This window comes from Anopheles ziemanni, chromosome 3 (assembly GCF_943734765.1).
Source record: "Anopheles ziemanni chromosome 3, idAnoZiCoDA_A2_x.2, whole genome shotgun sequence".
Classification (NCBI taxonomy): Eukaryota; Metazoa; Arthropoda; class Insecta; order Diptera; family Culicidae; genus Anopheles; species Anopheles ziemanni.
The window spans coordinates 88,470,538-88,611,414 of record NC_080706.1 but is presented as its reverse complement, the minus strand read 5'-3'; the positions used below and the strand labels follow the sequence as shown (position 1 = coordinate 88,611,414).

Here is a 140,877-nt window from a genome sequence, read left to right as displayed (position 1 = left end):
AAAACATGATTTCATTGGCAACAGAAAAACAAAACAAAATCAGCTGTAGCTTCATGTATTTCACGGAGAATGGCAATATGTGTGTGTGATGTATGTTTTCAAATTCTCTTTGTTTTCATTACTCTCTTTCTCTCTCTCTCTTTAAATCTTTCACATCTTTGAGAGAACTTCAGTGACAGCTGACTGTTCATTGAAATCACATAAGCTCGCGTGGATGACATTAACAACTGAATTATTTTCTTTTCTAAATTTATAACATTTCCTGCTTTGTTGAATAGTTATATTAAAACCTACAGAATTATCGACAATTTACGCTAATTACCTTGAAATTTCGTTAAAATTTTCACCGCAGCAATGAAAATAAAGTGGTGAAATCTCAAAACATTTTTTCTGGGAAAAAGTTATATCACCACTACAATTGTCAAAATTTCACCACTTTTCGTGTTGCCGATGAGAAACAATATCATTTCGTTGTGAAATATTCATTCTAAACCGTAGGATACGGGAAGGATTCTGTCCATTATCGCACAGAAAAATGTCCTCCAGTGAAGGTCCGAAGAGTGAGTTCAAGATCGAACAATCGGGTCGCCAGTTAAAAAAGGCGGAGGTCGATTTTATGCGACTGATCGAGCAGCAAAACTTGCAGCGTGTTCAGAAACTGCAGCGGCAGCGGCGGAACAACAAACTGACCGGTATCGCGCTGGGAGGTACCGTGCTCGGTATTTACCTGTATTCCATGTTCTCGGTGAAGCAGGAAAAATTCCTGGACGATTTTGAGGAACCGGTGAAGCTGGAGGTTGATAACAAGGCGCTGTAAGTGGGGACGATACGTTGTTTTTGCGTCGCACGAGTGAGGTTGCTGTGAGTATGCTTACATCATAATCCTCCATCCATAAACATCCTTGACGAAATTGTGTTTCCTTTGCAGGATTTCAAGCTACCTTCCTCATCTTTTGAGTTTCTAGTTTGTAAGTACTTTACCAACCTATTTCTACACGATGGCCTCTACAAAAATTTCCAAAGCCCTAACCTCAACCGGAGTCCGGTTGCCACCGCTTCCTACGATCCGCGACCTGGTGAAACTGTATCAACTGCGGGCCATCAAACAGTTGTCTCAAAATTTCCTCATGGACGAGCGGTTGACCGACAAAATAGTGCGTGCGGCTGGTAACATTCGAGATCACTACGTGCTCGAGGTTGGACCCGGACCGGGTGGCATAACTCGCTCGATCATCCGACAAAACCCTCGCCACCTGGTGGTGGTAGAGAAGGATCGTCGGTTTATGCCATCTATGGAGATGTTGGCGGAAGTGGCTCAACCGTTCATGCGGATGGACATCGTGCAGGGCGACATCTTGGACTATCGCATCGAGAATGCGTTTCCCGATTGCCCCCAGCACGACTGGATGGATGGGAAGCGCGCACCAGTACATTTGATCGGGAATCTACCCTTCGCCATCTCGACACGCTTGCTGATCAATTGGCTGCGGGATATGAGCCTACGAACCGGTGCCTGGAGCTATGGACGGGCCAGCCTTACACTCACCTTCCAGAAGGAGGTCGCCGAACGCATCGTGGCACCGATACTGTCCGACCAGCGTTGCCGGCTGTCGGTTATGAACCAAATCTGGAGCAAACCGGAGTTACGGTTTATGATCTCGGGCCGTGCCTTTGTGCCGAAGCCGGAGGTAGACGTTGGTGTTGTTACGATCGTTCCGCTAAGGACGCCCCTGACGCAGGTTCACTTCGACACGGTGGAGAAAGTTATACGGCACATATTTTCGATGCGTCAAAAGTACTGCCGCCGGTGTGTTTCCAATCTGTATCCCCCGGCAGGACGGGAAGAGCTCACAGAGCTGACATTCAAGAAGGCATCGGTCGATCCGCTCGCTCGCTCGTTTCAGCTTTCCGTCGATGAATGTTTGCGCCTCGTGGAGGCATACGACGAGCTCTCGCGGCAACATCCAGAAATCGTCGGCTATGACTATCGGGCGCCGAAAGCCAAAGGAGGATTATTGACTGGGGAGGGGGCCGGTGGGGAGATTAGGGAAGTGGAGCGATAGTGGTGGTGGCAATGTAATATTTGAATCGTTTGTGAATAGTAATAAAACTTCTTAGTTGTCAAGAACCATAGTCAAAAATATCGATGAAAAATCATTATTACATGTTGTTAATGTTAAAAAGAAGTAACATAACCTACACATTTGAGTTTTAAATTTCCATGGCTTCTTCTACAGACATAAATTTTTGCTGGGATCATGATTGTCTTGTAACTTTCAATTTTATTTAGCTTTGCACCGTTGGAATATTTTAGAATCATGAATCGTTAATAAACATTCAATGGTGCACTTGAAAACGAAAATTTGAATAATGCATGTCCCACGCAACCTTTTCGGATGTGTATAAACAGGACGCCAGGAAACGCTTATAAAACCAGGATGAAATATTCATCACAACGCACTTTTATTAAAATAAACAGCGAGCAATATTTCTAAATATTCTAAAATAACCGAACGGAAACTAGCAGAAACGGAACACGTGCACGACCGTAAAAGACTTGTCACCGAAGAAGGAAGCCACATGGGAGAAATCCTTCCTGGCCCTTCTTCGGGACACACACGCACACATACGCACACAAATGCCTTTTCCCTTTGTATAAGAGGCGTTGGAATATTTCTATGAATTTGCGTATCGCTTTATATTAACATAAATCGATGCTCATTTGTTTATATCTTGTATGACTTGTTATCGCGCTCGTTGGCGTAGTGGTTGGATACCAGGATTCTCTTGCATTACGAGGCCAGGAATCTGGGGGAAACCAAACTGCGTTCGTTTTTGCTAATGCACGTCACGAGCTTCCCGGATGCGATAAGAGAGGCTGTATATAAGGTGATTTAGTGTTCCAAACACTACGCACTTGCAGGTGAAGAAAATGGTGTGTCCCAGAGGGACGGTCAGGTTGCCGTTAAATAACGCAGTCTAAACTTTCCGAAAGGATATCAGTGACAATTAATTGGGTTGAACATTATGTCCACTACCATTAACCCTCCAATGCAGTAGTGTTAAAAAGATATTCCAGATGTTTTCAGTCTTATTACATTAAAATGGTAAAATTTTACGAAATTATGTTAACATTTAGTAAGTAATACATATTTTCAAACTACGTGTTAATCGTAGTAACTTACATAAACCTTTTTTAAATAACCGGAAAATTGAAACAAAATTTCGGCAAATACAACCGAAAGTAAACAGCAATAAGATTAAGAGAATAAGAGTTGACTTAAATGAGACAATCCGACTGAACGACATGGTCCCCCATGAGCTCAGAGGGCGGCAAATCTAGGCAAAAACAGAACCTTTCCCAAAAGAGGATAAAGTCTTGAAAAACAATTTATACTACACCCTCTCCCGTACTTATTCTGTGCTACTTTTCACTTTAACGCCTCCAGCTGGATGGAAAAGGACGGTTGGATGTGAGGTGCGGTGGGATGGAAAGCTAGGGGCATCGGTGCAGTGTAAAGTTTTCCCCCTTTTTGTTCTCCACAGTACAGAGCACCTACGCCTTCTGGCTTTGCGTGCTTCCTTGAGCATCACCAGGGGTCATTTTGACCCCAGAGGGAAATGTTAGCTACTCGCGAACCTATTTAGCTGATAGTTGAATGTAAGCTTCATTATTTACTAGTCTTGTTAAGCAAACAATTTATCTTTGCTCTGCGTTCGTTACTGCGGAAGTGAAAATTTCATAGTTAGTGTACAACAAAAGTATTTTAGAAGTTTAAGCTGCATAAATAACTCTATTTGCTGCTTTTTAAAGTTAACATTTGCAAAAGACGACAATATTCAAGACAATTTTCCACTTGGTACTGTTAGTGTTAACTGAAAACAGCTTTATTCATTTGCATCTTCGGTGACAGGATTGCCTTACGTTTGCACCACTTTTTCTCCAACAGTTGGATGCCCATGAACGGTTGAGGCCAACAATGGCCGAACGTTTCGCTTTTAGAGCTGAGCAAAACCTCCACCAGTTCGGCGGAAGGGAAGTGAATTGTAATGGCCTTTTTCTGTCATATGTACGGTGCGAGATTTATACACCGACGGCCGACTGGGTGTTGCACATGGTTAATGCCTACGGTCTCGGGCAGGGTCTCATCAGACATTTGCAGACTGAGGTGTAAGTGGTACGACAATCCTTGCGCCTTTAATTTTTTGCTTGCGACCCAGCTTGACCTACAACGAAGAAGCTTTCATGCGAAGGACTTCTTACGGGCTACGCAAGATGCATAACAATGGCGCCATTCGCCCAACCTCCACCGGAGCCTAATGAATTCGGTGCGACTAATAACGTAAGTAATCTCGGCGATGGCCAGCACAGAAACATCTAGACACGAGCGTAAGCGGAACGACCGACCAAAGTGATCGTTCAGGAAACTACGCTTCACATGAAAAAAAATCCGTCTATACATTGGTGCCTGGGTTTGCTTTTCCCGGAGACGAGCAGTACTAACAAATCCGCTTAAAATAGACAACTACAACTATCTTTTTTAGGAGTTTACTCTGTCCGGCATGAAGCACTGGGCGCCATGTCCCCGTGCGCGATTGTAGCTTAAAAGCATCGAGAAATTCAATAATTTGACCGTAACTCCAAAGGTTTCATATGAAAGAGATCCTTCTGTTTCTCGAGCTGAATATTTCATTCACCTGCTGCTAGGGGAGTCCCGCTCCCTTCCGACTTTCCAAATGGCAAATGCGTATTTCGAGTGCGTAGCCGGAAGAGAATGCTTGGCGATAAGTACGTATATGAGCTGTATGGACCGGATCCCACTGGAGTATCGTACTTCTTGTGGGGACGGTTTCCGGTGGGCGAGTGCTATTTTCATCAGCAAAACCAAAGATGATGATTAAAGGTCAGAAGGGGATGGAAATGCAACATTGCCAAAGTTTGTAACAATTAAAGTTGAACACAGTTTCTGATCCGATCGGTGTACGAAATTCAAATTTTGATATGCACTTTTAAGGCAACAAGAATAATTAAATGTATGCTTTTCTAAAGATTGCTTAAAACACAATAATAAACCCAACATCGTACTACTGTTAAGCGAGTTTTAGTAGATTTAATGCCTCAAAATTGAAGTAGTTTTGAGTTCGAAGATCTTTGTTACTAGAGCCAGCAGTCTTATGTGATACAGTTCTCTTTAGTAGATTCATTTACTCTAGATGTTTTTAATCTACCAAACCAAACAAGTTATTTAATTCTAATGTGATCTCCTTTCAATGTAAGGGAAAATGGCTTAGATATTATAACATTTTCGTTTATAGCTCATAATATTTTTGGAGCATTCGCTTATCACGCAATAATTAAACAGTGACTGACGGTTGAAAAAATAATAATAAGCTGCCGTAAGAAGATTTGTACATTTATTTTATGTAATGAGCAGTCTTACCTCAGGACTCGGTTTAAATAAAATCGTGGAAAATAAATAAATGATTATATTTTACCCAAATTAAATCATATCCTAAGGTCCGCTTTCACACCAGGATGATGATATAAATCCCATCTGCGCCAGGGGTCAAATCCATTCCTGTTCGTTAGCCCAATTTCCACAACGAACCTGGTGTTGCATATTAAAACGCACATCTCCCATTAATCCTTTACGCGAAACCGCGAACACCCAAACCACACTGTCAATAATATCCATTGTTGACGGGAAGATTAACGCCGTCCCGGTTCCGATGGTCGGCGCTCGACCACCCTCTAACCGCCTCTAATGACCGTGGGACGTGATGTGCGTCGTTTAGGCCCTTCCTGCTTCCTGGGAACCGATCGGGTTTGGAAACTGAGCGGCCAGCGGAGGTGGTTTAGTTGGCGATCGTTGCGTACGCGCTCCGTCCGGAAAACTTCCACGTGGTTTTAATTGTGTTTGTCTGCTGCCGAGCACGCCACGTCCGAGCGGCGAACTTACTCCCGTGATGTAACTCGGCTTCTGGACGGCCGGATTAACATGTTGGTGTGCTGATTAATGCTCGGTTATTAATTTATTTTGCCACTGCTATGATTGACCGAATCCACGTTCGGCCAACCATTTCCGAAAGCACGCTGGGCTGGGCGCAAAAAAGGAAAACCACAAAGGCAGCAGACGTTGAATGAACTGTAGAAAGCTTCCTCATCGTCCTTTTGGGATGGTTATCGTCGAATGAACATTTGTCGATGGTAGCTTCGGGGTGGTTCATTCCGAAGTTCGCGACCATCAACAGGTTTTACATCAACCCCCCCGGGGTGGTTACGTGTGAATTTGGGAAGAACCGCGTGACGAATCGCTTCCACTTGTTTCCTCACACACCGGTGTGTGTTTGGTTTAAATTCAAAAATAACAACTTCATCACCCAAAGGGTTATTGTTTCGCTGTTTCCTTGCTCCCTGCGAAAACACTAAACCACCAACGGAACATATCTGGGACACCTCACCAAAGTTCATCGATATTCGGGCGCACTAAATGTCGGCACACGATGGATTGCCTCGAGAGGCAATATTTGCTTTGCAACCGAACCCGACGGCCGTGTTGGGCGACAGATTTATGATACACCAGCTCAGCTTGCTACCCTCCCCAAAAACGTTAGCTATATTCAGCAGCACACCGTTCGAGGAATGAAACAACGTCCGCGTTATGGGACTTCCTTCGAGCGAACACATTCATACATGCGTTTGAATATTTAGCAACCGAACCGGTGAGAATGGAGAATGAAACCAAAAAACTAACATTTTCCCTTTGAATGTGCCCGCAAAACAATCACGGAAAAAAGCAGAACCAACCATCCTTGTCTCAGGGGGTGGGAAAATGAAATTTCCCATACGCATCGAGCGATTGTTTCGCCCAATCGGGTTTCGGCACCTTTGTAGTCGCCATTTTTATTGTGATAACGGTGAGGTGAAACCACGCCGGTGCAGCTGTCACGACATGGCCGCCCGATAAAAAGCACACACGTGTTGTATTGTCTGTGAAAAACGGCATAAAACGGAGGGAAAACAAAAAGAAAATGCATACGTCTATCGTGTACCGCTGTTCGTAAATTTTCCCTTCGGTTCGGAGGCGTGCAAATTTGCGCTTATCACATTTCGTTAAATCAGTCATTCTCAACCAACTAAATTTTAACTATTTAAATTCCTCGAGTCAGTGGTCGTAAAAATGGGCATGTTTTACAGTCATAAACTGTAAGAAATAAATGAACCAGCAGTTTTTTATGCCACAGATAATATTACAATATGCTAACGAAAAGTTTCACATTTGTACATGGTTAAGTACTGGAGCTTCGGATAGTGTAATTTCGTAGGAAGTTTTGGCGTTTGTTAAAGCAAATTGTAAAAGAAATGCATTTGAAAATGAAAAAAGTTGAATGAGTTGTAAAATCAATCCATTCAAACAATAAAGATGATTAAAAGTATTAAATTTCCCTGGCTGTTATCCAACGGAAATGTAACGTTGTACGGACAGCCCGTTGGTCGCGGTTTATCATTTGAGAGCCACTGAATTAGAACAAATAAGCTGTGGAATCGTGTAGGCTAGTTCGCAGTTTGGTATTTTGGTTTGAAAAAAAAAAAAAGAATAACTGATACTGTAACACGATAGTGCTGATAAATATTTCCACGAATCGATATGAACTGTAAACACCTTTAAAAAACCTCCATAAGCGAATAATATTCTACCGGATTTTTATCCTCCATTTTACGCCTATCGATCGAACAGTTTTGGCTGCGCCCGCGAATGAATATTTGCATATATTATGCAAATGTCGAAGCATAATCACCTGCTCGGGTGGAGAAACTTTAAACATTTAAAAGACTGTGTTTTGGAAAATCGACACCCACCATGCCGCAGGAGGATCATATTGCTTGCATGAAAAACCGCCCGGGGAGAAGCATGGGACAGTTGGGGGGGGAGTTGTTCCTCTTCGTTTTTCCAAGCTCACACGACACGCATGGCGTTATTGTTTTCCGGCTAAAATCCAATCCCCTTCCGCTAACAGGTGTTTTGTGTGGTATTTTGATGCGGAGGTTGGCATTATCTTTTTTTTTTACTATTTCATGTTCATATTTTGATTCTTCATTCATCCGTGGCACGCTTCCCCGAGGCAAGAACACGACGATGTTCTGACGTTGGCGAATTTAAATCTTCGGTTCAGCTCAGTGCCTGCTCGGAAATGGTTCATCCGTGGTTCATGCAGCATCCTCATCGTAAGAGGGGAAAGTGATTCAGGATAGCTCCGGGCGTTCGTTCATTCCGGTGGCGGTTCGTTGTTCGGCAAAGTAAAGCCAAAACTCAAAGCCTTCCCTTTTCCATCGCCTCCCATTTCAAAGGTCCCTGCAAGGAACCATGACCAGGTCGGTCCGAACCCACATCATTCATCTCTGTTTCATTCGTCCCCAAACAACCACAAACCCGCCCACCAACCGACGAAGCAACAGCGCGCACGAGCGTCTGTCTCCAGGAGGCCGGGGCGAATAAAAGGAAGTGATCTTCAGCACCGGCAAGCACTCGTCTGCGATAGGTCTCAGGCTGCGGACGCAAAGTTGCCGAAGTCGAAAGGGAGACTGGTTTGCTGGTGAAGTTCTCTTCGTAGGGTGTCAAAGTGGTGCAAGTTTAGAAAGGTGAATAATTGAGTTCAGTTTAACACGCGACGAAAACGTTTGTGCTTCAACAGTTCAACTTTTTAAAAAGTGACGCAGTTTTACAATTTGCTGTTTATTGTGAACTTTTCTATGAGAAAGTGAATTTCAGACATTTTTTTGTCGTGATAATTTTGCGTGTTTCCTTCGTGGTCGGATAAGATCTTCTCCAAAGTTAGGAGACAGTTCAGTGCGGGAACTTCTAAGGGTCGACCCTTTATATTGTATGTTCACCCTTTGCTTCAGGGCAAGGCATAGCTAAACTATTACTTTACATCCGTATCATCTCAAAACCATCCACTTCGGTCTCCCTGTCGAAGATTTGTCACACTCTTGGGAGCTTTGCAATGTTCCTTTGAAATACCTTTTGCCCCGGTTTTATTGTTGTAAGCAACAGAAACGGCTCATTTTGTAGCATTTCTTTTTAGGTTTTTTTTCTTCTTTAGTTTGCCTCAAATCCCGGCCCGTGACTTATCTATCCGGTTTCCAGTGTGATGCTCGAACGACCATTCGTTTCTCGGCCGAGTGGTTGATTGTTACTTGTTCGTGCACGGAAATGAAATGCTTTTAAGAATATTCTTAATGAAACAACCAAGTGAAGCGATTCCGAGATGCAGCAAATGGCATTGAAGGACTAGAATGGTTTGCATACGCGAGGTACATTTAGCCCCGGTGCATTCTTCCGCTTCCGTGATCACAAACAATTGACCTTTGGTACGAACGAGCGACTTGCTCGTGAGTGTTTATGTAAAATTCAAAACAAAGATGTAAAATTTTGCAACTAACAGGAAAGCGTGCAAATCGTCCAAGAAAGGATTTTTTTTCGCTTCCCTTTCCCATTTTTCTCTTTATCTTTGAAGAGAATACGACACAGAAAAAAAACTATCGTCAGGAAAACATTTGCATACATCACACACACACGGCACGGAAGTCGGTAGTCATTTTGATAGCTTCCGCATGCACAACACCTACTAGACGCTCCATTGTTGGCCTAGTGCAACAGGCTCGGTGTAGAACACGGTTCATGTAATAAAGTGTTTTTAAATACGTCACACCAGTTGCTAACCGTGGCGAACCCAACCGAACCATGACGTCGCTGATAGACTCTTTTTGATTGTAGGCGGACGTTGGAGGCATCGTTTGATTTTCTGAGGTTTCGTCTTCTGCCAGCATTCCAAACAGATCCCGATCCTTACTCATCCGAGAACGAAGCGTGTGCGTAATTTATGGACACATACTCATGAATAAAAATCCCATCTATGCAAACTGGGAGCTATGGTGATCTGAGAATGGGAAGAAATTACACATATTCCAAGGTAGATACAAGTCAAAACCGCGAATCGGTTTAAGAAACTCAGCAATTTGGAATTTTAAACTAAGAAAATGATGAAGCTTTTAACAATTGTCTTTCTTACAAGATGTTGTTGGGAAAATGATTCATCAAACTAGAAAACGGATAACCACTCGGGTGTGAATGTTCAAAGCAAAAACTCATGAAAAATGTTGTTCATTTATTTTTCTGCAGAACAAAACGAGTTTTAAAGAGGACAAAATAAATTATCGGCACCAAAAAACGACGTGAAAATTAATCTAACCAAAAAACAGATAAAAAGTGAAGCTTTCGTAAACATCTGTGGTGAGAAAAAGCTTGCAAAAATTGTAGTGCTCGCAAGAATAGTGTCGATTGCGCTACTTCATAACTTCGGGGGAAACATGGAGGTAAGTACTATCAAAATGTATGATCGTTCAGTAGCACATAAACTTGGGAAACTACCTGTAAGATAGAGTAACGATTAGAGATGATTTATGAGGAACGTAGAACGTACGCAGATTGAAAAACCAAACGGTGCTCTTACCTTGATGGCGTGTCGAAATTGGATGCAGAGAGCACTATCTACTCGTCGTAGCCATCGTTGAAGTACACGGATACATTAAAGGACATAAATTTGATGTGTAATTTTGATTTCACCTTTGATTTACCTTGAAAGTGGATTGCTTGCAAAATTGGCGGTGCTAAGGAAATGAAAATACTAATTTCAGAACGGTTTCTTATGATCGCTAGTTTCTTGTACTTTGTGCTAGATTTAAAACGATGAAACTCAACTTACCGGGTTTTCGGTTTAAAATACAAGTTCTGTTGCTCAACATGCATTCATTTTTTTTTTTCAAGTAATTTACTATAAGTATAATTAACTAGAACAGGAATAAGAATCGTGAAATCGTCTATCCTATTAAACTAGATAAATAGTTGGAGTGTTTTAAATCTGAATTTTCAAATCCAGCTTTTTTTTTTCTCACTTTCTTATTAGGTATAGAGAAAACTTTGTACCAATATTGAAACAATTGCAACGCAATTAATAAAGTTGAAGCACCATGAAGGTCTCGAGTGTCGTCTTCAATATTCTCAGTTTTTAAAGATCTCCCATAAATACCCATCATCCGTCGGTTGGTGGAGACAATTCTCACGAATTAAAACAGTCAATAAGATACGCTGATCAAAAGAAAGAAAGTTCAAACATCCGCTAGCAGGCGGAAAGCTCTGCTTCCAGCAACGATCAACCCTAGTTCCAAGCATTGGAAAAACAAAGCATTCCCACTTATTTATTTCATCCTTGCATTTTGTTTTGCGCTCTAAACTTTCTACAATTTCACGTAAGTGGAATCATCTGTTTCGCCAGCCGACATACCTCGACCGTCTCGATGCCTCTAACGCTAGGAAGCGGAGAGAAAAAATCACGAACGGTGTGACTAACGGGCGGAAGGAGGCAAACTTTTCGCTTCGGCTGTTGATTTCGGTTAGTTTGCGACTTCCGCCGTTTCGACGGAAAGACAAACTGAAAGCGCAATGCTCGCGAAAAACTGCTCTTTTACGGCAAAATGTCACTCGTCGCCTAGGAATCCAGGAGAAGGTATCCCACAGCTGGAAGTGTCTTTCGTATTTGCTTGTCTTCAGTCGCATAAATTATACACCAGTGCGATTGCAACGAGCATGGTAACGCAATCTGCAGTCGACCTAATCCGGTGCAATAGAAAATAATTTGTTTTGCAAAGAAGAAAAATTGCAACGAGATACTTTCGTACATCCTACCGCAATCTGCTAGTTCGGTACGATGAATGCCATACAACATTGATTTCCCATACAAAAGCAACCCGTTTGATTTTCGTTTTGTTCCATCCCGCTTTAGCTAATCCAACGAAATGAATCAATGTTGCTGACTGAACTGCTTAGCGGTGACCCATTTCAGTCGATAATGAGCCGCAAAGGGGTTCTTTTTTCCCAGGTAGCTTTTATTTACCTTCCTCAAAAAGGGCCTCATTTTCCTCCCGGAGCTGTGAGGCCCTGGATATCCAGTGAAAGTTATACATCCCGAAACCCGCATCTATTACTCAAAGTAGAGACTATTCATTGTTTTACCACACGATACCATATGCTTGAGTACTCATGATACTTCTGTTATTGTTCATGATACAGTTGACAAAACCCTGAAATAGTTAAGCCAGAAGTAATGAGGCGGGTACCTTCTGAATAGCCAAATTAATCTTGCTCGATTAATAGAACAGCCTTGAGCATCCCGTCGAACCAAATTGTTTTACTGTATTCCATTTTCACCAATTGTTTTCGGTTTTTTGGATCTCCTATGGATATTGTTGTAGGTTATTTGATGGAATTTTCCGTTAGGTAGGATATATTTTTGTCCATATTCTGTAAGATGTGAAGCTTTCAGACCGATCTGTAATGTTTTTTTTTGCAGTTTAATTTTCTTATTCGGAAGTTGCTTTAATCCGATCTTTTTCCTCAATAAAAACATGTCGTTTAAAAGTGTGCTTCTTTTCAAATCCCATTTGAAAACTGAAACTGTCCAACTTAGAAAAGAAAGTAAAAGGAATAGAACAGTTAGAGGAAAACATTAAAATTCTGTGATCTCGGTTTTTGCTATATTCAAATGATATGCTAATATAACACAATACAATACAATTTAAAGCTGCTTCTTATTTGGTTTCTTCCGTTGTCCTTCAATAACAGCACTAACCAATTTTATTATTTTCGTATTTAGTTTATTTCGTTGTTGATGCTTTAATTCATTTTGTATGTAAAGAAACTATCGTCAATAACATTATTTATTACTTTACACTACAAACACTTACGTAACACTAAATGTAACAAACTAATTATTGAAAATGAGTCGTATTTGGCTTTCCATTGGAAATAATGCAAATTGTTCTCGTTGGTTTTGATAGATTGCTTAAACAGTAATAGGCGTTTTATGAACCAAGTTTCATTTTATATGTGTAGGTTTGTCGAAAGATTTTATCATCCATTACTAGATTTAAGATTACCTCTGTTACTAGGTTCCTTTCATTCGCTGCTGTTGTAATTTACGACACTTTTAAAGTGTCCATAGCCGCAGCCAATCGCTCAGGTTTATGAATGCGCTTGTATGGTGAACACAAAACGTAACGAATCGAAAAAATAGAACAATCCGGCATACGTTCCGCTTCAAGTGATAGCTTGATTAATGGTGCTCAAAATTGGAAAATATAACCACGTTGTAAAGTGGCAAAGAGCGATTCTTCCCAGCTTTCCAAGCAACCAGCACACCAAGGGACCAAACGAGTGGTTTAATCCGTGGGTCAAGTTGAAAAACGTCCCAACAGGAAGCGTGAACCTGTTCAGGTGAGCGTTCTCCTGTACCGGCCTGGCCGTGGTGTGACCGTACGGAGTTTGCTAAATACTTCATCTCCATAAATACCTCCGGAATGGGGGCGTAAGCTTTCCCGTTTGAACATAGAAACAAAAAACCATGGAACGTTTCCAGCCCGAAATAGGAGGTTAGTACATTTTAAATGGTAGTCTAATGCTTGCTTGTCCGCTGTGGCAGGCATGAAAAGGGCAAATTGTAAGATTTATTGTGCTTTTTCTGGTTTGTGGGCTGGGACTGACGTGAGATACGGAAAGCATGTGTAATTATCGAAACCTCCGTCTGGTTCCAGACCGGAATAATTCACTCATTGTCTCTACCGTCTCGTGGTATTTAAATACTAAAAGTAATCGAAAACTGGAGCACACTAGGTTTATGGAAAAGCTTCCGTACTTTTGAAGCTGGAAGGAAAACGACTCCTTGGTGAAAAGTTAAGACTGGCTTTAAATTAATTAACCGACCAATTTATTGCTAACAAGAGTTGGAGAGCTGCATATAGGGCCATTAACTCACATGAAATTAACCACTCGACCGTCCGAGGCACGCCGTGGCAACATTCTTGCGAGGTTAGGAGTAATTTTCGAACCGCCAATTTTCCAACTTCCAGCACCGCAAGTACCAATAATAGTAAACCTTTCTCATCAGCAATGCTTTCGTGTATCGTTTCAGCTTTGGGCGAGAATAACTAAATGGTTATAATTGAATCAGTTCGGTAAAATGCTCTCAGCGCCCCCAAAAGCCGCAAGCTCGTCTATTTGCATTTAATTTCGCTAATTTCCCGTCCACCCGACCGGTTCCGGTTGATTTGTTTGCATTTTTCTGGCCAAAACTTCCCGTTCCCGTAAACAGTTCGATGGTTCGTCTTCGAATTAGAAAGAATTAGCCACCCGACTTGCGTAAGAGTTGTCGGTGAGGTGAATGATTTCTCGTGATCTTCCCTTTCGTTAATTAACTCTCTCCCTCGTGCCTATTGTTGGTAAGGTACAATGGAAATACAAATTGCAGACTTTCTTTAATTTAACTGTTACGTGATCCAAGGAATATCAGTTGATTCATTAAAGTTCAGACTAATTTTAACATGAACATTCTGCGTCAGTTTCCACAAATACTCATGGTTGTACGTTAATTAAGCACAGTCAATAATGCCGGAATTTATAATTAATTGTAGGGTTGGAATCTTTAATTATGTTTGATTTGACTCCTGGGATACTCCACAAGGAGAATATAAATCATCGTTTTATGCGAACTTTTCGTTTGTTACTATTGTTCACTGTTGATAAAACTATATTATTTAAAATTTTGGCAGAGGACATAAAATACTTGTTTGTTCTCAATAAATCAATGTGATCCGACCTAAGCAACATTAACATGGAAGAGTTTTACATTCAGCCCCCAAGGTATATCCAAGAAAAATCCTGTGGAAAAGCGTTAAGTTCGAACCATTCGTTCACTATCATAAACCAAGAGAGTCATGATTATGAAAAGATCCTCATCGTAAACCTGACTACCGGAACAAGGCTTTAGTAGAGCATTTAACACTTTTTCACGTAAGTCTCTCGAAAGAAGACTTTATAATGTATCTTCGAACCATATTCGAACTTAGATGACAGCTTATTCATAGATTTTTTCAATTATGAATCATACGTTTTTTTGAAAAATTGTCGGAAAATATAGAAATTCAAGGATTATCGCTTTCGAAAAACCGTTTTTCCGTATAAAAAATATCCAGTGTCGTCTGAACGAACTGAGTCCTTTTTTCGGTCCTCGGAAAACATCCGGCACAATATCGAACGTTCATCATAACCGACAGCAATACATGTTTGTAGTTTTTCTTTTTCAAACAGCAAAGAGCAACGAAAACCAACTATATTGTGGGTTTCTTTCTCGCTGAAAACTTGAGTCAATTTCTGTTCCACGGAAGATTGACGGAAGGAAGGCCACACGAAGTGAAAAGTTGTCAGAAATTAAATTTTTGCTTTCAACACCCAACCATCCGTCGGAAGATCGATGGCGTAGACGGTTCCGGAAGAGGGAACGGCACTATTGGCAGTAAATGGCTATAAAAATATTGCCATCCACTTGGGGGGGGAGAAAATGTCGAGTGGCGTGCGTACGGAACGCACTTTCCCGCCACAGTGTGGGAGGGAAAAAGTTGAATGAGCACGCCACAAGAAGTCCCCATATCTGCGGCTGTACGCCGGCTCGAACGAAAAGAAAACACTTGCGAATTCATCATGGAGGGAATAGAAGTGGAAACATGGATGCTTGTATGAGACCCATAGGCCGGTGGCTGATGGGAAACAAATTGGTGGGAAATGGGCATTGTTGGGAAGAAAATTGTAACGAAACGGTCCCAGTGAAACACAACGGTGCAATCATCATCAGAGACGATGATCCGGTATCATTCCACATTCTGAAGATATGAACTGTCGATGTGATGTTCGGAGAAAAATAACTTACTGTAGAATTGCTAGAGTTCGAAGAGCCAGAGAGATAGGTGAATAGCGCATTCTTAGCAGAAACTTTTGCTGACCTTTGTTCTGTTCATTTCTTTGTTGCTTTCATTGCGTACGGCCATGCAAGAATGTAATTGAAAAATAATATGGAACCAAATTTAGGACAAAGCCAGATGAAAGTGTATTTTCTTTAAGTATCGAGAAAATCACTCTTCAAACAATTCTGAATTTGTCTTTGATCAATAATATTTAAACCTATAATTACCGTCGAATGATTACAAAATAAACATTAGTTTTATACATCAGTGCCATTTGTACAGTATCTTTCAATTTGAATTAACATCGCACACAGAAAGAACAGAAAAATAAAGTAAAGTCTGAAATAAATATAAGAAAAATAACTGAAACATAGTTCTGTTCAGTAAAAAATTTAAACTGCTTCAATTACATTCTTAAAAGGTAAATATAGCTTTTTGCTTACTAGGTCTACACAACACGTGGCTCAGTTTAATTGCATATATTACACATATTTTATTTAATTTTGGTTTTTCAATCTTTCAAAAAAACATTTTTAAATTATTCCTTACACTTTCCTTGGTCGTTTTTCTTGATGGACGAAATTCTCAAAACAACATAAATGTTAATAGCATATAAAAAAAATTATCAACTACGTGTAGCTTTTTCAAACTCTAAAAACAAAATGAAGAAGATTTTTTGTCTGAAAGAGTTCTATTCACGTTATATGAGTAATTGATGTGACCTACTTAAATATAGACGTTTTAGTAATGAGAGTTCATTATTCCCCTTGGATACATTTAGTTTAATCCTTTCGTCTGGTTTTCTTTTTTCCAGTTTATATGATGAACTACTTATACGGCTTCCGACCCTTCTTTGCATAATAAAAATTCGAGAGAGAGCTTCAATTAAAGCAAATTTGTTTTGTACCATCAACCGACTGTAGTAACGGCTCGTGCAAGCATATGTTTGGCAAGCACCTACCTCTATCCGGAGGATAAAGGCTCATACTCCCATGATTACTCGATCCACAGCCTTGGCCACCCGTGTGCGACTTATTAACTGAACGCACGTCCGTTTCTTTGTAATGAGTACGACGCACGGTCCGTACGGACAAACAAGAACGGAACGGTCTGCTGGAAGATTCATAAATCATCGTTAACACAGGGTTAGCTGCTAACTATCGTACACCCTCGACGTCCACGCACCGCAACGCTAGATGCCGACAACTAAACAGCTTTCCCGTGCTTAATAGCCATCCGGATTTCTTCCCTCGCCAACCAAGAGTAGCATTATCAAATCGTTCACCGGAACGTTTTCATTCGGTCGTTGAGCGAGCCAATATCACTCGTCCCACTCCCAAAAAGGGGGAGGGGGGGGGAGGAGGTTGGCAAGGTTCGCCGGAAACTTAACCGTGTTCGAAGATGAGCCGCAGCCCGGTGCGGGGTAGTTTCAATGAGCGAGAATTAGACACACACTTGGCGTGTGTCGACCCTCGAGTGTCTGCAAAATGGTTGCCGCGTAGCTTTGGCCTTTTCTTTTTCATCTCATTCTCATTTTGTTTGATATTTAACTCACGTTAAGCTCCAGTGCATTTCTTTTTCGTGTGATGATTACATGATTCGAAAGAAAGGTAAATCGATGCGATATTTTTATGCAGTAAATATGATAAAAAAGGATGAATAAAAAATGAAGGTGGATGAATGAAAACATATATATTAGCTTCGTATGGGGAAAATATGTTTTGGAAAAATATACTTCCAATCATGTAGCTGAAAATCAACCAATAAATCAAGTAGAATAATGGGATATAGATTGGTTTTCAAACACATTCCATTACATTTCGTTGTCATTTGCTGACAAATTAATAGCTTGCAAATCTGTCAACGCATTTGACAACTCATCATAATTTATTAATCACTATAAACAGGATCCCGGTGCGAACGTAAAACGTCCTCTTAATAACCGAGACGTTTACAATTGCTTCTTCGTCACGCTCTAATGGCCGGGAGTGATTGAATCGTTATCCTCTTTATTGAAAAAAAACATGCACCATTTCTGAGCTAAAGCGAACAACAACAATATGAAATAGCTTACTAATGAAAGATATATCGAATGGAAGTGGAATGGAAGGAAACAAAGCGAGAAGAAAAGGTAGTGATTTGAGCATATCCTTGAGGTGATCTGTCGAAGAATTCCTATCAGCCATCAATCAAATCACGTGACGAGAGAAAATGAGCGGTTCGAAAATACCAAACAAGCACTTTGTGGGCAGGAATACATTGGATGAAGGATATTTTACGGCTCATTTCACGTAGGTAATTTCAATATGGTGAACTCGTCCCAGGATCTTAACGCGTTGTTAAGAAAAAACCCTCGTGACAACGACGTGCAGTTGAAACCGATGTGGGAATAGAATGTATATATTTGTTTGCCTTCCAAACACAACCCACAGGGAGCATGCAGGTTGAAGATGACTTGTTAAATAAACACTTGAATGCATCGTATGCCCAACACACTGCACATTCATATATCATAAATACCTGTGGCTTGTTGGCTTGTCTTGGATGATTGTCGAAAGCTATCAAGCGTCGTGTTGTCCGGTGTCCATCCTTCACTTTGCTACATCCGGTTAGATCCCAGTGCTTGGCCAACGGTCTTTACCAAAGTATGTCAAAAGTGGAAGAAAGCGTTGTCGTTGAAGCTATGTTGGACAAAGTTTGCACAACAGTTGACGGTCCTTCGTTGCGGGCTTTGCCCGGAGGTTGGCACGCTCGCCAGGTACGGCTTATCATGAAGTATGAAGTCTTGTTTCACATCTTCTCCCGGTCCCGGTTCCGGTTTTACGCACAGTCTATTTCCACCTCCACACCGGAACAATGCGTTGTTTCATTGGAAAAGCGTCTTGGCAAAGTGATTGCAGGATACGGCATACGGGAAGCGCTCACTTGAACATGGGGTAATTACACTCAAGTATGTCCAGTTGTAACAATCAAACATTTGATTTTTATACAATTCTTTCGAATTAATCGATTTAGAAGTGTTTCTTTTTTTTCAATTAATTAATTTAAGTAAGTCTCATAAATGTTGACACCATTCTTAAACTTAAACTTATTAAACTTTCCTTACATGAAATTTATCAAACTCCATACCATACTATGGTTCTTAAGGGGTAGTAATTGCAAAAAATATCACTTTATTGGTAACAAACGAATACCAAAAAAATACAAGAACCCTGTATACAATAAAATAGGAAGAAGTTATGCATGAGATAAGCTCGGTTTTGATAATATAACTTGGATAACGATCAATTTTGCTGTACAAAACATTGGGATCATGATTTTCAAACATAAGTTGTTCAATTTTCATGAAGAAATATTAATTACTTTTTCAGTTCAAATCATCAGCCCAGCATCAAGATATGAAAGAATAATACCTACCGCCAATCTTGAAAATTGTGCTCAAAGCTTTTGTTCATTTTGTGAGCTTTGCTCAACCCATTTCTAGATTGATTCCGTTTGCACTTGGTAAATGGAGGCGCATGATGCCTGACATGTATATGGAGACGCCTGGTCTTTTGTGTTGAATTCTTGTTTGTGAAAATTACTGCACATTTGAATGGATTTAATGTTAATGACAATAGTATTTAAACGTTCCGCAAAGTTATTTTTGTTCTATACCTAAGATTGTTTAGCAAGCAACGGTTGTTTATGGGTCACGTCAGAAATCTTGTACGCAATTTTCCCTAACCCTCGGTAAGATTGTAAGATAAACATAAAAAAAAAACACATAGCCTCAATGCCTAAAAATAACAAAACTGGCTACACAAAGAATAACTTTTTAGTGGGGCAATGTTGCTTTAAGTTGGTTCTTTATTTAAGCTTTGTTCCACCAGACATCGGTCGCGAAATGCTTTTTGGCTCAACCGCGGCCTGTTATGACAATTAAAAGACACTCGGGGCGCTTCTTTTCTTAACAAAATAATACAAAAGGAAAAATTGGTATTCCGATAAAGAGACCCGGTTTTGCAAACAAGTCAGAGCACGTTGCGTGTTTAGACTCTTTGTATTAAAGGAGATCGTAGAGCTGATTCAAGCAGCTAAGAACAAAAGTTAGATTTGAGATTTGTTTGATTCATAAAAATTAAGTTATTTGTAACACACCGATTGCAAATTTAATGATTAAAAATATCAACAGTGTACTTTTCACGTGTTTTGAACCTTGGTTTAGTTAAAAATATACATGAAACGGTTTATATCTCTTAAGTTCTATGCGGGGTTTTAGGATCAGAACTGATAAATATGTTAGACATTAAAATGTTTAACCAATTGAACCAGTTGAACCAAAAAAAAAAAACCAAGAATATATTGCAGAAATATTTTACAACCGTCACACGATCCAAATGCAACGCTACCCCTTAAAGGCACTCACATGTATTTTTCCATTAATTTTACCGTTGCAAAGCTAAAGGATCAACCTGACGTGGATACGACGCCCGAATCGGATGTCCGTTTTCGAGGCCTTACGATTATGACCATCATCCCCGATCGTGTCGCGTAAATATTGACACAACAAATTATGATCCCACGCGTGAATGATGCGGTGGATGCAATCAGCCGGAAAAACAAATGTTTATCCACCATTAGCAGACCGCCACAGGTCCCCCCGGTCGAACGAAACGGTTCCCCGGACGGGAGGCACCCTCGGCTGTCTTGGGAAGAAAATAAGAAAAAGGGATAAAATTCGGCAAGACGAAATCCTCGTGGCGCAAGTGGGCATGAAATTGCATTTTCGCGCATAACTCCCTTTACGAGTGCTATGGGCTGAGCAAATGGAAAACGAAAAAAACAGTGTGAGAAAATCACACATGAGAGGGTGCGAAAGATTCGGTACATCATACTTTTGCGTTAGCGTGACGTGGTTTATGGCTGTCCCCAGCGACGGTCATTTGAAAGAAAGGAGCCGGTTTTCACCAAAACCATATTTGAGCATACATTTTTTTGACACATAGTTCTCGCACGAGGAAAGAAAATATTTCTTCGAATATGGGACAAAAAATGTTTCCACAGGCGAACTTGCAGGCAGCATTTCACTTCTTTTTCATTTTTTCTACTTCACTTTCGAAAAACATAAATGATTATTTATTGCCCCCAGAACAACAGCTGCACCGAGTAGCAAATAGCATATGTAATATGCATTATTTCACTATGCATGTTGGCATGTGTTATGTAAAACGCCTCCTTAAATTCGTTGCTAGCAAAATATTAATTCCCGAAACAATCCGTACATAAGCATTATAAATGGAAATAATAGAAAGAGCGTTTGAAAAGGTAGTAATACAAAAAGAAGAGAACAGAAAACGGAAAAATTACTTTACTACCATCCATCTATGCCGATTAACGTATTTATTGACCTTGAAAATTTTAGCTTGGGCAAAGTTCAAGCGCTTTCGATAAATTCTTTAGCGAGTAGAACCGATTGCTGCAGTAACGGAAACCTTTCAATTTGTAAGAAACGATTCAACGAAACGAGAAGCACTCCACATGCTTCCATTGAAAATACGAGTTGTGAAGGTGTTGTTCCAGGCGATTACATTCTACGATTGTTCCAAAGTGCCTAAATTTAGCGAGGGACATCGAATTTCACCATAACGCAACACTTGCGTAGGAAAAATGCCCACGCTTACTTTGTCGTCGATCGATTTTCTTCTGACTCTATATGACTCAACCTTCGGAGTAACCTTGGTAAGCATGCAACTAGTATTTTGCGAAGAAGCAGTTTTTTAGTTGAACACTACGATGTTCCTTTTTTCCAAGTCCCTACTTGTGCAACAAGTTGTCTTTCGGTGCGGTTTCACAGAAAAAAGATACATTATTTTTAGTAGAAGAAGTGCATGTGCTGAGTGAAGAAAACTCGCTTAATTTACTGCCAAATGCATGAAAACTTCTTTCCACCTGCCCTGCTGAACGAAAACGAACTTCATCGCCGGCCGACACTTACGACAACTTAATTACGATGTAAGCAAAACTTACAACTGCAGCAGTTTCAGGCGATTAACCTTCGTCGACTGGACCGACTGACGGTGCAACGGACTCCTGTCGGTTACGCCAAAGTCATGTACAGGCTCTACAGGCCAGTTGTTTTTGGCAACTATGCTGCGGTCAGCAGAAAACAAGAAATGAAAAAGTTGAAGCCATGAATCTTTGGACGGTGAAGGCTCCCGTCAGCGCGATATACAGTGTGTACAGGTTATGATATGATGTAGGAAAATGTGTTATACACTTTGTAAATTCTCTGTCTGCTATCCGGACGTGATGATACGAAAAACATAGATGGCTTTTGGTGGGCGAAAATATTATTATTATTATTTTTAGCATCGCCAACGAAGTTTGTTGCACGGGTTCGGACGCAATGTTGGCCCCTCGGATACGTTCGATACGTTTGAGTAAAAATCAATTACAACCGAAAAACTTTTCTCGCTAAAAATGACCATGCACCGAAGACTTGCAAACGTTCGAACCGGAAATTACCACTCGGCAAAGGGTTGAACGCTTCTCGCGGAAATCGGATGTGTGTTGGTGTTTTACATCAACAACTTCTGGTTCTAGCCAAATTTCCCACAACTAGTTCGACCTGCCATTTCTGTAAGCGTATGCCAACGAAACGGAGGTTGTCTACCCACGACGTAGTGTAGTTTAGCGTTGACTAACGTTGCCTAGATGAGCAACTTTTTCGCAGCCCAAGGAAAAGTTATCAATATTGTAGGGGGTCCAACGCACAAAAGTATCGGGTAACGTACGGAATCGGTACCGGTGCATGGCTATGTAAGTGATATTTTTCAGCGAAAAGCCGTTGCATACTTTTACCCTTTTGATTGAAATAATAGCAATATAGCTAGGAACCTAATTCACATTTTCTCACAAGCTTCCATGATAGGCTTCCAGGAGGCTTTCAATTACATATCATGAAATCTATGTTATTTGATAATTAACTTAACATTAAATAAACTTAGGATTAAAGATATTATTTTTATAAAAATATTACTTTTACTATTGTATTTGGTGCTTTTTTATTGTACCTAATTGTAGTACTTTTTTATTGTACCTTGATTTAAATTTCAAATTTTTCGATGCTCGTTTTGGTTTTGATGGCATGTAAATTGTTTGTCAGCCCATGTGATTTAAATTACGTACTTCTAAACTTTTTATGTTATGTAAGTTATTTTATAATTCTTCTAACTTTTTCTTATAGAACCCTTTAGTAGCTCAATACTGAGGAAAGAGATGTTTTACCTTTGCTACTTGTCCTTTCTACAAACAAGAATATGTGAAGAAATTCATTTTTTTCCGTATTATACATAAATAAAAATGAATCCATAAAAATGAATCCATAAAAACGATCGACATAAAAAAATGACAAATGACAAAAAAAATCCCTATCAACGCTGAAGTCAAAAATATCTAACTAATTGGATATGACCAGTAGGAAATCCAAATAATAAAAGTGGTCTCAAATAAGGCCAGTATTAGAATGTGTTGAAAACTATGGGTAATTTGAAACCCAACCTTTCTAATGTAAATAAACTTTAAACCCGGCCAGCACACCGGTTGCGGTGTGTATGTGGTAAAAGCTGTATTTTAAAAGGCAAAAGTTTCGATTTAACCAAAGACTGACTCGCGTGATATGGGAAATGGATTAGAATGCATTTGATTATATCCACTACGTATGATAATATGATTCGTGATAGGATATCGGGTGAAACTGGGTTAAAATACATCTTCCTATATTCCACCACCAGTATTCAATACACCATGGCTCCAGTGCGATTCACACAGTCTTTTAGGGGTAAATAGCTGCCTTCCTCTCGAAGCTGGAAGCTTGCATCCCCGAGAGGCCATGAAGTACCAAGGAGGCAAGGAGTAGATTACATTTCTTTCGAATCTAAATAGCCCGTCTCCGTTCGCTGAAGGTACACGGCACGACGATAAGGTTTCAAGCAGTTCAATCGAAACGGTTTAAAAACAGACACCTTCCACAGAGGATAACAGCAAGCGGCGTTTGGGCCGAGCTCGGGCGAGAAGCAGCGAAAGTGATAGCAAGACATGTGTAATTGAATGTAATCGGAAAAACCACACAGATTTCCCTTTGGAAGTCTGGAATTGTTCTTTTCTCGCGTCGCGTGTAAGATTATGTTGCGACGACGGGAGTATCAGGTTCCCGTTTCAGTGAAATCACATCACGCGTATCTGCACCTTGGTCTGTTTTCATCCCTCGAGGCAACCTGTTACCTTCGATAGAAAGAGTGGGACACTGTGTATGTGCTCGCAGTTCGCAGAAAAATGAAAACGGTTCGCAAAAAAAAAAAATATCGTCCCGCAGCAAATCGGGATGACAATGATTGGGTGATAGAAAATTGATGGCTGTTTCCCAACCCTCACCCGGTTTCACACGTTCATAACTCTTCTATCTCCGACGCACTGAAAAAAAGTAGCAGCAGTGAACCTTGGCAATAAATATTTATTGATAAATTAAATTTATTGTTCCATGCGACTCAACGCTTGTCCATGGTAGGTTTACAGTTTTGTTTTTGCACCATTTTTGTCCTTTAGTCGCCAAGACGGCAAGTGTAAGTAGCATCTTTTCGCGTTGAAGAAGGAGCAAGAAATTGTCGAAGAAAACCCACCCATCGTGTACACTTGCGGCACGCATCCAAACCCCTATCGATGAATTGATAAACCATAACGAGCGGAGGCATGTGTACGGCAATGCATACTGATTGATTGTTGTTCATACGAAAATGGATCGGCATGAACGGGTGTTTTGGTCCACGGCAAACACGGTGCGACATATCTGGGTCACCAAATAGAGGCTCGCAAATATGTACTTTGCACTCCTTTATCCTCTAACAGTTTAAGTGTGGTAACATTTAATTTTAGTGTTTTATTTTCTTAGAACTCTTTTTAGATTTTCGATCGCAAAATGCTTGTGAATCATCTCATCAAAATCTATTTATTATCGTTTGTTTATCTCTTTATAAAAAAAAAGAAATAAAAACAATTTATGTGACGATATGTCCCATTTGACAGGTTCAATTAACTCATGTTTGAAATAGAACCGACGATCGTTATCGTTACATCGTTCGATCGAATCGGTACAAAGGAAACTTTGATACTTTGTGAGCAATATCGTTATCTCATGTCGTGCTTAAATTTGTTTCAACAGTTTCACCTTGTGAGGAGACTCTTTTCAATTTGACAGATTTGCTCCCAAATATAGCAATAGTTTGTATTTATAATGACTATTCATATTTATAATGAAACATGAAAACGAAAGGAATTGCAATCAAATTTCGTCCTAACATTTTCCCTTATTGACCACTTTCTTCGTTTCCCAAAATAGATAATGAAGCTCTCAGTGAACAAATTGCTCGTCTGCGTGGTCCTCCTGGCCGTGGTGCTCTTCTGTCAACCCTCGGAAGCTGGCCCGGCCCGGCAGCTGGCCAGTTTGGCGGCGGCGCGCGTCTCCAAGATTCCACGCTCCATCCGGGCGCCATTCCGCAACTCGGAAATGATGACGGCCCGGGGCTTCGGCAAGCGGCGGGCACCGATCGGGGTGAGCTACGGCGGTGGTGGCAGTGCCGGGCGGCCCTCGCATCACAGTCTCTCCACCGGCGACGGCGAGACGGCTTCGTGGGCCGAGGAAAAACACGACATCGGCAAGCTGATGGAGGATCTGGCCAGCATGGATCAGAGCGCCGATCCGCTGCAGCAACTGATCGTCAGTGAACCGGAAAACAGGTGAGCGTGAAGAATGGGTTATACTTATCCAAGATGAATTGTGTTCCTTTACTCTAGAATCCAAACAGTGGTCATTTTGAACGAATTTTTGACTTAGTTAATTCAAGTTATCAAGTTAAAAAAGGGTTGAATTAAAAAAAAGAAGCTTTTCTTTGAATCCATCTACATCTAAAAATTAAGATTTTCGTGTTCCACCAGTTTTCGAGAACCAAATAAGACAATTTGGACCCGGCTCGAATGCTTTATAGCGATGATTTTGACCGCTCTTTTTAACACGCTATAAATTTGGCTACTTTTTAGCACCCTTATTGACTATTCAAAGATCAAATCGGCTTTCTAATCAAATTTTATTTTTTTACGTAAAATATGAATTCTATGAATTATAAGCTGGTGACGATATAAATTAAAAAGAGTTTCTTGTTATAGAAAAATGTAAACAAGCAATAAGCAACATGTTTTCTGTTGCGTATGGTTAGTTTAGAGACAACCATAATACCTAGAACGAGTGTAAACTACTGTAAATTGATCCTTTATTATCGTTGGCCTATTCATTACCACCTGTTAAATTTATTCTCTTAATTTCACAGTTTTCCCCTGGAATGGTTCGCCAACGAGATGTCCACCAATCCAACGCTGGCCAAGTCGATTCTGCAACGCTTCGTCGACACCAACCGCGATGGTTTGCTTGAGACGGGTGAACTGATGCCGTCGGGCGGTAGCAGTGCGAACGAGGTGGCCGAACTGTACTAAAGACGAGGCTTTCGATCGGCTCGAATCAACCTCGACGCCTGGAAGTGCGGTCTAGAGCGCTTGCTGAAGGCCCACCTGTTTTTCCTCTTACTGTTGCCAAGAAAAAGCATATACTACAATGATCCGACACATCCGGCCCCACCGAATCCTTCCTGTGTTCCCAGAGGGGGGAGAATGTGCAGCACATAGCATAAGGCTTCCGATGAGCTCAGTTTATCCAACAAAATTTTTCCTTCCCGATGTGCTTACTATCTTTCATCCTCCTAGCATGATACAACCATTATTTATTTTCTTTCGTAAATCATACTACATACATACATTATAAAGCAGTTAATCCAGTTCCTCCCCAAACTTTAGAGCTGTAGCTCCTACTAATTCAATTTGAACTAGTCGTTGTGTGCAATGTTGCGGTGCAATTACAAACCTGAATGTGATCGTTTTAATTTCCAATGAGATACCTGCCTGATAGTTGGATGTAGAAATTATGGTTGAAGAAAGTAATATCGCTGAGCCATACACCTTCAACATGGCAGCTGCATGATGGTATGGTACAACCCTGTTTCCCGCAGTAAAGACAGAAAATGAACAAAAATGAAGAAAAATAAAAACATGAAAAACGCCCGAAAACGTAACCAATAAAGGCTGGGTATTGGTTTTACCTTTTCCGGCGTTTTTATTCGCGGAAATGCTGTCTTCTTTAACATCTACGCGGGGACGCGGGTTTTCGATTGTAAAAATGCTCCCAAAATGAACACTTGCTCGGTATTCCTTTACGCTGCTAGCAGGCTGGATAAAGCTGGTTGCCTGCCGGCTTTTCTCTCGTAATGCTCTTCGTTGCCATTCGCCATGTTCACGGTGCACCACACAACGGACAACTATTTGTAGCATAGTAGATGTTAAGGCGGGGCAACAGTGAAGGAGCTCGAAAGTGGAGATATATTGAATTATTTAAAAAAGAAGAAACAAGCAAACACACACAGAAAATAAAACACTCATTAAGACACATACACAGTTCTTATACAATCGGTTAATGTTAAGTAAAAGTCAAGAGACAACCAAAACATGCAAAGCATCTCTAGCGAGCGTGGAGAAAGCGTGGAGGTAGAGGAAATGATTACCTTAACAATTGTGTAATATATAAATAGTACATTTATTCACATGAATAAAGACAAAATAGTTACTGAAAAAACCGTCATATTCAGGGGACAAAATATATAGAAAACACGACAACTGCAACATGTTGGGTGAGTAATCCATTTGATTTTATTGACCACAAACGGGTTCAAATATTGTATGAGTCAATGATTTCAAAACTCAATTCGTATCATTTGTAAGTCGATATGCACAAAAGAAGGAAGAAAGGTTTATTAGTTATTTAACATTGTAATGTATTAATTTTGCTATGGTAGGGTAAGTGCACCCATAGTGGAGCTAGTACCAATAGTGGTTGTAGTGGAATAAAATCCTAGCTCTACGCCGATATATATACAATGGAGTTATTTGTTCTTCTATGAAATGTTCTTTGATTTTCTGCGGAGTGTTAAAAAGATGAACCATCTCATTCCGTAATATAGAAGCTTAAAAATTCATATTTTCAAAACAGGTTGTCCCAACATGCTGCATTCCTTAAGAATCTATAAGGAATATCATGATTTCCTTAAGGCTATAAATCACTGCAAAATCATTAAAACTATATGATTTCGCTACTGACATACCCCAATATAATTGATTTATACGAACTTAGTGCATTTTAGCATAATTGTATTATATATTCATAGTTTTTACTATAGTGCCACTATAGGCACAAAAACCCAAGTTGTTCCTATAGTAGCCATAGATTTTTTCACAAGTATATTTTAGTTTTATTCTGGTTTTGGCCAATATAATCATGTAAATTTAGTGATTTTATTCTGTTTCTACAAAATACACAAAGTGGAACTGGAGAGAAGGCTCAGCAGAAGAAGCAGAGAAAAGAATAAAGAAAGCGGGCGAAGGATACGCTATAAAGCATATACTATAGTTTTAGCTGTAATATTCAGAGCATTTTTTATGAATTAAAATTGGACATATTTCGGTAAAACAATACAGTTTTTTCAATGACAACGCATTGGTCAAGGAGTATTTTACCGTTCTATTTGAAATATGCTTAAAAAATAAGTAATAGTCAAAATATATTCAAGTTTTTCGTACTATCACCACTATAGGAACACGATACCACAACTATAGGAACCATACCACCATAATAGGAACAACCGACTAGGAAGAAAAATACGCTTTTTTTCGTGTATTTTGTATGGTTTACGGTGAAAATAGATGTTTTTCAGAAGAAAAGTCATGTTTCGATCATAATTGATTCAAATATGTAGAATATTGTGTTCTTAACACTCATAATTTACACCTAATTGGTATTTACATTACTAAGTGCACCACTATTGGTACAGTTACCCTATAGTTTTTTAAAGTAACGTTCCAAATGAAACCACGCTCAAAGACATAATTTCTGGGGTAAAAATAATTGATTATTTATCTACAGTTTTATTCCTTTTTTTCATACATATTGAGCTTACACAGCTTCTTACATATAGATACAAGCTTTTATTTGTAATCCATTGTATTTTCTTTGTTTTTGCATGGATATAACTTATGAAGAAAAATTATTTATGTATTTTACAGATTCTCACGATGCAAAGCACAAACATATCATTGCAGAACGACCCAGGAAGAGCAAATTGTATTACTGTAAAACAAGTGTTGCTCATGGCGAACAAAGTAGTTCAACAGTTTCATCTGGTAGTTTTCAAGCCATAATAATTATAGATAACTTGTAGAACAAGTAATATAACTTTATCGTCTTAGTTTTTACCCTTTTAGGAGACGTGCTGAAAACCCCTTGTTCAGCAAAAGTTCACACAACAAATTCCACGCCGTGGGTTAGCTTTCGTACCCACGGCTTCTATACCCACGACAGGAAGTAACTAAATTCCTGTTAAACTTTTCCGTTTGGAATCTGCCCTTAATTGACTATAAAGGGTGAATCGCGAGCCGCACATAATTGTTAAATTATAATTGACTGCTAATTTCATCACTTTCAAAGCATCCGGTCACTTTACTGATAGCGCATAGGATAGTTTGTCGCCAGGCTACCCTTCAAAGGCGGGGTTGTTTCAAAAGGAAGCGTACTAATTTAAGTTAGGTAAACGTACCGAACATGATGACTAACTGGTGTAAACCTATCGTTGATTTTGTCTGGTAAATCATTGTATGGTAAACTCTGATACTCCAACAAACATCGTATCGGATGTTGGGGAATCCCAAAATAAAATGTGGCGTCCTTGTTATCAGGGCCATTGTGTTGGATGCACGGTGAGACATCAACTTGCTCTTGTTGCACTGTTTCGTGCGATCAAAATAACCACTTCATTGGCCTTTCTGCACGGTTATTCATAAATTGCATCTCCCGAGTCGATGTTAACATGGTAGGTAAATAGCAAAACAGCTGAGAAGTACGGAGCTTTTACGACTAAAGTTTCTTCCGCCTTTAAGGTCGTGATGAATCACGCCATATCAACGTTAATTATCATCGGTCAGTGAAAAGCCACTGACGATTGTTTTCGAGCTTTCTGTTCGCTTTGACAAAGGAACAAGTAATACGATACTACGCAATCCTTGTTTTTATAGCGAGCGACGGAATGGTTCTGTGTAATCGGTAACATCAGCGAAAGACGGCGTACGGAACAGCACTATTCAGTTAGACACCGATCGTATCAGATATCAGATGCAGATCACACCAAATGCTCTTTTGATGTTCCCAGGTGGATACCCACTCTGCCCTTCCTTTTCCATCGTCTATCACTGTCCTCATCTATGACTATTGGTTTGTCTGCCCCGAGGTTGCCTGTTGTTGTGTGTCGTATTTCACCTACGCACTTTTGGTATCGGTAGCTCGATAACTGCTGACCATCACCCTGAGGGCCACTCATTAGCCTTGTACAACGACCAATGACAGTTGAGTCGGGGATAACGTGGCTGCCGGTTGGAAATAACCGTGAATCATCCTGCTCCGGAGATTGCAGTTTACTCGGCGTATATAACGAGGTACCTTCAGACGGAACACTTCATTCAACAGCTGAAGAGAGAGATAGGAAGATCGTCCAGGAGATATTTGCTGAGTGCCTAAGCACCTTCAACCAAATTTTCCGCTGCTTATCGGAGAAGATTGGCGAAGAGTTTCGTACCATGAACGGTAAGTCGATCGTGCGACATGAGTTGTGTTAGTGCTTATGAATGGAGTGTTCTAAATCTGAAGCGCTTGTGGTTTGTATCAGGGTTTCAGCTGTCGCTGATCGTGGTGCTGTGCGGCACGGTAGGAGTCGCTCGTGGTCAAGAATTAACGGCTTCCTTTAATTTTGCGGATGGCATCGCGGACGCACGTTGCCCAAGTAATGACAACCCAATGAACCCGATGCTGCTGGCGGTGCCGAGCGATTGTAGCAAGTTTCAGAAGTGCTACAATGGGCGTGCGTTCACGATCAGCTGTCCGGCGGGTCAGGAGTTCGGTGTACACATCCAGCGCTGCGATTACCCGATGTTCGCTCAGTGCCGCCAGGGGTTCGTGCAGCCGCAGCCGGCTGCGTTCCGCTACGAGGAAGGTAGCAGCGATACACGCTGTCCCCGATTCGACGATCCTTTCAATCCGAAACATCTGGCACACCCGACCGACTGTCGCCGGTTCTACAAGTGTTTCGATGGGCTCGCTTTTGAGCTGCAGTGCCCTATGGGTCAGGAATGGGGCAAGGAGCTGAATCGGTGCGACTATCCGACGTTGGCGCGCTGCTCCGTCGGTCGCCAGGATCGTCCCGATGTCGCTCAAGAGTCCGATGATCTATCCGCGAGTGTCGAGTTGCCAGAGCAGGGGGAGATAGTGGACGCCACTCTGAAGAAGGAGTACGTCCAGCCGGCCAAGGCGGAGTTCACCTACAATGCCGGTGTGTATGATGTGCGCTGCCCGAAGTATGACGATCCCTACCGTCCGATCCACCTCTCGCATCCGGGCGATTGCCGCAAGTTCCTGAAGTGTTTCGATGGACGCGCGTACACCATCGATTGCCCGCCTGGTCAGGAGTTCGGCATGCGTATTAACCGCTGCGACTATCCTCAGTTTGCCCAGTGTTCGGCACCGAAAGCCCGCAAGAGCCTACGCAAAGCGGCGGAACCGGCGTACGATGACAGCTACTACTACTACGACGAGGATGAGTTTGGAAGCGATGTGCCGCTGGATTCGGCCGAATGGACGCCAGAGCAGCGGGAGATGATTGCCGGGATATCGGACACACGCTGCCCGGAGAAGGACGATCCGGCAGAACCGCTCCACTTCATCCACCCGCGTGACTGCGGTAAATTCTACAAGTGCTACTCGGGACGTGCCTACCTGATCAACTGTCCGATCGGGCAGCACTGGAGTGTGCGGTACGATCGGTGCGACTACCCGAAGGTGGCCAAATGTACGATCCGAGGCAGCTAAGCCGGCAGGAAAGACCGACACGTTTGGGTTCGGCGCGGATGGCACTAGCGTTTAAGGAAATATTTATTTGTTCGCTGGACACACACATGTTTTCAAAATAAACGGTACCATAAGATGAGCAAAGGGGTTACACGGTGGGTATGTCTTAAACTTTCAGCTTTTTACATCTCCACGAGCCTTGAACGTTGGAAGAAGTGTTGGTTGGCGCAAAAATACACATTTGTTATACACCTACACATTTGAGCAATAGGTTCGTATTTGAGAAAATATAAAGGTTAAAGAATTAAAACTAATTGGGTATTTCCGAAAACATAGAGTCAATGATCAATTAGATTAGTGATGTTTACGTGAGGATTTGCGCAGTGCATAAACCAGAAACGCTACGTAACGCTTCGGTGTAATGCTTTCAGTTTGGCCCCTGGCATTTGAATCACAGATATAAATAATATTAGACGATATACTGGCAAAGAAATTTAATGAAAATTGCCGAAAAGTGGTGCTAGTTTGGCCGGTTGTTTGTACTCCGTACAGAGCAATAGCTGCTTGCATCAACTTTCATGTAAATGTCACGCGTCTACACAATCCGTAAGAAATTCCCTGACCTTTTATTATTTTTTGAAATACTTGAACTTTCTTGGGCATGTTATGAATTTGAACTATGGCTGAAAAATGTGGAAATGAACTTGCTGAGACGTGGGATTGATAGTATTATAATTAATTATTATTAATACAGGGTTTTTCAGATGATATCATAACAGTAGCAGCTACGATTCTGATTTCAACTGACAGAGTTGTTATAAACATGCTTCCGTTATAAAATCAACTGGTACTGTTGGAATATCAAGTGCTGCAGCTAGAATAAATGCTGCTACTGTATGACATCATCTGAAAAACCCTGTAAAACCAGGTTCACAATTGACGGACACAATTGGTGACATAGTTTAGAATTCTGACAAAAACCAACACTCGAGGACTACCTTTCTACATATTATGTAATACAAACAGTTACCGCACTGGGCTAATAAATATACCCTTGATCCCATTCCCACGAACCTGAATGGGCTGTAAGCTCTCCAGATCATTTATCGAACATATTCAATCTTCAGATGCAAAAGGTTAAAAGTATATTTCATTTTCCGTTATCGTTGATCGTTTATTTCGCTGACTACACTTTAGCACTTTCCGATCCTGGCGAAATCTCCATTTAATGTCGGGAGCAGTTCGCTTGCGCAGGATAGTCGCAGCGATTTCCACTGGCATCGAACTCCAGTCCCGGTGGGCAACTCATCTCGTAAGCCACTCCGTTGAAGCACTTCTGGAACTTCACGCAGCTGGTGGGGCTCGGGATGTGGACTGGTTTAGCCGGATCATCGTTTCGGGGACAGCGTGGATCGACGCGTGATACCGGAATCTCCCAACTTTGGTCGTCGGCATCGTCATCGTCGTTGTTGTCGGGCTCGTAGTATGGCTGACGGTTGTATGGTTGCGCGGGTGCGCTAATCGTAGGTCGCTGAGCTTGAGGCCTTGGACCCGTGGATGGTTTTCGAACTGGAGGTTGTCCGTACTGTTGTTGATGTTGTTGCTGTGGCTGCTGCTGCTGCTGCTGCTGCTGAGGTAACTTTTGCTGCTGAGGTAACTGTTGCTGTTGAGGGAATTGCTGCTGCTGCTGGGGTAACTGTTGCTGCTGAGGTAACTTTTGTTGCTGAGGTAACTGCTGCTGCTGAGGTAACTGTTGCTGCTGAGGTAACTGCTGCTGGTGAGGTATCTGTTGCTGCTGCGGAAACTGCTGAGGTAACTTTTGCTGCTGAGGTAGCTGTTGCTGCTGAGGCATCTGTTGCTGCTGAGGGAACTGTTGCTGCTGAGGTAACTTTTGCTGCTGAGGTAACTGCTGCTGCTGAGGTAATTGTTGCTGCTGAGGTAACTGCTGCTGCTGAGGTATCTGTTGCTGCTGCGGAAACTGCTGAGGTAACTTTTGCTGCTGAGGTAGCTGTTGCTGCTGAGGCATCTGTTGCTGCTGAGGGAACTGTTGCTGCTGAGGGAACTGTTGCTGCTGAGGTATCTGTTGCTGCTGAGGTAACTGTTGCTGCTGAGGGAACTGTTGCTGCTGAGGGAACTGCTGCTGCGGTGGTTTTTGTTGTGGGGGCTGCGGTACCTGATTTGGCCTCTGCTGATCAGGTTTGTAAGGGGATTCCCAGGAAGGCGCTTGTGGGAAGCTGGGTTGATACTGAGGTGATCCTTGCTGTTGCAGCTGCGATTGCTGTTGGGGTTGCGGTTGAGGTTTCCTTGGAAGCTCTTGCTGCGGTGGCTTCATTGGTGACTGAGGGGCACGTTGGTCTAGTGGAATGGCTGGCTTTGGATACTGCTGTTGCTCCCGCGAATAGGTGGGAAAGTCTGGTTGATATGGTTTGAACAGACCATCAGGTTTTTGCAGTTCCACTTGACCGGATGGACCATCGGGGGTGCGAATTCCAAGGTTGGGCTTTTGATAGTCGACCTGTGGCTTCGGTTGATTCCATTGGAACAATGTAGGATTCTGTTTTTCGGCCTGCGGCTGATTTGGTTGATACGATGGCTTCGGTCCTTCGAGCGGACGCTGTGGGCCAAGATATGGCTTCTGTCCATCGACCTCTACCTGATTCCATTGCGGGAACTGAGGAGGTTTTGGCGCCTCCGGACGTGCACCTGGGTACACCATTGGGTTATTGATCGGCTTTTCAGGTTGCCTCCATTGCGTAGGCTTCTGCTGCCCATCAGCTTCGCCCAGAGGATCCTTCGGAAGAAAAGACTGTTCCCCTTCCGATGGTCGCTGACCGTTGAAGTAGGGCTTTGGATTTCCAAACTCCTGTTCGGGTTTGTTCCTTGGATATTCGGGGGCCCCTGGGTTGGGTCGGTTCGGTTGGAACGCTTGCTGTCCTTCAGGCGGCCGCTGACCAACAAGCGGAGGTTGAGACATAACCTGTTGGTCTGGTTGTGCCCACTGGTTCACGCTCGGTCGGTTAGGTTGGAAAGATTGACCCTCCTCTTGCGGTCGCTGGGCGTACATTGGTTGATTGGGCAGGAAAGTTTGCTGCCCATCCTGAGGACGCAATCCAGGGTACGGCTTCTGGGAGTTGCCGGGCAGTTCCGGGAACCGTTCCAGTTGAACTGGTTTCTGCTGCCCACCAAGCGGACGCTGATTTACTTGCTGTTCGGGCTGGTTCCATTGGGACACCTGAAGGTACGGAACAGCCGGAAAGCGTTGATTTGTTTGTGACGCCTGAAGACTCTCCGAATGACGATGTTCATTGTGTGGCCCAGGTTTTTGGACCTCAACATGCGGCTCCGGTTGATTCCACTGCGATGGCTTCAAATATTCATTCGGTTGGTCTGCATTTTGTCCATCTTGTGACCGTTCTAGCGAAGGTCCTGGATTTTTAAAGTCTTCCTGCGACTCCGGTTCATTCCATTGAGAAAGCTGGTGGTATTCATTCGGCTGAACAGCTTGCGGTCCTTCCACAGGGCGCTCGTTGTAGTACGAATTATACAAATCGGCCGACTGCTCCGGTTGATTCCACAGAGACGCCTGATCGGCATCAGCAGTTTGTGGAAGCTTCTGAAAACCATCATCAGGTTGGGGTTGATTTGGAAGGAATCCATAATCGCCATTTTGCTGCCGTTGACCATAGTACACGCTTTCGTATTCTTGAGTCTGAGAAGCTCCGTCCAGGGTCGCCTCCGGAGCGGCAGGTTGTTCGCGCCATTGAACCTCCGGTTCCTCCATCGCCTCAGGGCTTTCATCGGCCGTATAGTATTCCGGCGGCATCCAACGGTTGTCCACTGGTGGCATAAGCTCGGGAGCGTACACTAGGCCGTTCCGGTTTTGCATCATGTATGATATGCCCTTGTCCGCCACCCATAGCGGACGATCCAGGTACGTTCCATCGGTACGATGGCCGATGAACAGCACCAGAAGTAAAGCGAATGGTGCATTCGCTAGCATAGTGATAACCTAGAACGGGAATAAGTTAATACTCGGCTATTGTCGTCCAGTAAACCAACACCATCTCGATTATCTGATCCTCACGGTTATACCTTGTGTGCTGTACTGTCTGTGTCGCTACTGACAGGTTGTTGTTATTGTCACTTCATTTACATTAAATAAGCTGCAATACAGAGATGATGTTACAGACCCTCGAGTGCCCCTATTTAACTGCTTCGGGTTATCTTATCATGTATCGACCGGTGGGTCGCGCGATGAGATGCATTCGCGGAAAAAAGGGACCTTACTAATGGGGTTTTTGAGTACGAACAATGTAAAATATTTTTTGCATTCGACTAGACAACGGTGCTACTACTAGCAAACTCTCTTACGCTATCTATGATCCAAGATGTTGCATGTAGCGGGAGCACTTTGCTACCGGATCTTAGAGGCCGCCTTCACCGACCGGACAGCTGTATGTTATCACTCTGTTGAATGGGCGCCTTCTGCCAAAAACATGCAGGAGTCACCGCGGCACCATTATGAACGAACGGCGAAACGAACGATGAAAGGAAATGCTTAAATAATGCAATGGTATCCGGGTATCGATCGGCGTGGCGTCGTGACAAATATGTCCGTCCTGCCGTCACCTGATTAAGCCAAGCTAGCCCGTACATGTACGTGCCCCGTCAACTAAGTGTTATGATGTGCGCTCTGTTTGTTTCGATACTAATTTACATCTTGCTAGGAAGACACCATACAGGCTTGGATCACCATTGCATTGGGAGTTACATCTGATCTATCAGTTTACAGATCGTTATCGCTTGCGGAAGATGGTTCCTGTATGGGAGAAAGGTGCGACATATGGTATTGCTTCACACAGAGAACATTTCAAACCATCCTGGCGTCGATATGTTGCCAATTAGAACATATGTCTAGGGCTTGTACGCGAGCTTAATAAAAGGTGATCAAGAATGAAGTAAAAATGATTCGTGACTCCACTGAAGTTAACGTTGAAAACACAGTTGTCTGTCGGTTGGAAGGCTCCCTGGGTTTGGTGGAATTCTCCGGAATTTTCTAGTGATGAAAACTAAAGTATAGAGTCGTTTTGCTATTGTGTATATAACTAGCAATACACGAGTTCCCTCTGAGGATCGCACATTCAGCGAAGCCATCTATAATCGAATTTTGTCTAATGAAAAACCTTGGGAAACAATCGAGATCGAGCGGTTCGTAGAAATGATACGCGAGCGATAAAGAGCGCGCGTGTGGACAAGGAAACACATTCTAATTAATAAGATCCTCTCGCGGAGGACAGATAGAAGTATGCTGGTTGAAATCATATAAAAGCGGGCCCACTTCGCCCAGTAGTTATCGTCTTCGACTAGAACCGCAACATCCCAGACACTCAACATGAACGGTAAGTGTGGATTCAGTCGGAACACCCAGGCGTGCCAGTAACTGTAACCTAATGTTCACCCACCTGCAGCTCTCATCGTGCTCTCATTGGCCATCATCGCCGGAGTCTCGGCCCAGTACAACTACAACTCGAACTACGAGATCGGCGTGCCGCAGGGCTATGGCCAGGATCAGTACAACCAGCAGTACAACCAGCAGTACAACCAGCAGTACAACCAGCAGCAACCCCAGTACAAACCCGTTCAGGCCATCCCAGATGCGCGCTGCCCGCGCACGGACGATCCCCTCCGCCCGGTCCACCTTCCGTACAACGGAAACTGCGCCAAGTTCATGAAGTGTACCGGCGGCATGGGCTTCGTCATGGATTGCCCGGCTGGTCTGGAGTTCAGCTCTCGCATGAGCCGCTGCGACTACCCGGCTATGGCCCAGTGCTCTCGCGTCTAAAAACCTACCGGCGGATGCGGAATGGAATGTAATCGAACTTCTGCGGCTAGAATGCATTCTGTAACTGCACTTCGCACCCCGGAATGAATCGATGAATATGCTACGATAGACAAAACGCAGAACGTTGGTCAATTCTAAGCTGATCATTTTTCTGAATAAAACACTTTCAAAATGCCAATTTAAACAGGATACGTTGTGATTTCCTTCAATTATTAAACAAATAACAACAAACTACGAAGAAAAAAAAAACGAAATCTTTCGAAACAGAAATATGATAACTTAACTATATTGAAAGGATTTGATGAACAATGCTTCATGGAGTCTACTTGCTTGTTTATTTGTTTGTGTTATTTTTATGCATTGTTTATTTATTTTTGACAGACACATTTAGTTTTTCTTGTACTTTCCTCTAACAATAATTAAACAGATAGGTGTGTACTAGTGTTGTGCCTTGTTAATCTTTTGGTGAATTTCATTTATATTAATCTTTCACCAAACATTCATGAATCTTTTGGGATTCGACTTTTCAAACGTACGTATGAATCTTTCGTAGCCTTAATGAATCTTCCAGAATCTTTCCTGGATCTTTGACGAATCTCTACGATTCTTTCATTGGCGTGGATCATGCAACCAAATACAAAAGTGGAATAAGTTTTCCTCAGTGAATGCATCTGTGGGATTCATGAATCTCTCATTTTTAAAAGCAAAGAATCAGTCAGACTCATGAATCTGAATCTGAATTACACAACTCTAGTATGTACTGACAAGCAATGCTCTAATACGACGAAGAAAACTACCTCTTTTCTTACAAATTGTATGATATCCAGGCTGTACAAATCACATGAAAGTTATGAAAACCTTCCGAATTACATTCGGATCTTGAAATTCTCAAGAAAATTTACAAAAAAATTCTTTTTACGTTTGTAGGAAAAAAAAGTAGAAAAGACACAGCTACTTTGAATTCTACATCAAAAATCGCTCTAACTTAAAAGAAATGATTCAATTCACATTTGGGAAATACATGTCCACATTATACGGACTAGCAAGTAGCAATGTAATAAAAAAATGTACATTAAACTTGGCCAGCAATATTTTATTGAAATAATGTTGTTTGGTGACTCAGATAAACAACTATCGGATAAAAGTTATGGTTTAAAAGTTACTTATAACAACTGACAAAAAGTAGGTCAAGGTCACTTATCAAACGTCACGTTTATCATATTGGAGGCAACAAAAATTTCCACATGCTCAGTATTTTAATCACAAACAGACTTTCGACCATTTTCTGACAAAAATGAACAATGGAAGGTCAGAAGAATGATTATTACAAATAAAAATGTAGTGCTACTGTTTAACAATTTTTGGCATGCAAACATTAGCTTCATGTAGAGATATTGATATTTGAAAAAAATATTTTGTGAGTTGAAAAACCGGAGTCAAAAAAAAATTAAATCTATAATTAACTTGTCTTAATTTCAATAAAATTGTTATCACATTTTAACTGCAACGAGTGACTATTTTTTCTAACAATAAAAATTCGAACCAATGTGTAAGCACATAACCTCCCGTTGACAACAGCAACATGTACTGGAGGCATCCGGGAATGCCAAGATGCTTTTGAGCGAGAAAATGAGTTCCTCGAAAAGAGTCTCCCGAATGTGCTACATGCGTCCATCGATAAACATCCGGAAGTCGCACCAGCACCGAAGCCCGGGACCCGTGGCCTTCTTTTGCTGAGAGGTTTTGCTCGTCTTCTTTCCCCGGAACGGTCCGATAACGAACTTTCGATAGATACGAGGCATACGATAAATGTCGCCATAATGGGACAGCTGCGAAGTAAACGGCAATCAGCTTGACTGTTTATCAATTAGGCAAATTGCCTTGTCAGTTTGATATATAAACACTCGGCCGTCGGTGAGGAAGGCATCATTTGGATCCCAGCGATTTCCAAACTTACTTTGGAACCTCCAACCATCCCAACGTACCAGTTGCCAACTATTGCAACCAAAACCTTCAACATGCAAGGTACGTCGGATGAATAGATTCGTTCGCGAAACTGTTGCAGAAGCTAATCGGTTCGTGTTTCATTTTTCTCACTTCGCCACCACAGCTTTCATCGTCTTTGCCGCCATCCTGTCCGCGGTCGTCGCGGCCCCGCAGTTCCCCGAGTTCTACAGCATCGCTCAGGATCCACGCATGCTGCCGATGCCCCAGGTGCCCCAGGATATGCTGCCCCAGGAGCCCCGCGCCTACGAGCCGTACTACGCCCCGCAGCAGTACGAGCCCCAGTACCAGCCGCAGTACCAGGCCCCGGCCCAGACCGAGCAGCTGACCGCTGACGGTTACAAGATTGTCCCGGGCATCGTTGATGCTCGCTGCCCCCGTGGCGACGACCCGATGAAGCCGGTCCACCTGCCGGTGCACGGAAACTGCGCCAAGTTCATGAAGTGCTTCGGTGGCCGCGCCTACGAGATGGACTGCCCGTCCGGTCTGGAGTTCGGCTCCAAGGTGAACCGTTGCGACTACCCCGCCATGGCCCAGTGCTCCCGCTTCTAAGAACCTACCGACGACTGCTGAAAGGAATGTGATCGAACTTTCTGCGAGCCGCCGGCCCCAGACTGTGAGAGCATAGTTATAACAATAAAGTATCCAGTTTTGCTCGAAAGCTACTCGATCATTCCAAAGGGAATATTTTTCTTCCAACACCCTCTTCCTTTCTTTTCTTTCTCAAGTGACGCTACAACCGCTGAAAGCTCTCAGTCTAGCGAAGCTTCATCCGAACTCAAGGTTCTCTAGGACTAAGGACACGAACCCAGGGTTCACTATGTTTTGTATTTTTTAGGAACCATTCAGGATATCATGTTCATCCTAGAACTCGCCATGGTGGAAGTTGTATCTGTTTTTCGGTGAAGGTTTAGTTATTGTATGAGGTGCAGGTTCCACCATAGGGGTTGGACCGGTAATCGGTTCCGTATTGGTCTCTAATAATTCCGTAGATTAAGGTCTCTATTAAACTCGTTGTTGCAGTTAGCGTGGCGACCTTTGTCGTTGAAACTGTTAGTCTCCTGACTAACTGTTAGTTAGCTAGTATTGAAACTGTTAGTGTAGAGTCGGTAATTTAGGAATCTGTTGTTTATACGCTTGAAGTTGTGGCTCTGTTAATCGGCTCAGTTGGAGGCGGTGCTGGTGGTAGTGATATTGTGTACCTCTCATGGTATAGCGCTACTTCCGGTGGCTAACAGCGTTGTATCCCGACAGAAAAATGATATCCGTCGTAACATGCCAGAGGAAATTTTTGAACGTTTTAATTGGTCCACATTTGGTGACCAAATGATTATTTGAGGAGAGATACATTTGGTCTCACTCTTTTGGTGCATATTGCCGCTTTGTTATGGCGATTTTATCTCAACCGAATACGGATCTATCTAAAATTAAACTTTTTAAACATTGAAAATTAATGATTTTAGAAAAAAAGACACAAACTGTCTAACAGATTACTAGTTTCAACCATAATGAACCAAATGAATTGATAAAACCAACAATCACTAGCGAAGTTCATTCAAAACTCGCTAGTTTTTCGTAAGGGGTGGATATTTTCCTAGGAACTCCTAGCAGGTTCTAAATAATTCTTATGGTTAGGCCAATGGTTCTTAATAAATCTTATGGTTGGGCGAATTGTTAGTAATTTAGCAAATTATATAATAGTTCTAAATCAATAAAGATTCGAGTTTATGCCACGGCAAATACATCGCCCATTCGATAATGTTACACTCAGTCGCAGTCACTAACTTACTGGCAGCAGACGTTCAGCACTGTCGGAATGGTAATATAATTTTGTATATTTTTTTGGGATTTCTAGCTCTATCCCTCATTTTAAGGTTTTCTTCGTTCTGACTCCTTTTGCAAAATGTGTGCTTGCAAATATTCTAAAATATTTGATAAATTCACTCAGTGGTTGTAGAGCAACGTAATTAAGTATGTATTTACATGCTTTATCTTGTTTGATCAACATTTCGGATATCTTGACACATAAAATACTACAGTACACGTAGATTGCTGTCCTGGGTTTCGACTGGCAAATGAATCATTTTGAAACATGCACAGTACACGAATCTCGTTTACAATGAGAAACGCTCTTTTATTGGAAAATTATATTCCAAAATCGTAAGAACAACTTACATTCGGCTGCAGCCGGCGAGCGAAGGATAATCGCAACGGTTATTCTTCGCATCGAATTCAAGCCCCACTGGACAATCCATCTCATACGCTCGGCCACCGAAGCACTTCATGAACTTGGCGCAGTTTCCGGTGCGCGGCAGATGGATCGGTTTCATCGGATTGTCCGTGCGGGGGCAGCGAGCATCGACGACACTGACGGGCGCTTTGTACTGGGGCACTTCATCACGGCGCTCCTCCTGAGGGTCGTTCCAGGCCGGCCGATTCAGCAGCAGCTGGCTCGATGGCATCTCGAACGGTTGATTTGCCTGCTGGATCTGCATGCGTCCACCCTCCGAGCAGCGGACCAGATAGTCGTAGTCGCAGCTGCGTTGCTCCGTATCGTACTCCAGACCCTCCGGGCAGCGCATTTCGTAGGCCATGCCGGACGAGCACACCAGGAAGCGGTTGCAGTCGGTCGGGTGCGTTAGGTGGATCGTCTTCTCGGGATCGTCCACTCTTGGACAGCGCGAATCACGGGTAAAAGTCACTGTTGCCTGGACAGTAACCAGCGCAAGGCCGAGCAGTAAAGCAACGGGAAACGCTGAAAAACGATATCAAATAAATTTCGAACTAAACAAACCCTTTTAAATACTATTCAAACTCATATATTACCTTGCATCGTGTGTTTCGATACTTAGTGATCGTTGTACTACCTGCAAACAAATACTAAGTCTGTCCGTACGCCAAAGCCTTCTTTTTATAGCACAAACTCGCGAAGACGCCACCGGTTAGTCATCCGGGAACGTTCTACGTAGTTCTGCCTTGTCCGAGCGAAGAGAGTTCAAAATGTTGTACCAATTAAAACTACATTCTTCTTTATGTACGACGCGAAACCCAGTGTTGTTCTGAGAACTCCCCGCGCATGTCCCTGTCTTGCACGCTCGCTACGCAATGCCCTAGCCCCACCAGGTACCCCATATCTTCTGCAAAACGTTTTAGATTTCGGAAAGCGTCCTTATCTTATCGGTACTTGGGCAGGTTCGGAACAAGAAAATGGAATAGCTAATACTCAGGACACACTTGAAGGTTTACTTGCAGAAGTTGGTTGCGGTTCAGTGCACTCGAGCATAAAGCATTTGTATTATGTAGGCAACGGTTATTACCAATCTTTTTCGAAGTTCAGTAAGTTCATAAGACAATAAAAAATGAGTTTATTATCGAGTAGTATCAACAAGATACCAAAAGTACAAACTTTTTCAGAATATCAATGGCCTACTTAGTGTTAGAACTTACGGCACAAAGTTTAAAAGCCATACAACAGTATGCGATCAGTCAGTATCTATGAACTCCTGCCGTCAATTTAAAGAGCTGATTGCGAATGAATGGAACATTATCGAATGAACGATGCAATTGACGTAGATCCAGATAACCTCTTATCTTTATTGATTTATAGCAACTATGTATTTCGTTACATTAGTAACTATTGGCCAATATAAGATTTAACGAAAATAGGTAGTAGCTACATGATTACGGAAATCTCGCCGAACCTAAAGGCTATATGTAATACGATTGCGATGTAACAGCTTTGCAATAATGCCAAAGGCAAAAGTGATAAGATAATACTTGTGTGGTAACATTTAACGGAAGTTTTCATTCTCAATGGCTCTAGTCAGTGTTAGCAAGTCAGTTCGTTGGGCGATACAATGTTTGCTTGTTTGAAAGTTATAACCTATATGATACTATGTTCGGTGCTTGTGGTCAGAGCACAGGTAGTGTTTGAGTGCACGGATAATGATCAATCCAGCGGACCATTTCCCCACCAATACGATTGCAGCCTGTACTACATTTGTTCGGTAGGGAATATATACCTGATGGCATGTTATGACGGATACCACTTTGCTGTCGCGACTAAACGGTGTGAACCACCGGAAGTAGCACTGTGTGACGCAAGCTACACAACATCATCAACACCACCAACGGCACCTTCAGGACCAACACTGCCAACTTCGCCACAGCCAACGTTTCCGTCGAGTACAACTACGCCAGAAACAACGTCAACAATGGCTTCAACAACCACATCACCGGAGTCGACAACCACAACCACCTCTGCAGGGGAAACAACAACAGCTTCCGAGATTACCGACACTCCACCAACGGTTACAACGACAGAAGATGACACATCAACTACTACAACTTCTTCTTCAGCCGAAACAACAACAGCTTCCGAGATTACCGACACTCCACCAACGGTTACAACGACAGAAGATGACACATCAACTACTACAACTTCTTCTTCGGCCGAAACAACAACAGGTTCCGAGATTACCGACACTCCACCAACGGTTACAACGACAGAAGATGACACATCAACTACTACAACTTCTTCTTCAGGCGAAACAACAACAGCTTCCGAGATTACCGACACCCCACCAACGATTACAACGACAGAAGATGACACATCAACTACAACAACGAGTTCGACTGAGACCACATTCGCAGTTCCAACGGTAGGAACTGCGGGGCCACCGACGGCAGAAACTGCTGAAACTTCAACGACCACGGCCGAACTAACAACACCTTCTGAAGTATCCGGTACTACACCAACGAGTTCGACTGAGCCCGAATTCACGCCTCCGACGGTACCAACAGCTGCGTCAGCGACGGTTCGAACTGCTGGTTAACTGTAATGCTGACTTCAAACATCCAGCTATTGAAATGTCTTGAAATGAGCATAAAAATATTAAACTGATATCGTAGCATGAAAATTAAACCCTGAAAATTATAAACTTATGCTGCGAAAGTATATTATGGAACATTATGTGATCATTCAGTAGACCTGAACCCCTGCTGCCAGTTTTAAGAGCTGTTTGCTTACTGCGACTGAAAGTAACATTTTCGAATGGACGTTGCGAGTGTCGTGGATCCAGACAATCTCTAATCTTTATTGATTTATGGCTTTTATATGAAACGCTAAATTACTACCGATTGATCAACATAAGATTTATCGAAAACTGGTAGTAGCTACATGATTAAGGGAATCTCGCCGGATCTAAAGGCTCTACGAAAAACGATTGCCATCTAAAGGTTTTGCTAAAACGTCAAAGGCTAAGTGATAAGATAATGCTTGCATGGCAACATTTAACGGAAGTATCCATTCTCAACTGCTTTAGTCAGTGCTAGCAATTCGTTGGACGATACAATGTTTACTTGTCCGAAAGCTATATACTTAGTGGTGCTCTGTTCGGTGCTTGTGGTCAGAGCACAGTTAGGGTTTGAGTGCACGGATAATGATCAATCCAGCGGACCATTCCCTCACCAATACGACTGCAGCCTGTACTACATTTGTGCGAGAAGGAATATAAACCTGATGTCATGTTACGACGGATATCACTTTGCTGTCGCGACTAAACGCTGTGAACCACCGGAAGTAGCACTGTGTGATGAAACGTACTTAACAATGGAACCAACGTCACCATCAGGACCAACACTGCCAACAACACCGACGCCTACGATACGCACAACCACCTTCACGGTTCCAACGGTACCGACAGCTGCGCCACCCACGGTAGGAACTGCTGGAACGCCAGAACCGAGTACAGAGCTTACTTCCCCCGATGAAACAACCGAACCTACTGTCAAATACCGAAAAAGTACCAGAGCCTGAGCCTTTGACGAATCCAGGCTGATCTACCATCCATCGTCACGAAATGCCTTATCTACCACATCCAAACCAAATTGATGAACAAGATTTCTAACAAAAAAAGTGAACTAGATACTTCCTGTTATTGAAATGTTTTGAATAAAATACCTTATGAGATATTCGTATTGTAGCATGAAAATTACACCATTTAAATTTTAAAGTTACACTGTGAGAATATATTACTGCATGAACATTTTCTTTTTTACAAATTATTACGTTCCGTGACAGCTAAGCGGATTATTCTCTTAGAAAATAAAACCTCGAACATTTGGGCACCACCTTAATGACGTGGGTTCGAATCCTAACGGAGACCGGACCTCCGCTGAACGAGAGATTACTATCAATGTTCTTCTTCTTGGCTTAGCGACCGTTTTTTGGTCATACCTGTCACCGTTAAGGGCCTACAAGACTTTTTCCCTTTGTGTAACGTGGATAGGTAGTCCTCTCTCATACAGGGGTAGGTTCGGTCTCGGTTGGGATTCGAGCCTAGCCAACAAGGTGATGAGCCCCAACGCTCATGGGCCAATTTTCTAAACAGCTGTCGCGGAACCTCAAACTACTAACCATTAACGCTCAAACTAGTGATCGCTATTGTCACCTTGCACTATGCCTTCAACTTTCACAAGTGAGAAATAAGATAAGAGATCACACATAAGAGTTCAGATATTTTATGGTACTGACAGGCAACGGAAGGTACTTCGGTAACCATTTGTTAAGAAAATGTATCCGAATAAACATTGTAGAGAGGTATATGATAATCATTGTTGGAAAAAATAGGAGGGTGGATCAATTTTTTTTAATAATGAGTCAAATTTCAACAAATTGCTATGTGAAAATAAATAAGACAATGGTTCGTCTTAATAAGACAATGGTTCGTCCTAAGTCCGCAGACCTAGGGACCTTATAACCTTCCTTAAAACCCTTTAAAATGAAACCAACGTGCCCTAAGTCATTTGTTTTCCATAACTTTGAGTCAGGTTGTTATTTAGATTCTTTTACGAATGCGACTTTAAAGTCAATCACTGTTGCTATACTGAAAAATGTGAAAGCCACGGTTTATCAAAGACCTTAGTCAACATTTGTTTTTTGGTCATCATGAGTCAAATCCTATCGAGTTTGATTGGAAATTATTTAACTTGAAAAAAATATTGTAGCATATTCTTGTAGTGTTGCAAACATAAAAAAGTTTTTTTTGTTTATTATGGATTTTAAATCCAGTTCTGAAACAAGACAGCTACTCGGAATCTTAGTAAAAAGGGGTAGGCAATATCATATCAATATTAAAATTATTTTGATAAGGACAAATGCAGGGTTCTAACAAGACATGAACATTTTAATAAGAACAAAAGTAATGGACAAAAAAAATACCCTCGTAACTTTGTGTGTTTCATTACTTTGCGCTGATGGCCATGCATGCATTTTAAGTTTGATTTGACTCATAATATTGGTACTGCAATCACTCTACACTATCGAAGGACTTTTTTCTACATTATAAAAACAGTAGAAGCATTGAAATGAAACTATTCCAAAAAATCATAAGAGTGCACTACTTAGCGAACAAGAAATACCCCGCATCAAATGTTCAGTATTCTTTCCGACGTTGAACGAGGCATACCCAAAGTGTACAAAAATGTTTGTGTGATTTTCAACGAACAGCTTTTATTAAAAACGAACAAACAAATAAGACGAATAGAATTTATTAGTTCACGTGCTAGTGCTTTATCGTGATGTTACCAACCGTAGAAATTTTGACTTTTTTGTTATGTTTACTGTTTTCGTCGAACGTTATAGGTGAGTCATTGGAAATTAATCGTTAAATCAGATGAAACGAAAATTTAGAAAAATTAAGGCAAAGTGGATTTAGAAACAAGAAAATACTGGATATTATGAACTTATTACAAGTTCCAGAACAAAACTACGTCACCGACAACCCCTAATGTTGGATACGGCTGAACTTAAGAAAACTAAGAGCCTTAAGAAATTTGGTAGTAATCGATATTTGTTCGTGTAAACCAGGATAGTTTTCAATCTTACAATTAAAATAACGCCAATTGAAGTCGTCTTTACGAATAAAACATTTCGTTAAGCAATTTTATGGTTGGTTTGAAAACGTGGATCAAAACAATGTGTTGTGGAATAATGGGGTTTTCATCAATTAATCAAATATCCATCAGCATACCAGTTTGACTTCCGTCTTTGACGACAGGCGTATCAGGATGAGTCATGCTTTTTTTCGAAACCTTATAGATTTCGTTCTGCTCATTTTCTAATTTTTTTTTTATTAGTCACAGAATTCTAAAAAATATTTCGTGATTCATAACAGTTTCACAATACACAAAATGTTAAACAATAATCATTCTTGTGTGTAACGAATATAAAAAGTTAAAAATCAACGTACAATTGTGATTTTTGTGTACCACCAACAAAGCATTTAATCGAAAAGGCTAGTTATTTAATGATAAAGGGTATAACGGAAAAAATATATTTTTTTAAAACCATTGTTAACGTTAAAAACGAAAAACAAACGTGTAGTAGCTCACAAAATTAATCGTATCTCCTATCCAGACGAATATTTTGGCATTAAACTTGCCGGAGAAGTCAAAAACAGAACTATCGATTATAAAAATTAACAATCCGTCAATTCCTATATGTTCACAGGAGGCACCTACAGAAGCGTGTATTCGTTATCATCCTGGTACCGTTGTTTTTTAACTGTGAAATGTGATTGAACTAATATCCACAGTTTTTAACGTTTGTCGTTTATGAATCTTTCAATGCAGCTATCGATATATAAAGCCCACGAATTGTAGCGAAAGGAAGCCATGTGGAATAGAAATGCGTCGATAATGCATGGCATTCACAAAAAGTTTAAAATGGATTCATGTTACGTCCAAAAGTAACCCGTTGGTTATTTCAAACGTTGGTGGGAAACATGCTGGAATTTACAAATGTTGCTCCAAAGAACACTAGTGTGTGGAACAGCTATTATTGGTGCTAAACATAAATGACACACTTAATTATACCAGAATTAATTACTCTGCCGGATTGGTGATACGCAAGAAGTCAATTGAGTTGGATGTTATCCACAATCTTCACGATGCAACTGTTCATCTTCTTCTTCTTCTTGGCGTAACGAACTTGTTGGTCATGCCTGCCCCGTTAAAGGCTTACGAGACTTTTTTTTCTTTTGAGTACGTGGCTATTCAGTCCTCTCGTACAGGGGAGGGTCCGGTCTCAGTTGGGATTCGAACCCACGCCGTCGAGGTGTTGAGCCTAAGCGCTCATGGGCCGATTTTCTAACCCGGCGCTACCGCTCGGCTGTCGCAGACCCCCTACTGTTCATATTAAAGATGAAAAAGACTGTGAAATAACTATAAAAAAATAGTAGCTAGAGTTTTAAAATGCAACAGTTATACAAAGCACATCTCCTATTTGTTCATTTTGATCGGCGTAAGGTTCAAAAAGAAAAATTGAATCGAAAACTAATGATTTAAATTCTATAATTAAATGGGTTTTCATTTGTTTAGGAGTACCTGTGGTGGAAATCAGACGCAACGTTTTACAGCTGTGGGCAGAAATGGTTGAATTCACTTGTTATGGAACAACATATTCTTCTCCGATAAAATTTGAATTTAAATCAATTCCATACTTACAAAATACACCCCAAGCGCTACCAGTGGTAAGTTGCACTTTAGACAGTCCATGAAAAATGCAGTGCTTCTTTCGTAGGGTGTTAATTAAAGATTACATTTAATTTATTTCAGTACAAACAATCAAATGATACGCTACAAGCGAGCGCATCCACGCTTGTCAGGGTTCCATCTCTTGGACCTACTACCGTTATTTGTAAAGCATCGAACCTTAAGGGAATCTCAACAGTAGAATCATTCTTGTATCCGGAAGACTTTAACGACCACGTCAAGATAAATATGATATCTTCCGAAGGCGAGATATTTTTTGGTGACACAGTTGTAGTGCAGTGCCTTCTGCATAGTCATTTCAATTTCACAAACAACATAACTTTTATTCACGATGAGTATGAGTTCGAGACAGAAGGATCAAATGTTAAGTATGGGTGGGCGGCCAACTTTTCGATTTTCAACGTTTCGTCAGGACTGTTTAAATGCCGGGCCAAGTTGGAGAATGGAACGCTCAAAGAAGCAGAGTTAGCAATAAAACTGATCGTTTCACGCACAATACATTTCAAGAGTGGCAATGCCAATGAAACAATAATTTATTTGAATCCGGGTGAAAATACTATGTTGGACTGTGATGCGGTCGGAAATACTGTTCCGAAGATATATTGGTTTGAAAATGAAATATTTTTCGAACACAAAAATGGTTCATACAAAGCGACCCTGAGCTCCGCAACGAGTTTCCGGAAGTACCGATGTTTGGCCAAATCAGGAAAACAAGAAATTTGGAAATCATGGAAAATCAAAGGTGAATATTGAAATACCTCCTAGGGTAGTTATAGCAGGACTTCTTAATTTAACTAACATAATTTTTTTTATTTTCTCATTAAACGACAATTTTGTGTACTAATCTAGCGCAAAACCAACCGGCTCAAATAGACGGCCCACGCAAAGTTTATCAAAATAGTGAGGTTACATTCCAATGCATTGTTCGATCATCAGTGGGTAGGAAAACTTTTGTGTTTTGGTACTTCTTTGATAAGAATAATTTTATGAAGGTACAGTTTATTGAAAAATATAGTTAAATAAAAACTGGATTTCAATGTTTGGCGTGCTATTTTATCTTTGTTTTCGCAGGACATATTACCATCCGCCAACATACAGGGTGGAACATTAGTTATTAATAATGCACTAGATTTTCACGCTGGATGGTACGAATGTTGCGTACCGAAACGCATCTGTGCTGAAATTGATTTGTCCGTTTTAGAACCTCGTAAGTATTTGTTGACGAAAATGATGAATACACATGGAATGATTAACTTCGGTTTGACGAAATTATAGATGGTTCTGGCCGTTTGATGAACAATGAGACCGCGCTGTGGAACGATGGCGGCGTCGACTTTTTTTGCTACTTTCAATTTGTGCCTTTGGATCCATGGGCATATTACACTCCTTATACTGTGGATCTTGAAGGAACACTGTTTTCAATTGCTAAAAATGATGGCTTTAGAATAAATGCTAGTAAGGTGAGCTTACAATTGTGCGATACTAATTTATTTGACATGGTATTACATCAAGGTAACTTTAATCTTTTTCTTTAAAGGTCGAACCTTTCTACCCTCCGTACGTGGTACGTTACAGATTTCACATTCCTGGACCGATACAAAAACCAGGCACCGTCGATTGCAATTTTGGAGACTCAAGTTTGACATCATATCTAATGGTACGAAATTTCCTTGAACCGATGAAACTCGAGATAGTGAGTACTCAAGGCAGTGCTATGACTGTACGATGCCAAGTTCACGTATACGAATTTAAAAGAGATTTCGTTATATATGAAGATGATAGATCCTACCATGTAGTCGGACATCAAGAGGCATATACATGGGTCGTAAATCATTCACTGAGCATCAACACCAAGCATGTCTTGTGTATGGCCATGCGAAAGACTACAGGGTACTTAAAAAAGACTCTTGTGGTTAACTCGCCCCAAGAAATCCCCTTGGAACCTCAACAGCATACATTTGAACAGGCTGTGGTTGTCATTTGCACGATCACAGTGATTTGTGCAATCGTGTTCCTGGTCATACGAAAACTGAAAAATTCGCAGCGTAAGGTATCATTGAACAATACAGAAGCTGTACAGCTAGTTCCATCGGAATATGAGTTTTCAACGGATAAACTAACACTGGGTGAAACAATCGGACAAGGTGCGTTTGGTGTCGTAAGGAAGGCTATGGCTAGAGACATCTTTGTCCATGAACCATCGACGACTGTTGCTGTGAAAATGCTGAAAGCGAACCACTCGGCTGATGCGATAAACAGTTTGGCTACCGAACTCAACATGATGATCCAAACTGGGCTACATGTGAACATTGTGTACTTCTTGGGAGCCGTAACCAAAGGCACAGCGAGAGGTTAGTATTATCTTGAATTTAAATGCGTGAGCGTTTGATAATCATATTCGATATTTGCTTCAGGCCAGATCATGTTAATTTTTGAATTATGTCAGTACGGGAGTGTGGATATTTTCTTACGTGACAACGCGCAACGGTTCGTTAGTTGTTGGGACACATTGCAGCACTATGAACCACAAATGACACATGCAGATCGAGTGGACAATACTGATACTGGCGAGTGGCAGTTGAGGACTACAGATCTTATTAGCTGGGCCTCACAGGTGGCGAACGGTATGGACTATCTTTCATCTAAAAACATTCTGCACGGTGATCTTGCCGCCCGGAATGTGCTCCTCTACTCTATACAGGTGGTCAAGATAAGTGACTTTGGTTTATCACGAAAACTGGAACGTGGCATATACATTCAATCAAGCGATACCCCCCTTCCATACAAATGGCTTGCCTTGGAGTGCTTCACAAATCACACCTTCAGCGTAAAGACTGACGTTTGGGCGTTTGGAGTATTCTTGTGGGAGCTGTTTTCGCTTGGTACAATGCCTTATCCAGATGTAACAGATGGTAAGAGGCTGTTGACTATGCTGCAAAACGCGTATCGATTGGAAAATCCAGTTCACAGCAACAGGGAACTGTACGACCTAATGCTGTCGTGTTGGTACGTCGCTCCGCATCGTAGACCTGATTTTAGGGAATTGGCCTCGGTCTTTAACGCAATGCTGCCCGTGGAGTTGCGTGATGTAAGTTGAACACTTTTAAGGGTTAGCTTATAACAATTGCGTTTAAAATGAATGTAACATTTCTTTTTCTACAGACCTACATAGCCTTGAAGAGCAAATATATCCAACAAGCGATTCTGACGAATTCTGGCGTTCCAGCAGAGGAAGAAAGTTGTGTGTGATCATGTATGATATACATGGTGACATGGTTTAGCTTCGTGGGTTGCGGTTTTATCAAGATATCAAGGAGTTATAGATCAAAGAGGATCATCTTTAGGTCTAAATGATAAGTTTATAGAGCACAGAATAATGGAATAACTAACGAATATTACAGCGCAAACTAGTACCAAGAAGGTAATAGTAACGGTGGGGTATATAAAGATTTATAAAATAGACTTTTGATTATTCCCTGATTGCAGGTTGTCAAAACCACAATGTTCCATATATATTTTTGATTCCCTCATAACCGAGCCACTTCATGAGTTTGCGATATTTAAAACTTGGTTAAATGCTGAAACGATCGCTCATGATCCGTAAAGTGAACGCAGGTAATCGGAAGTTTATTTTAGTTGTTAGAGGTAGGTACGGAGGGGATCCGCGACAGCCGAGCGGTAGTGCAGTTTCTTGGACTGGTCATTACACCAACGAAGAACAAAAATAAGAAGAGATTATGAAAACAGAGCGACAAAGCGTATATTTTACCTCAGAGAAGGTTCCCACATTGCACTATGGAGCGAAAAGAGCAAATTGCCGGGATAAAATTCGGAATCAAATGTTTTGCAATTTTTTCATTGTAATATCGTGTAATACTATCATATTACACGAAATTATGATGTTTCTGAACAATCCCGCCAGGTGGCGCTGCAAAAACCTCATATTTTTGGACTTTTCTATGGGTGCATTATTTTTTCAATCTTTTTTTACATTGAATTAAAGATTTTTTTTTTAGTTTGATATAAAACAAACTAAATTTACAACAAACTTTCATTCAAAATATTGTTATCTGGAAAATCATTGATATTTAATCTAAATATAAATTTAAAAATAATATTGTACCATCATATTCTTGGTTTTGAATTGGCAAGGGTCTGTTACTATTTGAGGAGCTGTAATCTACGAAGAATGTTGTTACTTCGTCTGGGTATGGGATTTGTTTTTTTTTTATTTTTCAACGATTTAGACAGAAATATTGTTGAAATGTATGGATCGGATGATTATAATGCTCTCATAAAAATGTCTTTAATATTGAATTCTTGTGACATTTTACGGGCATGTTCTCTTCTATCCCTTCTGTATATTTTATTTCTACCTTCTGCTGCTTCCTCTCCTAAGGATCCCAATGGACCTGGGGCATTAACAATTATTTTATCTACATGCGCAAGAACTTTATGGACAGTAGAAGGCATTTTGTACCAATTGTAATGATGTATGTAAAAATGTATGTGTCTTTGCAATATAGACCAATAGTTTTTGGATTTAAAGGCTGTGAACAGTTGATGGCTATTAAAATATTTCGAATCCTTTCTATAAGTTCTGTTTCTATTTGCAAAATATTGCCCGACATAAGCCCGCAAATAAGCCCGACGACAAACGTTTCCCGTCATACTATTTTCACCCATTTGCCTTGGTTCATCTACTTTAACACCAAATTTTTTACATCTTTTCCAATACAATTTTTTTCGATCATTGTCCATATTTTTATAATTTTTAGTAACCTTCCATTTTTTAAATTCAATTCTGTACGAAATGTCTCATCCAGCAGTGCAGTGGAGATATTCCATTAGATAAATTCTCATGATTTGGAATAAATCCATTTTCTAAGTGCTCTACACTGCTTATTTCTGTTGGTTTTGCACCATGTTTGCATAGACAGATTGTCAGTTAAATATGTCAATTTTTTTCTATCAATTAAACTCAATCAATTAAACTAAAATGAATAGTTTACCGCCACATAACTTGTTTCATTTAGCTGAATTGTACAAGGAACTATCCTGGTTATTTGGCTTTTGATTTCGTCTACTGTTTGTATAACTTTTTCTTTCGACTCTCTCGCAAACTTGATCACAATTGGCCTGCAAAACCTAACACTTTGGGGCATCAAGTTTATACAGATGATATGTGAATCGTCACTAATGAACGAAAGACGGATAGGCGTTAATGCCGATACTAGTAATTCACTGTCTGATGCAGCATTTTCTCTGGAACCATGAAACAGTTGATTGTAAATCCTGTGTCCACTAGATCCGTCAATGCCCCATGAGCGCAATAATACGACGCTTAGTGAATCACACAAAGAAGATGAAAGGTGTCGCAAGATTTCTGCTTTTTGCATTTCGATTATTCTACACGCAGTGTGATTCACCAACTCTTGAAGATTAACTTCAACTTTTACCGGTAAGGGTACAAACAGAACAAAATGTTAGTGTAGGGTACATTATTAATAGGAATTTTGCGTATAAAAAGATGGGTTTGTGAGCTGTAGAACAAGAAAAAGCGACCTAATGCATTCAAAGCAAACCAAACCAAATTTCATTCTTTGCCATTGACTTGGCTCGTCTTTCCCCTTTTACGTGATGTTCAACCACTACCCTGCTTCACATTTTTACGATACGATCATCGACCTATATTTCATTGAATGAGAATTTCAAACATTTCTTACCACACACGATGCGGCATATGGCATGATGGAGACGCCTAGTAGGTGATAAACTATAATCTTCACATACGAAGTTCAAAAAAACAGGTAAAGTTCGCGCGTATATGCAAAAAAAACCATCTTTTTTTGTTACAAAACATTCTAGACTATAAGTGGGTATGCAACATATTACAATCTTTTACGATCCTTAGCGATGGCGTAAGGTTAAAAATAGAAAATTAAAAAAAATTCCAGGAGTTTTGCGAAACAATGCTTAATATTTTCTGACATTCAATTTCAATTTACTCAAACTGTCAACCATTTTAAAGCATGATAATATACCTTTCTAAAACTGTGCTTGAAATTCCATTCCGGCCATTATTATAGGAGTTACGGCCCTTCAAAGTTGATGGATTTTTTTCAATTTTTCACGCAATATTTTCACAAATCTTGACTTTGACGGGCTGTTTCTCAGAACCTGGAAGAACAGAGGCTCTAGTTTTTGGGTCATTTCTTAGTTTCATCTTGTAGTTTAAGAAAACATATCTCATTTTTCTGAAATCCAAAAATGAATTTTTGATTTTTATCCCGGCTTCGCTCCATCGTGCATTGGTCCTTTACTGTACGCAAACTTTCTTCAAAGCTTCCCACGACTCTTTTACGCCTGCAGCGTATACTATCTTGACGTTACGGAGCGTTATCTGTTTGCTTCATTCATACTAGAAACTGATTTGATTCCATGGATTCCATCAGTATGGAGGTAGATTGTAATGAGATGAATTCAACTATTTTTAAATCAAAGATACACAGATGAAATAGACAAGAACTTAAAAGAATGTAAACAGAAATTGTCTTTTACCGCAATTATTCTTCATTTAACACCAGCGAGTTATTGAAAAAAACTATTTTTTAAGTAAAAAAGTAGCAACTAAAACACCATTCACTGTTCATCATATTCGCTAAATCTTTTTGAAAAGAGCAAAAAAATTCATAGCTAACAATCTTTAGATATTGGAAAATTATTAACATAAAAAATGATGGTCCAATTCCATTTCTAAAAAATAAATGGCAAAGTAAATAGATAGTTTTTTTTGTTCTTTGGTTTTTCGTTTTGTTGTTGTGATGACTGTAAAGCACTCTGATTGCTATCATATATGTAAATATGATATACTATCTTTTTTTGCGACCGATTTCCGGTGTATCGAAACGTAGACAAATACACATTTGTGGCGCAGTTTCTTCAATCAGTGATTTCATCATATTTTACCAAATCAAACGAAAGCCAAAAGCACCTTACAAGGACGAAAATGTGTGCAATTTAAGGGGTACTTCCAATTGGCGCTGGACGTCCACTATCTGCAGACGGTGAAATTTATTAGCTTTGCAACGTCTGCGGCCGAAAATATCCCGCCACTGTATCTTATCTCGCCGCGGGACTATGCACACAAATAACACCAGACCGGAGTCCTACCGGATAAGCTATAAAAGATGAACAGCCGTACAAGAGATTTCCAGTTCTTCACTTTAACGCCGCGTAGTGAGGTGATAAAGCTTCTCGTCCTGCCCGCCATCGATTTGAGAGAGTTTTGTGTATAGGAGTTTACGAGCCCTTGTCTCGAAATGCTGAAGTGCGTTATCGTAGCGCTGGTGGCGATCAGTTCGCATGGTCTGTGGGTAAATGCGCAGGCCAAACTGGATCCCCGATGCCCGCTGGTGGACAATCCGAACAATCCAACGCAGCTGCCACATGAGACCGACTGCGGACTGTTCTACACCTGCTCGTATGGTTACGCGTACTTGAAACAGTGCCCGCTGGGACTCCACTTTTCCGTTGCACTGCAGCGCTGTGAATATCCGTACGTTGCCAAATGTACTTTGGGAGGAGGAACCACCACCACCACTGCGCCACATCCAGTGACTACAACAACTACGGTGGCTTCAGTGACTACCACTGTACCGGCTACCACAATGGCTCCCGTGACCACGACAACGCAATCGCCAACCGTCCCGACGCCACCACCAACAGCGCCAACTCCTGGAGCAACGACTACAACTGCTAGCTCGACCGTGTCCACGACGGCAGCAAGTACCACCACGGTGGACTATCCCACGGCTCCAACGCTATCTCCCACAACTGCTCCAACGCTAGCTCCAACGCTAGCTCCAACATTAGCTCCAACGTTAGCTCCAACAACCACTACCGTGGGATCCCAAACGACCGTACCAACAGCTCCGACACCAACGCCCTCTATACCAACTGCTCCATCCCCCGGTACCACCACTGTACCGCCCGCCACTACCATTCCCGGTGTCCCCACGGTAGCGACGGCAGGACCCCCGACAGTAGGCACAGCAGCCTCACCAGTTATCTAAATGTGAACGAGACGAAACAGGGCGTGAACCACCAGCATATCCCACAAGGGATCCCATCTCCTGCCAACCTAGACTTTGGCCGTGAATTTTTGTCATGAAAACCACGAACTACCCTAGCCATAAGATAGCCAGAACCAGATATGTCCGTAAGCCATCCGTCATCCGGTGTGCCGGAAGAATGACGTAGTATCCTCTAGTGTTGCCCCAGAAAGCAATAAAACTTTATTTATTACCTCGCCACTTTGATACCTATCACGCACGCCTAACTCGATTAGTGATGATTTCTCTTGTACGAACGAAAAAAAAAAAATGGACACGTATTCCCTGGCGGGACTTATCGCCCGATGGGATTATTTGTGATTGGTCAAATAAGCTTAACTTTATGGCTCCAATCACCCCGACGATCAGTCACTTGGGAGTCACGAGGGTGGCGTATCGTTCCCTGATAGATTACAGGAAGACAAACACCGTTTCCCCGAAGCGGGAACTGTAATCTTGGATCAGATCTTGACTTGTGGTTTATGTTGCCTAGGATAACTTGAAGAATTATGGAGTAGGGTTTTTTTTTACATTTATTTCGGTTCCATCACTACCTACCATAAATGGGTTAATAAAAATATGCAAAAAACCGTCACTAAAACATTGATTTCATGTGAGAAAGTTAGCAAATGTGCATTAATCCACATTGGTTCTGGAAGTTGACAAAATGCGTATAAAGCTATAACTCTTCGTATCGTTTCGTTTCGTTTCAAGCCCTAGATATGAATTAGCTTGCATTATTTCCTGAGGGTTTTCTTGAAGGTTTCCTGGTTTTTTTTTAACATCTGGTACAGATAACTAATGGATTAAAATAGATCATAAAATGGTTTTAAAATGATTAAATAAAAAAAATCAAAAATTGATTAATTCATTACTTAAGGTGCGATAACGTCCAAGGCTAAGTCTCCAAGCCAGTGTTGCAAACAATTTTATCAGTACATGAGTATAGTTTCTCCCAGTAATCCTACTTAGAAGTATGACAAAACTTAGTACTATAACCTGCGGTAAATACCGGAGTTCACAAGCAACGACCTCGAAAGAAACATATCACCTCGGTACGACCGGATGTGTACTGTTTTATCTGGAGTGTGTTAAGTGTTGAACGGATAGAGACGCAAGCTTATCGTAAAGCCATTAACTTTATGGGATATCATAACTACATCAATTCCGAGTTGCTTTTGATTGTTGATCAAAACATGTGGGAATGTTCAAAACAAAGTCTAGTCGTTCTCAGAAGTCAGTGAAAACGTACACTTTGGATCCCGGTTATAGACCTAGATTTTCGGTCTTAACATTTAAAAATAAGGATCATCCGCTGTAGTTAAATAAAAATCCCTACTGTTTTCTCAAAACTATTAAGTAGTGAAAGATGGCTGAGGCAAGGAACGTATTTACTTTTCTCGTGCTGGTGTTCTTGCTGCTCGTTGCCGTCGGCATTTGCCAGGAGCAAACCACTGCCGAACCGGGTGATGAGCCCTTCGTGGAAGTTATGTATCGCAACATCCTGCGGCTACGGTGCCCCGAAGGTCAACGGTGGTACAACACACTCAAACAGTGCATATTTGTGCCGACTGCCCCGACGCCGGCACCAACCGAGACGTTCTAGCCGGGTCGGAGTGTCACAACCGCATATCGTCCATTAGAAGTAGTAATACAAACAAATTCTTTGTGAAACAATTGCATCATTTGTACATTGAACATGATGACCGTCCAAATTAATCATTTCCCTGCTTGTTTGGATGAAAATTTTGCGTTATCACCCACCGATAGCAGAAGACCGTGACTCCCACAGGGCAGAGATAGCCAGAACAGAGGTTCAAAATCGCGTTACATATACCGACCGCGGGAACATTAAGATGATTGCCTTGCTATAGTACCCTAATTTTAGCCGCCCCACGCAGGACCAATGGCATCACCTGAAGGTCCCGCGAAGCGATTTTACAAATGGTGGCTCCCGTCGTTGGATGTAAAAACTGGTAATTAACATTGTTTTGATGTTATCACCGTACCTCCGTGTTGTTGTGTTGTGTTTTTTTCTGTGGTTCGTTGTTTGGTCAATGGTATCATAAATATTTCATGACATCGAATGAACGTCAATGGATTGGAATGTTTGCACACTGAAGTATAACGGTATTGGTTTTTATTTCTGCAGTGTGTTCCATTATTGTTACGACTGACCTGACAGGAAAAATGAATGCAACAATGCACTTCCTGTCGGTTGGTACATGACACCTCTACGCACGGTGCAGCCTTTGATTTCATGTTCGAAATTCTTGTTCGAATTCGAAACCGTCTAGCGTTTCAATGTCAAGCAGAGGAATGTCGATACCGTTGAACTGGACCGATAAAGCATAGAACCGTTCCTATTTCCTGGTCAGCAGAGATCTAGTCATCCTGCTTCTTGAATCGATTACACTGTTATTGTTTCCTTCCTGTAGGTGTTTGCATCTCTGAAGATAATTTCGCACCATGCCCTTGCTTCCTACGCCTCCAATCACGTTGTGCTGCCGTGTTGTACACCGATGGCAACTACCACAAGAGTGGCAACGAAGTTGCATTGCACCTCTCCTTGACGCACCGGAAGCACACGGTGGATGTGCCGCTCCCGTGCGAGCCAATCAAAGATAGTGCATATTTACGTACGACTTTCTTCCAGCCAATACCAATTCTTTGGGTCGCCCCGAACCGTGTACGATCTTGTCCATCAACGTGTCGGCTGTCAAGTAGCACATGTCGCGCCAGTCAACCGATCCGGAGGCTACAAAAGCTGGTCCCCGAGACCGGGGCGGCACTAGTTCTGTCCGTTTTGTCCGCCCGCCTGCTAACGACGCCACCATCATGGCTTGGCTGCGGTGGTTCGTTTGTTCGTTGAGCATCGCCGCGATGGCGTTGCTCCCGCACGGTGCATACGCCCTGCCGGAGGGCGAAAGTGACTGCTCCAAGGGAAGCATCTTGGCGCATCCGCACGATTGTCGGAAGTATCTGGAGTGTCTGGACGATAGGCTGCTGCTGTTGGTGTGCGAAACCCCGTTGTACTTCGACGCGGCGATCGGGAAATGTAGGAGCGAGCGGCCGGTCAGCTGCTCCGGACGCAAGGACCCCGTGCCGGTTTCGAACGAGACGTACCTGGGACGTGCGGTGGTAGATCCGTGCCAAAATTATCGGCCTGGCTTTAAGCTCGCGCATCCGGAGGATTGTAGCCGGTTTTTCCAGTGTACACAGTACGGGGCGGCCCTGTTCCGCTGTCCGGCTAATCTACTTTTCCACACCGGGTTGAAGGTTTGCGTTTGGCCGCAGCAGGCAGTATGTGAGCCGGGTGCAGGTACTCCTACACCTCCACCTCCACCTCCACCTACTCCTCCTCCACCACCTATACCAACACCACCACCACCACAGCCACCACCACCCGGTCCCGGTGAGGGTGACGATGACGACATTGACGATATCTGCGAACCCGGCTGCTTTCTGGACTTCCGATGCCCGATCAACTGTGACCCCATCCTGCCGGCGGAGGTATTCCCGCACCCGAGCCGATGCGATGCCTACTTCCGCTGCAACCCGTACGGATACGCCTGCGAAACCGTCTGCCCGCCCGGAATGTGGTTCAACAAAATCCTCCGACGCTGCTCGTACCAGGATTTGGTGACCGACTGCGTCCCAGTGAACCGACCCATCTGCGATGACCCGCTCTGCCTGCCCAATCCACTCTGCCCGGTACCGGATACGGTGCCGCCGACGAAGCTTCCCAGTCCGGAAGGCGAAAACAAGTACCTGATTTGCCGCGATGGATCCGCCTGCGAGATGACCTGCCCGCCCGGTTTGATATGGGATCCGATTAACAGGCAGTGCGACTTCCCGGATACGGATGAACCCGAACCACCGGAAACGACGACCACCGATGAGCCGGAACCTACGACCACCACTACTCTCCCACCGGAAACGACGACCACCACTACTCTTCCACCGGAAACGACGACCACCACTACTCTCCCACCGGAAACGACAACAACCACTACTCTCCCACCGGAAACGACGACAACCACTACTCTTCCACCGGAAACGACGACCACCACTACTCTCCCACCGGAAACGACGACCACCACTACTCTCCCACCGGAAACGACGACCACCACTACTCTCCCACCGGAAACGACAACAACCACTACTCTCCCACCGGAAACGACGACCACCACTACGCTCCCACCGGTAACGACGACCACCACTATGCTCCCACCGGAAACGACGACGCCAGAGGTTGACTGTCCGACCTGTCCACCGTCGAACTGTGTGCCGGACAGCCGCTGCCCGCCGTGTGAAAAGTGCATCCCGACGTACTTCCCACACGAAGAGTGCGAAAAGTTCTACAAGTGCAGCCATGGGCTGATCTGCGAGATGGTGTGTCCACCGGGGCTCCACTTCAACGAGCGGGAAAATGTGTGCGACTGGCCGTCGCAAGCGGGCTGCTACGGTCCGCCGCCGCCTATCATCCCTCCGGGCGACTCCACCTGCACGCCGCATCCGAGCTGCCCGCCCACCAACGACTACGAGGTGTTCCTGCCGCACCCGGACTGCAGCCTCTTCTACAAGTGCTCGTGGGGTAACGCCTGCCTCAAGGAGTGCCCCGATGGGTTGCACTGGAGCAAGTCGCAGAACCGCTGCGAGTGGCCGTTCCTGGCCGGGTGCGACCTCAGCTTCCCGCCGAACGATCCGAGTTGTCCGACCTGCCCGTGCATACCGTGCCGCTCGAACCGGAACGCCTGCCACCCTTCGCCACACTGTCCCCCGGCGTGGATGGTGAATACCACGGTCAGCTTCGGCCACGAGTACCGCTGCAACCAGTTCTACGAGTGTCTGTCCGGACAGGCGTGCGTCCTCGAGTGTCCGGATGGTCTCGAGTACAACGGAGGTGCCGAGCGGTGCGACGAACCGAGCAAATCCATGTGCCGCTCGTGGTGGAAGTAAAGCTGGTCACACAAGCGATCGATAAGCCCGCCCGGTCACAAGAACATGATTCCTGTACGTAGCATTATAATCCCACGGTGGCCAAAGCTTACCAAAACGGGCCGTGGGGAACCATAATAAATAATCATATAACTTACGATATCCTGAGCAGCGAGGAGTGTTGGCAACGTCTTTGTTTTGTATCGTAGCTTTCGTGCAGTCGACTAACGGTGAATAAGAAATCGAATCAGCCAATCGGGCGCTGAAACTGTTTTATATTTCATTACGCTTTATTGTATACTTGTTGCTCATGACGCAACATATCATAGAGGAATAGATTAAAGGAAGTAATAAAACGTTGTAATGATAAAGATAGCGTTCCACATCTTCCGAAATAGTTGAAGCAAAGCGAAGCTTTACTATTCATGCTATTTCTCAAACCTAAACTAAAAACCGGCGAATACTTAAAGCAGAGCTTTCGCAGGACTTGGGATATCAGAAGCGACGTACGTGGGTTGCTATGATATAGACACCTCGATACAATGACAGTCGATATAGAAAAAGTCGACTTACGGAGATGTCATCGTGGAACGAGAAGATTCTCTCTCTCTTCTAGCGTTACAGGGTCGTGTGCAGCTGACTATTGAACTAATGTGTAAAACCAGTATAAAGTGTGAACTAATAAAACCTCAGTCCTATTAGATATAAAGCATGGATAGTCAGTCCTTTCGTACAGGCGAGGGTCCGGTTCTAGGTAGGGATTCTAGTCCACGCCGTCGAAGGAGTGCCTTTTTTTTCTAACCGGCGTTACAGCACGGCTGTCAATGTTATAGCAATGGATATTTTCAATTCAAGAACTCCATAGATGCCTTGGATAACAAAGTGAATCGCCAACGTCCATTAAAAGTAGGTAAGTTTTTCTGCAGATGTTTTCATTTAAAAACTTTGTAAAATGTTACCCTTCTTTTACCTACGAATTTTGGAGCAAATTTAGCCTTCATGGAGAAATATCCATTCGAAAAATGCCGCTCAATTTAAATGTAAAGTTTCGGTGGTCACACAGACCACCGAAAAGAATTCGGGCAAGATTCTGATGCAATGTATTCTAGTGTCAAAATGGTAATATTTCATAAATAACGTTATCAGTTTTTGCTTTTTCCCAACATGGACTTCTCAAATCTGCCATTTTGCTTTCCTTGCTGATTGAATTTAGAAGTGAAAATAGATATCGTTGGGGTTTTGAATTCAACAACAGATTCAAGCAACCAATCCACGTCTAGTAAGAACTTGCTACATAGCTTTACCGACCACTAAAACTATTCCAATGCCCGATTTGGGAATAACTAGCTTACTTTTCTGTACACAACTATTGTACGATTTGTTTAGAACAATGTTTCTAAGGTCATAGCAACCAAACTAAGGCTACACTGAATGTGTTGACAGACATGTTGTGCGTAGGAAAGGCAAACATCTGCACCATTATACTCGTTTATTCATTGTAGATTGAAGTGTGTATCTATATCGACATCCTACAGCTTGCATCCGGCAGCCGCAACAAAGTCGCACCAGTTATTTTTTGGCATTCCAGTGTTGACCGGGTGGACACTGCTTTTCGATCGCAGTCCGTCCTACGCGGTTTTTTCGACCGGTATCAACTCCGGAGTTTCCAGGGGCTTGTCGTCGTCGGTTCGTAGGCTCATATCGACGCCGTGCATATCCAGCACTACGTTACCATCGAAGCGGGGTGTGGCGCAGAACGAAGCACTTGCAAACTCGCAGCGCTGCTGCTTACCATCGTACAGCAGACCCTTGGGACACCGCTGGACGATCGCTTTGCTGTTGCCCATACAAACGACGTACAGACCGCAGTCGTGCGAAACGGGGTAAACCTTTCCGGCAGCTTGATCCTTGCAAATCTGTAGCGTCAACGAAAAAGCACTGGTTAATGTACCGATACTACTGCGCCTTTGCTTAACTTACGTTTAGCTGATGGATATCGGGCTGCTGCTCTGGAATTGAAGCCACGGTTGTTGGCGCCGTGACAATAGGTAGCAGATTTGGGAACAATGGTTTCGAATTGATCAGATCAGAATCAGGGGCTACCACAGGTGGAAGGAAATTTGGTGGTTGCACGGGTTTCGGATAGAGTGGCAGCGGGTTCGGCTGTACTGGGAGCGGCCTAGGTTTGACTGGAACTAGCGGTTGAGGTTTGATAGGAACTTGGGGTTGAGGTTTGACTGGGACTTGGGGTAGAGGCTTGACTGGAACTTGGGGTTGAGGTTTGACTGGAACTAGTGGTACCGCATTGTCCGCCTCACCCGTAAGCTCACCGTGCGTGCAAGAGCCCTTCTCGTAGGAACAGGCGTGCGATTCAACGTCGAAGTACAATCCTTTCGGACAGGACAGCACCTGGCCGTTACCACCCATATCACAGATGACGAATTTGCGACAATCCTGCAGGTACGGTAGAACCTGCGCCTCCATGCCCTGGCTGTAGCGAGAACATCGCGGATCAATCGTGGCCCCAGCGGCCACCAGGATTGCGCCAGAAAGAATAAAGACTCTTCCCAGCATCGTTATCTGCAGTACTAGCGGATCGTATCAGATTGCGAGAACCAATCACCTACTATTCTCGGGATACTCTGAATCTTCAGACTCTGCCATAGCTGCATTTTATAGACCCTGTCCGATTTCTCCGGCGCGCCGAAACGACAGCTTCCCTGAAGCGTGCCCTTTTACTGCGCCATCCATCTGCACACCGTCGCCCGATGGTCGAACGACCAGACTGACGAGCCTTATCAGCATTCAAATTAATTGTGATTCATGTTTTCATGTTGATGCAGCGCGTCTACCTCTCTGGGCGCAGCGTCAACTAACAACTCCAAACTGTTGCTAGACATCGGACACCAATTAGTGAGGATGCGACCGGTGACATTAACGGGCAGTGCGGTATCAAACCCGTCACAACGGACGGCCCGATAAAACTGGAATGTGTCGTTACGATGGTATCTTTCAAATGGATACAATGTGCGCTAAAAAAGGCATCGCGAAATCGTACCGGCTCATGCCAGCAAAAGAACCTATGTATTGTTTAAAATTTCACCATTCATTGAGTAGCCTTGCCATTTTCATTCTATCAAACATCGAAGCCAATGCTTTTGGGCGGAACATCTGTACATCACATCTTCTGTCCTTCGGAAGAGCTAGAGAAGAATTCTACCGGAGTGAATGGAATGACTCCTCATCAAATTCGGTAGTTTAAAGATATTAAAAAGTATTATTTGCTCTGGCATTTAGTAATATGACATGCGACATGCGATTGGAATTTAGTAATATGTCACTAAACGACGATGTAATGTCTATCTCATAAATTAATGATATAGGCGAAGGCAAAGCTGAACGGTATTTACTACTGGAAATGAGTTAAACGAGGTTAAAATAGGTTTATTGGAACCTATTAGAGTAGTTGAGACCTTTAGAAACCATCTTAGGGTATGGTTCCATATCCAACACAATTAATGCGTTCATACCATGAACCTGTTTCGAAAGTTATATACATTAATATATTTGATATTAACGATAAAACTATTAACCCATTTAGAGAAGCACTTTAGCAAAGTTTAAAGAGATGAAACTACATATGAAAACCTCACCAAAAGCCATTATCAGTGAAGTGAAATGAGATCGGCATATGAAGAGTGAATAAGCTGAGAATCGTGCTCCATAGTTTGACGTCATTGTGGTTCAGTCCGTGCTCCAGCCACAAATTGGGTTTCCAAAAGCGAAGCACACCGTAATAGCTGATGTCCGACATTGAAGTCCATACACCCATCGGCACGGTTCGAATGCCATCCAGTATCGATGTACACCGATAAAAGGCGAACCTTGTACATACCATGAACATGAACTAGAACTTTGCACACTGACAAGTGATAATAATTAAGATAACACGACTTTGGGGGCTAAAAACTTCGGCTACGGAATTGATACCAAGTACCGAGGTGGTTGCTATCAATGGCCCGTTCCGCACGGTGCCTACCAGGGCCGACCCTGAGAGGCATCTGCCACGGCAGATACTCCTAGAACCTTGCGGGCCCATCGATCCCCCCCAGGGGGTACCTCTAGCACCTCCCTCTTCTATGTATTCCTCAATGGTAATGCGCTGTTCTAAGCACTCAAGCTGTACTTCCGTACTTCCTGAAACAAACAGAAAATGCGTAGGGCATCGTTCTCCCAACCACCCACGGGCCTTGTTGCGCGGTCGATATCCCCGGGTCCACTCTTCGCCATTCAGAAAAACGACACCACTTTCATTCAAGCTTCAAATCTTTTGAAGGGGGCGGTGAACATGAAAAGATTGCGACCACACTGCCGAGGGAAAAGAAGGGTATAAAAATTCTTCCCAGAATCTACCGCTAAGTCAGTCTGGAGCTCGATCAGCTAGAATAGTGGCACGCGGTCGTGAGTCTCTACCGATGAAACTGTATCTGGCGGTCATAGCCGCCACCTTGCACCTGGCACAGGGGCAGGGTAGTAGCCCGTGTGTCCCGGGAGTGACCTGCCCAACGTACAACTGCGTCGCCGACAGCCGCTGTCCGCTCGTGAACCCTCAAGAGGGACCTGTCTTATTTAGCCACCAGAATTGTGCCAAGTTCTACAAGTGTTCGAACGGCGAGGCCTGCGAGTACGACTGTCCGGCGGGTTTGCACTTTAACCCTAATGAGCTGGCCTGCGACTGGCCAGAGCGTGCGTGTTGTGCGTTACCCTGCCTACCGCAAGATCCCTGCATACCTGGCGTAACCTGTCCACCGCCAGTTCCGACAGCTCCACCGCCGCCAGTTCCGACGGCTCCTCCACCACCAATTCCAACGGCTCCACCACCACCAATTCCAACCGCTCCTCCGCCACCAATTCCAACGGCACAGACCCCACCCGTTCCAACGGCACAGACCCCACCAGTTCCAACGGCACAGACCCCAGCAATTCCGACGGCACCGACACCAGGAGATTGTATACCGGGAGTGACCTGTCCATCATACAACTGCGTCGCCGACAGCCGCTGCCCGCTCATAAACCCTCCCGAGGGTCCAGTCTTACTTAGCCACCAGAATTGTGCTAAGTTCTACAAGTGTTCATACGGTGAGGCCTGCGAGTACGACTGTCCGGCGGGTTTGCACTTTAACCCTCATGAGCGGGTCTGCGACTGGCCAGAGCGTGCGTGCTGTGCGTTTCCTTGCCTACCGCAAGATCCCTGCATACCTGGCGTAACCTGCCCTCCGCCAGTTCCGACGGCTCCACCGCCGCCAATTCCAACGGCTCCCCCACCGCCAATTCCAACCGCTCCTCCACCGCCAATTCCAACGGCTCCCCCACCACCATTTCCAACGGCACAGACCCCACCAGTTCCAACGGCACAGACCCCACCAGTTCCAACGGCACAGACCCCAGCAATTCCGACGGCTCCGACACCATCGCCAACGAGTTGTATTCCAGATTCGCGATGCCCACTGAATGATAACCCACTCGAGCCTACCGTTCTCCCGCATGAAACAAACTGTGGTCTGTTCTACAAGTGTGACCTCGGCAGCCGATGCCTGCTGGAATGCCCAATTGGGCAGCACTTTAGCATCACGAACGGTCGCTGTGAGTTTCCGGACGTTGCCTGCTGCGATTCGCGAATACCATGCGTGGGCTCACTCGACGTCTCGACCAATTGTATTCCCGACTCCCGCTGTACGATTTTCGATGATCCCTTTAATCCGACCATTCTGCCGCATTCCGACTGTGGCCGCTTCTATATGTGCTCGTTTGGAGAGGCTTGTGAAAAGACCTGTCCTCCCGGGCAACATTTCAGTGCCCAAGAGCAACGATGCGAGAGGCCCGACATTGCGTGCTGTGATCCGAGCATACCGTGTACGGGACTACTCCCGGACCCTTGCACTCCCGATGCACGCTGTTCAATATTCGACGATCCTGATAATCCAACCACTCTTCCGCATACCGACTGTACCCGTTTCTACATGTGCTCCTTTGGACGGGCTTGTGAATTGCCCTGTCCACCTGGGGAACACTTCAATGCTAATTCAGGGCGATGCGATCTGCCACAAATTGCTTGCTGCGATAGTTCGATCCCGTGCGAATCGACACCTTTACCTCCAGGGACGCTTCCTCCGCCAACCATACCACCGCCTACCGTGCCTCCGCCAACCATACCACCGCCTACCGTGCCTCCACCAACCTTACCACCACCCGTAGTGCCTCCGGTGACCCCGATACCACCAGGACCAAGCGATCCTTGCATCCCAGGAGTAACCTGTCCACCGGTTGGTACCGGCAATTGTATCACGCATCCTCAATGTCCACCAGCCAATGGACCAAACGCGACACTGTTCCGTCACGTCGAATGTCACATGTTCTACAAGTGCGATATGGGACGGGCTTGCGAGATGTACTGTCCAGCTGGGTTGCACTTCAACGCGAATCTGTTCGTATGCGACTGGCCAGTGAATGCGTGCTGCGACCCAACGTTACCCTGCATTCCTCCCTGCATACCGGGAGCCACATGCCCACCAACTGGACCAACTCCGGGACCTCCAACCCAGCCTCCTCCTACTCAGCCTCCGCCAACCCAGCCTCCTCCGACCCAACCACCACCAACCCTTCCGCCACCGACTCTGCCACCACCAACGCTACCTCCCCCAACTCTGCCACCACCGACCCTACCGCCTCCAACCCTGCCTCCACCAACGGTGCCGGATCCTTGCATACCCGGAGTAACCTGTCCTCCCAACGATGTTGGCAATTGCGTCTTTGACTCCAGATGCCCAGCCGCTAACGGACCGACACTAACTCTCCTACCTCACAGCGATTGTAACATGTTCTACAAGTGCGATAATGGCAAAATCTGTGAACATTACTGTCCAGCTGGTCTTCATTTTAACGCGGACTTGAAAGTTTGTGACTGGCCGTCGAGTGCCTGCTGCGATATAACGGTGCCCTGCAATCCTCCTTGTATACCGGGAGCCACCTGCCCACCAATTGGACCAACTCCGGGACCTCCAACCCAGCCTCCTCCTACTCAGCCTCCGCCAACCCAGCCTCCTCCGACCCAACCACCACCAACCCTTCCGCCACCGACTCTGCCACCACCAACGCTACCTCCTCCAACTCTGCCACCACCGACCCTACCTCCTCCAACGCTTCCTCCACCAACGGTACCGGATCCATGCATACCTGGAGTAACCTGTCCTCCCAACGATTCCGGAAATTGCGTCCTTGATTCCAGATGTCCATCCAGAAACGGACCTCAACCCACTCTGTTACCACACAACGACTGTAGCAAGTTCTACAAATGTAACGATGGTAAAGCCTGCGAACATAACTGTCCACCTGGGCTGCATTTCAATGAGGTCCTGAAAGTTTGCGACTGGCCGTCGAGTGCCTGCTGCGATGTAACGGTGCCCTGCAATCCTCCTTGTATACCGGGAGTCACATGCCCACCAATTGGACCAACTCCGGGACCACCAACCCAGCCTCCTCCTACTCAGCCTCCTCCGACCCAACCACCTCCGACCCTTCCGCCACCGACCCTTCCTCCGCCAACCCTTCCACCACCAACCCTACCTCCACCAACCCTACCTCCTCCAACTCTACCTCCTCCAACCCTGCCACCTCCAACTCTACCTCCTCCAACCCTGCCTCCACCAACGATACCGGATCCTTGCATACCCGGAGTAACCTGTCCTCCCAACGATCTTGGAAATTGCGTCCTTGATTCCAGATGTCCATCCAGAAACGGACCTCAACCCACTCTGTTACCACACAACGAATGTAGCAAGTTCTATAAATGTAACGATGGTAAAGCCTGCGAACATAACTGTCCTCCTGGGTTACATTTTAACGAGGTCCTCAAAGTGTGCGATTGGCCGGAAAGTGCCTGCTGCGATATAACGGTACCCTGCAATCCTCCTTGCATACCGGGAGTCACATGCCCTCCGATTGGACCAACCCCGGGACCACCAACCCAGCCTCCGCCAACCCAACCACCTCCGACCCAACCACCACCAACGCTACCTCCACCGACCTTGCCACCACCAACAGTACCACCAACCGGACCGGATCCTTGCATTCCAGGTGTAACCTGCCCACCGACCAACTGTCACGACGACATGCGATGCCCGGCGAACGATGGTGGCAAGCCGACTCTGTTTGCGCACACTTCCTGCGAGAAATTCTACAAGTGCGCCAACCGTAAGGCTTGCGAACACCGCTGTCCGCCAGGGTTGCACTTCAACGCGGTGCAATTTGTGTGCGACTGGCCGGAGTGGGCGGGCTGCGATCCGAGCATAACGACCAATCCACCCTGCATCCCCGGTGTGACATGTCCATGAACGAAGCACAACGATCCCGACCTCATATTAATTATGCCAAGCGATGGCAAACGCGGTGTAGGGGTAACTAATATATATATACACAAACCATATTTATCTTATGCAATTATACAATGAGGAACGCTTTTATAGGAAAATATTATACTTATCAACTATTTAACAACACATATATAATAACCATACATTAGTATTATGTTACGAATAGTAGTAACGGAGCCTCGAAGTCCAAGCATATATAACAAATAATTAACCTTTGCCATGATGGATTGCGAATACTAACCTATATATAAATATTCAATAAAGGACCATGCAACTTACAACAAAACGCTTTCTTGATTTCCGTTCACCAAATCGCAGAATGAAGGTTTAAAACCAAAGTATTTTGCAATGCGATTTATACCCTTGAAGAAATCATGGCATACCTGATAAATTCTTTAGGTATCCAGCATATTACTACTACCTGTTTAGAAAATATTAATTTACGAGCCTTAATTTATTACGTAGTGGGAAGGTTTATCTTTTGAACACTCCGCAGAGGAACATTCTATCTCTACTCCATTTGCATGTTTTCGCTATTGTAGACTATCGACAAATTTTGCCGAAGACAGCTAATCTCTTGTATCCCTGATACATTCGTCCAACTCAATGTATAAACATGTATTGTAAATCAGTTTTTGTAACCTGATGCCTTTGAACTCAACCTAAACATATTAGAAACGGATTTTGTTTGATTTTCTCTAAATGAATATAGCAAAAAGCATGAATTAACGTAACTAGTAAAGTAATAAGGAAGTATTGAAGTTTTCCAGACTGAAACAGTTAGTGATCATCGCACGTAAACTTACTTTCGATGGTCCCCTGTCCTTGCGATGGAGAGATCGCGTCTCAGGATGCTTCACACAGAAGCGGCATCTTCATCTTCATGGCAAATGACCTAGAGTAATTGTCACTCTACAAAGAGAAAAGGAGATTCTGTTGAGTAATCTAGCTCCGCTTTCAGTCATAACGTTTGCCATTTCTAGTTCCAATGGCAAATCCAAATATTCAGGAATTTTATTCTGGATTCTCTTCGTTTTCAAATTTCTCCAATTCTATGCCGAAAACAGCTATCTGCTGGGACCAAATTTACTGTTCATTTGCGTTAAAATAATAAACAGTGAAATCAAGATCCAACCAAATGTAATACAGATTTGATAGGGTACATTTGTTGGGTACATAAAATACATATTACAAGTGATTTGAACAGACAGGCGTACGGGCGATTTTGAACAACAAATTAGACTTGTTTTACATACTCGATAACCACCACCAACGTATGTGATAACGACATTTCTCACCCAGGTGACATCATCGACCAAAGAAAGCCGCTTTGTTTTACCATAATATACGATAGGTCCGAAATGAGCACCATTTGATGTATATTTTTATCCCGATAATTGGCCCCAACGATGCAGCAACGAGTGCTGATATGCCCGGCGATATAGGATGGGTCCATTATCGACCAACTCCAGGCCAAGCTAGAGCATCGATGCAATCGACAAGATCTCAGTTGCGCGTTACCGCGTGAGACCCTCAGGCGACCGACGGAGGAGACGAGAGAATAGAATAGTGAACAGTTTCACTAATTGCCAAACATACCCAGATACTTTCCTCCGATACTACCCACCGTCCTTGAGACGACGATCTGATGATACGGGATGCAGATAAAATGCACCTCCCGATGTCGGTGCGAATTTGTATAAAAAGACCCGCTGTCCACTGGAGCAGTCACAGTATCTCGTCGAACGGCAGCGTCTTTCATTAGGTTTATTTTCCCGAAGAATAGAGAGTAGAGCATACTATAGGGGCAACACAAAGATGCATTTGATTTCGATCCTCGTTGCCGCACTGGCGGCGACGCTAGCCAACGGCCAACAACCATGCGATCCCTCGGTCACCTGTCCTACCTTCAACTGCCACCCACACCCAAACTGTCCCAACAAGGACGACCGTTATCCGGTGCTCTTGCCGCACAACGAGTGTGGCAAGTTCTACAAGTGTAGCAGTGGTAATGCTTGCGAGCAGGAGTGCCCTATCGGGCTACACTACAACGCCCAGGAACAGGCGTGCGACTGGCCCCGAAGGGCGCGCTGCGATACAACGCTGCCCGAGGAGGGAAGTGACGAGTCTATAAGCGATTGTATTCCTCACCCTGAGTGTCCGGCTTCATCCAAGATTACTGTGCTACTACCGCACCAAGACTGTTCCAAGTTCTACAAATGTACTGGACCATTCGCATGTCCGATGGACTGCCCGCCTCTGCTGGACTTCAACCCGAAGGTGAACGCTTGCGACTGGCCAGAGCGCGCCTGCTGTAACCCGGCCATCCCGTGCGATCCGTGCATTCCCGGTGTGACCTGCCCCCCGGGAGGTGGACCGGGACCAGCGCCAACTCCAGCGCCAACTCCAGCACCAACACCAGCGCCAACTCCAGCGCCAACGCCAGCACCAACTCCAGCGCCAACACCAGCACCGACCCCTGCTCCCACACCAGCACCAACACCGGCACCAACTCCAGCACCCACTCCAGCGCCAACTCCCGCGCCAACTCCAGCACCAACTCCAGGTCCGATTCCGAACCCGACACCTGGTGAACCCGGTTCACCCTGCGATCCTTCGACGACCTGCCCGCCACTGAATTGCGTCGAGGATATGCGTTGTCCGCCGCGTGATGGCCCTACGGTAATCCTGCTACCGAATACTGGTAACTGCGGCAAGTTCTACAAGTGCCAGACGGGTCGCGCCTGCGAATTCGACTGTCCGAAAGGGCTGCACTTCAACAATGACCGAATGGTATGCGACTGGCCGCACCAAGCCTGCTGTGATCCGACCATCGAGTGTGTCCCGGCCTGCATTCCCGGCGTTACCTGCCCGTGAGCGGTTCCCGGAAGCGTGGTTCCATTTACCGAAAGAAGAGATTATCAATAAACTAGAGCAAACGTGAATAAACACTCTTATCACTGGCAGCTCAACATCCGAAGTAACCGTATCACATCCTTTGTCACGGCCTAAGTTTAAGCACTGCAAATGTTGTTGACGATTTGTTCGAGCACTATTTTTTTATAAAACCATCTAGATTTTACAATTGCATCTCAGACAAGTGTAGTGGGCCGGCTCTCGGAGGCAGTCGTGTAGTCGTGTAGAAGGCGTTTTTCTTTAGAACTTCCTTTATTCACGACGCTAAGCTAACTGATTTGGTGATGCGCTCCAAGGTCCATCGGTGGGGCCGTGGATCACACCGTCCAAATTAAGGCTAGTTCGATTGGGCTCATTCTCTCCTGAGCCCAACCGTCCTACTCTAACAAGCCACAGGGAAAAGCGGGCGTGAAACTCGACACCGATCGACGGTGATCGATGGGCTACACTGTTGCTAACACCAGGTTCCACGCTTGCACTGACCTATGGCCGAAATGCGATGTAAGCAAGATACCATTGCTTCACAAGCATGTACACAGATGTCAAGGAGTATCTGTTGTTCATATACATGGCTTATTTAAATCCTCGTTTATTTCACGTTCAGAAACAGACCACAGACTACAGACTAACGAGACAAACATACTATAGGCGACAGACGACAGATAGGACGATGCATCTTCATTACAGTCTACTAGATTTATTATAGACTACTAGATTGTTGAAATTGTAATCAATAACTGAACAGTATCCACCAAAGTTATAGAAAAAGGTTTATGAAACACGGGGAAATGGTTGAAATATCAATCATTTCAAATATTTCGTTATTGTAACTATTAAATTAAAACATACCTCTCAAGAGTTAAACCTATAATTCTTTTCTCAATCCCTTCTTTACCGAACATGGCTGAGCCGTCAAGGTAGTAAGTCATATTTGGAGAATCTTCCGCTTCGACTGATCTTTTCCTTGAGCATAACAGCACCTGTACGGTGGCTTTTTGCGCATGGGGACAAGTGAATCCCCTTTTGAAGGAATAACCGAATACCGTTGCAACGCCCCAAAGAAGAAGCAGAAGTAACGTACCAGCATTTGCGATACTTAGGATCTACGAATCTTCAAACGTTTTTTGAACTTTTGATATTTTTTTTAAGAGTCTCGATTATGCCGCGATACCAAGGAATCCTGAAGGCTAACAAGAGATTTGCATACGCTATAGGCGATTGACCTAGGCCATCCAGAGCTTCGCCTAAATTAACATACAATAAATATGTTTAAGTCTACCTGAAGCAATCCTTACATCATTACCGAAGGTATCTTTAATCGACCCAGAACGGCGTGGGTCAGCGAGCGGTTTCGGTTGACGATTCATTACACTCTGTGGTTGTACCACCGCCGACTATGGCCACCGAGCCTATGATTCTGTGCAGACAAGGACCGATTTCGTCACACTTTTCCCAGTATCTTATCAATTGTAGACATTTTTATATATTCTCGTGCCACGATTGGAATCACCGGTAGGTATTGATAGGCTGGTTGAGAATGGCGTAGCGGAAAAATAACAACCGTCATACGTCATACGTGACTACGGATGCCGATAACGGTTCGCTGTTCTCGGGAGATTCTTTACCGATACCGAGGTTATTGGACTGTCGCCTCTATGACGTCATTGGGAGAAAAACGGTCATCGTCTGGCCAGCGACTCAGTATCCCCCGATCGTGGCTGTTGGGAGACAACAGGAAATGTGTTTTAAGTTGTTTATCGCACCCCCGGCCCTCGATTTGGGATGTGTTTTTAGAGGATACCGGCCATCGTGAGGTGAAGTAGGGCAAGGAGTCTCCGACCACCGTCAGCCGGCAAAGTCCACCTTCCTAGCGTAGCAGGAAGCGCTGCACGTGGCAGATAACGCAGTCGTGTAGAACACATCGTCTGACCGTGTACCATCGTACCGTCGCGCCATAAGAATGATGACAACATGCACGGTTTCACAGTTCCGTCCGTCCCCGAGAAACAATCAATTACTTATCCGCGCTCGGGTGGAATATGTTCTCGAGGCAGCTCACACTTGTAGCAGGTTTTCGGGAGGGACAAGATTGATATGCTCGGGGGTGGTCAGTGTATCTGCTGTTCTGCCAGAAGATGGGCCACATATAAAACCGACTCTCGGCAGGGAGTGTAAGGCTTAGTACGCTGCGGTGCCATCTAGAAAAAGGAGTAGAGAATAGGCAGTGAATTATTGAGCTTAGGGAACAGAACGTGAAACAAAAATATGCACTCAAGTTTGATGCTACTGGTCGGTGGGTTGTCGGTGATCGTCTCAGGACAAGCAGCAGTCCCATGGAATTGTAACCTCTGCCCGGTTGGGGTGTGCGTCAACGACCAGCGCTGCCCGGTGGTGAACAACCCGCTGGGACCGACCTTTTTGCCCCATGCAACAAACTGCAACCAGTTCTACAAGTGTTCCCATGGCCAGGCCTGCGAATACACCTGTCCGGCCGGGCTGCACTGGAGCCAGGCGTTGGAGCGCTGCGAGTGGCCCAACGTGGCCTGCTGCGATCCATCGATCGAGTGTCGTCCCGGATGCCCGGAAGTTTGTCCTGCACCGCCCACCACGACTACACCGGTTCCGATCACGACCACACCGGTTCCGATCACGACCACAACAACCACACTGGCACCAGTCACGGTCACCACCACCCCGGGACCGATTCCCACCACACCCTGTTCACCGTGTACTCAGTGCATTACGGACGCGCGCTGTCCGCTTACCGATAACCCAATGGAGCCAACCTTGCTACCACACGAGAACGACTGCAGCCAGTTCTACAAGTGTGCCTTCGGTCAACGCTGCCTGATGCAGTGCCAACCCGGGGAGCACTTCAGCGTGCAGCTGCAGCGCTGCGAGTGGCCACAGTACGCCTGCTGTGATCCGGCGATACGATGCGAGCAGCTTCCGACGCCCGGCGATCCGTGCTCGCCCATGCCCTGCCCGGTGCTCGACTGCCGACCGGACAACGGATGCCCCCTCGGCGATGATCCGCTGAACCCGCTGCTGCTGTCCGTGCCGGGCAACTGTGGTGCGTTCTACAAATGCCGTGACGGTGACGCCTGCCTCATTGCCTGCCCGCCGGGGCAACACTTTAGCCGGACGCTGCAGCGCTGCGAGCGGCCGGAAGTTGCGTGCTGCGATACAAACATCGCCTGCTGCGCGGCTTGCGCGGCCTCCCGTCGCCATGAGCTTGACCGATTGTTTGGCATCAAGCGCTACCTGTGAGCCTTTTTTCCAATTGCCATTTCTCTTCCCCTGTAATACAATAAATAAATTAAAATGATTTGCCAACCAAAATGTCACCACTTAGAGCTTGAGCATGACCCAACACGCCAAAACACCTATAAACCTGTGTCTATATTTTCCTGTTTCGTTTGTGACCAAAAAATCTTGTAATACAATAAAACAAAAGATTGTCACAAATGCTGCAAAGCATCTCACTAACAGCTCCACTGAACACATTGGTTGACACGCCAATCCGTCATAGCCCCGACCGACAGGGTACATGTCCGCATGACCCATAACAAGCGCATCCATTGGCAAAGCGACACAGAGAACACGAACTTAACGCTCCCATTAATTGTCGGTAATAGTTGTTCTTTGGAATCGGTACCGATCATTTTATAAAAGGCTCCGGTGGGCTGGACCCAGCATGTAAAGTAAAATATTGAGCAGAGATTGATGAGATTGAAATTCGGATGGCATACAACAGTTCAGCAATACGTGGTACAACCACCTAGACGATGACGAACAGTGGTTGCCGGAGGAACAGGCATAATGTTACGCTAGTCATATTTATCATTGTACGAATTTCTCAACATTTTCCATAACACATATTGGTTTCTGCTGCCTTCCGGGAAGAGAAAACCCGGATAGAATGAGAACAGGTTTAATTTATAGCATCCGCATCCGCATTTATTCTTTTAAAAATCCTACTTATAAATATAAAACATTACTTCGCGTTGATTGAAGCCTCGAATCGCGCTACTACTATAGCTCAACCCTACAATCTTCCGCAAGGCTCTGCAATAATGGACTGCTCCCGATGACCGCGATGCTTTCAGCGCTCGAGTGGCGTTTGTTAGTTTTGACGGTGGAAAGGAAAGTTGTACAATCCGCTTGTGGTTATAAATAATTCGATAGAAATATCATCGGCTGCATTATGCAATGGCCCGAAACAAACAAATAGTTCCTTATGTGTGGATACGAAAAGAAACAAGACATTTTTTTAGGGAGGGAAACACTCAAACAATATGCAGATGGAGTTGGATTAATTCGCATTCGAATGCCATGAAAATTGATATCGATTTTCATTTTTACTTTTTCAAATTAGATCTGAAATAAGATTAACTTAAGCTGACAAGCAACTTGGTCTATGCCAGCGCACGCTCCCCGATCCTCCATTTTGCGACAATACACATTACGCTACAATCTTCTCCATATTACTTGCTATCTCGGCAAGGCGTATTCGAAGTGATGCTCTGCAAATATTCTTATCCGCTGACTTCGAACAGTTGACGCAAGGCCTGATTAACAACCGAATGGTACAACACGGATGGAGCGAGGAGATTTAATGGCAGTCGCAAGCTAAGATGCGGTGTGCAGCTTCCCAAAGGCACAAGCCATTTCTGCAATATGCCACCGCTGGAGAAAGGGGATGGGCTTGTGGTGTAAAGGGTTTGTTCCAGCAGCTGTGTGTTTTGTTTTGTAACTTCGTTTAGCGCCTTTGAAAGCCTAAAAGAAAATCTTCTATATCCGATGCCGTCGTCCAGGACGAATCATCGGAATCATCACCACCACCGTCCTCATTCTCCTCATCATCGTCGTCATCGTCGTCGTCATCATCGTCTCCATCTTCATTGTTGTTATCACCATCGCCTTCCTCGTCGTCGTTATCCTCGTCGTCGTCTGCGTCATCATCGCTGTTCGATGCGGAAGAACCTGTTTGCAAAAGGTCATCATCATCATCATGTTCATCATCAACATCATCATCATCATCGTCTGCAATTTGGACGCGCAATTGACCGTCTTGTGGCACTAAGGGACGCCCGCGCCGTCGCCCTCGGCGCTGTCCGCCATTGTTTTCGCCTCTAACACTCCGGAAGACTGGAACGAATACGTGGGAAAGGGGGCGATGTTGTGGTTTTGTGTTTTCGTTAAGCATATATCGCAACAGCAAGAAAGAGTTGTACAGGAACATGTGAAACGTTTGCATTTTACACATGTACACTACCTAAGGCAGGCAAAACGCGAGTTTATTTTCTTCACAGGTGGTTGGAGGTTTTTGTGTTCATCACCATCACTTTTTAAAAGCCCAAAAAATGTATGTCTTGGTTGTTTAGGATAACTGAAAATGCAGGTACGAAAAGGTAAAAAATGTACAACAGAATTCATAAATCATTCATATTAATTACAACCCGGTTGACAGAATTTTAAATTGTTGCTGCTACCATGTAGTTCCAGCAAGAACGGCCGCAATCTGCCATTGAAAAACTTGCTGGAACTACATGGCAGCTGCAAAAAAATTAAATTTCTGTCAACCGGGAAGGTTCAAATGGCGGTTAAGGGTAAAAATTAAAAATAAACAACCAATGAAGTAAGCAAACCAAAAAAAAATTGGAAAATATTTCACATAAAATATAAACCTATCCGCGAATATTTACAAAAAAGCCATTTTTTCTTTTTTTTACCTGCCAAACGGTAACCATGGTGATTGCGAACTGGAAATCAAACCGCCGGTCAACGTACAAGAAACTTTGGAATTTATCATAATCACCAACCTCAATCAAATCAGATCAAAACGAAAGAAAAACAGAAGCGCTTAATTTCAACAAAAACTTTGTTAAAAGCTACTGCTTCCCTTAGAATCGATCCGAAAATGTAAATTGTATTACAGAATGTTAGATAAAATAAAAAGTTAGGGATATTCTTTTTGATCGATTTTGAGTAAGGGAAACAAAGCAGGAAAAAGAAATCAAAATTTCTCATCAAAACAAAGCAGCAACTACTAATAACAGGTGGAGTGGAGAGGGAAAAGAATCATGGAACGGGGGCGTGTGCCGACGATCTAATTATAACTGTGTGCGTTACAGCCTTCTCATCGGTACACGGGAACATGTTCATTGATTATTGGAATCTTCTCCGTCGAAGTCCGAACTGTGGCCGTCGATGCGTTAATAGCTGCATCTTTTTGCCAGTCGTAGCTTTAGAAATGGGATTCAGTGCACTCTTTCTAGCACACCGTTTTCTCAGCCATTTGATCGAACGCAGGTATCGTGTGCACTGAGAAAAGACTGTAAAATTATAGAGTGCTCAACCAATTGCATACCTTTGGGGGTGTTCTGAAATGCCTGCCAAATGGCTGAGAAAAGGGTGTGCTAGAAAGAGTGCACTGAATCCCATTGCTAAAGCTACGTTTGGCAAAAACGAGGCAGCTATTACCGCATCGACGGCCGCAATTTGGACTTCGACGGAGAAGATTCAATGATCATGTTTCCGTGTACCGAGGAGAAGGCTGTAATGCCGAAGCCATACGGCCATTTTGAGACGCCCACGGCTTAGGCATGTGGTAGTTACGCTGACATAGTGTCATAGTCGGCTACTTACCAACAGATTCCGTTTCCGATATGGAATTTTCATCCGAGTTCATCTCCTCTTCCTCATCATCCTGCTCGTCCTCGATCGGGCGCTTCCGGCCAACGCTGTAGATTCGCACCGTCGACTCCTGCACCGTGTTGTTGAAGCTGCCCGGGTTCTCCACGACCGCGATCTGGCTGCCGTATTCGTTGATCGCCAGGTCGTAGATGTTGCGCTTCACGTCGATCGTCGCGATGCTCGAGTAGTCGTAGCTGTCCAGCACCTTGAAGCTCGTCTCGTACGTACAGTTTTCCATATCCTCCGTGCTGTTCGTCTCCAGCCGGATGCCGTACAGGACGTTCTGGGGCGAAAACTTCACGTGCGACTGATCGAGCGGTAGCACCGTACGGAGCAGGTGGAACGTGCGCAGATCCCACACCTCCGTGTTGGACACGATCTCGAGCCCGTTCGGGTGAAACACGCCGGAGATGGTTTGGTTGAGCTTGTCGAACTTGTGGATCTCCTTGCCGGACGTCGCATCCCACAGGACGCCATCGGAAAGGATGAGCTCGTCGGTCGGGCAGAAAGTGGCCCGGTTTTTCGCGTACTGATTGCAGTTGACCGGCTCGAACTTCATTACCTTCTGACCCGTATTTATGTCGTAGATGGTTGCAACCTGTTGGAAACATTGGTACGTTACACCGAAGGTGAGCAAGAGATGAAAAATTATTAGTATCGGATGGACCATATTCCATCCATATTATCATCTCGAGTTTCGTTCAATTGGTTGGTCCGCTATCTACATTCAAATTCAGTCTAATATCTTAAGGTAGTTTGGTAGACAAATGATTTAGCTCAACAATTACTGAATCGATAACTACATTAATCGATGATGCGTTGGAAATTTTTCACCGGATTACCATAATCCGGAATGCTTGAACAAGAACACGTTGACATACTGTTGATCGCATCGATTAATAACTGCTGATGGTGCAACAATTATAATTATTGACAAATCAAATTCATAAATTCTATTCTATTGGCCATGAATTAAATAATTTGAAATCAACTCCGCAAGTTCTCGCCCCTTCTTACCTCATTAATCGTGGCCAGGACCTTATCCTGCGAGAGGTTCGCAAACTCCAGATAATCTTCCTCCTCCCAGTGGAGCTTCTGCGTGAACTGATTACCGTTGATGTCCCACAGTGCAGACATCGGGAACCGCCAGGCACCCGTCGTTAACAGCAGCCGACCATTCTTGCTACACTTCATGGACGTGATCGCCGACTCGTGGCAACTGTAGGAGGTCTCCGCGATCGGGTCGTTGACGTTGTATATGAAAACCTCGCCCGCTTGCGAACCGATGAACAGTTTGGTCCCGCAAGGCTGTGGTGAAAAGGCAGACAAGAAAAAATAATGAGATAGACACCTTCGGTTGTGGGGCAGAGTAAAGTGTCGTACCGTAAAATCACAGGTGGTAAAGCAATAATCTATCTCTTGCGGGCGGATGACACGCGACGAGTGGAAGGTAGAGTGCACCAGCCGACGGTCGAAGCGCCGCGACGCGTACCCGGTTTGTCGGCGGTAGAAGCGGGCGGCGAAGTTGTTGCTTATCCCGGACGACCGGTGGGGTCGCGGGTCGGGACACTTGTGCGGCTGGAACAGATCGAACGGCGGGCAGGTGGACATCGGGTTCTTGCACAGTGCGTGCTGGTTCGTGAGGTACTCGGTGATGATCGTGTGCAGCGTGATATTGTTGGTCGGCGGAGTAGGTTCCGCCGGGATCGCCTTCGCGTTGCTGGTCGCTAGGAGCAGGAAGTTCGTGGCGTCCGTGGCGGATATTTGCTTCTGAAGTGAGCGCTGTGAGGTCGTGCTGGATGCGGCAGATCGATTCGAGTCGGCCGTCAACGACGAGGAGGAGAAGGGCGTCGCGGAAAGCCCATTTCCAGCGACTGCCAGCGATGGGCCACTTTTTTTGATCAACTTTATCGGTGGAAGCTCTGCCGGTGAAGCTTCGATCTCGGGTGGAATCTCTGTGGCGCAGTTGACCATGTTGACTGTTGCCATATCCGTCTGACTGCCTTCCGTTCCGTTGGCGATGGGAACCGCCTGACTTGGCGTTTCTATACTCGTGGCCGCCAGTGCTGCCTGTAGATTTGCCTGCGCCGTGGAAACATTGAATGACGGATCTACCGTGCGGCTTCGGATACGCGATCGCTGAACGATACTGGTGTTTGGCGAGCGAAAGACAAATGGTGAATGCAATGCCACCGTCGAGCGTGACAGAGACGATCCTCCTTGGTGATTCTGGTGGTTTAGGGAATTCTGTTGCATCAACGACGCACTAAGGCCAGTTTCTTTCAGCAACTGGCTGGCCGTTTCAGTTAGCCCACGCGAAGCGAGATGCTGATAGATAAGCTGATACAACTGCTGATCGTTGAACTGAATGCGCGTTTGGGCGACCACGTTCGCCTTGTGGATGTCCGCCAGGGAGGTGTCCAGCTGATTGTTGAACGAGTCCGCCTTCCCCGAGACACGCTCCATCAGCTCGAGTGCGTACTTCTGGAACTGCACGTGCTCGACGCGCTTCTCCTGAAGAATAGGATCACGCATCAAACCTATGTTGAATGAGATGAGAAACTATTAGTAAAAAAAAATACGACTGAAACGGGGAAAAGCTACTCACTCTGCAACTGGCCATGAACGAACAGTGGCAGCTTTCCGACGATCTGTCGCACGGTGTCGGAGCGTGCCAGACCAGCCAGCGCACGGCACGCCATCCCACGGATGCAGTCCGCATCGGTGATCGGCGTTTTAACGCACATCAGTGCCAGCAGCACGATGATGCCGTTGTTCGAGCGAACGCTCTCCCACACCTTCTGGATCAGCTCTTCGGAGCTCTTGTTCGGCATGCGTTTCTTGGCGGACCCGTACCGCGCTAGAGACCCCCCCGGGCGGTGAATCGGCGCACAGACCAGGTGCACCAGGACGGCTAGGGCAGACTTCTGGACCTCGGCGTCGGCTACGATTTCTCCTTCCGCTGCACCGAGCACAATGTTCACTCCGGCCGCGGACGCCCCATCCGGGAACTTGACTCGCTCGGTGAACGTGTGATGGACGCGCGGTAATACGCAGCACACGTTCAGCACATCCAGTGCAAAACGTACCGTATCACCACTGAAAAGGTAAAATAAACAGGACGGCGTGTGTAAAACTTCCATATCTATCACCTCAAGATAAAAAAAAACCCACAGCATTTTCGATCCGAAATAATTTTAACAAGGGTATTGCTTTAACAGTACCTGAACCATGAGTTGGTTGACCAAATTACTCTGATTAAATAAGAATGATGAAATGAAATAAAATATCGGTTATATTCGGGTCAAAATGAGATATTACTAGCGCAAATCATTTTGTATTGCCAGCACGCCTGTCTCATTATAACTCCTTTATGCTTATATTCTAGCCGAACCACAAATCCTATTGATGATGTAAGTTTTGTCACGATTTCATCATAGTGAGAGAATAAACTTACCGTCCATTGTAGTTCCATTCGTAGGTTATGTAAACGACCCGTAGAAGCAAATTGATGCCGCCTAGCTTGAGCAGCTCATCTACCGGCGCCCAATGCGCCTTCATCGGCAGCAGCTCCTGCAAGGCCGTAATCTGTTGGCTGATTACCTCCGGAGTATTTTTGGCCGCCTTAAACACCGGCACCGCCATCACACCGGACGGTGCCTGCTGGCGCGTCACCTGCACGTACTTGTAGTAAAGATGGTTTTCGAAGTACTTCTTCAGCGCGACGCAAACGTGACGCACGACCTGACGCTCGGACGCCTCCTCGTCGTCGTTAATCTCGAACTCGTCCGAGTTGCTCAATATCGGCAGCACCGAGATGACGTTGTAAAGCTTGCGCAGCCCGTCCTGCTTGTCGAACTCGTCCAGGATCGTTTTGAACTGACAGCTCAGGCCGAAGAACATGGTCGCGTGGCAGCGGCCGGAATCGTGCGGGCAGGCGAGCAGCCAGAGCGCATAGGCCACCATCTCGGTGATGATATCGCGTGGCATCAAGCAAATGCGCTCCATCGCATCCTCGCAGTAGGCGAGGTAGTAGAAAGCAACGGAGACGCCCGTCGAGGCAAGGCTTGGCCGAGGTATTTTCAGCAGCCGCTCCAGCCCCCCGTTGGTGATGAACTCGATGGAAAACTTTTTGTGACACAGCAGCGATGCTAGGTACTTGAGCGCCTCGAACGCCAGGCAGGTGTCCTTCGAGTCGATGTCTTCGATGTAGCTGAAGATTAGCTGCATCACGTTGTGCTCGAATATGTGCGGCAGGAACTCCTGATACTCGCCCATCGGCGTCAGGTACCCCAGGATCAACATTTGGCTCGTTTCGGACGACACGGGATGGATGGGGATCATAAGCCGAGGTCCCGCACTGCGTCTCGGTTCTACTTCCGGCTCGGTAACTGCCGGCTGAGCCACCTCCGGCTGGTCCATCTCCGGATGGTCCACCTCCGGCTGCTCCACCTCCGGCTGGTCTACTTCCGACTGCCCTTCTTCACACATGGAATTTTCGGGTTGATTTTTCAACTCCGGACCAGCGGTATCTTCCTCCATTGGCTCCGCTTCGATCCGATTTGATTCTTCTGTTGGTGTAATCGGTTCGTTTTCCCTAATTGCCAAACGTAGATCTATCGCAGCAGGCATCTCATCCTCCTCCTCCTCCTCTTCCTCTTGCTCCGGTACTGCTTCGGGCCTATCCTGCTCTGGGGTAGCAACTACTCGTTCCATAACCTGTGGGGGCATAAACACTGACTGCTGCCCACGGTACTTAAACTGATGATGTAGCACACGTAACCGGTTCAACATTATCGGCATCAGCCGAACGTTCTGCTCCCGAAAGCTAACCGCTATGTCCTGTACCTCCATTGCCGCACCCAGCAACCCGGTGGCGTAACTTTTCAACGGTTCCTCGCTCGTTTCCGCCCAGTTGTAAAGGCGCCTAATTAGCTGGTTGTGTGTATTGTTATCGTGCTGGAAGACGGCAGCCGTGTCGAGACCCGGCATGATGACCAAAATCAACCGCGAGGCGGCCACATTCAGCGCGAATGAGCTCTGCTGTATCCGCTGGCGGGTGAAAAAGTTGTCTAGCATGTAGTCATTCACCAGCCGCGTCATGAAGGAGTCCTTGCGGAAGAGCGCCTTGAGCATCCGACCCAGCTCGCAATTCGGATCGGTGCGCGATGGATGTCGCTCGTCGAACGGATCCGGATCTTTCATTTTGTACGCTTCCGTTTCGGTCTCGAACATCTCCGCCAGCCGGGTTACCATCGGTTCCGGATCGTAGCCGGGTGTGGAATGTTGTTCCTCCCATTGTGCGAAGATGCGCGTTAGCTCGTTACCACTCGCTGCCTCCTGTGCCATCGTGTGCACGCTAACGTTAAAACACTTGCTACTAGATGACACACCACACAACTGTCCGTGCGTACATTACCAATCGAAAGCAGAAGTGCCCCGTACGACGTATGCCCGACGCTTTTCGAGAGCTTACGGTGACTTAACCTTTACCGTGTAGTCTGTGTCGGTTGCGATCTACCGATTTGACAAGTTGCTGCCGACACCAACAAATTTGTAAACACACGCGCCTGTCGACGGTGTTTACCTCCGCGCTCTGCTTAACCTCACTTTGACGTTTACCAAAACCGAACGGAATCTCACCGCTGAAATGTGGTAAAGAAAGCAAAATTTCGTGTTGTTCTCGGAAGGAATCGCCTGCTGCAAAGTAGAGAAAAAGACATCCGATCAATTCACAACGATATGCACGTACGGCGTACGGAACAACTACGATGCAAATGCTGCATCAGCATTCGTTGCGAAGCAAACGATAGCAAGTTCGATCCGGTACTGGAAAGTTCTCGTGCCCTTCGAATTGCTTTCCTATGCCAACTAACTTACCACCTGCCACAACGTTTGAGGATTTATCTTTTAAACGACGATTTTAATTAGTTTAAAGTATATAAATTTATCTTCAGCACGTACACAGCACTGAAAAAACGTTTCACCAGTGAGTAACACACGATGCTTAGCGCCTCATGGAATAGCGACGACTGACTTTTCTTCGGCTTGACTGACATTTGGACCCGAAGTGCAGGTTCATACACGTTTCGCGCGTGAAAGATACCGTTCAATCCAGCAGTCGCGGTTGCACGCGTGCATTTGTGTTGTTCACTTTTCTTAAAATCCACGCAAAGATTTGGTTATCGGTTTAACGCATTTCATTTCGCATTTGGATAAGAGTTAAACTTACGAAACAAAGAATGCAATTACAATGCCTGAAGGAACAACCGAATTCTGTCGAACATCGGCTAACAGCAGCCCCGGGCTGCTGTGACCAAATATTTCATGCTGCTTTGAAATATTTCATTTGCGCAACTGATCTTTCATGTTCGATAAAAACCAAAAACTGAACTATCAGTACTTATATTTCATTTATTTTGTTACCAAAGAAATAATGACATTCCTTAAACTGAGAATACATCATTGTAACATTACTTTTTCTTTTCATCTTTGCCTTTCTCCGCTTTCACATCTTCCTTCTTCGCATCCTTCTCATTTTCCTTCTTATTTTTGTCCTTATCCGATCCCGCTTCCTTATTTTCCTGTGCTTTCTTGTCCTTAGCATCATCGTTCTTTTTGCCCTCTTCGGCGTCGCGATTCGTGAGCTTATTATTGATAAGATTATGCAGCGCAATGATCGACCGTACCAATGATGCAAGATACACCACAAGCATCTGATCGTTCGTTTTCACGTACAGCGTATCGGTAAAGTTTTCCTGCGTTATATCGGGCAGCAGGTTCAATATATCCTGCAGCTGGTACACAATTTGATGATTTATCGGAAGCTGACCGTTGCCAACCTTGAGAAGATAGTTTTTGATATCCCGTAGTTGGGCATTCAGTCCCTTCAGGCCCAGCAGTTGGTTAGTTATCTTCTGCGACAGACTGCCAACAGTGGTATCCTTGATGTCACGCAGCAGGTGCTCCACACCGACTTCCTCCGCCTCCTCGGCACCGATTTCGCTGGGGACGTGCTCGAACGTCTTCGACGTGGGAGATCCGTCGTCGTGCACTTCTTCCACCGCAATGTACGCCTCGGTGGGGAGTCCCAGGTCCTTCGGTTTCGCATCAATGATCACCAGCACCGAGTTCGGACAGTAGCGCCGGATCAGCTCGTTGATGGCAATATCGTTCTGACAAAGTTTCGGCCCCGTGTGATACCAGCCAACGACACGCTCACGGGCGTTCACCTTCTTGAACATACCGTACATGTTCTCCAGATAGTCGTGGTCAAGGAACCAAACAGATTTGTCTTTGTCATCTTCGTCGAAGGGAACTGAAAAAAACGTAGCAAAAACGACAAGGGTACAAATTACCGCATTTCAACCCCATGGAGCACAAGAAAATAGCCAAAGTTACCTGCAAAACTGTTCGACACATCCAAAACACCTTTAGCACGCCAGCAACCGAGCAGTACACCAACAACGCGTTTCTGATTGCCAATCTTACCCATCCGATTAAAATGATCCACCACGCTGAGCAACACCAGCGGGTGCACAATTACTTTAGTGGTGCTAAGTTCGGAAGGCATAATGTAAGTTTGGATATTAAATACGAATAGAACCGACTGCTACGATACTACAAATATTGCAGTGAGAGAATGAATCTTGTTTCTGGATTTCGGTGAATGACAAAACAAGTTTTACTTTTGACGTTGCCGTCGGCTTTTTCCAAGGGTACGAAGGAAGAGGTGTTTCCGTTCAAAATGTGTCGCTTGACTGTCAAGCCAAATTCAACATGGCGAATTGGCGGAAGCAAAATGTGATGAAAAGTTGCTTCAATTGCATTTTGCAGTTACTCAAAATTATTTGAGAAGCGTAAAACTGTTTTAAGAATTTTTTTCTAGCATTGAACTTCAAATGGTTTGATTTGCCAATGACATTTGTTAGCTAAATCATTAACATACACCTTCTAATTCACTTCTTCGGCAATCGAAACGTCAAATTATCTTTTCCAAAACATTTGATCCCGTATTTGAACCGCGGTGTGGTTCTTACGCAAAGTGCTAAAAATTCATTTTTATTTTGTAAACCACCACTCGATTTTCGAAGTAATTTGTTCAAAGATTGCTACTTTGTATACCTGAACTATTCGAAATGCCGTTTATGAAAGGAAAGGCTCCGATACGGAGGACATTGCAATACCTAAATGCCGGCCAGTTGATGCTCAAGGATAAAGTAAAAATTTTCAGCGTAAACTACAACACCTACGGCGATCATCACGAAGGGGCTAGGTAAATCTATTGACCGGCGACGCATCCCGCGTAAAACAAACTACAGTTGATAATTTCTATTGCAGGGATTTTGTGTTTTGGAACATTCCCCAGATACAGTACAAAAATCCTAAGGTGCAGGTAGTCACATTTAAAAACATGACCCCGTCTCCGTTTATTCGTTGCTACTTTGGTAAGTTTCGTTATATGTTTTGAGAGTTTCTAAGAAACTTACACTATCTCCTATTTTTTTGTAGAAAATGGAAAACAAATGCTTATCGATGTAGATAGCAAAAATAGGCAAGAAATTCTGCAGCATCTCAAGGTAGTGGTGGGAAAGTCTGAGTAAGTACATGCATACCAAACACACTTAATCCATTTTTGCTGAAACTCATTTATAATCGTTTTATGGTATAGGGAGCTTTTGAAAGCCGAAGCTAAACTGGCAGAAAAACAAGACAACCCCGCGAACTTTGGCGTTGGCTGTATGAAGCATTGCATTTGTGAAATTCCTGGACAACTGCCCTGTCCCGGGGTAGTTCCTGTGCCAAAACACATGCGTGGAAAATATAAGTACCAGATGAAGGAATAATATGGCCCCGTTGATGCTCAGGGATTACCCGAATAGAAGAATAAAATGCTTAGTTTGACGATTAATTCATGTCTATTTATTTTTGTTTCTAGTTCAATCGTAGCGGTGTTAAAATTATAAAAGTAAATCTATGAGTATTCGTTAAATAATTCACGTCGTTCATTCTATTTGTGCCGATTGGGATGTCGGTATGGCCCACCTCGTGATCCCCCGCGGCCACCCGCATGATGAGAACGTTTCATCTTCATTGGATCAGTCCTCTGTGGTTGATTGATGTTGTACTGGTAGCGCTCAATAATGGGCCTTTCGGCGGTGGTTGATTTGTTGATGATCAGGTCGTCCGATCTGCTTTCCAGCATTTTCAGCTTAGCTTCCAGGGCCTGTATTTTCGTCTGTTGGCTTAGCGGCCCATTTGCGCCTCCTTTGGAACCTCCGGCAAGGCAAGGTATTTCTAGCTTTGGCTTCGATTTGTCCGTATCGTCGCGGTTCACATGCTTAGCCCATCGAACCACGATCGTTTTTTCACCGACCACCTTTCCATCCAACCTGCGCAGTGCAGATTCTGAGTCTTTGTGCTGAAAAATGATAAGACGAATTAAGTATTTGTTCAATAGCAAGCGCACGCTCTTCGATACTTACATTTTCATACGTGACGAACGCATAACCTCTGGGGTATCCTGCTAGCGGTCCGGAGCGATGAAACAGCATGTCGAACTTTTCAATTGTGCCGTATTTTTGCACGATTTTCAGTAGTTGATACCGATTGGTGGCAAATCGGAAAGAAGCACGAAAAACGGTTAATCGGGGTTTGTTCGTCTAAGGGTGGTTTGCAGTTACTGCAGATCACCACCATCAAGCACAAAGAAGCAACTTTACTTACTCGGTGATACGGCTGTCCAGGTTTCCCAACCAAAGCCTTCTGTCGTCCTGCGATGCGAACTGGAACATAAAACGCATTATTCAGTGGAAACTTGTAAACTAGAATGTGATTCTCTCACAAACCTCAACACGATCCATTTTGGACAACAGAAAAATATGGAACTACACCAGATTGCAGTTTGTTTTCAGGTTTTTCAGCACAAGCACAAATTTGTTTTCACGAAGGAGCAAATGCAAACAACTGACATTATGTTGACAAGCAAACATTGCAAGGTACAAGGTGGGTCCTAAGAAAGGTGAGATAAACGGTCTCGTAGTGGCAACCATATTGAAATTTATTTTTGACAATCGTTTTTGGTTTAGTTTATCTATAAAAGAACTCAACAACGATGCTTACTATGATAATATGATCTTCTTCTTTTATTTTGCGAGCCATGGTACCATAATATGATAACCATCAACTACGATAATATGGTGCAAGGCAATCGAGTGCAACTGTTAGTTTTTCCGCATTCTACGAACTATTTGGACAAAAAGTAGCTGAACACAGTATAAACAACATGTTCCTCACTATTGAAAATAACAAAAACTTTGGAAAAGAACAAAACCGACAAATTGAATACGTAAATAAAACTATGAACGACCCGGTTGACAAAAATTCAATTTTTTTGCAGCTGTCATGTAGTACCAGCAAGTTTTTCCATGGCAGATTGCTGGGACTCTTGCTGGAACTACAGTCGGACGTCGATTATCCGGGGCCGGATTAACCGGGGGGCGGATTATCCGGGGGTCTTGCAACTGACAACTGCACAACCGGGCTTAAATGTTTCCATGAATATTAGGTTGGTTCACAACATTTTGTAGCAATAATGTGTCAAATAAATTTTCTCTGATCGAAAATAGCAATAAAAATACCATAGGAAAATAATTCAAACATTTTTTATGATTAATCAACTAACTGGAACAGGTCAAAAGTGAACTAGCCGAGACTCAAACCAGGTATTATAAACGTATTTTAGTATATGTTCGATTATCCGTGGAATTCGGTTATCCGGGGACCTCTCGGTCCCGACACCCCCGGATAATCGACGTTCACCTGTACATAGTACCAGCAACAATGTCAATTTCTGTCAACCGGGGACTGTCAAAAATTTAATTTATTTTTGACAAATCCTAAGCGATTTGTTCGCCATGAACCCACCTAGTCTATGAATCCACTTTGGTCAACATCAGCAAGATGGGTTGGTGCTGAGAGAACGAAAATAGTGTAGAATACGGTCGCCAACAACTAATTGTGTGATATAGAAACAATAGACCAGCAATTACCGCCCTCGGGTTGCACGGGGACGGTCCGGCCGAAGGTCCGGTTCTCTGGCCCGCTGTTTCTGCTGCCGGCAAAGTGTGCGGCACGCAAGTCTGGATTCTTGCAGCACTCGTAGGACTTGTCGTTCGCTCCGATAATTGATTGGCTAATCGGTGGTAGTTGGGTGATCGATTGCCCTCTGCCGCTATCTTGGGTTTGGAAAGATCCTTACCATCTGCGCCACAGCTAGCTAGAACTGTGCAAAATTCCATCCACCGTGAAGCTCCAGAAACTATCACCCTTGCCCATCTGCGGTAGTGGTATAACCTAACAGCTGTTCGTGTACGACTGTTGTAGAATCGAGGCGGATATTTTTTCTAATTTACGTCCAACCAGTTTCTTTGCACCCAAACCCTCATATGTCGAGGTTTGTTTTGAATTATTGAAACAGTGAACATAAAGGCCATATGAGCGTTAAGACCGGGTAGCAACAAGTCGCCAATTTTTGTGAGAGAAAATTCAATCAAACAACATCAAAATGACCTCAAGGGAACGCGAAACTCATCTTTACCGATTGAAGCAATTCTTTCGCATCACACGATCCGGAAGTGGTACGTACATGGGTTTCTTGGGAGTTTGTCGGAATGAAAACCGGCGAATGCGAATTCATCTTTTTCGTGCACTTGCAGTGTCCAGCTCTCGTAATGATCTACCCATCTCCCCGGAGCTGGAGCGTGAACTTCGTCCCGAAACCCCGGTAACGCAGCGCTGCAAGGCGCTGAAGGACTTTGGCGAGCAGGTAATGTCGTCGCGACTCGAACCGGACGCCGTCCAGTCCCTGTGGGAGCTGACGAAGGATTTGCTCGTCGGTAACAAGTTGATGGAGCAGCGCCAGTGTGCCCTGGCCTTCTACTGCAAGCTGATCCAGGGCCAGTACGATAGCCTCGGGTTAATGCGAGCCCAGTTCTATCGGGTGATCGTGAGTCACAGCGAACCGGAGGACATCGGGTACCGGTTGGAGATGCTCAAGCAGCTGACCGACACGGGCAAGCAAATTCAAAACTTTGAGAAGGAAATTGGCCCGTTTCTGCTAGAATGGATCAAACCGATCGACGAAGCGGGACTGATCGATCCGCTGCTGGAGCTGATCGTGAACTTGATCAAGTACAACGCGGCCAGCCTCGAGCCGAAGTTTCTCGTCGGCGTCGTGTCGTACATCTTTGACATGACGTGCAAAAAGCAGGAGACGTCCACGATTCTGCTTTGCCTGTCGGTGCTGGATTGCTTCATCTGTTACGCGATCATACCGAACGAATCGCTCACGCTCTTCATCATCATCCTGTGCCGCATGGTGAACCAGGAGGCGTACTGTCAGCACTCGTGGAAGATTATGAAAAACCTCTTCGGAACGGCTCTCGGTCATGCGACGCTGCTCACCATGTGCAATATACTGAACAATCCGGCCTTCCATCAGGACGATGCGCTGCTCCGCGGGGCCATCTTTCACACGAACGTGGGCCTGTGGGGTGTTGGCGGGTGTGTCGTACCGATATTGAACTGTTCGCCTTCCCTTGTGCTGACCAGCTTTTGGAATGTAAGTACAAGCAGAGTCACCACCTCGACGGCGTGCGTTCGCCGAGTAAATACAACTTTTCTTTCCCTTCTTTTTAGGCTCTGAAAAGCCGCCACGTGGTCGTAACGTACGAGGTCATTTTGAGCATGAACCGGTTGATTCAAAAATCCGGCACCGAGCTGAATGAACCGACATGGGACATTATCTGCGACATCATGACAGAGATCTCGCATAACCTGGCCATCCATCGACTACCGGCCGAGCATACCGTTCTGACGCACTTTCACGATACGCTCAACATCATGGAGGGCATTCTGCAGCAGGGGGCAATGAACGCGGACCCGGAGAAAATTTACGCCCTGATCGAGAAGGTGTCCGCCGAGCGTCCGGAGGCGTCCGTGAAGCGGCTGATCGATTATAAGGCAAGTAAAATATCGGCCACCCGGTCCGAGTGGCTACGACAGCTGTGTCAGTTCATGGATCGGTTCTATCGGATGAAGAACAGTAACGTGCGCATCTACGCCGTGCAGGCCCTCGAGCGCATTATGGCCGCCAATCGGGCCGCGTACGAAGACGAGATCCTGGAGCGCATCGTGATCGTGCATCTCGGTAGTGTGCCGCTGGAGAAGGACGCCGAGGTTCGGAAAGCGGTCGCCCGCACCCTGATCGAGTTCACGATACACTGCGAGACGAAGCGCTGCATCGAGCTGCTCGAGATCATTGAGAAGCTGCTGCACCGGCCGTACGAAGAGAACCACGAGGTGCGCACAGAGCACGAGGTGGAAGATGTGATACTGTTAGTGGACGGACTGATTCGGTTGTTCATCGTCAAGCTATACCGGTTGCCGTCGCTGCACGCGATCCGGGTGTATAGTATGCTGATCGGGCTGCTGGAGCTACACTATCAGAAACCGAACGTGCTGGCCAATGTGAGCACCATCCGGTACCGGATATTCGCCTGGATGATGAAGGCACGGGCGAACGGGTCGTTCCACATCGGCTATCCGGACCCGGAGGACGATAATCGGGTGCGCTTCTCGCACTATCTCGGTATCGAGGGCCCGTACCAGCACCAGAGCCTGCAGCCGCAGCCGTACCTGTCGAGCCAGTCGTCTAGCCAGCTCAATCTCACCGATCAGCCGGGTGGGGGAGCGGAGCGCTCCTCGCTGGATCGCATTCCGGCGACGAACCTGACGACGATCTCGATCAAGCGCGGCTGCCAGGTGATCGTGCTGTGCCTAAAGGAAGAAAAAGACTGGGAAGTGATACAGCTCGTGCTGACCGAGCTGCCGAACGTGATGCAGAATAAGGCGCTGATCCAGGGCAATGACGTGGACTCGCTCGCCCGCACCCTATACCGGATGTACACCGATCGGATGCAGCTGGAGAAGCTGCAGGTGCCGGCAAATATGCTACCGAAGGTGTCCGACTACATGGAACTGATTTTGCCGGCCCTTTCGAGTCTCGCGATGTACCACCAGCATCTGGACTTTAACACGCAGAAGAACATCATCGAGGCGCTGAAGTTGGGGTTGATCTCGAGACGGGCGCAGGACTGCATCCGGACCCTCACGATTCTGCTGCTCGAAATGCCCGAACAGCTGATGCCGAAGATGGCTGATCTGCTGCTCGAGCAGAGCAAGATGACCAGCACGAAAACGGTCGCGTTGCCCGTGCTCGAATTCCTTTCGACGCTGATCCTCGTGCCGAGCTTCCGGTTTGGGAACTTTAACACGCGCACGTACATGTGCGTGCTGGCGATGTCGCTGCCGTACACGAACCCGTTCCGGTACGATCACTACACGGTGTCGCTGGCGCACTACGTTGTGGCCGCATGGTTTATCAAGTGCAAGCTACCGATGCGCCACCAGCTGGTGAAGTTCATCGTGCAGGGGCTCGAGTCGTACGTGAAGGTTCCGTTTCAGGATGGGTCGCGTTCGTTTTCGCAGGCCAACGAAGATTCGTCGGAGCGCAAGCGCAGCTCCAGCCTGACGGAGCAAAGCTCTCGGCGGCGTGATCGCATCCAGGCGCAGCAGCAGCAGCAACAGCAAGCACAAGCGCAGGCCCAGCAGCAATCGCAAGGCCAACAAAAATCCCAGCAGCAGCACCAGCTCTCGAACACACCCGGCGGACAGTTGCTACAGCAGCAAGGGCAGCAGCAGGCCGGACCAAAGGGTACCGGTGTGTCGGGAGTTTCCGTGTCGAGCTCGTCCTCCACGCAGCGCGTTTATCCGGTGTCCGGTCTCAACGACGATATGTGCAAGTTTCACTGCGAACTCGCGGAAACGTGCGTCGACTTTATGGTGCGTCACACGTTCTCGCCCTGCTCCGGCATCTCAAAGCGGCTCCCGTCGGCCGAGTTTCTGCTGTCCGGCGGCCAATCGATGACGTGGCTCGTCGGACACGATCTGATCACCATCACGACGAGCGGCTGCTCGGGCGTTAACTTCCGCAATGGGCTGTGCGATCGGTGCCATCAGTACTGTGTGGCCGCGGGCGTAACCTCCGCCACCGCCGGCCACGATGCCAAACTGCACCAGCACCAGCAGCAGCAGCATCACCCAGCACCACCACCACCATCTTCCCTACACCAATCCCATCCAATGCTCTCGAAGTCGAACAGTAGCGCGAGCACGACAACGACCACCATCGGTGGGCAGCCGCTGTCGCCTGAACCACCCAGCAGCAGCAGTGCCTCGTCCGGCAAGGATTCCGGTCTCTCCGGGATCGGTGCGACCACCCACCACCATCTGGCGGCGGCATCCATGGCGACGGACCACACCGACGGTAAACTTCCGGCCGTCGAAAACGGTGGAACGGTCGCGGCGCTTTCCACGGCGACGTCGAATAAAAGGTATACCAAAGCCAGTTTGCAACACAGTAGGTAAGATCGATAGTACTCAATCGGCCCGTTTCTGCCCGGGTGTATATGTGTCTGTGTTCCCAAAGTGAGAAAAACTTGCACCATCACGATCATCATCCAACTCTACCCGCAATGTTTATATTTTTTCGTTCATCCCGCAGCAAATTGGCGTTTATCAGTCGTATTTCTTTCTAACCTTCGATTGTTTTCATCCTCCTAACACTCCAAGCATAACTGCATTCAACCATTGGCCTACAAAATCGATATCGACGGGGGTTGGAAAAGGAAAAGCATGAAACTTTCCACTAAAATTTATTTTTTTATATTTAACTTCCACCTGATTGCACCACGCGTAGGATAGAGAGCAATAAGGCCAATTTGTACATCATACGGACATTTCCTATGCTGCCTCCTTCCTCAAAGCCCTTAGTGTACGATGAGACTCGTCCTTTTATACGTAAACATTAAACGTAGAAAATCCCTTTCAAATGACCCTGCAAAGCTGGGAAGAAAAAACCTCCTAAAAAAAACATTTCATGTAAGCTTAATATTAAATTTAAAATTAATCACAAACGAGACGCTACGCTACGCATCATTGTCCATCGTCAGAGCAAATAATCCTATTGGTAATCCCAAAAAAAAGGGTTTTTTTATTCTTAACTGTATCACGCAGAAATCTATCTTAAAAGTATCACTAACCGTTTACTGCTCTTGTTAACTTTCTTTTTCCGTATGTCGTGTCTCCCCAAACCAGTGCAAACGAATCTGACAGTACGGATCTGACCACCTCGAGTTCGACCTCATCGTCGACGGCAGCGACACCGTTCCCGGCTGGTCCGCACTCCGCCCACTCCGCGGGGCCCATGTCGGCCGGTGCCGGAGGTTCGGCTTCGACTGTCGGTTCGTCCACCGGTGGCAATCGGTTCTTCCGCCAGGGATCACAGGAGGGCTACTCGTCCGGATCGCTGGAGGCTTTGTCGCGCCGCGGTAGCAATCCCGACTCCGTCGACCATGGAGGGCCACCAGGCGCTGCAGGAGGTGCTGGGGGTGGTGAGTTGCTGCGGACAAGCTCGCTGGTGGCCCCAAGGGGACCACCGGGTCTGATGGCGACGATCGGCAATCGGTTGATACTGCCGCAGCAACTGGGCGGCTCGATGACGGCCGGTGGCTCCTCGTCCTCGTCGGGCATCGGGTTCGATAGACCCGTGCAGCCGTGTGCCTGCGTTTGTACCGGCTGGGCGGAGGTGAGTGTGCGCCGACCGACGGGGTACACCTCGTGGATTACGCGCATCCAGAGCCAGGTTTCGCACGACATCCTCGGTGGCGATGTAGCGCTCCAGGACCTCACGTGTCTGTTTTCGCCCAGCGTCGGTGGTGGCATGATCGGATCCGAGTTTTCCACCTACAGTGGGGCCAGCGTTCCGCACGGATATGGAGCCGCTGGCGACTCACTGACTCCATTCGGTAGTAACGCGGACATTCCCGCGACCATGACGGATCGCTTCGCCCATTCGGACGCGCCCAATGCAGGCAGTGTCGACCAGATGAATCCACCCTCGAATGTCGCGTCACCTCCAGTGTCTGCCTCCGCCATCGGTGCGGTCGGTTCCCGCGCAAAGGTTTCCATCTCGGACGACGTGTTTGAGCTGACGAAGAAGAGTGACCCGAAGAAGAAACACTCGGTAGAGGAAGAGCACGAGCAGAGTGAGGATGAGGAGCTGAAGAACGTGCTTCAGGCGGGTGAAAGTGGGTCGCTTAGTGGCGGTGGATCTGGGCCGATCAATATTCCACGCAACAAGCATCCGGCGGCCGTGTCCGATGACGATGATGATGGCGATGAGGATGATGATGATGACGACGATGATGATGACGATGGTGAGGACGACAGTGACGACGAAAGGCGTGAGTCGTCGGGTCGGGGACGGTACGACGACCACCACGAGGGTGTGGTGTTCGATGATCCGGAGGGACGTTCGATGCGTAAAACGGTGCGTCGGGTTAACTCGAGTCCCGAGATGGGGTCCAAGTGGAATAGCAAGTATCTGAGCAAAGCGGCCGCAAAGGCGGACATTTCGGGACCACCGTTGACGATGGTTGACGCTGGCGCCGGTGGTGGTGGTGGTGGCGGTGGTGTGGGAACGAATGAAACATTCACAAACACGACGGTAAACGCGCCCGTCCAACCGGAAGGCTCAATGGTGGAGAAGAAAAAATCGTCCACTTACGGCAAGGGCGTCAGTTGTGAGGCCATTCCGGAGGAAATTGCCGGATCTACGCCACCTCCACCGAGTATGTTGCGTACCCTTGGAGCCGCGCCCACGGTGGACCCGATACTGTCAACAGTGGCACCCACGGTGCGGGGTACGATGGCCGCGAAACATCAGGCCGAGTTCAGTGCGGCCAAGTCGGCAATCACCACTTCGCTGCCGGAGACGAACACCCTCGAGCCGCCGGCCGGTGGCCTAGCACCGAGGAAACAACATTCGGCCGACGATGCAATGGCGCCCGGCACCAACCAAAGCCGCTCCACCCTGCTAGATGGAGGTGCCTCGAACGAGACAATAAACCTTCCACCGGGCACCGGTGCGGCGTCGATGGTTCCGGCCGCCAACACGATCGCTCCGATCGCCCTGCATCCGATCACGCAAACGTCGTCCGCGTCAGCCCTCAGCCTAAAGCTGCCGATGGAGAAGGTTACGAGCAAACCGCCACAGTCACCGGTACCGCTGTCGCCGCGACTTCTCGCCCGAAACACCGCCAACCTGAAGCAGTCCAACTCGGGCACCGCCTCTCCATCGTTCCCGTCGATGATGGCGGGAGGTGGGATCGGAGGTGGCACAGGTATTGGGGGCGCCGGAAGCAACGATAACGACGTTCCGCGTGGCCGCTCGAAGACCATTTCGACCGTGCGCGAGCACTACTCGCGCGATGGCTCCAAGTGGAGTGCCTCGAACGTGGCGCGGATGCGTAATGAACCCCTCAGCCGGACGGTGGTCAGTCCGAGCTTCGTGTTTCTACAGCTCTACCATCACGGGCAGTTCGGTCCGGAGCGCCCGGTGCTGATGGACAAGGATCCGGAGAAGGCGATCGCGCTGCTCGATCTGATACCGCCGTTCGAGATGCACAAGATCGGCGTGCTGTACGTCGGGCCGGGTCAGGCGGGCAACGAGACGGAGATACTGAAGAACCGGTACGGTAGCCTGCGGTACGCGGAGTTCCTCAGCAGCCTCGGTACGCTGGTCGCGATCAAGGATGCCAAAGAGAAGAACATCTTCATCGATCTCGAGAGCAACGGGAAGGACGGTGCGTTCACGTACATCTACCAGGACGACATCGTGCAGATCACGTTCCACGTGGCGACCCTGATGCCTAACAAGAAGCAGGATCCGCACTGCAACGAGAAGAAGAAGCACATCGGGAACGATTTCGTCACGATCGTGTACAACGAGAGCGGCGAGCATTACGATCTGAAAACGATCAAGGTAAGACGACCACCGACCCTGATTAGTGCCAGCGTTAATTTTGTTATCCTTGCTCTCACCACACAGGGTCAGTACAATTACGCCTGCGTAGTGGTGGAACCGATCGAGCTTAACAGCAATCGCGTTTTCGTACGATCGAAGGATGACATCTCGCAGCACGTGACGCGGGAGACGAAGATCGTGTCCGACCATACGGCGCCATTGCTCGCCCGCCAGATGGCACTACATGCTAATGTAAGTGGAAGGTTTTTGTAGCAGTTTTTTAATCCTTAAACGTAAGCTCAAAGCGTATGCCTGACTCGAATTTTAGACTGTAACACTTTTATGAAAGTCGCTCCGTGCTTTGTTAGTACATAAAACTGTTGAATATGAAACTTTCTAATAAAACCTTTCTTCCCCCTAAAACAGTTAGCCTCGCTGGTGGCACAATCGTTGAAGACTAAAAACTCGAGCCCGTACGCCTCGAACTGGCTGGAGCGGTTGCGCAAAATTAAAAACATCCGCTCCCGGTACGGTCAGCAGTTGCTGGAGCAGGAGCAGCAGAAGCAGCAACTGCAACAGCAGCAGCAACTGCAGCAGGGTGGCTCGGCGAACGATCTCAGCTCGACCGCCAGCACCTTGGGCGGAGGCATCATGTACCGCGTCGATGACTTCTCCAAGTACACCGTCTGAGTTCGGTTCGTGTTTGTCCCACTACGAACATCATATTAAGATCAGGGATGGTCTCAGAAGCGTTCGTGAGAATGCAAAGGGTCGAACGCAGACCGCAAGCAGCAAGGCGGGGGACCGTTCCTTGGGCATTGTTATATCTATATCAATTTTTATTGCTCTTTTGTCTAACCATTTTCCGTAGCCTTCATTGCACCACGCGAATAATGAAGCTCTATAATGAGCCTGTGATGGTCAGTAACGAACGTTGAAGTAGCATCTTCTTCCTAAAAAGAATCCCCACTAGCCATCGCCGTCGTTCGCACACACCTGTTGAGTTCTGCTCGTCATGGGTCAATGAGCCAACATGTGCATTCGTGTACTAATTGGCATTTTTGAACTTCCCTTCCCAACACTTTAACCTTAGCCGGGGAGAAATCCTAAGCGAAAAGTTCTTCTTCATGGATATTATCCAGTGTTGGGCAGCGAGAAAGGCAGAGTGAGCGAGAGAGGGTGTGAGACAAGTTTAATTCCAAATCCGTACTAATACCGAGCGAGGTTCCTCCGTGTGGACAACTTGGAAGTAGCAGCTAAAGGCACATCGAATTCCGCAAGGAAGCAGACTTGCTCGTTGCCAACATTGTGTATGATTGTTAACTCCGCCAGCAGAACGAAACGAAACAAAAGGAAGACATTTTGCTACAACTGATGACGCAATATCAATAATGGTTTGCATACTTGTTATCGTACAAATAAAACTGAAGATACCATAAACAATCAATCGTGATTTAATCACTCTTTTCTGTACAATTTTACATGTTTTTTTTTCTCATTTATTAAACTTCTTTGATTTGAAACAATATTTTTTCATCCTTTTCCCTCCAAGTTGCATAATCCTTTCTTTTGCTTTTTGAATCACGTCCATTGTGATTGTTAATTGAACATTTATAAAATCTTCTTCCAACGACGTTTCGATTCCACGTATTGAAAAAACAATTTAACAATTTACATAATTCTTGTTTTTCTGTACAATTTTACATGTTATTTTTTCATTTATCAAACTTCTTCGAATTTGTTTAACTCTATTTACTGCTCAGTTTATTAAAAAAATATAAAATCTACTTCCTTCCACGTTTCGATTCCACATTTAAAAAAACTTTTACAACTTACAATTCCTTGCATCTCGTTAAGTGTTGTGTTTCTTGCTGAAGAAAAGTTAAATTTAATAATTCTAATGAGATTGGTTAAAACACTTATGGAAAAATAAGAATTAATAGTCGGAATTGTAACCAAAAATAATAGTAACACATAAAAGCAATGATCGGGGAAGAAAAAGGTCACCTAAAGGCTTTAATAACGCGAAATAACGGTAGTTTGGCGTTACTTTAAGATTAATTCCTCGTCAGTACTCATTTTATGTTATCATTTTTCTTATTCTGCATATGTGCTTGAAGGGGGTTGAAAGTGAAAAATTACTCGTACCTCCGTTGTCCGATGCGGCTTCACCCGTTTTTGTGTAACGCTATCGATTAATCAACCCCTGGCAGAGGGAGTTAGGTTGGAAATAAGAACGATCTTAGTGGACAGCGATTTTCAATTTGCAAACCTCCCGCAAATGGACTTTTAAGGCGAAGCCTTACGTACTACGTCGCGTTAATTGTAGTCAACCAGTAACTGAGGCAGTTCGAGTAACATCGAATATACGCCGGGTTGGGTTTATGAACCGTTAGCAAAGGGAAAGGTGCATGCATTAATTTCCCACGTGCGAGCGCCGTAAATTGAAATGTTATTTCATTTTTCGGTCGGTCCTTAAATCATCTACGTCTGTCCACATGTCGGAGCACCTAAATGGTAGTACTGCGTGGTAATTAAATGTGCACCGTTGTGGCGTCAGCGCAGACAATCCATGGCAGTGTATCCCCAAAGAATTAGAGTGGAATAACTCCCCAGTCGCGAGCGGGTGTTCGCTATCGTGGATCTAAGTTTAAATTAATTGCAGCTCTGCGTTCGTTCCTGCAGGCGTTTTTCGATTTCCAATCGCACCGGTAACATTCGCTCTAATCGCTCGCTATTGCTTTAATTTTCATCAATTTCCTCCGGGGTACGCATGCAGGTCAAAGGAAGAATTTCGAATTGGGAATGGAAAGCCATCGTGTCCGCCAGATTGGTGTGAAGTAGTGTACCACGACTCCAACGCATGGCAGGATGTGGTACCTTCTAGTAGTAACCGTTCTGGTGGGATTTTTGGAACCTACCGTAGGCACCTTGCTATACGGACCCTGTCCTCGTCTGCAGCAAAACAGCTACGAAAAGGACCGAATCGAGCCGTTCGAGAATACTGCTGGTGAGATCCTGTACTTTTCCAATGTACGCTTTGAGGCCCTATTCGACGGTAAGGCGGAGATCGAGGAGCGGTACGTGTCGTACTACGCGGTCGTACTCGAGCACCTGGACGAGGACCAGTGCTTCAGGCCGTTCCAACTACGGTTTAAACCATCCTTCACTGGAAAGATCAGCTACGCCTCGACTCGCCACGGGCCGCTGACAATGATCAACACCGTCGTGCTGGCGCTGCACGAGAAAAACTATCTGCTGGCGTTCTCGTGCGTCCAGATTGGCCACACCAAGCTGGAGTACGTGTGGATCTTCGGCCGATCCGGTCGGTTCGGTGTGGGGCTTCAGAAGGTCCGGCAAATGTTCGAACCCTGGCTGGCGAACATTAGTACGCCGTTACAGGATCTACGCCGAACCCACCACGAGCTGCCGTTCTGCACGAGCATCTTCTGGCCGGCAGTGGCGGGTGGTCTTATTGCTCTGGTGGCACTGCTGAGCGTAACCGGAGGCATCGTGTGCTGGAAGAAGCACAAACAGATCCTTCAGCTGCGCCGTTCCTCGTGTGCCGATTTTCCGATGGAGGAGATGTACCGTCCGGCGGAGGAGGAGCAGATTGGCGACGTGCCGCGGGATATTACCTCCGCTAGAACAATTGCCGTCATGCATGGAGTGGTTATCTGAATGTAGTGCCTAAAAAGTTTCACTTTACTTACGTGACCTCTTTACTGAGTTCAATCCGAAACTGGTGTCTGTCGCATTCCAAACAGACATTGGCATTCTCTCCCAAATGATTTTCGATTGGAAACTTATCCAATTAGTAATTCTGTTCTGTTCACATTAACATAGGCATTATTGCTTGTTATTAATCATCTCATTATCGCAGTTTAGGTTAAAAATCCATTTTTATTTTGTTATTTAGTCAACAGTCACTTTACTGGCTAGGAAATGGCCTGTCCAACTGGACGGACAAGCCAGTCTTGAGCTAACATACTTAGGTGGTTATAGTCCAGAGCAGCCTTGGCTTGACGTATATCGATCCTAAAACACAGCACTTCGTTTACGCCATTCTACCAAACCTCTATGTCCGACGGAAAAATCTAAGAGGACTTTACGGGCTGCGTCATCCAGTGTCATTCGCCTGAAAAGTCTGGCCTACCGAATACTGGTTATAGAATTCGTCAATATATCGGTTGTTGTATTGTCCCTTCTTCTATTTGAGTTTAGTCGAACATAACTTTTTTAGAAGGGTGGGGAGGGTGTAAATTCGTAATAGTCCTATCGTTTGCTATGCTGAGTCAGAAGTTTAGTAAGCCAAACATATTGTTCTAATACATAATCACGGATAATTGATAGCTACTTCCATAGTAAAACATGCTGTCTCCAGTCGGACTTTTTCCGTTTCCGTTCTAACTGAACAATCCGGTGTCGCAGACATTTTTCGCACATCATTCACAAAGAAGTTCCGTCCCACTAGGGTGTTCCCACTGCTCGTCGCCAATTCGGCGGACTTCCTCGCCCCCAAGCTCCTCGACAGCTTGGAGCTTGTTATGAATTCGTAAATATTTATCCTCAACAACGACACACCGCATTGTCGGTACGCGTCTAGGAGCGCCGCGTGGTGTTGTCTTGAAGATTTGACTATCTCGAAAACAAAAGAATAAAACACAAATCCGCCCCAATCACACACAACCACGCGCCAGTGATTGTATCCGCGCGCGCGCGCACGCCCGTGTGTCCACGGTTAGTGTGTGATGGTAGCCGCGCACAGACGCGTGATCATGATCTCGCGATCACCACAGCGTCCAGCCGTTTCGTGTTTGCGCCGGATCGACGGCGGTAGAAAAACGGACGCGTCCCAGCGTGCTGACTTCAGTCTGGTTCCACCTTTTGTGCCGCGACTGTGTGTTTCCCATCGTTTGGTGGCGTTCGAGTGCGCGTGTGGATAAATCGCCTATGATGCGCGCACGTTGTGTTTAACCTTCCAGCTCTTACCGAACTGAAAAATAAAATAAAAACGCGAGAAATAAAATAAACAGAAGAACTTCAGAGGAACTAGTTTATCGGCAAGTACCCATCCCCTTTCGCGGGCGATATTGGGCTGGTTTTGTGATACTGGTTTTCAAGTAGCGATATTTATCAGCAATTGTTCTGTTCCGTAGTGGTGAAACAATATGACGGAGTAGTGTTATAACAACACTTTTAAATTTTCCTCTTCACGACGTCTTCCGTTCAGTGTGTTTGATTTCCGAATCGTAAACAGTTGTCAAAACTCGCAAGGTCTAAGCAGCCTAATACCCGCTGGCCCGGAAGCTCTGCTCTCTTCCGGTTCAACTCTACTGTTTCAAACGGTTTATAAGGCCCTATCCGTCGTCAGTTGCTTACGGAAGCCAACGAAATAAATCGTGTGGAAAATTGTAATCATTCTATCACAGTCGCATCAGTAGTCGGGCGTCTTTGGTGTGCCGGTTTCTTTTCTGTAAACCAGTACAAGACCAGGAGTTCTCGCCGAACGGTCTGAAACGGTGTACTGTAAAGGTCACGGAAACCGAAAGCAACAAAACAAAAAGGTGCAGCCCTTCGATAACCGAACCAGTGTGTGTGTGTGCAAGAGGAAAGAAATTTCAAGATCAAGAAAAGGCTTCCCGCCCGCTTGTCCGCTCGCCCGCCATCCCACACCAGAACAGCATGAGAGAGGAGGATCTGATTCTTGCGCGAGCCATCGTGGCCCAGCAGCAGGATGCATCGCCGGGTGCGTCGCCTGCACCGTTGCGCCGTACGCTTGTGACGAACCTGCAGGACAAAACCAAACAGTTCCGGTAAGTGGGAAATCTATTAAATCAATCTTAAAATATTTCCATCGCTAGCATCGGTATCATAAGACGATAAAGAAAGTGTTGAAAGCAGCAAGAGAAATGGTTTCTGGTCAATGTTGGATATGTTTGACACCTGCGTGCTAAAACCCGCACGGTAAATAGGGCAGAAAGGTTCGCATGAGAAGAATAATAGGTAAAAATGTTTTCCTGAATCCTGTCGCGAATTAAAATTTGGACCATAGAATACATCGTTGTCGGCACGATAATAAGTCAGTTTTGAATTCCGGGTTCAAAGCAACTGAATCGAACCTGTTCCCACCAATATCACAGGGAAGGTGTTAGAACGCGTGGAAAACGCAATTTAATTACCGTGGAAATCAATGTTTCATTGTGTGTTGTTTTTTGTAAAGCAAATCGCGTATCACAGAGAGATACTATTAAAATGAACTATCAAGACTGAACACTGATCCACTTTTATGGTGGCGACTGAAGGTGAGATCTAATCAATCCATTCCGTAAACCGAATGAGGCGAGAATGTTGCGCCGTGTGGCATTTGCGAATGTGCTAATTTACTAGCAGTTCCACAAAATTTGTGTGAACTTTTGTGCTGCGAGTGCTTCCTGTCGAGTTGGGAATGTAGGCGGTAAAATTTAACTAACCGTACGCAGCGGAACACTTGCTTTACCGCTGGTTCCTCGCCAGACAAAATGGCATCGTTAGCTCGGGTGCTTGATGTCTTTACGACCCATCCGAGACATCCGGTACATCATAATTAATCGGAACGTTCACCTTCAGCGGGCGGATGATGGTTTGACTATCCCCTAGGCAGCGGAATGGTGTTTAGCTGTTCGGTTATGATTTTTAGGGTTTCGTTTTAATTTTCCACTTGACGTTCACACCAAATAACATCCAATCAGCACGAAATATACTGGGAACGTCCATTGTAGAATGTCAAGGATTTCATCTCTAGATGAGAGTGGGTGCATTGTTTTTCTAACGCATTCGAAGGGAGGAGGATGTGAAAACAATTGTGATACGTTGTTGATTTTATGGATGCGACAGTTTGTTAAAAAAAGGCTTGGTTTAAAATATTACTGAAATTATTGAAAATACATTTTTAATAATATCCGATATGAAGCTGTTCATGTTAGAACTATTCTCTCGGTGCTCCATTATTCAAATACTTTTTAGTGGGCTCTTTCCGTTTCGAATTTAACTACAATTGATTGGAAAATTATTAGATTTTATTTTACACGGTTTTTGCTAATGTTTGCTTGTAACAAACCCTTCCTCAAAGTTGTTGTCTATAAATACAGGTTTGCCCAGTTTGAAGAAGGTTCTCCAGAATCTCGAGCTTTCATTATTTAAATGAGTCGATGTGGTGTTCTTCTATGAGGGCACGATTAATCGAAACGTCGGATGAACAAGCAGTGCATCTTCAAGCCAACCGTATCCAATCCTGGGATGATATCAGCATGTCGACCGATCGTGATATTTATTCTGATCGCTGCAGCGATGCCTGTTAAACTCGTTAGAATAATTAAAAGAAAACATACCTAGACCAGACATTCTCATCCATCGTATAGGTTGAGGGTTGCTACTCTATGTGTCTTTAAGCGTTGCAAATGGACTTCAAGTATAGAGGAAGTTTTTTCGCAGAAAGAGATCCATGTTCTGAGTAACTCCCGATAGTACAGGCCAATATACCCGGGGTGGTGCACAAATCACGTTTCAACCTATGACCTTTTCATTTTTTAAACCTAGTACCACACATAAGCGTCCACTTTTTTGCCCTGTAAGACCTTCACTGTGTTCGCTGTGTAAATTGTATGCAATAATGATATTCCATTATTCTTTTTCATTCACTATTAGTTTCCACTATCATAGCTTAATTGACAGACCCTATCAGGGAGCAGATCTGTCAATCGATCGTACGGCAACAAAGTCGGGGAAGCAATTTATGGGCTTATCGATCGATACCTGTCCGATGCAACGTCTGCGCGAAACCGTAAATGATCGATGATTTATGAGTTTGTGTGCTGGGACGGGTTCATGTGGTTCCGACGGCCCGGTAAGGGCCTCCTCCAGCTGTCCGCATTCATTCACGGTGGACCAGTGCCGGTCGGGCAGTCAATGAAGTGTACGTTGGTCGTTTCATTCATATGATGAGGCGCGAAAAAATGACCTCCTCCAAGAAGGGGCAGCCGGTCGAAAGAGGTGTGCCGGGGTTCCAACCAGCTGACTGCTGTAACGAAAGCATTGTGAGTCCATATTGGCCGTGCTTCTATTTCTGTTCCTAGTTCATGTTCTCATTGTTATTCAAAGCTCCAAAGTGTGCAGCTTCTCGCCAGTCATTTCTCCCCGGTGCGATTGCGTGAAGTCATAAGGTGTTAAAAGTACAAGATTCGCTTCCATGTTGCAGGCGGTTTTCGAACATATTTTTTTGGAAATTCCATCACCACTGACCTTCGGATCTATCGATGCTTGAAAATCGACACGTATCTCTCTTTCTCTCGGTGGAAGGGGAAGGCCCAACGGTGGTGGTGGCTATATTTATGCCATGTGCTCGCACATGATCACATCACACCTGGGGGAGAGGTTTGTCTGGTCTTGAAAGCACCTTGAGATGCTAAAGTCAGCGTTGTTCGGTTGTGCCGTTTGGATCCGCTTGTTTTTTTAGCCTTTTTTTTTGCTCTCTGCTACTCCTCCCTAGCCATGTCGACACGCCGTTCCGTGCACTGGGAAGGATTATTTTTTGCTCACTTCTGGAAACCTTCTCCAGGCAAAGGTACTTGATGGAGGGCCTCTTTTTTATTCAACGTTGTTTTTTGTCGTTGTTCCTCACAGACTCACTCTTGTGTGTATGTTGCGGTGTCGAGAATCTTGGGTTTACCACTTTGTGGGGACCTGCAGGATATGTATAGCTAAAGTTGTTTTTTTTTCCTCCCCACAGCGTTCGGATAGCAAGGTTATCGTTGTTCCGAAAGCACCATTTTTAAGACTTAATATGGTGCGATGAACGCACGTACGGTGAGTGTTGTAGCACGGTTTCTAGTAATTCTTGGTTTGGTCAAAATTGCTGGCCAACTATGGGATAATCAATAATAAGTCAATGGTAATGTAAAAAAAAAACATATTAATTTGTTTCAATGAAAGAGAATGATCCAAGTCCGAAGGTGATGGATAATTTACCCATTGAAGGGAGCGGTGGTCTTCTTTGTAATTTTTCAAAGATTTTTAAAGGGCTAAGTTTTGTGGTTCTATGGAATAATTTCAATTAGTAGTTTATTTGGATATTGTGAAAAAGTGTTTTCATGCAATACATTTTACACAGTGGTAAATTTGGTGCTCACCAGGCTGCCAATTAACCTACAAAATAGTTGTAAAAAATTATTTGTAGTTAAACCGTTTTGCTTCTAGAAAGTTGATAACGAAACATTTCTTTTAAAAATGAAATCAGAAAAAAATTAAATGAAAAGGTCGATGTGTAAAAACTGAAATAGAAAGATACAAAATTAACTAAGCTCATAAAAAAATACGTAGAAATACATTTATTGAATCGAAAATTTGAACTGCTGGTCGATCGAAACACGTGTGCGGTATGCTTAATTTGAATTGTTCTCTTGAACTTTTCCGAATAAAACATGTTCATCCAAAAGCACTAGCGAAGCACACTGACCAACACTGTTAATTTTGTGATTTGGTTTAAAGACGTTATATTTATTGAAAATACAATAAATTGTTCTTTTTAAAAAAAATATTCACCATCACGCAATTTTGTTTTCTTTTTCCCTTGGTATGCTGTCAGCTGAGATTAACGACAAAATGCTGTCAGTTTTATGGCTGTCAAGTGTTCAGTTGACTTTCGGAAGCCAGGCGAAAGAAAAGCAACTAAAAACTACACTAAACAGTACGTAAGAACGTTGTTTTTACAAAGATGTTAATGGAGCTATGGCTTATAGTACCCTAGGCGTTAAAAAGTTGTTAAAAAATTGGCTATTTATCAGTCTTTTTTTAAATTGTGACCAAGGTGCTTACAGCTTGTTCAGCTCACCTTGGTCATAAGGTAAATGTTTTGGTCTGCAACAGACAACACCGCTGTCAGCAGTCAAAACATTGCGTGGTCGAGTAAAACGGGGTCGTACTTTGCGTGTGTTTCACAATCACTTCACGAAAGAATCGGTGTTTTGGCGTGCGTTTTCGATGCAGCTGCACATCGACAACTACTCCAGGTACGGTTGAGGATGCCGTACACTAGCTGCGCTTGCCGGTAGTAGCGGCTCGGCTACTACAATCGTGGTGCCTCATTCCGGGAGGCGGAATTCAACCATCAGCAGCTGCTGCTCATCTGATAAAACCAGCCCACATCATCCTCACATCCCGTTCATCCGTGTCGCCGTCCGTACGTGTTGAGTATGTGCTAAAACTTTCACCGCATCCGCATTCTATCGGTCGTGAGATTTGTTCGGTCTCTTTGGTTGGTGTTTCTTGCGGTCGCAGCCAAAACTGTTTGTATACACGGTTCGGTTTGCTGTTGGTCTTCGTTTTGTTGTTCTGCAGTCCACTTTCTGGTAGGTGGGTGCATACCTGTGGGGCTCCTCCGCACAAAATAACCCGCATCATCGGACGGGGGGTTGAATCTGGCAAAGTGACGGTTTTCTCTTCGGCTTTTGATCAGCAATTCCTGGGAGGAATAGGCCGCTAAGAAAAGATATCACGCTGTCATCCTGTCGGTCAGATTGGAAATCATCCAGTTCAACAGCAAAATAATTCAACAGGCACGCGAGAAGGGTGCAAGTGCAAATCGGCCTTTGAAGTTGCGGTTGGCCTTCAGTTCGGTGCGACAGTGTTAGATAATATGAGGATAGTACAACGTATCATGTGAGATTCGAAGTGCGATTCTCGGGTTAATCGTTTCCCCCCCGTCGGGATGCTGCCGGATTGTTGGATTTCGCCATATTCCTACGCCACCAACGCTGCAACGGAAGGCCTCGCCGAATGGAACAATTGCCCTCGAACAAAAACAATCTACAAAGGCTGCGCAAACAACAACTACACAGACGCACACACACACACACTGAAAATCCAACAGAGACTGCCCGCGAGAGAGCAAATTTCCCATTTCCGGCAAATTCCATCCGGACGAATGTAGGAGGGTGTGTTTGGCAGCGTGTTTAGTGCATACCGGATGTGAAACAGCATCTCAACAGCAAAATCGACAGCTTTGCCTTGTGTTTTTTTGTTGCGCATCTCCTCCCCCATTCGGTGCACCTTCCGTGGAATTGAGCCGTGAAAATGAACGGTAATGGAGCATGCACCTCGCCGGAGGAAATAGCGGAAAATCGCGAAGCACTGCAAGAATGGTGAGTTTCATCTATTGTACCTTTTACCTCTGTGTGCCCCCAGCGCGGGGAGGGTGTGTGTGAATCGTGATTTTTTTTTTGGTAAAAATAAATATATTCAGCTATCTGATCAAGCGATCGATAAAGTTACAAAAAGCGTGCTCCAAGAAGACTGAAACACGGTGGTAGATATTAAAGAGAAATGTTATTTCTAATTTAATGGAGCTCCGCAAAAACTCCGTAGTTAATGGGGCGCAAGGAAAAGGCTCCGTTTTTTGCTTCTTTGCAGGAAACGAATTTTCGTACAATTATAGCAAGAGTTTAAAACTGTTTTCTCTACGCTTCACATCGCCAAACATCCGGCGTTGCAGTTTGGCAAGGTGCAGTGCCGTACCGGTTTCCCCATTAGCGATAGGTTCCATTGTTTCATAGCCTTTTTTCATCAGATAAATCTAAAAAACTACATGATGTAACCGAAGTTTGATGCAGAGATAAATGTGTCGATAAATAGAAAACGTGATCGAAGTTAGGCTAATTAACAGATAAAATTGATTGAAATGAGTTAAATAAGGCGCAAGTTTTCACCATTACATAAAACTTTTGTGTTAAATACTGTGTAAGCATTAAGTATTACCTCATCGCAATTTTTCCGTCCCTTTTGATATGTCCAGAACCATATCGTATAAACGTTTATTTTACCGTGATTAGAACACATTCTATACATTCCACAAGCCCATGGTATCGATTCGAAAATTGCCTAGGTTATTAATTTTTAAACCCGGGAAAACGAAACCATGTCACGCGTTCTACTCCGGACATCAATTGGATGTTTGTGTCAGGGTTGGATTATTTATGTATGGTTATAGATCGAACGTTTGGTATGTCGCACTAAAACGGTTTTATTATCTAGTTTAACCATACGTTAGCATGTCAGTCTTAATCTTCCCATGTCCTTTGTTTTTTGTTGAAGTGAATATTGCTATGTTAATAGAAGTAATTTCTAACTAAAATAGAACTGAACAGTAAATTTCATACTGGAAAGGGTCTTGTTACTTCTTACTTTACTAGATCTCTTCAAAATGTTTAACAAAACACATTAATACTGGGATTTAATTGATTTTTGTTTACTTCAAGAAACATTGTTCTCAATTTCTAATTCTAAGTAATAGTTTTGAAAAATAGAGTTTTCTTATAGCTGCTTTAGTTGTAGGAAATCATTGTATTTGAAGGAAGTCATTCGATGCATATCGTTTCTACTGTTATCAGTGAAATAGTTTGTAAAAAAAATGGTGAAACATTTTACTGTAAATCGACATTTTTTAACAAGAAACATTGAAATTGTACATAACAAAGTTTAACTGAACAAACAAAACGCATGTGTTCGCTCGATTCCGGGGGCTCTTTTTATTGGCGTTTGATGGAATTATGAGTAATGATGGCGATGGTAGAACCGTCACGGTCGAAGGATCTTCGTTACGATCCGAAGGCTCCTCCTTTCTCTCCCTCATGGGGTGGCACACACATAGATTGCCACTCGGTATCGTTGTATTATGCTGGCGCGTGATCGCTCGTTTTTGAAAGCTCCCCAGAAAGTGCGGAGTTGCAAGGTGTTGTGTACGACATATAGAGCGTCTAGAAGACTTGGATGCTGCTGCTGCTGCGAGATTCAAACCCTTAACCACAACTACCATGGGGTGGTGCGGTCTATTTCGCACGAACACACCCCTGCCATGGCGCGATATATCGCGTGTTGTGTGCGCGCTTCGCGAGTTGACCGCGTGATTGATGCTATGAACGAAAAAAAAACCAGCGCGCCTTCTCGAGTGTTGGACCCGCGAGCTTCAACGACACGCGGTGGTGGGAGCGAAAGCGAACAAGGGCGGGTTGCGGGTTGGGGGAGGAGTGTGGTAGGGCGGGTTGGTTGTGGAGCCGTTGCCAGGTATTTGTTGTGTGTTGTGCTGTTTTCGCGTGGTTTCCACCGCCTCAAGAGCGGCCGCATGGCAGTCATCGTGAGACCGCTCCATGGGAAGGGTGCACTTGCAAACGCAGCGAGCAAAGCGCCAGCACCGTGTCTCGGTCGGTGTCCGGTTCGGCGTCAACCCTTCTAGTGCGCCCGTGTGCCAGTGAGTCGTCGCGAGTCTGCGAGATTGTGTCGAGCGCAAAAAAAACGAGGAAAACCAAATGGTGGGCCTTTTCGAGTACCGGAATGTCGGAAATTAGCCGTTATTATTCTAGCACGTTTTGTGATCGTCATTTTGACCATCGAGGCTCACCGGATGTCTGAGTCATTCGGTATTGTTATTCGTGGTGGTCCTTAGGACATTCCGTTTCGAGTGATGCTAAATGATGAGTTATGTTGCGTGATGATCAGATGATCGAGTGAGAGTGTCAATGTGATTCATACAATAGAACTTGAGCATGAAACCGAGTTGGATAATCATCAAAGTTGTTCCATTTTGTTGGAAAGATATAGATCATAGGCCAGAATTCATCTTCGAACATCTGAGGATGTATTTCTGGAGAACCAGGATCCAAAATTCTGTTTCAGTTCAGTTACAACGCTGAGTTTCATCGTCTAAATGTATGATCTTCAATCCACCTTCCGGAAAGTTGATGAAATACCAAAAATTCACTTGAGTTTGTAGATCCCTGAGTCGCATGAACAATGCCTGCAGATACCAAACGCCGGACGAATCTTGAAATCCCTCTTCCAAACTGGACCATCATGTGAAATGCGCAAATCAGATCGTGTTTTGGCAACACCATTTACGGGAGTTCGAGGCGTGGGTAAAGACTGTTCGGGTTTGCTTGGTTTACATAAGTCCCCGATCCTCCCACCGCCGCTGGTGTGTTTGGTTCCCTCCTCGCATGTCCTCATACCTCACCCTGGGGATAGCAAGAGTAGCTGCTCTTATGACGGCGCCCCAAAAGCGGCGTTGTTGTTGTCGAGATGTTTTCAATGTTCGGACATATTGGGGGCGTCCATGAGCCGTGGAGGCTTTTTCAAAACAACCAACGCAAACAAAACATGAAATGAACACCTTCGGAGGGACACGAATGGCGAACGCCTTCGGCGAGCGTGCTGCAGACGGACGGCAGACGGGCGATGCTCTGACGACGTGGCCGCTTTTCGGGCGAGTCAATCGATCAAATCAAATATAGGTTATGACCTGGACCTATCGATGTGGGCCAATGTTTGTTTGTACGATTGACGGTAGAATTGGCGCCCGGGTGATGGTCCGGTGAGATTCTTGCAGTACCGGTTCGGGTGTGGAAGAATTTTCAAATGCACCTCACGTCACGGCATTCCTCGCACATGTAATGACGTCACGGTGCGGCACGGGGCGACACCGCGGCGTCACGCTAATTATCCGGGAAGTTACGGAGGAATTTGTCCACCTTTCGTTGAAGGTATGTTGTTGGGAGGTGAACAACGTATCCACATTCCTACACGTGGATTCGGGAAGTCCCGGGATTGACCGATGGTCACTTCGTAGGGCTTACTTTGTGTTTGTTTCTTGCTTCTTCTCGATCACCGAAAGGTAGCAGAGATACAACACTTACCTTGCTGACGAGTGGTTGCGAACTGTTACCCCTCCCCCTTGCCCATCTTCACCCAACCGGAGGAGAATTTGATGATCCGAGAAGCAGAAGTAGTACTCTAACGATGACGCGACATGGTGACGTACAGTGGGGACCCCCAGGTGAAGTTGACCGTTGACGATATGCTTCAAGTGGTTACGCAAAACCGTCGACGCCGAGACGTCGAGAGTGAGAGCAAAGCCGGTTGTCTGGTCGGCCGTTTGGAGCGGGTTTGAACTAACTAGAGCACGATTTTGTGTTTTTTATGATTTTTTTTCCACTCTGCCCGTGTCGCTGACCTGCTTCTGTGGTTCGAAAATAACCAAACATCACTGGCAACCTACCGAAGTGGTGTTGGAGTGGTGGCCAAGTTCCCTCCGATGGACGCGTGATGGTTAAGGGTTATTTACAATTGACAGTTGACCATATCGTGTCGATTGCTGTGACATGGGACATGAAAGAATAATTCTACCTGACCACAATGGCACGGTTGTTTTTAGTCAAGAATTTTATAGGGTGTTGTCAAGCGATGTAAACGGACTCGTTTATTCCTTGCGTTTTGTTTATGATAATATTTTTTGAACTTTTGATAAGCCAAACTAACGTCAATGTTGGTAGTTTAAGAGCACTGTATTAGAAACTTTTTCTACATATTTTTGTGCTATCATCACATCAATACCTTTCCAGGTATGGTTGGTCTATATTCGATACCTTAAAAAGATGCAAACTAAATTTATAAGGATTGGGTAACTAATCAAACCAATTCTAATTAGAGCGGTCTATTTTCCTTAATCCTGCGGTGTGTGCAATTTTTCAGAGCCTGCTATCAACATTTGTTTGAATATTTGACATATAAAATCCGATGTGCAACACCTGCAGAATTCGGAAGGTCCATAATACCCCAGGTTTTCCTACATTTGTTAGTTATTAGCAAAGACGAAACCAGTGAAAATGTGATCGTACAATATCGCTGCTTGAAAATTACCCCACGGTGTGAAAAGAATCGCCGTTACCACGATGGAAACTGCAACCCGGGCGCGCCCATCCGCAGCTACACCAAAGCCAATGGTGGTGCTTCGAGGCGGATGTCGTCTTTGAAGGTTTTTCGTACGGCCCTTTCTCAAAGATGTAACTTATTTGGAAGGAATTTGTCCCGCAATGACGAATAGGCGAAAAGAGACGAGTGGCAGCGAGAGGGGGAAGAAAAACAAAAGTGAAAGTGTTTCTCTGGCGACGATCGCAGTTTGCACTGGCTGTTGTTGCTGGTTGGTGGTATTTGTGGTATGCCGTCTTTTTCACCACGCCGAAAGTCTCCGTCCATTGTTGGTCAAACGGAATGAAAATATGGCTTGAAAATATTGGTATTTTTTGTGTGCGCGCTGCTACGACGCGAAATACCATTAATGCAATGATTAATGCAGAAGCGATGCAACCGCATGGCAAGAGACGAGATAAATCAAAGCAATGAAAAAGTAGGCCACGCTTGGGTACGACGCTGCAAACGGTGCGCAATACAATCGAGGGCCATTTGTCCGACGGTTGGCCTTCGTAGTGGTTTCCCCGCGATATGAACTGTTCGGTTCTGGTTGTTAATTTTCAATCATTTTTGCCAAATTTATGACCAGTGCTGGCGGATGAGCTACAGTTAATAAAAAAATAGTGCACCAGTATTTGTTTGATTATTTGTGGCCTTGTCATTTTAAAACCAAAAACGGATATTATCACGTAGAAATCTTTGTGTCGAAACTCTTTTAAATATCTCGACATGCTTGCATAACTCTGGGCGAGTGAACATTAGTACTTTGCAATCTAACCATTATAAACTCTTAGGCTACTGTTGGCGTGAAGTGAATGGCTTCTAACTATCACTTGCTGGTGGCAATTTAAATGTGCCTTATTACCGCAAAATTACCATAAACCCGCGCACCGCATGGTGTAGCACGTTTTAGCATGCGTTTTCAAAGCGTTATTAGAGAGGATTGTAAGGGGATGTTTAGTATTTTAAATATAGCCAGTGCATTTCCAACTACATGCTCTGGGATGTTCGTGGTACTGCATTAATTAACTTGTCTACGATTAAAAAACCAATTACAGTAATTTTATTGCATCGAAAACTGTTGTTCGATGAATGACAAGGTTTGTAGTTTGTTTATTGTAATATACTATATGGTTTTGAATGTACCAAAAACAAAGCGGTATTGCTATACTTTGTTGATAATTTTAATTTTATTTTTGTATGTTATGTTGTTGACCTTTCGGGACTTTGAAAGTGCCCCGTAACGAGTCTTTTATTTATGATTCAATGGACAGCTTTGATAGTAGTAATTATCTATTTGTATGCTGCATGCTTGAGCGCTTCGGTGCACGCCACCGTCGATTAACCTTTGATGAGTTTGGTCAAAGCATTGGGGCTTGAACTTCGCCATTCCGAAGCGATGACATCGGCTAGCCAGAAGCCAATGGTGGACAATGGCTCACAGGGCAATTGGTTGAAAATAAGTTTGAAAAAAAAAATCAGGAAAAAGCTGAACCCATCACGGACAGTCTATGGCTGTGAGCGTCCGCTCACGATCACTTCGGGCTACCGGAGTCACGGTTAGCTGAATGCCGCGCGGTCCACGCCGTCCCCAACAGCGTCAAGGTCAGCCTCCGTCGCGTCCACGGATGGTTGAAGTGTTCATTGATCGCCCCCGTGTGGATCATCCTAGGCGCAGAGGGCAGCCATTGGTGTCATTGTACAACCACCGGCCAGATCAACGGTTTGATAACCCCCCCTCCTTTGTGTTCCACTGGCTGCCTCTGGAAAAATTCCTCCCCGTCTTATCACATCCGATAAAAACGGCTAACCTCCAGACCAGGACAAGGAAAGATGATATCGATAAGAAAGGTGACGTTGCAGTTCACCCTTTCGTGCTAATGATCGTGCCGGTTTGCGCTTCGGCGGTGTTTGCCCGAAGGCTTACGTAATACGACTTGGCCTTCGCTAAGACTGTGCCGTGGAACTCGGCAGGTGCTCGAGACATAAAGGGAAGAGGGATGGTGTTTTAACGACGCCACGTCTGGTGGCGATTTTTCTTTGTGTGTTATAAAAATTACATTAACTTCAACCTCTGACACATACTGTAAAAAAAGGGCAGTAGTCAGTTTTATGTGATGTTCTTGGTAACCTTTTTAAAAGCTTCCCCAAATGCTGCTCTCTTATGCCGTTTTGGGTGACGAAACTCCCTCAAATCGTTCATTCAAATAAGTTTGAACCTACACACCGGTTGTTGTATGTTGGCTTAAAAATTATCATATTATTTATGAGCTGCGTCTACAGAGCATCGGCAACAACCGAGAACCGCGCCTTAACATGGGGGTTCAATGAACGGCCAACTGGAAGCGCTTACCAAAAACACACACAGCTGGTTGTTTGGAGAACCAGGGTGTGCCCCGAACAGTGCACAGGTGTCGAAATCAGCTGATCCAACCAGAGTAGAAGGGATCAAATGATAACTTGGACGTTTTTCATCCGTGAGAACCAGGAAACACCTGACTTTTGAGGGTGACACCTGTGTGCTATTAATTTTAAAAATTACCGTACTTTCCGTCTACTGTCAGAAGGGGCTTCGTTTAAGTATGCCACTTCAAACGACACTTGTGAATGTCCGTCGAGTTCCGGGTGGTTCTAACGACGCGATGTTCATCGCCCTGAGCGGAGACGCACCGCACGTCCAGTTCAAGGTCTCCTCGCTAGCGCCACAGCAGGTGGACAATGGATGACCTTGGAGCGTTGCTAGAGCTACCCGGGGAACTTTCTCATCAGTGTTTGGTCAGGTTTTTTTGTGAAGTTGGTTGGGTTTGTTCATTAATTCGCACCTATCGTTCCGGCCAGGAGGACCCGAGAGTAGTAGATCGTTCTTAGTAGAAACGCTACTCTAAGCTAAACTATATCTAAAGATATCAACCCGATAGAGCCTTTTTAATCTTTCGTGGAGACTACCACAGATTTGAGATCCAAAGAAACGGTTATCTAACGATTTAGAAAGCCCCAATGAAGTCTGGCGTTTACTGAAGGTACGCCATTACCGCCATGTCGCGTCGGAGGTCATTGTGCCTATGTGTTGTTGTTATTGCAGGTTCACGATGGCGCAACCGTCTGACCTTCTTCGCCGCCGTGTATGTGTGTGAAAAAATGGCTGTGGCCTAACGAAACCGGTAGCTGGTGCAATTTTTGCGTAATGTCGTGGACCGCAAGGTTTGGCAATTCCGGCGCGCGTTCTGTTTGAACTGCTGATTAACACATGCCGAAAACAGGGGAGGGTTGCGGGGTTTCGACCGAATCGATGTCCAAGACCTCGGCGCTGGACGCTGGACGTAGTCAATGTCGGATGGTTTGGGGCATTTTTTTTCCGATCATTCACAGACTTTCTATTGGCGATAGAATCAGCAAAAAAGTGGTCTATGGAACTCGGAACAAAGGCGTCTGATGTAATACTAGTAGCTGGTAGTTCGAACTAGTAGCGAGGTGAGAGCAAAAGCGTTCCCGCCAAGTCACGCCAAGGTGTATGCCAGGGTCACTTCGCACGGTGCATGCTGTACGATCGTGCTGCACATAAACAGCCACAACAACGAAAACAGCGCAAACCGAAGAGTCACGCGCAAGGTCGGTAGTACACTTTGTCGATTCCCAGGGTTCGCATTACTTCCCGGGCCCCGGGGTGGCGTGTTTTCCATTGGCACGCGCGTGATCCTGCCGCTTGGTGTAGGTACTTGTGGTTGTTGTGTTGTTGTACTGAATGACGCAGTGGATCTTTCGAGAGGACACAAAGGAGGAAACACCTGAACCGAGGGCGAGGAATGCACTGCTCCATCAAGTGGGGCGGCATTCATCGATAGACGGGGTGGTCTACGAATTTGCCGGTTCAGTTCGTCAATATGGCGTACGTCCGTCATCGATTAGGAGTTGGCTAGCGCGCGGGGGTAGTGACAGATGACAAGCGTTCGCGGTTCAGGTCGGGCATCACTTATCAGTTCCGTTGAGCAGGCTGAGGTTATGACTCGTCATATTTCACAGGCCTCACGAGAGGAAGGGAGGGAGTGTGTGGGGGAGCGTGTCGTGTTATGAGTGTGGTGAGGCGCGATAAGTGGTCATGACGTAACGATCTCTGATGCGCTGATGGCGGTGACCATTTAGAGGCCTTTGAAGAGCTTCCAGCAGTTCGAAATCAGCTCAGCGAGCGGAGAGTTGTGTATCACACGTCGTGAAGATCAGCCAGAGAACTGGTGTTCGGGACCTTCCATTTCGTTTGTTCGTTTGTGCCGGTCAAAGGTCGTGCGAAGCTGTTGACCGCTCTGCTAACCGTAGAATCTCTTATTCCCGTTCCAGTTCTGCGCGTTCCGCGAAAGAAACACTCGAAGTATTTATGATCACCAGTGTACCGAAGGTGGCGAATTACTCAAGGGCCGTCTTATGGCCAGCGGGATATAAATAAGCGTCAGGCGTTTGTGTGTGTTTGTGTGCTTATATACGCAGATCGTGTGCGTCGTGGAGTTCGTGGAAGTTGTTTCGGCTTTGTTTGTCGAAAACCGACTACAAACATATCTCTGTAGGTGCATTAGAGGCGGTACACAAAAAGTCGTGGTGTTGGGCATGGTTTGCGTCCACCGTTGTTACCAACAACCGATCATCATCATCATCACCGTGCAGCGATAGTATCTGGTTTTTAATATTGTTCAGTGCTTTAAACCGAGGATCGCCCAAACGCCACCATTAATGAGCCCTCCGGTCGGGATCGAAAGAATATCGCGTGCAATTATTGCGGGTAGTGTTCTGTGTCGGCTGCGAGAAGAGCGTGTGTTTGTATCTTAATTGGAACGATCCAGCTATCAAGGCATCTACTACGGCTATGGCCTATCTCTCCGATGTGGATCTTGCTACGCTACATAAATCACGCCTCGAGGAGCGTGTGCAGTATCGGTTATCTTCGCTGTGGACACGCGATACCGAGCCGAATCGGGAACGATCATCGTCGTCGTCGTCGGTGGCAGTGTCTTCGTCCGCATTGACATCCTCAGCCATGGTAGGCGATCGCTCGACAACTCCACCCCAGAGTGGTGGTGGCAGTAGAAGTACAAACACCACAAACGGTGCAACAGCTGGGCCCCCCCAAACAGCTAGTGATATAGTGAACAATAACACTATCCCGGTCCGGTCGATGGAGGAACCGGCTGTAAAGACGACGCAGATCCTCGAACGTAGTGCTGCCAGGGGTGGTTACTCGGATCAGAAGTCCTCCTGGATGGAGGAACCACAACCGGACCGTCATCATCCGCGTTCGGGTGCTGCGTCGATGATCCACCAACAAAACCATTTCAACGGTCATGTGATACGCCCTAGGATAAGAAATAGTAATAGCATGTCCAGCAGCAGCACAACCGGGAGCGGCAGCGGCTCATCGACATCCAGTTATCTGCAACAGCACCATCTTCACCATCACCACCATCACCATCATAGCAGTAGTAACGCCAGCAGCATCAAGCATGTCGAGTGGAGCGATGACGATCACCTGCATGACGATGGCTACTTCTCCTCCGATACGCGCCGAAGAAGGTCCGGCACTTGGCCGTAAGTGGTTGCAAATACACACCTCACCACACCATCATACCCCTTTCGGTGTTCCACGCGATCTTCTCTATAGACGCACCCTCGAGTGCCACGAAAAACTATTTGCTAAATTATTTACTATTGGCCACATCACCACTACTACTACTACTACTTTTTCTACCAACGTCAGGCATGGTTCCTTTCCTTCCAATTGCGATTGCGAAACTGGCAGAATTACGTTACACACGGTTACTAGAGGCTGCATTTGTTACATCCACGATCACGATCTATAGTGACGTTTGTAACGGTTTTCGGTTGTTTTCATTTCGTTGTAAACTAAGCTAGGTCTCCGCATGTAATACACTCACACCCGGGATGTGGTATGTTACGAGTCGTGACGAAGCCGTGAGCTTCACGCTGCCATAATTTGCAATCCGAAGGCAGTTTGAGGTTACATCTATCCACCGGTTATCCAGCCTTTAAACGGTGCACGATCGACGCTCTCTTGTGCCGCTCTGATAAGTTTGATTATTTTTTTTCCAGCACCACCGTGTTTACTTCTATCGTGCGTCGATCGTGTCTCGGTTTGTTTTGATTGTCACAGCCGTGATCGCGAAAATGGACGCCATTTATGTTCGATCTTTGACACACATGGCCTTATGTAGTTGAAGTATTATGTTTGTTGCACAGTTTTATAATTATTTACCTGTGGTTTGTGTTTTTCAATAGTTGAGTCGATTTTGTTGTATTTAAAGTTGCTACCCCCTTCTAGCACACTCTTTGACCTCCCAGAAGTTGATCAATTCCGGTTCAACCGAGGGCACAAGCCACTGCAGCTTACCAGTGGTCGCTTTAGTCTGTGCATCCAGCTGTCTGTTTTAAATCCAATGTTTCCGTTTCTGGAAGCTCCGCGTGATTCGCTGGCAAATGTCGCGTCACCCGAGGGAAATGATAATGATTCGGATCGTAGTGGAAGGTTTTGGAAACCTACCTTTGGTCGGCTGGCCGAGTGTTTGTGTATAATTGTTTGTGGCAGGAGCGCGAAGTTTGACGGGGCAGGGCAGGAGTGCGGATTGATGGCGTGCTAAAGGTTAGTAGCGGACGGTTTATCGGACCGATAAGGTTTCGGTTTTCGCGTTTCGAACCCGTTTTGTTCCAGTACGGAGGGTGAGTTTGGTGTTTTGTGCCGATTCAGAGTTACAAGTCGTTTTAGTTGTAACCCACCAGAACGAACAGTGTTTGTTGATGGTACAGTCTATATCCAATTTTAAAAAAGCATATGACATCATAAATAAAAAATTTGTTTTCTAGTTTCGAAGAACAATGTTTCATAGGTCGTTCTGAGGGGTTTTTCAGAGCATCTCATTTTGGATGAGATACATTCCCTTGCACGTACGATGACAAAGCATCTCGGCGTTATCCGCGCGGAATCTTATCTATCCAGAATCTGGCACATATTTTACCTAGGCGGGTTTTCCTCAATTGGTAAGAAAATCATATAACTCCCGGGGGGGTTTCCAGTAAAATAGGTAACTCGGCGTGTACAAAATGAGGATCGTCGAGAACTGTTTCGAGTAGTGTTAGATAGATGTTCATTTTGGTAGCAAGTGTTTCGGGATAGTTCGCCATTTTACGTGTTATTACATCGTAGTGAAATTCGATTGTCCGCGTACCCCTTTTCAAATAGGTAATGCTGTTGTCAGTAATAGAAATAATTGCTTCAAATATCAGTGCTCACCCCACGGAATCTGCTTATCATCTTCTGAAGGCCTTCCGCGCAAACAATGGCAGTGCGTTTCGCCGATGAAGTGAGTCGACAAATTTAATCAAGCTGTCAACAGTTCCAAATGGCACCCGATGGCGTTGCGGGATGCGGCCTTTAATGGTTCTGTTTGGGACGCGGATGGTTGTTTTTTTGTTGCAATTACTCACAATTCAATGATTCGTAAAAATCAATCTACTCGTGGTATGATTTATTGATGGTCGGTGATCAGTGAACACTCTTTGTGTGCTCTGGTCTTTTTAACGGGTGGAATGCTAAGTTTAGTCGATAGACTCAACCATTTACTCTTCGAATTGATTACCATTTATTAGCTTGCTGCTAAAAGTGAATGGGATAGTACGAATCATACAACAATTCAAGTCTAGTTCAAAGCAGATGAGTTTCATGCTTTCACATTTGGTCAAAACGCTATACTCTTTTTCAGAAAGTAAGCAACAGTAAATCAGAAGTTTGTTATCCAGCTGTTGTTTATTGCTGGTCATGAACGGGTCGAAAAGAAATAGTGAACAAAAATCATAAGGCGCATCTTTATCGGTGACATTTTCTTTTTGCCATTCTTTTTGATCTAAAGAACTGACTAAAACAAAATATTAGAATATGTTCGAATTTTAAAAATTTCCGATGTAAATTTAATGTTAATTATTTAGAGATTGCTCCACTTTTTTGTTTTGTAGTTTGCTTACTATTGCATATTGTTGCATCTATTGGACCGCAGAAGTTACTCATGCATTTAGTAATTACCCTTTGCGGTCCCTATTCCCAGCATCATCGTCATCATCATCATCATCATCGCGTGCTCGGTCGTCCCTGACAGTGCCCCTTAAAAACTCGCCCAGAGCGTCGATCGATTCAATTAATGTACGGCTCGTTCGATCGCGTTCCCTCGCACACTCTCTCTGTCGTCGCTGTCGTTGTCCTCCTGCCGAAACCACGTCTCGTTTACCCATACACGGTTTTGCTGCACGCCCTCAATTAAAATCGTTGGGACGTCCTAGACGGCAAGTCGCTGCGAGGGCTACCTGATCCCTCCAGACTCCAGTCCGTCCGTTCGGCGAAGGATAAGGATTGCGACACGGTTCCACGCTCGCACCAAACTCGTGCCTCCCTTTGAGAGGTTCTTTTCGCCGAGATAAATCCATACTATATTCTCCTGCGGATAGTATAGTCTTCTCTCTCTCACTGTGTCCCCCCAGGGGATCGCGATCGGTCGTATCGATGCTCAGCGGACCGTGGTGGGGATAATTTCATCTCGCCGATCGCGCACGGTTTGACGGTTCTGGTTTGGATGTTGTCAAAAAGTAAAAAAAAAACCAAACCTACCCAAAGTAGGCGAAGCGTGCAGTGTGAATGCGTCACCCTTGGCAATGGTCGCCCGCCGAAGCAAGAGTTGGCGAATCGTGCTCGGTGACAGCAGTTAGAATCAGCATCTGCTGGAAACAGGCGGCTCCATTGCTGCACATGGTGCGCGGTTCCCAGCATCAGCGAATGGTGGTCGTGTGGCGGACGATAAAAAAATCCTACACGCCGGGATCGTCCATCCCCGTGGGTGTGCGTGTGATCGTGTGCAATCGAGTCGATTTTATACGTGGTACTTAATATCCACGGCCAGCCGTTGGATCCTTGGGCGAAGCGTTTTTCGATCTCGAGCTGCTGCTCTCTGGTGCGGAGTCAGTTGTGCGGTGACACCGAGTCGAGGTGTCAAAGTGTACGCGAACGGACACGCGCAAGTGGCGATCACGGTTCCACTCGGTGTGGTTGCCTAATTTTCGATCGTGTTTTGAAGTGCCCATTTTCTGTGCCATCACACACACACACACAGTTTGTCCTTGCCTTCAATAAAAGTACCCTTCGATCGAGGGCAGTGTTGGAGGATTGTGTGTGTTGTTCCGTGTTGCGTTGATTTTAGTGGATAATTTGTCCGTTTGATTTGTGTCGCGATGGCCGAAACACACGAAAACGACGATTTTATGGCCGACTTGGTACGCTTTCATCATCCTACGGCGGGCCAGCAGCAACCGTATCATCATCTGCAGCACGTGCACCTTCTGCATTCCCACAACCATCATCGGCCGCACAACGGGACCGGAGGAGCGGTCAAAAAATCGATCCCGAACGGGAACGGGGAATCGGCGGCAGCCTTGGGCAAGGCAAATGGCAAAGCGAACGGTTCCGGTGCGGCCTGCTCGCCCTCGAACGAGGACGATATTCTGGCCGACGAAGACCAGCTGCTACTGTGGCGCCCGAAAAGGTCAGTCAGGAGTGTCTGTCCCGTCTCGTTCGTTCGCTCGCTCGCTGTTTATCGCTGCTGGAGACGTTCAAGGAAAGAAGGATCGCAATGGGCAAGCAAGGCATGCCGTGCCGCCCAGCGTAACCTTGTCCACATGTGGCGAGAAGATGCCTTTTTTGGACGTTTTCATCGTTTGCAAGTGGTGCTACTGCTACTCTACTCGTTGGTAGAACCGATCGGATCGGAACGGAACGAACGGGTGTGGGGTTGCCCCCGGTACAAGGCTATGACGCAAAACGCTGGACACACACGCTCCGGAGAACGAACGGATGCTCGTTTCCATCGAACGATCAAACGAACTGAACTTTGATCCACTGTAGCTATGTTTCACATCGTCGGCTTCTCACAGAATCCGACGACTATTGAGTGCATGAAAGAGGAGTAAAACATGGGCAAGGGTTGAGGGCATCGAGCGTGGGATAAGATGGGCGACAACCCGTGGGTACGAGTTTTTCTTTTTCTTTTAAGAAATAAGATGATCCTCCAACAAAAAAATGGAACTTAAAAACCAAAGGGAACACCATGTACCAGTGGGATGTAAAAGAAACTCAACTCAACGAGCAACGCATAAGTAAAAGGCATGTAAAAGGGAAACATGTTGTCGAGCGAGCGAGCAAGAGCAGTGAGTGAGAGAGTGGGATCGAAAAAAACTTGTCCGCCCTGACAATTTCACTAATCGTTTCGATGAGGTAAAATAATGACCCGTCCCGAAGGTGGCACGGTTTGCTGTACGGAGCTGCGTGGGGCGACCGGAAGATTGGCGGGAAGGTAGTTTGTGTCCACCTGCGCGTGGCGGGGCCCGTTTGTCCTGGGGGGAGGGAGCCCAGGAGAGGCGCACGATTGTTGCGGTTGGTCAGGGTTGTTTTAAGATGATTATCCTACCGTAATATCATGCGGGTATGGTTTAATTTCTTTAATTAACATTCATTAGAGTTTTGTTGCTTGTATATATGTATTTCTTTTTCATTCTGTGAAATGGAAAGTTTTTCATTTTATTGGGTTTACTCAACATTCTGTTTTTTTACCAGCGGTCGGATTTTAAATAATTTTAATTTCAAAATAATTTTATGATTGAAGTGCGAAGGGAAAGGGTTATCGATCAACTGTTAATTAATTTTAAATTGGTTGCGAATTACCCCCCGTAATTTAAAAACTCATAAGTAAGCAAATTATCACTAATTTACATGGTTGGTAGATAGTTAACATATTTTCGGGTTTATATCCGTTTCCATTCACAATTGTTGTCGCAAAAAGAAGAGATGGTGCATTAATTTAACCGATGTTTTTTTGTTCCAAGTTTTGAACTACCATCAGTTAAAATTTAGTTTATTATTGAACATATTGTGCGTACTCTTATTAGTCAAAGTCTCAAAAAGCTCTTTAAATTCACTCGGGCTTGAAGTAATTAATGGAATTAATAACGAGAACGGAACCTTTTGCATTTTGTTACACTGTTACATAGTGTCGTATCGGGTCGTAATCTTCCAACAGCTAACATCTGGTAAACAGTTCAGCTTTTGCTTAATTACACAACCGATTCCTTAGAACGCAATGCGGAATAATCTATTCCGTTACTAGAAATACGGCTATAGCAGCTATCGGTGCATGATCGGACAAATAATGTCCTCTTGAAACTTAAACATCATTCTATTTCACAATATTACTTGAACCTTCAAGGTGCATTATAATCTAAACAAGAAAAAAATAAAAAAAAAAAACTGATTGCGTTTCAATGGAATACAATGAACTTAATCGGGATTTCCATTTCTCTTTGTTTCGTAATGTAGAATAACGTGAAGCTAAAACAATTCCTATTGTAGATCATTTCATTGAGTTTTGTTTTCTGTATGATATTAAACTTAAAAATCGATTTTTTCTGACTTCATTAATTTCATTACATACTAATTGAATTCAATCCAATCAATCACTAATCTTTCACTCATTATTTAATTTCAGGCGAACGCGAAGCTTGAATGCACCGTCACCGTTTCAACAGTTTGGACCATGCGGTCGGATTATGAAAAATTCTGCGATGGTTATGTAAGTATTTCCCGACATCTTCTCGAAACGCATCTGACCCTAATGGGAACTGTTATGTTGCAGGCAAATTCAGGATCCGGCCAGCCAACGGTTGACGTGGTACAAGCCGCCGCTGGCGGTGCTGGTCATTAAGAAGGTGCGCGACTCGAAGGTGCTGCAGCCGTTCGTGGAGCTGGTGGAGTGGCTGATCCACGAGAAGCACATGGTCGTGTGGGTGGAAGCGGCCATCCTCGACGATGCGTTGCTGACGGGCGATAAGCGCTTCACCAAGCTGCAGGACAAGCTGATCACGTTCAAGGACGGACGGGACGATCTGACGGACAAGATCGATTTCATCATCTGCCTCGGAGGCGATGGGACGCTCCTGTACGCATCGCTCCTGTTCCAGAAGTCCGTCCCGCCCGTCATGGCATTCCATCTGGGGTCGCTCGGGTTCCTGACTCCGTTCCAGTTCGACAACTTCCAGGAGCAGGTGACGAACGTGCTCGAGGGCCACGCGGCCCTCACGCTCCGTAGTCGGCTGCGGTGCATAATCGTGCGCAAGGATAAGACGGAACAGGAGATATCCACCTTCAAATCGTCTCAGGATCCATCGACCAACATTCTGGTAGGTGTTTTGTGGAAAAACATCCATGGGAAATAGCGGTCTGACGATGGTTTTCTCTTCCACAACCCAACCAGGTGCTAAACGAGGTCGTCATCGATCGGGGTCTCTCGTCCTACCTGAGCAACATCGATCTGTTTCTGGACGGGAAGCATATCACCTCGGTGCAGGGCGATGGGCTGATCGTGTCGACACCAACCGGCAGCACGGCCTACTCGGCGGCCGCCGGTGCCTCGATGATTCACCCGTCCGTACCAGCGATCCTCGTGACACCGATCTGTCCCCATTCGCTCAGCTTCCGACCGATCGTACTGCCAGCGGGTGTGGAACTGAAGGTGATTATTTGATTCATTTGCAAATTATTTCACGTGTCATCAAGTCGGTTCTTTCCTCATCCGTAGATTGCAATTTCACCGGACAGTCGAAACAGCTCGTGGGTGTCGTTCGATGGTCGGAATCGTCAGGAGTTGCTACACGGTGATAGGTAAGGGACACTTTGCACCTCATGTTCCGCCCGGTTGCTTTCATATACATCATTTTCTTCCACAGTCTACACGTGACCACATCCATCTACCCGGTGCCAAGCATATGCGCTCAGGATCAGATAGCGGACTGGTTCGATTCGCTCGCCGAGTGTCTGCACTGGAACGTGCGCAAGCGGCAAAAGTGTCTGGACGAGCTGTCGGACCTCACCGGATCCGGTACGGAGGATAGCGCGATCGAAGATATTGTGCGCGGTATGGAGAATCTGGAGAACTGAACGTGCGTGTTCTTGAGCAACGGCAAAAAGGGAGACGAAAGCAAGTCCACTTCTCCAGGGATTGCACAAGGTGGATTAGATCTACGAAAAGGAGAGGTTAATTGGAGCGCACCAATGAGAACATAAATCAACCAAGATGTTGACAACCAACTGATCGTGAAAGCAATCGAAGGAGTGAACGGAGAAAGGAGAGGTGGGGTTTCTCTGTTGAAGGAATCGGCAAAGCATGGTACGGGCCTCACTGAGAGAGATGTTGAACATCTTGAGCCGTGTTTGCGAAATTGATCCCTCTTCTGCACAGCTTTCCCATGTTTTTTTTTTTATTTTAATTTATACACATCATTTGCATGGCGTAACTTCTTCCGGGTCTTTGATATCATGCAACAAAGAATCCGAATTTTCGGCTTTGTTTTCGTTGTCCATTTATAGTTGACCCACTTTTTGCCGTTCGTCTATCGGTCTATACTCGCTATGGCTCATTTAGAACGCCAGGAAAGAAAATTGTTAATCCCCGTGTGTTTGGGATTGGTTAATGTTTGAGGGTTTGATATGTAATCAGTTACCAACTGTGAACTCGAAGATATGTTCAGTACGCGTTTTGCGAGGATTGAAAGTGGTGGATGTTTTAAAAAAAAAATCTTTTAAATTATTATTTCCTTCGCCGAGGAACGAACCACCTTGGTTGAGTTGAATGGAAAGCTGTGTGTGTGCGTGTAATGTATGTAATTCTATTATATTCAGCAGTGATGACGTCGGTAGTCGATACTCCGTTGTTCTGTTAAGTTTTGTGATGCTCTTCAAGCGTTAGGGAAATTGCTTAAACTGTACGTTGCTAGTAGAAGATGATCAAATGTAAAACTGTGTTGCAGAAAACGGTTGGAAGATGATGAAAATAATAAACCATCTGAATAGTGTAGCATTATTGCATTCCCCATGCTGTGCTCCCCCAGCTGGTTCAAAATGGGCCGAACGAATGGCAAGAATAAGGCGAGGGAGTGAGAAGGCGTTGACATATGTTGATGTTGGTTTAGCGGAAAAGTTTCATTGAAGATGCTCTTGGTAGTGATACGTCAAATCTAATAAAATATTTGTTTTTTTTCCTTGGATTTTTTCGATTGACTTGTGATCATAGTTTCATAACTGTCGTTTCCATTTCTATTACCGCATCAGTGAACCAACACAAGCAGATACAGTTATTAAAGCTCAAGTGAAGTCCATGCAAGAAGGGAAAACGAAGATCGTGCGTACTTCTACTATCAATAAACTCACGGAACTGTCGAAGAGTGGAGAGTGCAATCTGTAAGATCAATGGGGGGAAAGAATAAAATTCGTGTTGAACGCTAGAGAATTTATATGAAAACGAAGAGGAAAAAGACACAAAAAATGTATAAGTATACTATTTAATAAACGCGATCATACAATTTACAATCGCAATCGATTGAGTGTGTTTTTTTAAGACTGAATGTTTTCCCTATTTCTTACTCCCGTCTCATTAAATCACATGGATAATATTTCTGTATTGTTCAATATTTTCAAATAGGTCATTATGATTCTTATTGTACACATTTTTCGAAACATTTCTGCAGTTCTAAAAGTTACTGTATTATACAATTAATTCCCCAAAATTACATTTTCTCTCTTTAAGCACTTTATTCTTCGAAAACTATATAAAAGGCTTATTTAGCTTCAATTGCATTTGTGTTTCAATTCACCATCACCTAATCAAGGATATGAAACGATTTATTTCCTTTTAAAAGGCAGAAACTCACTTCAACTTTCCACTGCGTCATCTGCTGTTTTGGCGTATTCAAAAGAGATTTTCTTCTACCTGTTTGTACGCCGATGTTAGCGTAATTTTGGTACATCCAGCGTGAGCAAACCGTGAACATGCTGGAGAAACTTCTGAGAGCATTTCGTGTCCCGTGCCGAGATTCACGTCGAGCTTCAAGGGTATTGCTCACAACTACGCAATCCGCGTTATCCGAGGTGGGTGGTGCGAATGACGTCACATCCTCCCGAGTATAGCATGTGCTGCTTGCGTGATTGTGCCAAATCTGTATCCCCTCCCGTAACGACCGTTGCGTCGGATTTTCACTTCGAAGCACACGGCTTGAGGAAACGTGCATTGCTATGTCCGGAAGCTGCCCTCCTCATTACGTTCAGTGTGGCAAGTGGGAGAGCGACATAGAGGACGTCTAGGAACAGCGCAAGGACATTAGGGAAGCACACTACAACCCGCACACACTACAATACATACATGTCGATGGCAACGACGAAGGGATGGATGCTGTCGGAACTTCTACGTACGCAATTTTCTTGCTTGTTCCGTTCTCTGGAGGCAACCGGTTGCTCCGGGGGAAGAAAATCGATGAAGGACACACGCAATTTCGGGCTTGAATCTGCGGATTCTGCTCGTATGAACGCTGTTGTATTTAGGGTAGCACTGCTGTGTTGGGAGTGATGCTGGCTAAATGTTTTCAAATGCGGATAATAATGCGGGATTGTGTTATTTTATGTAGCTGACATAAATGTATTGCAAGAATTAAAGCGTAAAGTTTTGAAGTAGAATATTTAAATTGTTCCTAGAAATACATTCCTTAGTATCTGGAAAGCCCCGTAGAAAGGGAAAATTCGTAGGAAAAGATTTGATTACGCTCACTTCCAGCGCTTCATAAGCAATCTCTAGGGAAAGCATTCTACAGCCTCCAACTTTTGATCAGAACAACAGCAACAACAACATTGTGCTAGCTTACCATCGAACGATTCCTGGAAGGAAGCAAGTGGGAACATTATAATTAGTTTTCCAATTTTATACCCTCGCCTCTCGAAGGCAACGTGTCAGCGGTTATTTAATTAACGAGTTTTTACAACTGCTGGCAGGCCTCGTTCCGCGCGTCGTAAAAAGTTGTTGTAAAATTTGAAACGTACATTTTGTTGCGTTTTTGTTTACTCCGAATAGGCTGTATCCATTGCGATTGCATAAAATACTGTTGAGGGCATATCAAAGAATTTTATTGATTTTGCTTTCCGCCGCTTTGAAATTTGAACCGGTTCAATTTCAACAACAGCCTGCAAGTAAGCAATCGAAAGTGCACGGTGCTTAGTTTGATCTATCCGATTACCGGTTTCGTTGGATTTAAAATTTAATTCCGCTTTTTTAATTAATGCGTGTCCGTTGCAATCACCGCACGATGAGGGATGGACCCCGTGGGACCACTTGACACGTGCAAGCGTATCAGTTGTCATGGGATGAATAATGAAACTGTTGAAGGAAGCTGAAGGCATTTGAATGATGATGCTTTGCTTGTGCATTCAGTACTAGAAGTAACCTCATTATTCTCATCGTCCTGTGCGATGGATAAATTATCCAACAGCATTCTTTGGGTACAATAAATATACATTTTATGCAATTGTGCGAATTATTTTATTTTTGTCGTTACATATTTTAACATTACAAAAACATCACTACCAATTATGTGCAAACTAACGAGTCAGAATTTCTGCAAAAAAAATGGAAACTATATAAAGCCAGTCGGTGACCGAACTAAGTTAGTCAACCTGTAGGAATAAAATGGAGCGAAATTAATCATAACCAACCGTTTGTGTTTTCTTCATCCACACTTTTTCCTACATATGTATTATGATAAAATTGGATAGAAAAAGTGTTAAATTGAAAGAAACATTGATTTCAAAAACATGTGCAAAACATAATCCAACCTGCTGGAATGGAATTGCTGCTTTGTACCCCTTTTAGCCTTTTTTCAATATGATAAGTAATTTGAAGCATTCGATGTATAACTAAGTAGAATCATCCTTGTTTGTGTTATGCATGAACAAACGAAGATTTTTTTCGAATAATGACATAAAGAAAATAAAGTTCAAAATATCAGGCAACACAAGCCGAAACAACGGCTTCATTTAGAAGAAAACTACATTATCTGCAACTTCCAAATTTGCCCCATGTTTTCCTCCATAGCATTCAAACACCTCAATGACGATGAAACAAGAACGACGAAGGTTCGGCGCGGTATCCATTAGAAACCAGCTTGGCCTGGTCGTGGCGAGCCTTTTTTCCTCTCTCACTCTCGATTGGCTGATGAAGTTCACGATAAACTAGGGCTCGCCAACGCTCGCTTGCGTGGCGCTGCCGGAACGACGGACGATTGTGCGGGGGAAACTCAAGGGTCGATTTTGCGGCCCGACTAAAGACGTCACAATGCGAAACCACACCGGCACTGCAACGGAAACGTGAGTGTGGTGAACGCGTGCCTCCGGTGCATCAATGCGGTCCGATGAGTACGACGTCAGCAGCAGATGCGCCGATGTTCGGACCATGTTTGGCCAGAAGGCTTCGAGAACGAGCGAGGTTTATCTTCTGGCAGGTGGAAGAGTTTCGTAGCTTATATGGGAAATTGAGGTTGGACTTATTAAGAGTTTCCAAGAGTTAAGATACTTGGGAGGAGGCTTTAATAAGATCATCTAAATTATTGACATCTCGAATATTGTGAAAAACCGCAAAAAAAATTATACTTTTTCAGCCATATTCTTCCGCAACGGTTTTGAACTTACGTCAGCAAAATAAGCCATCAGCTTGGCGACGGCACTGCACACTTCCCTGCAAATGTCCTGCGTGCTCCGTGTACCATGTGGCCTGTGCCGAAACGTGTCAGCGAGCAGGTGTGAAGTTGATGCAGATAATATTTCAATTCTATTGGAATTCTGCAGAACGCAGGACACCACACCGACCACTGCCAAGTGTGGCCCGGTTCGACTCGGTAACTGGAAGGTCAAAGTGTTGAAATGCAGTCGAATCCACTTCCCTCCAACAATGTTGTATACTGCAATCGAGGATGGAATAAAAACACACTTCTGTTCTTTATTTCGGACCAATCACTTATTATGAACTATTTTTTCGTTTTATATTAAAAACTTTTGGAAATTTATTATACGTCATATTATTTTAGTACATCAACGCCTACTGAATTCACAGATCATATGTTTACGAGCACAAAAATCACGGATCACGTATCAATTAGCGCAACGTGTGAATTATTCTTTTACCACGCCGATTCCACCATTCCCGCCATTTCTTGTTAATTAATTACCGTGCCAACATAATTGGCAACCGGGTGCCTTCCCTGGCGACCCTGCAATCACTAACATCTGAGGCCAGGGAATTTAACGTTAATGCACATACGTTTGTCGGTACGGAGAAGAAGGAGAAAAAAGCCGCTTTTCCGCCTTTGCAAACCAGTTCCAAGTAAACGCGTATGAAAGCAGATTTAATGCCCCATATATTTATATATATTTGTGCTAATTGGTTGCTTTCGTCTCTAAGTGCACTGCAGATGAAAAATGCCCACCGGCGTACGTCTGCGTGGTCGGTTAAGAAATTAATTACTGCCGTGCTATATTTGTCCCTTCCGACTTATAAATATCTTAATTACTTCGTCATAATGAGATTGTTTCGTACCGGAGTGCCACGGCAAAAAGGAAACAATTCGAACTTGTGTAATTTAAGACGGTCGGATTGGCCGGAATAGTCGGGAACAATTCGTCTCGAGTGGGTGTTTCTCGATCGTGAAGCACCGGGCGCCTCCATCAGAGGAATTCCGGGCAAAAGATGGAACATTCCCGTCTTCGCTGGGGTATTTATTTGCTTGCGAATAAAATCTGCCCACCGTGTCCCCGGTTCGATGCTGAACAATCATTATGTAGTCATTAATCCCCTGCTTGTCAGCATAAAATAAACGTCGACCAGGGGAAGCAAACTGGCCGCGTTCGGTGGGGAAAAAAGCTCCCCCTATAATCAACTGTCATAGTATTGGAGAACAGTCAACAGTTCCCCTACCGCTGAATAATGTAGCAATCAAAGTGGAAGAACTAAAACGGACGGCAAGCTAGGCAGGTAGCTATAATAAAGCAGGTTAACGAGCTGCCAGCATCAACTGGACGGAGATCATGGCGACGGGAGCGCATTTTTCTATGAATTTTAGCGAGTAGAAGCTTTCCAACAAGGGAAAGGAGACAAAAGAGAACAAAGAAGAAAAAAAAGGACACGACAAACGATGCAAACTGTATGCAAACTATTTTTAGACTCTCGTTACCGCTGGAAAGTATCTCTATTGTCCGCTCTCCGGACACGGAGATGATTCGTGGACATAAGCTTGTGGCACAACAAAAAAAAGGAAAATTCTTGGGTTCTAGTTTCACTCGGGAGTGGAATTTTTCCTGCAGAGAAATTTGTAAAATTAATTTTCTTAAACGAGCTTCTTATTAGAAAACTTTCGAAAGGTTTCCAGATTAATTTTAAAATTATTTACCCACCACTATTTTTCATCTCTGGGAAAAGCGTTTTCCCATTAATGCAAAAGCATGTCTCTTGAAGGAAAATTAATATTCCCGAGATTCCCGGAAGCTTCTTAAGGTCAAACTCTCGTCAAATTAGTCACGTAGATGGTTTTTCTTAATATTTGTCAGATATATTGCTAGCAATATTTTTTGGAAAAAATGAAAAGATTATTTTAAATTGAATATTATTAAAGATAGCTTTAATTTTTAATTTGGTGATCTAAAAATACCTTCGAGCTCGTGGTTAGCTTTAACAAGGTGTCGGTTAACCTTTCCGTTCCGCCTAATACAACCTCAACCCGATGATTCAACAGCTTCGCGATTCGGTTTCGTGAGACTCGTGGGGGTGTGATGGCGCAGCAAGGAAAAACAACACAAATGAAAAACCTATCATTCATCGCTGCTGACGTCATAGTTTGGTGCTGCTGCAGCTGGTGGCCGGAGGTTGAGACTCTCAGCATAATTTTATGCCGTGCCAAAACGTGCCCAATCGCCACGCGATCCTGAGGGGACGGGATTCTGGCGGAAACAGTGAGGGTGTACAAGGTTGTATTGGTTGGGTTTGCATGTGTTAGCGGGTGCATGGCGCTGTGAGACCTTCGTTGGGTGGTTTCGGTTCGGTGCGGTAACTTTTAACCGTACCGTACACGTGCTTGTCGTAAAGGAATGAATTCAGTTTCCTCAAAGCTTCGGAAGGTTCTGCATTATTCCTCGCATGAATCATCCGCAGAAGGAAAGGACAAACAATAATGCATGGCCCGGGGCAGACAATCAACTATTCATGCCGTTTATCGAAACCAACAGTAAAAGAGCAGCATAAAAGCCGATCGGTTTACATTTATTCCGACGCGTCAACGGACTGCGGTCCATTCGGTGTTCGGGATTATTGCTTGTGTATGACACTAAATACTGAGCGATTTCTTTCACTCTCATTTGCCAGATTGCCTCTCGCATACTCTCTTTCGTCCAGTACGGACAACAAAAAACAATCGTTCCTGTCGTCATGGAGAGCTGATGGCAGACGGTGTGGTTTTCCAATCGCTGGCCGCCGGGAAATGAGTCTTGAAAGCGCCTTCCACCGAATTTCAATCACGTGGCGAGAGCAGTGTTTTCGCACGTCGATTTCTACTCACCATTGTGTGAGTGTATGTGTATTTGAGTTTGTGGTAAGAATCATGTGTACACTAACACATCACAATGAGTATCGAGAACACTTGTATCAACGGAGGATGCACGGAATCTCCTGGTTCTGGTAAGGCTTCTATGTGTAGCTCTAGTACTTCACGCGCCGTGAGTATCCAGGAGTCGTGAGTTCCCTTCGACCAACCAGTTGGGGCTTACAAAAGAGAGAAGAATCATAGTAGTAGCCCACTGAAAATGTAAACCTCCCAACGAGATGTACTACCCGCATAAAAGAGAAAATGGGATCCTGGTTACTATCGAGATATAGAGGGTGAGAAACGTTGCCAACTTCCACATATCGAGGAACGTTTTCCAGAGAAAGAGAGTCCGCGCCGCTGGCGATGGAAACTCCGCGGAACGGCCCAACGTCTAGCTGGCCTCAGTGTACGCAGTGTGTTCCCTCGGTGAGGATCATCGGTGTCAATTTCGCTTCCGTTAACTGTACTGTCGCCTCCAAGCTCAACCTGCAACCTGCAAACTGCCGCCTGGTTTTTTGGTGGGTGATTGTCCTGTTTGCTCCCATTTAGTTTACTTACCTCGGACTCAACAGTAACACCAGATGTGCATCTGGTTACGCACCAGAAAACTGCAGTAAAACTCGTTCCGCAACCGTCCGACGTCGGTGGACGGTGCGAAATTTTCCGCACGAGCCTTTTCAGGCGATGGCCCGGGGATTCTCGGTTGGCAGACTCCGGCCCCAAGGCTTCGGCGTCGGTGCTGTGTTGATATGTGTACCGCCAGTTTCCGTGTGAGTGTTTTCGTGTGCCGTTGTTGTGCAAACGTGTCGAAATGCAGTGAACTTGGGCAGGGGTCCAAATCTCGTTCGCCCCGAAGCGTGGGAAAATCGTGCAAAAATCTCCCCCACTGGCGAGCGTCACCGACAGAAAAACGCGCAGTGCGTTCGATGGTTTGTTTTTCACATTTTTTTCGCCCACAAAGTTTTCCCAGATAGAAGCGAAGGGCGGAAGCAGCAATCGGTTCGGAAGGATCGAACGAAAAACGCTAAAGTAGTAGGCTAAAAGCAGTACATTGTTTATCATGTGGCGAAAATCACGAAAGTTTGTTGAAAAAGTTAAACAGCGGATTTGCGATGTGTGAACATATTTGAAAAGAAAAGCTACAGCCAGCATCCGAATGTATTCGAGAGATGTGCCCGTGTCCAATTACACTTGTCAGTAATAGGAAAATTTTACAGGAAATCACACACGTCTTTCGGGAGTTTTCTTTCGGTACAATGTGTCCTAATCCAATCCGAAGGTCGTTCAAAGGAAAATTCGTGAAATTGACGGAACGAAAGTGTATCCTCGGTCTTGTGTATGGAAAGCTCTTGAGATGAGGCATTCGGGCCCTTCCAGCGAATCGGTCACTAGAATGTTACGTCTCCTTCAAAGGCTCGAAGTTTTCGGTAAATTTGCGTGAAGGTTAGTGTCCGGACATTCCGGATGTGCTTTTGCTCGGTATAGAGGGAAAGATGTGTGACAACGAAAATTTGGTGGTTCAAGTGAACGGAACAAAGGGCAAGTATGTGTCTAGTGCTGGGCGATGCGAGTGGACCACAAAGAAATATGGAATTTGAAGGTTCGTTAGAAACAACTTACAGTTTCGGAAAGAAAAAAACATGTTGAGATAAAAGCAGCGCAAAAGTGGACAAAAACGAACGAAACCAAGCAGACGAATTGACTATTGCTAATGGTTAATGCTGAATCGCAGATAAATCTACACAAATCTGAGCCTACAGATTTGCCTTCGTTCGCCGGAAGCTGTCGAAGCGTTTTACCGTGTTCACGTCCAAACCAATGAATTTCACGATGTGCAGGGAACGAGGGGAGGCCATCGTTGGGGGGCTCGATTTATACTTTCCCTCAAACCCATCTCCACAACTTGGTGTGTTTTAAGCAAAGAGAACAATCTGCTCGAAGAAACAGTCGCGCTAGAATGGCGGCCTAAGCCGTGTCCTTGTGCTTGAGAGGAAACGTTTTTGCCTCCTTGAAAATCCTCCACAGTCGGGGACCGTCTGGTTGAGTAGGTAGATAGTTACTGTTTGCTGTCTTGCTGTGGCAGCTTCGGTAGTGAGTGTTTCTCCATTTAGAATCTCGGTGGCGAAGAGCAGTGGTTTTTTCTCCCCATCATCCGTCAAAGATGTGGAATGTAGAGTTGCTATTTCTTTTGCCATATTATGCAAAGCTTTTTTGTGCTCGAGGAAAGAGAGAAGACAAAAGAAACGAGAACCTGTTGTTGCGACCCCCTTCTAGACTCCCTCTGGTTTACGCAGAAACGGTTTTCTGATTCATGACTTTTTTCCCTTGATTTCAATTATGTTTGCTTCTATTTATTCGGAGGAAAGAGGATAAAGTTAAATGTTGGATAAAATTTATCTCATTTTTCACCCGCTCAGTTGAATATGGTTTGAGTTATGGAGTGTCTTTAAGTAAATTAAACACTGGCCTTGCGTCTTTCATGGAAAATGAGAATTTTTCTGCAATATGTATTTTGCCAATCATCAAAATGAGCAGTAATTTTCAAACATTATTTACAAATTGATGAAAAATATATTATATTGCTTATTCATAAGTTATTTTCCCGAAACATTCTGAAAATGATGGCGGCGGGGGTTTGAATTCCAACCGAGACCGAACCGTCCCCTGTACGAGAGGACTGACTATCCACCTACATAAAGAGAAAATGTCTAGCAAACTCTTAACGAGTAGACATGACCAAAAGATAGTAGTTACGCAAAGAAGCAAAAACATTCTAAAAATCTTTAAAGTATGGGATGCATGTCTCTGTTGAATTATTTAGCAAGATAAAAAATACTATAAACCAAAAGTAAAGACAAGTTTAATTCAACGCAATTGAAAGTCATGTCGAACAACAAATATTGTTGAAGATCTAACTGTGAAAAACTAAACTTAAATATTATAAATTTTTTGCGTTGAATTATTCTACAATCTATTATAATTGTTGGACATGTTATTCTTGGAAATATTATGTCATTCTTGGAAATATTCACATTTTGTAAGTTTTGGTTTTAAAAGATAGTAGGAGAACAAACAAAATTTTTGGTTTTCATCTCGGTATTTGGTTATTTTCATGCCTTTGAACATTTTCGCTAAACTAACACTTGTTTACTTTAAAATTTGCATAAACCTTTATATTTTGTGGTACCAATCCACTATTATGCTTAAATTAATTACTACTCTAGTCCTACTTCACTCATTTCTGAAGCCCTAAGCTACCAAGAAACCTATGAAAAACATCGGAGAACCGTTCACGTTTTGGAGCCTAGATCAAGATGCGTCCCTATTACTTAATTACTGCAACACACACCGCTGATCCAATTTCCGCTACATCAGTCGGCATCTTCCCGGAACAGGTTTACCCCCGGCAGGTTCTACGTCCGATCGCCCTTAATTCGCTACAAATCTGTAACACTTCGCCGGACACGACGGTTCCGAAGCCCCGCCCAACCCCGAACGTGTCTCAAATCATTCGACATCCTGTAACGGATCAGGTTTCCGTTTTGTCCTTAACGCGACCTGTGGAAATTCGTCGTAGGTGGCTATTTTTGGGGGCAATACAAGCGCGCACGGTGTTTACCGTGATGTCCGATTTTGGCCGGACTAATTTGCAAATGGACGGCCTACGATCCGGTGCCGCTTGGGGTGGTCGAGTTCGGCCTCAAGGGCCTCAGGGTAAATTAGACTTCCAAATGAGGTGCCGCAGTCTGGCGAACGTCGTGAGTCATGTGAACGCAAGAAGTGTCACCTTGCCACTCGAGACTCGGGGACTTAAAGATGGAAAGTCAATTAAAGGGCAGGGTTTGTTGCTTTTCGTGTATCAATCATTAAATTGGTTATTGTTTTTGTCAAGACATTTGTTTTAGTTTACAAATTCGTTGAGTCTTTCAGCTTTGTTTGTTGGAGTATATTTTTATATCTCATAAATGGCTTATGTGTACTTCTTTTTTACTTTGTTGATCTAAAACAGCTTTTCACACGTCATGTGCCATGTTCTTTTTATTATTTAAAACATTCTTCACCGGTTTGGTAATAAAAAAAGATTAATATAAATACTTAATTTCTTTATTTTGGTTGGAATCTAGTGCAGGATTACACTCATAAGGCTAGCTTATCTGTAATCAGAGTTACCAACCAAAACCCCTTGGTTACTTCCATCGATCACCTTGAACGGTATCGATATTGACTCGGAGCTGCTATCGCACGAGAGCCACACGGTGAAAACTAACCCCACCATCCACGACGCCATCCAGGGGATCGATGTTTTATCAATACGAAATATGAAATAGGAATCCTTACAACGACCACAACGACGATGACTAGAGCCGGCCCGGGCGCACGGCTGTGCAGTCACTTTACATAATGAAATTCGAGCATTTTTGTTTTTCCCCTCGCCGTTCGATCCGTTTTCCTTTGCGCGGGTCATCGTGAGCGTCCCGTGGAGGTGAAAGGCTGCTGGTTTCTGCCCGTCATCGGTATCGCCGGTACTCGATCCCGGTCCCGGTGGGGATTTGTTTCGGCACCCGAAGGGTGCACATATAGGGAGGGGGTTGATATTTTATTGGCACCAGATCTGATTTGCATCGGAGTGGATTGTCGTGCGGGCCAATCCAAGTACCGGAGTGGTTAGGATTTTTAGTGTCGTCGGGAAACGTTGAATCATGTGCACAGCGGGGTCAACCAAGGTAGGTGAGATGGTACAGTGCGAACACATAAGTAGTTCAGGAAATATTATACTTTTTGTAAGAGGGATTTTGGGACGCCTTTTTTACCACTTTAATAATAAAATTGTGCAAATTTCTAAAATACCTTGATACTCTGCAGTAAAATTCACGAAATTACATTTCACTTCTCCTAAGAGTAAGCTTAGCATTATTATTATTTCGATCATTTCCGCATCGTCATCAATTTTCCTTTCTCTTAAATGTCCCCGACCCTATTTGTCACTATACATATTCAACACAAATAGTACCACGCGGTGTACACCGCTTCCAGTTGACACCGCCCTACGTCGTGATTTGGCACGCCCAGAGGAAACCCACGTGCCACTTGAAGGTGAATTTTCCCTACCGTCGAATCTCCTTGAACGATGGCCGCCGTGTGGGAAATGGCAGTAAAAGAAATACCATACCTATTAATCCACATCTACCCTCGAGGTTGGCATTTGGCGAACGCGGTGCCACACGGATGGACGATGTTCGAAGGACGGCATGGAGATATCGCG

The 140,877-nt window shown here is 44.9% G+C and overlaps 17 protein-coding genes across 18 annotated transcripts; 11 read left to right on the top strand and 6 right to left on the bottom strand.

The window, feature by feature from the left end:
* Positions 1-725: 725 nt before the first annotated feature.
* Positions 726-2,063, top strand: LOC131285762 (dimethyladenosine transferase 1, mitochondrial). Its single transcript, XM_058314618.1, has 2 exons — positions 726-861; positions 929-2,063. Exon 2 carries the CDS (start codon positions 999-1,001, stop codon positions 2,061-2,063), a length of 1,065 nt encoding a protein of 354 aa, XP_058170601.1. The 5' UTR covers positions 726-861; positions 929-998.
* An 8,309-nt stretch (positions 2,064-10,372) lies between these two features.
* On the top strand, positions 10,373-26,509 carry LOC131285761 (allatotropin-like). The gene is made up of 3 exons (XM_058314617.1): positions 10,373-10,378; positions 25,230-25,627; positions 26,215-26,509. The coding sequence occupies exons 1-3, from the start codon at positions 10,373-10,375 to the stop codon at positions 26,375-26,377; spliced, it is 567 nt and encodes a 188-aa protein (XP_058170600.1). The 3' UTR covers positions 26,378-26,509.
* Positions 26,510-30,613: 4,104 nt separating this feature from the next.
* LOC131285759 (probable chitinase 10) lies at positions 30,614-31,898 on the top strand. The gene is made up of 2 exons (XM_058314616.1): positions 30,614-30,620; positions 30,703-31,898. Exons 1-2 carry the CDS (start codon positions 30,614-30,616, stop codon positions 31,896-31,898), a joined length of 1,203 nt encoding a protein of 400 aa, XP_058170599.1.
* A 1,204-nt stretch (positions 31,899-33,102) lies between these two features.
* On the bottom strand, positions 33,103-35,877 carry LOC131285758 (uncharacterized). The gene is made up of 2 exons (XM_058314615.1): positions 34,051-35,877; positions 33,103-33,366 (listed from the first exon to the last, which is right to left on the bottom strand). The coding sequence occupies exons 1-2, from the start codon at positions 35,875-35,877 to the stop codon at positions 33,103-33,105; spliced, it is 2,091 nt and encodes a 696-aa protein (XP_058170598.1).
* A 1,392-nt stretch (positions 35,878-37,269) lies between these two features.
* Positions 37,270-37,719, top strand: LOC131285757 (probable chitinase 10). Its single transcript, XM_058314614.1, has 2 exons — positions 37,270-37,276; positions 37,346-37,719. Exons 1-2 carry the CDS (start codon positions 37,270-37,272, stop codon positions 37,717-37,719), a joined length of 381 nt encoding a protein of 126 aa, XP_058170597.1.
* A 2,018-nt stretch (positions 37,720-39,737) lies between these two features.
* LOC131285756 (peritrophin-1-like) lies at positions 39,738-40,275 on the top strand. Its single transcript, XM_058314613.1, has 2 exons — positions 39,738-39,744; positions 39,830-40,275. The coding sequence occupies exons 1-2, from the start codon at positions 39,738-39,740 to the stop codon at positions 40,273-40,275; spliced, it is 453 nt and encodes a 150-aa protein (XP_058170596.1).
* A 1,619-nt stretch (positions 40,276-41,894) lies between these two features.
* LOC131285755 (peritrophin-1-like) lies at positions 41,895-42,556 on the bottom strand. The gene is made up of 2 exons (XM_058314612.1): positions 42,550-42,556; positions 41,895-42,478 (listed from the first exon to the last, which is right to left on the bottom strand). Exons 1-2 carry the CDS (start codon positions 42,554-42,556, stop codon positions 41,895-41,897), a joined length of 591 nt encoding a protein of 196 aa, XP_058170595.1.
* Positions 42,557-43,610: 1,054 nt separating this feature from the next.
* LOC131285754 (mucin-2-like) lies at positions 43,611-44,558 on the top strand. The gene has a single exon (XM_058314611.1). It carries the CDS (start codon positions 43,611-43,613, stop codon positions 44,556-44,558), a length of 948 nt encoding a protein of 315 aa, XP_058170594.1.
* Positions 44,559-56,600: 12,042 nt separating this feature from the next.
* On the top strand, positions 56,601-62,354 carry LOC131285753 (mucin-2-like). Its single transcript, XM_058314610.1, has 2 exons — positions 56,601-57,323; positions 60,789-62,354. Exons 1-2 carry the CDS (start codon positions 56,601-56,603, stop codon positions 62,352-62,354), a joined length of 2,289 nt encoding a protein of 762 aa, XP_058170593.1.
* A 1,607-nt stretch (positions 62,355-63,961) lies between these two features.
* On the bottom strand, positions 63,962-64,907 carry LOC131285752 (uncharacterized). Its single transcript, XM_058314608.1, has 2 exons — positions 64,314-64,907; positions 63,962-64,249 (listed from the first exon to the last, which is right to left on the bottom strand). The coding sequence occupies exons 1-2, from the start codon at positions 64,905-64,907 to the stop codon at positions 63,962-63,964; spliced, it is 882 nt and encodes a 293-aa protein (XP_058170591.1).
* A 1,901-nt stretch (positions 64,908-66,808) lies between these two features.
* LOC131285751 (mucin-2-like) lies at positions 66,809-76,948 on the top strand. The gene is made up of 3 exons (XM_058314607.1): positions 66,809-70,715; positions 72,627-73,635; positions 75,955-76,948. The coding sequence occupies exons 1-3, from the start codon at positions 66,809-66,811 to the stop codon at positions 76,946-76,948; spliced, it is 5,910 nt and encodes a 1,969-aa protein (XP_058170590.1).
* A 674-nt stretch (positions 76,949-77,622) lies between these two features.
* Positions 77,623-86,048, bottom strand: LOC131289192 (protein mahjong). The gene is made up of 7 exons (XM_058318400.1): positions 85,134-86,048; positions 83,835-84,974; positions 82,986-83,476; positions 81,761-82,917; positions 81,395-81,685; positions 80,330-80,975; positions 77,623-78,664 (listed from the first exon to the last, which is right to left on the bottom strand). Exons 1-7 carry the CDS (start codon positions 85,724-85,726, stop codon positions 78,441-78,443), a joined length of 4,542 nt encoding a protein of 1,513 aa, XP_058174383.1. The 5' UTR covers positions 85,727-86,048; the 3' UTR covers positions 77,623-78,440.
* Positions 86,049-86,780: 732 nt separating this feature from the next.
* LOC131286563 (26S proteasome non-ATPase regulatory subunit 7) lies at positions 86,781-88,073 on the bottom strand. Its single transcript, XM_058315530.1, has 2 exons — positions 87,779-88,073; positions 86,781-87,695 (listed from the first exon to the last, which is right to left on the bottom strand). Exons 1-2 carry the CDS (start codon positions 87,948-87,950, stop codon positions 86,851-86,853), a joined length of 1,017 nt encoding a protein of 338 aa, XP_058171513.1. The 5' UTR covers positions 87,951-88,073; the 3' UTR covers positions 86,781-86,850.
* A 307-nt stretch (positions 88,074-88,380) lies between these two features.
* Positions 88,381-89,277, top strand: LOC131286228 (small ribosomal subunit protein mS25). The gene is made up of 4 exons (XM_058315156.1): positions 88,381-88,652; positions 88,718-88,824; positions 88,889-88,976; positions 89,049-89,277. The coding sequence occupies exons 1-4, from the start codon at positions 88,516-88,518 to the stop codon at positions 89,221-89,223; spliced, it is 507 nt and encodes a 168-aa protein (XP_058171139.1). The 5' UTR covers positions 88,381-88,515; the 3' UTR covers positions 89,224-89,277.
* Positions 89,278-89,309: 32 nt separating this feature from the next.
* LOC131286227 (probable RNA-binding protein 18) lies at positions 89,310-90,326 on the bottom strand. The gene is made up of 4 exons (XM_058315155.1): positions 90,226-90,326; positions 90,104-90,162; positions 89,863-89,983; positions 89,310-89,798 (listed from the first exon to the last, which is right to left on the bottom strand). The coding sequence occupies exons 1-4, from the start codon at positions 90,238-90,240 to the stop codon at positions 89,388-89,390; spliced, it is 606 nt and encodes a 201-aa protein (XP_058171138.1). The 5' UTR covers positions 90,241-90,326; the 3' UTR covers positions 89,310-89,387.
* A 1,478-nt stretch (positions 90,327-91,804) lies between these two features.
* Positions 91,805-100,577, top strand: LOC131289357 (tuberin). The gene is made up of 6 exons (XM_058318593.1): positions 91,805-92,016; positions 92,095-92,999; positions 93,077-95,862; positions 96,596-99,323; positions 99,390-99,557; positions 99,732-100,577. The coding sequence occupies exons 1-6, from the start codon at positions 91,944-91,946 to the stop codon at positions 99,993-99,995; spliced, it is 6,924 nt and encodes a 2,307-aa protein (XP_058174576.1). The 5' UTR covers positions 91,805-91,943; the 3' UTR covers positions 99,996-100,577.
* Positions 100,578-109,868: 9,291 nt separating this feature from the next.
* LOC131289085 (NAD kinase-like) lies at positions 109,869-128,132 on the top strand. 2 transcript variants are annotated; one of them, XM_058318285.1, is made up of 6 exons: positions 109,869-110,482; positions 126,656-126,739; positions 126,803-127,346; positions 127,421-127,678; positions 127,745-127,827; positions 127,893-128,132. In XM_058318285.1, exons 1-6 carry the CDS (start codon positions 110,415-110,417, stop codon positions 128,101-128,103), a joined length of 1,248 nt encoding a protein of 415 aa, XP_058174268.1. In that variant the 5' UTR covers positions 109,869-110,414; the 3' UTR covers positions 128,104-128,132. The 2 variants fall into 2 exon arrangements, with proteins under 2 accessions (XP_058174268.1, XP_058174266.1); XM_058318283.1 differs by lacking the exon at positions 109,869-110,482 and adding an exon at positions 124,311-124,660.
* The last annotated feature ends 12,745 nt before the right edge of the window (positions 128,133-140,877 follow it).

Coding starts and splice junctions, on each gene's coding strand:
- LOC131289085 (XM_058318283.1), top strand. CDS start 124,350: ATGGCCGAAACACACGAAAACGACGATTTTATGGCCGACTTGGTACGC. Junction 124,661..126,655: donor CTACTGTGGCGCCCGAAAAG/GTCAGTCAGGAG, acceptor ATTTAATTTCAG/GCGAACGCGAAGCTTGAATG. Junction 126,740..126,802: donor AAAAATTCTGCGATGGTTAT/GTAAGTATTTCC, acceptor GTTATGTTGCAG/GCAAATTCAGGATCCGGCCA.
- LOC131285751 (XM_058314607.1), top strand. CDS start 66,809: ATGAAACTGTATCTGGCGGTCATAGCCGCCACCTTGCACCTGGCACAG. Junction 70,716..72,626: donor CTGCATCCCCGGTGTGACAT/GTCCATGAACGA, acceptor CGGCGACGCTAG/CCAACGGCCAACAACCATGC. Junction 73,636..75,954: donor ATTCCCGGCGTTACCTGCCC/GTGAGCGGTTCC, acceptor TATGCACTCAAG/TTTGATGCTACTGGTCGGTG.
- LOC131289192 (XM_058318400.1), bottom strand. CDS start 85,726: ATGGCACAGGAGGCAGCGAGTGGTAACGAGCTAACGCGCATCTTCGCA. Junction 84,975..85,133: donor GTGCTACATCATCAGTTTAA/GTACCGTGGGCA, acceptor TTTGGCAATTAG/GGAAAACGAACCGATTACAC. Junction 83,477..83,834: donor GAATGGAACTACAATGGACG/GTAAGTTTATTC, acceptor TTACCTTTTCAG/TGGTGATACGGTACGTTTTG.
- LOC131286228 (XM_058315156.1), top strand. CDS start 88,516: ATGCCGTTTATGAAAGGAAAGGCTCCGATACGGAGGACATTGCAATAC. Junction 88,825..88,888: donor GTTTATTCGTTGCTACTTTG/GTAAGTTTCGTT, acceptor ATTTTTTTGTAG/AAAATGGAAAACAAATGCTT. Junction 88,977..89,048: donor GTAGTGGTGGGAAAGTCTGA/GTAAGTACATGC, acceptor TTTATGGTATAG/GGAGCTTTTGAAAGCCGAAG.
- LOC131286563 (XM_058315530.1), bottom strand. CDS start 87,950: ATGCCTTCCGAACTTAGCACCACTAAAGTAATTGTGCACCCGCTGGTG. Junction 87,696..87,778: donor TGTGTCGAACAGTTTTGCAG/GTAACTTTGGCT, acceptor CGTTTTTTTCAG/TTCCCTTCGACGAAGATGAC.
- LOC131289357 (XM_058318593.1), top strand. CDS start 91,944: ATGACCTCAAGGGAACGCGAAACTCATCTTTACCGATTGAAGCAATTC. Junction 99,324..99,389: donor ACGATCTGAAAACGATCAAG/GTAAGACGACCA, acceptor CTCACCACACAG/GGTCAGTACAATTACGCCTG. Junction 99,558..99,731: donor AGATGGCACTACATGCTAAT/GTAAGTGGAAGG, acceptor CCCCTAAAACAG/TTAGCCTCGCTGGTGGCACA.
- LOC131285761 (XM_058314617.1), top strand. Junction 25,628..26,214: donor GTCAGTGAACCGGAAAACAG/GTGAGCGTGAAG, acceptor TTAATTTCACAG/TTTTCCCCTGGAATGGTTCG.
- LOC131285762 (XM_058314618.1), top strand. CDS start 999: ATGGCCTCTACAAAAATTTCCAAAGCCCTAACCTCAACCGGAGTCCGG.
- LOC131285753 (XM_058314610.1), top strand. CDS start 56,601: ATGCTGAAGTGCGTTATCGTAGCGCTGGTGGCGATCAGTTCGCATGGT. Junction 57,324..60,788: donor CGACGGCAGGACCCCCGACA/GTAGGCACAGCA, acceptor CCACCACCACAG/CCACCACCACCCGGTCCCGG.
- LOC131285758 (XM_058314615.1), bottom strand. CDS start 35,877: ATGCTAGCGAATGCACCATTCGCTTTACTTCTGGTGCTGTTCATCGGC. Junction 33,367..34,050: donor ATCAGCAGAGGCCAAATCAG/GTACCGCAGCCC, acceptor TACAACCGTCAG/CCATACTACGAGCCCGACAA.
- LOC131285752 (XM_058314608.1), bottom strand. CDS start 64,907: ATGCTGGGAAGAGTCTTTATTCTTTCTGGCGCAATCCTGGTGGCCGCT. Junction 64,250..64,313: donor CCGATATCCATCAGCTAAAC/GTAAGTTAAGCA, acceptor TTGACGCTACAG/ATTTGCAAGGATCAAGCTGC.
- LOC131285754 (XM_058314611.1), top strand. CDS start 43,611: ATGATACTATGTTCGGTGCTTGTGGTCAGAGCACAGGTAGTGTTTGAG.
- LOC131286227 (XM_058315155.1), bottom strand. Junction 89,984..90,103: donor CTGGACAGCCGTATCACCGA/GTAAGTAAAGTT, acceptor TGCCACCAATCG/GTATCAACTACTGAAAATCG. Junction 89,799..89,862: donor CGTTCGTCACGTATGAAAAT/GTAAGTATCGAA, acceptor ATCATTTTTCAG/CACAAAGACTCAGAATCTGC.